The 144,179-nt window shown below is 45.3% G+C and overlaps 2 protein-coding genes across 3 annotated transcripts; both read right to left on the bottom strand.

The window, feature by feature from the left end:
• Positions 1-84,241: 84,241 nt before the first annotated feature.
• Positions 84,242-92,436, bottom strand: LOC141047097 (uncharacterized). 2 transcript variants are annotated; one of them, XM_073542060.1, is made up of 5 exons: positions 92,261-92,436; positions 92,054-92,177; positions 90,946-91,043; positions 88,889-88,979; positions 84,242-86,138 (listed from the first exon to the last, which is right to left on the bottom strand). In XM_073542060.1, the coding sequence occupies exons 1-5, from the start codon at positions 92,318-92,320 to the stop codon at positions 84,445-84,447; spliced, it is 2,067 nt and encodes a 688-aa protein (XP_073398161.1). In that variant the 5' UTR covers positions 92,321-92,436; the 3' UTR covers positions 84,242-84,444. The 2 variants fall into 2 exon arrangements, with proteins under 2 accessions (XP_073398161.1, XP_073398162.1); XM_073542061.1 differs by having other exon boundaries at positions 84,242-86,135.
• Positions 92,437-102,580: 10,144 nt separating this feature from the next.
• LOC141047183 (uncharacterized) lies at positions 102,581-142,796 on the bottom strand. The gene is made up of 6 exons (XM_073542139.1): positions 142,560-142,796; positions 110,544-110,723; positions 110,338-110,461; positions 110,157-110,254; positions 109,868-109,958; positions 102,581-103,484 (listed from the first exon to the last, which is right to left on the bottom strand). Exons 1-6 carry the CDS (start codon positions 142,794-142,796, stop codon positions 102,634-102,636), a joined length of 1,581 nt encoding a protein of 526 aa, XP_073398240.1. The 3' UTR covers positions 102,581-102,633.
• Between the last annotated feature and the right edge of the window lie 1,383 nt (positions 142,797-144,179).

The following is a 144,179-nucleotide window of genomic DNA, read 5'->3' as shown; positions in this document are numbered from 1 at the left end:
CAAAAATGATCTTTTCACCCTCAATTCTTATTTTTCCAAGGGTAACAGGACCCTAAAAGTTATTGTGCAATTTGTCCTGAGTACGCTGATACACCCACATGTGGGGGTAAACCACTATTTGGGCGCATGGCAGAGCTTGGAAGGGAAGCAGCGCCATTTGACGTTTTTGGCTGGAATTGAGATCGGACACCATGTAGCGTTTGGAAAACTCCTGATGTACCAAAACAGTGGAATCCCCCCACAAATGACACCATTTTGGAAACTAGACCCCCTAAGGAACTTATCTAGATGTGTGGTGAGCACTTTGACCCCCCCAGTGCTTCACAGAAGTTTACAACGCCCGGGCGTGAAAATAAAAAATTCGTATTTTTTCCACAAACATGATCTTTTAGTCACCATTTTTTTATTTTCCCAAGGGTACCAGGAGAAATTGGACCCCAAAAGTTGTTGTCCAATTTGTCCTGAGTATGCTGATACCCCATACGTGGGAGAAAACTACTGTATGGGCACACGTCGGGGCTCGGAAGGGAAGTAGTGACGTTTTGGAATGCAGACTTTGATGGAATGGTCTGCGGGTGTCATGTTGCCTTTGGAGAGCCCCTAATGTACCTAAACAGTGGAAACCCCCCACAAATGACACCATTTTGTAAACTAGACCCCCCAAGGAACTTATCTAGATGTGTGGTGAGCACTTTGAACCCCCCAGTGCTTCACAGAAGTTTACAACGCCCGGGCGTGAAAATAAAAAATTCGTATTTTTTCCACAAACATGATCTTTTAGTCACCATTTTTTTATTTTCCCAAGGGTACCAGGAGAAATTGGACCCCAAAAGTTGTTGTCCAATTTGTCCTGAGTATGCTGATACCCCATATGTGGGAGAAAACTACTGTATGGGCACACGTCGGGGCTCGGAAGGGAAGTAGTGACGTTTTGGAATGCAGACTTTGATGGAATGGTCTGCGGGTGTCATGTTGCCTTTGGAGAGCCCCTAATGTACCTAAACAGTGGAAACCCCCACAAGTGACCCCATTTTGGAAACGAGACCCCCTAAGGAACTTATCTAGATGTGTGGTGAGCGCTTTGAACCCCCAAGGGCTTCACAGAAGTTTATATTGCCCGTGCATGAAAATAAAAAAATCGTATTTTTTTCCACAAACATGATCAATTAGTCCCCAATTTTTTCATTTTCCCAAGGGTAACAGGAGAAATTGGACCCCCAAAAGTTGTTGTCCAATTTGTCCTGAGTACGCTGACACCCCATATGTGGGAGAAAACTACTGTATGGACACACGTCGGGGCTCGGAAGGGAAGCAGTGACGTTTTGGAATGCAGACTTTGATGGAATGGTCTGCGGGTGTCATGTGCGTTTGGAGAGCCCCTGATGTACCTAAACTATTGAAACTCCCCACAAGTGACCCCATTTTGGACACTAGACCCCCCACGGAACTTATCTAGATGTGTGGTGAGCACTTTGAACCCCCAAGTGCTTCACAGAAGTTTATAACACTCGGACGTGAAAATAAAAAAATCATTTTTTTCCACAAAAATGATATTTTTGCCCCCAATTTTTTATTTTCCTAAGGGTAACAGGAGAAATTGGACCCCAAAAATTGTTTTGCAATTTGTCCTGAGTAGGCTGATACCCTACATGTGGGGGTAAAACACTGTTTGGGCGCATAGCAGAGCTTGGAAGGGAAGGAGCACCATTTGACTTTTTCAACTCAGAATTGGCTGGAATTGAGATCAGACGCCATGTTGCATTTGGAGAGCCCCTGATGTGCCCAAACAGTGGAAACCCCCAATTCTAACTCCAACCCGAACCCCAACACGCCCCTAACCCTAACCCTAGCCCTAACCCTAGCCCTAACCCTAGCCCTAACCCTAGCCCTAGCCCTAACCCTACCCCAACACACCCCTAGCCCTAACCCTAACCCTAATGGAAAAATGGAAATAAATACATTTTTTTATTTTATTATTTTTCCCTAACTAAGGGGGTGATAACGGGGGGTTTGATTTACTATTTATGGCGGTTTTTATGTATGGCGGCTGTCGCACGCTAAAAGACGCTTTTTATTGTAAAAATAGTTTTTGCATCACCACATACTGAGAGCTCTAATTTTTCCGCATTTTGACCCACAGAGTCATGTGAGGTCTTATTTTTTGCGGGACGAGTTGACGTTTTTATTGGTACCATTTTCGGTCACGTGGAATTTTTTGATCGCTTTTTATTCCGATTTTTGGGACGCAGAATGAACAAAAACCAGCGTTTCATGAATTTCTTTTGGGGGGGTGCGTTTACACGGTTCCGCGTGCGGTAAAATTGATAAAGAGGTTTTATTCTTCGGGTCAGTACGGTTACAGCGATACCTCATTTAGGTCGTTTTTTTATGTTTTTGTCGGTTTTATGCAATGAAAACTATTTTATATAAAAAATAATTATTTTTGCATCGCTTTATTCAGCGAGCTATAACTTTTTTATTTTTTCGCTGATGATGCTGTGTGGCAGCTCGTTTTTTGCGGGACAAGATGACGTTTTCAGCGGTATCATGGATATTTATATGCGTCTTTTTGATCGCGCGTTATTACACTTTTTGTTTGGCGGTATGATAATAAATCATTATTTTTTGCTTCGTTTTTTATTTATATTTTTTAAGGGGTTCGCTAAAGGGGTTAACTAATGGGACAGTTTTATAGGGCGGGTCGTTACGGACGCGGCGATACCTAATATGTGTACTTTTATTGTTTTTTTTTTTATTATTTCCAAAAAATGGATTTATTGGGGGAATATTTTTTTTTTTTTTCTATTTGGCGATTTTTTTAAAATTATTTTTACACTTTTTTTTTATTTTTTTTTTACTTTATTAAATAGTCCCAGGTGGGACATCACTGTCCTGTGACAGATCGCTGATCTGTCACATCACAGATCACTGTGACAGATCAGCAATCTGTCACAGGCATTGAAGAAGACTTCCTCATGCCTGCGCTTTGCAGGCACTGAGGAAGCCAGCTTCCTCAGGCCCCCGAAGGCCCACGTCGCCATCTTGGATTCGGGGGCCTGGAGGAAAGGAGCCCCCCGCAGCAGCGCTGCACATTGCGCTGCCGTGGGGGGCTCAGGGAAGCACGGAGGGAGCCCCCTCCCTGCCGATGCTTCCCTTTAACCCCCGGTACACCGCGATCGTGTTTGATCGCGGTGTGCAAGGGGTTAACGTGTCGGGGCGGTCCGTGACCGCCCCTGACACATTGTGCCGGGTGTCAGCTGTGATAATCAGCTGACACCCGGCCGCGATCAGCGGCGCTCACCAGGTGGGCGCCGCTGATCGCGGTAGACGTACTATCCCGTCCACGGTCATACTGGCCCGGGTACCGTGGACGGGATAGTACGTCGGATGTCAGGAAGGGGTTAAAGGGAACCTGTCAGCAGGATTGTGCTCAGTAACCTACAGACACTGTCAGGTCAGCGCCGTTATACTGATTACAATGATACCTGGTGATGAAATCCGTCTTGTGGTTGTTATTTAATCTGTATTTGTAGTTTTCAGTAATGAGATTCTCGTGCTCTGGGGCGGGGCTGTGGGCGGGGCTTTATGTGGTGCTCTGATTACATATTCATCTGTATTGGCTTATGACAGGTCGCTGATCCCTCACTGACCTGCCCCCCATTATTACATAATGCATATAATAGTGATGAAAACATAGCTAGAATCAAAGGTAGATATAACAATCATATTTCTTGATTAGATATACTCTCCATGAATCATGAAACGCAATAATGAACCTTTGGGAGCTTAGATCCCTAGAACAGAGTCAAAAGAAGGTGTGTGTATAAGTAAAGTCACAACTTCCATCTTATCCCTGCTTATCAAAAAAAGTATGACAAAGCCTTTATTTAAATCCACCAAAACAGGGCATATAAATATACATATAAAATGCTCCACACCTTATGTACAAAAGCTAATAAAATCAGGCGGACAGCAACACAACCATGGTGCGGCCACACAGGCATGAGGTAATTAAGACAGAGAGCAACACGATGTGATAGTAACCTAAGAGGACTATTACATGTGCGAAGCTCCCTTAGGCTACTTTCACACATCAGTTTTTCGCCGTCAGGCGCAATCCGGCGTCGTGCCGGAGCGCCGGATCCGGCAAATGTTATGTAAAACCGGATGTGTGAAAGATGCCTTAATCACACATGAACATGAAAAGAGGCGTTTAGAAAGACAATCAAACCGCAAATGTACATTCAGCAAATAAACACTGGCAAATATAGGAATACGTATGCACACCACATATTGCCAAAGTGAGAGTATCGTTCCGTATTATATTACCATAGACACATGTATTGCGGAGAGAAAAAAAACAGTAACAAAATATGAAAGCCAATGCTCACATGAGATTGAACCAAACCCTCTTACCCATGTTCAAAGATGCCTGTGCGCCACGCCAAGGCCCCGACGCACGTTTCTCTCTCGCTCCCTTATTTTTGATAATCTATAGATGACTATTGTGAGGGTTAGAAAAAAAATTACAGCCAGCAAAACGTCACCAGTGGTGGCGGCGCCTGCACAGAAGCACCTATAATAAGTAAGAGATAGGTGCTACTGGACAGGCGCCGCAGGTGTCATTTTGCTGGATGTAAATTATTTTTTCTAAGCCTCACAATAGCCACAAAATTATAGGCATTATCAACAATAATATCAATGCTATTATATGCATTATGTAATAATGGGGGCAGTTCAGTGAGGGGTCAGCGACCTGTCATAAGCCAATACAGTTGAATATGTAATCAGAGCACCACATAAAGCCCCGCCCACAGGCCTCCCACAGCCCCACCCCAGAGCACGAGAATGTCATTAACTGAAAACTACAAATACAGATTAAACAACAACCACAAGACGGATTTCATCACCAGGTATCAATGTAATCAGTATAACGGCGCTGACCTGACAGGGTCTGTAGGTTACTGAGCACAATCCTGCTGACAGGTTCACCTTAAATTTAGACATTAGGCATTTGGAAGAGGCAATGGAGAGATTCTTTTCAAGACTATCAGGGAGTTACAGGCTCACATAAGTGAGGCCGGCCGATCCCGCCACAAAATATCATACAGAATAGAGAGTCAAGGGTTCAGTGCACACTCATAAGATGTATAACGCAGAATTTCATTTATTACAGTCCAAAATACTGGTCTTCTAAATGAGCGGTAGTCATAAACATAGCAACCAAGGTTGTAAAAAGGGACAACAGTTACATCAGACACTTCGCCCCTCCCGGGTCTTACTCACTGAATCACTAACAGAAAAGAATAAAATGTAAATACAACGAAACAGACAAAACTGTAAGTACGAACAAAAGAATAAGTAACATAAAAGGTAAGACCCGCTCATTTGTAAGAGCAGCTTTTTTTGGACTGTAATAAATGAAATTCTGCATTGTAAATTATATGAGTGCGCGGTAAAGCCTTGACTCTCTTTTATTTGGGACTTCTCAGTCCGTTACACCAGCACCTCCCCTATTAGACTGTGTGCGCCTCAATACTATACCTCTACCATCATACAGAATGAACAGGTAAAAAAGACATAATTTATTACTCTATGTAACATCACCAACAACAACGTAAATATGGAGAACTCCATCACTAAAACAGGGTTGCCCTCATTTATGGTGGACCATTGGAGCCACTGTGAGTCCTGACCAGAAGAGTAGAGAAAGTATTAGCGCCCCCATTTCAGGAGAGATTGTGCAGTAATCTGAATTCCTTAGGATCAAAAACAATGTAATTTATGACGAGGAGTGAATCCATGACACCAGGGCTGGAGCCAACACATCTCCTGCAGGCGGGAATAAATGTATATTACAGCCATCAGCCACGCACAGCTTAGAGATCTATCATGGCACAGGTGGAATGTTTGTCCTGGAGATTATTACAATCCTCCTTGAAGTTAGTTGGCTTTAATACAAATTGAAAAGTCAGGATAAAGGGAAACTCTGCTGTTATTGGACAGAAATCCACACTTGGCCTCACTGCACATTTACTGTTGTCACTCATAAAAGGGAAGTTTGGCCAGAAAGACTGGACCTGGTCTTGTAGGAACCATGAGACATTGAGCAGCACAGAAGGGAGAGAAGATTCATCCGATAAGATCTCAGGGATCTAGGAAGCCAACAGCATCATTACCCTCCGCTTTCTCTTACAGGCCCAGCATAATATTATTCTTCAAGTGATTTTCTATCTTGTCAGCACATTCTACGTACGCTGTCATTTGGCTTTATAGTTACAGATCTGGGCAGGTAACGGTCAGCGTCTTCTAATACTACGGGGTAGGTGGATCTACCAGGTGGGAAGTTCTATAGAAAAGGGCTTTCAATGCCCAAAGTCATTTGAACAGTTTTGGGTGGAGGAAAATATTGTGGTCTAGAGGCAAAATGGTGACCACGGTAATACGGCCGGACTACACCACCGATAAAGCAGCCACAGCCGGTGACTGAGAGGAATCTGTGACTTCTCTGCATTCAGTGGTTACTACTCACCTGGGTAGTCATATGTGGGAATCTCCTCTTTACACCACTCTTCATCTCTCACATATGTCTCTGTAGTATTAATATGGGTCAGATCTTCACCCTGAAACAAATATTGTAAAAGTCACCGACAGATGGAGAAGTCCCATCTATGATCAGCTCTAATCCTGCCATCTCCACCGCTCTCATTACACAAGTATAAAACATATAATACTGGTGGATAAAACAAGACTGAGCACAAGACCTTCACAGCCGTCTACACATCATAGGGGAGACCTCCTGACACCTTCTCTCCATCTACCTGATGATCCTGAGGAGCACTGGGATCTTCTTGTTTACAGTCCGGTGGAAGAAGAGGAAGGGGACATCTCTCTGGTGTTGTCCTCTTACTGGATAGATCTGGAGGAAACACATACAGGGACTGAATTCATTCTCTACATACAGATAATTATAGGCCGTGTATATTTAGTCCTGTCTATTACCTGGAGATGTGAGGGGCTGGGGAACCTCCATTATGACGTTCTTGTACAGATCTCTGTGTCCTTCTAAATACCCCCACTCCTCCATGGAGAAATAGACAGCGACATCCTGACACCTTATAGGAACCTGACACATACAATAATACCGTCATCCCCCGATCCCTTCATAGCGTTACTGTATAATGTCCCAGCATTCCCAGCAGTGTCACCTCTCCAGTCAGCAGCTCAGTCATCTTGTAGATGAGTTCTAGGATCTTCTGGTCATTGATGTCCTCATGGATCAGGGGGTGAGGTGGAGGCCCCGTGATTGGGCTCACGGGTCTTCCCCATCCCTCAGACACAGGGTCCTGACAGCGATCACTAGAGGTCTTCTTCACCACTGTGTAATCCTGGTTATGGAGAGACACATTAATAAATCTCACTACAGACATTTCCAGAGTCCTCACCTCTCCAGTTCTGTCCATCTGTTATTCCCATAGATAAGAATGATGTAATGTGACGTCATCAGAATCTCTCACCTCTCCAGTGAGACGGAAGAGGATCTCTAGGGTGAGGTGTAACATCCTCTCCGCCATCTTGTCTCTGTCCATATCCATCCTTGATGGGGAAATCAGGAAAATTCTCTTCTGTAGAAGATCTTCACTGAGAGGATCCGATATTGTAGAGACCTGAATGAGAAGAAGATGATCCGATGTAACATCATAAGAATCCTGTGTAATAATACAATTACTGGAGATAATAAGGGAAACATATGAGGAGATTTATTATCTTACAGGGTTTAGTTTTCTCCCCTGACATCTACTAATAAAACCTATATATTTAGGCCACAGACAACAAGCAGTTTCCTCCTCGGAGTCGGCAGCTGAACACGTTCCTCATAGACTCATCTTCCATAATGCTAATTCTCGTCTCATTACCGACACTGGAATCGGCATTAGCAATACTGCAGGAGAGATTCATTACACGCGACATGAGAAATAACTCCTTCATGATGAGAACGACATCTTCATCTTCTACTACGGCTCTAGAGACAGATGTGGCCAGAGTCGGTCACTGCCTCCATCCCCACCGGCCGTCTATATGAAGGTTTCCCGTCTTCCCCGCACTGGAATCTTCTATCACGTTAGATCTCAGCTCTGAGTCACACACAGAAGTTCGAGGCTTTTAGAAAAGATTTTTAGTTTCCACAATCAACGCGGACAGAAATGATCTGATCCCAAAGTCTCCATGTACAGTGATTTATGGGGTTTATTTCTGGCCTTAGTCTTTCCTATATTACAAGAAAAACTCCAGAAAAAGCCGATATTAACACCTTTCCTACATTAGATGTACTATTCTGTCCATGTGACCTGGGACCTAAGTCCCAAGGACGGAATAGTACGTCTAGCGCGATCAGCTGCGCTCACGGGGGGAATGCAGCTGATCGTGGCCGGGTGTCAGCTGATTATCACAGCTGACACCCGACACTATGTGTCAGGGGCGGTCACGGACCGCCCCGACACGTTAACTCCTGGCACACTGCGATCAAACACGATCGCAGTGTACCGGGGGTTTAGGGAAGCATCGGCAAGGAGGAGGCTCCCTCCGTGCTTCCCTGAGACCCCCACAGCAGCGCGATGTGCAGCACTGCTGCGGGGGTCTCCTTCCCTGCAGGTCCCCAAATCCAAAATGGAGGCGGGGGCCTTCGGGGGCCTGCAGGGAGGCGGCTTCCTCATGGCTGCAAAGCAACAGCATGAGGAAGCCTGCAGCACTGCCTGTGACAGATCGCTGATCTCTCACAGCGATCTGTCACATGACAGTTATGTCCCCCCTGGGACAATGTAATAAAGTTAAAAAAAAAAGTGTAAAAATAATTTATAAAAAAATCGCTAAATAAATTTAAAATATATATATATTCCCTAATAAATTCATTTTTTGAAAGAAAAATAAATAAAAGTACACATATTTGGTATCGCTGCATCCGTAACGATCCGCCCTATAAAACTGTCCCACTAATTAACCCCTTTATTGAACCTCTTAAAAAATAAAAAATGAAGCAAAAAATAATGCTTTATCATCATACTGCCGAACAAAAAGTGAAATAACGCGCGATCAAAAAGACGGATATAAATAACCATGGTACCGCTGAAAACGTCATCTTGTCCCGCAAAAAACGAGCCGCAATACAGCGTCATCAGCGAAAAAATAAAAAAGTTATAGCTCGCAGAATAATTATTTTTTATATAAAATTGTTTTCAGTGCATAAAAGCGCCAAAACATAAAAAAAGACATAAATGAGGAATCGCTGTAACCGTACTGACCCGAGGAATAAAACAGCTTTATCAATTTTACCGCACGCGGAACGGTGTAAACGCACTCCCCCAAAAGAAATTCATGAAATGCTGGTTTTTATTCATTCTGCTTCCCAAAAATCGGAATAAAAAGCGATCAAAAAAGTCACATGCCCGAAAATGGTACCAATAAAAACGTCAACTCGTCCCGCAAAAAATAAGATCTCACATGACTCTGTGGGTCAAAATATGGAAAAATTATAGCTCTCAATATGTGGTGATGCAAAAACTATTTTTACAATAAAAAGCGTCTTTTAGCGTGTGACAGCTGCCAAACATAAAAACCGCCATAAATAGTAAATCAAACCCACCGTTATCACCCCCTTAGTTAGGGAAAAATAATAAAATAAAAAATAAAAATATTTCCATTTTCCCATTAGGGCTAGGGTTAGGGCTAGGGGTGGGTTGGGGTTAGGGTTGGAGTTAGAATTGGGGGGTTTCCACTGTTTTGGCACATCAGGGGCTCTCCAAACGCAACATGGCGTCCGATCTCAATTCCAGCCAAAAACGTCAAATGGCGCTGCTTCCCTTCCGAGCTCTGCCATGCGCCCAAATAGTGGTTTACCCCCACGTATCATACTCAAGACGAATTGCACAATAACTATTGGGGTCCTGTTGCTCTTGGGAAAATAACAATTGGGGTAAAAAGATCATTTTTGTGGAAAAAATATGATTTTTTAATTGTACAGCTGTACTTTATAAACTTCTGTGAAGCCCTTGGGGGTTCAAAGTGCTCACCATATATCTAGATAAGTTCCTTGGGGGGTCTAGTTTCCAAAATGGGGTCACTTGTGGGGGGTTTCCACTGTTTAGGTACATCAGAGGCTCTCCAAACGTGACATGGCGTCCGATCTGAATTCCAGCCAATTTTGCATTGAAAAAGTCAAACGGCGGTCCTTCCCTTCTGAGCTCTGCCATGCGCCGAAACAGTGGTTCCTCCCCACATATCAGGTATCAGCGTACTCAGGACAAATTGCACAATAACTTTTGCAGTCCAATTTCTCCTGTTACCCTTGGTAAAATAAAAAAAATTGGACCTGAAGTAGTTTTTTTGTGAAAAAAACTTAAATGTTCATTTTTTTTTAAATATTCAATAAATTACTGTGAAGCACCTGAAGGGTTAATAAACATCTTGAATGTCGTTTTGAGCACCTTGAGGGGTGCAGTTTTTAGAATGGTGTCACTTTTGGGTATTTTCTATCATATAGACCCCTCAAAGTGGCTTCAAATGTGATGTGATCCCTAAAAGTAAATGGTGTTGCAAAAATGAGAAATCGCTGGTCAACTTTTAACCCTTATAACTTCCTAACAAAAAAAAATTTTGATTCCCAAATTGTGCTGATGTAAAGTAAACATGTGGGAAATGTTACATATTAAGTTTTTTGCGTGCTACGGCTCTGTGATTTAAAAGCATAAAAATTCAAAGTTGGAAAATTGCGAAATTTTCAAAATTTTCGCCAAATGTCCGTTTTTTTCATAAATAAACGCAAGTTATATGAATGAAATTTTACCACAAACATGAAGTACAATATGTCACGAGAAAATGTCAGAATCACTGGGATCCATGGAAGCGTTTCAGAGTTATTACCTCATAAAGGGACAGTGGTCAGAATTGTAAAAATTGGCCCGGTCATGAACGTGCAAACCACCCTTGGGGGTGAAGGGGTTAAAATGTTTCTAAAGAAAAATTGTCTCCAACAATTCTTGTAAGAAGAAAAAAATAAGCAAAAAGCAGAAGACGCATATTATAATTGTTGACATGTTAAACATTTATTAAAAAGAAATGAATATTTTGTGCCCCAGAACATAGATGTACACCGCAGGGACGGCACAGATGAGGCTTCAACAAAAACCCTGAAAAGCAAACATGACATCTAAGAAGGTGTGACAGAGTTTGGCTGAATGCCCCCCGCCTCCAAGTACTCAATAGTATGGGGCGGCCTAGTTACTCCGATACTTACATGCCTAATAATGGGGTCTGGGCTGCAATGTATGAAGGTCTATTAGGCCGGGCCAGAGGCAGCGTCCAATAAGTTACCTTATAACGCCCCCATACACAGTAGACTAAAGTTCCATGAAAGCACTGATTTCGGGGGGTTTGGCCGACCATACAATGTATTTGGGGGTCTCCCGACAGATGATGTCAGGTCAGAGAAGGATCCGGCATCCTGAATTTCAGAGGATAATCCGTCTGTTCTTCCTGTAGATAATCCTCCTCTAGAGGAGTCTGGAGGCGACTCTCTCATACAGACCACAGGAAAGCTGGAATATTTGTGTGTATGGGGGAGTCGGGAGAGATCGCCGTCTGCCAAATGACCGTTCAGCCAACTCTGATCTCATGTGCATGGGGCCGTTAGTATTACACTGACAGGCAGTGATGATACACGGCACTACAGTAGTACAGGGTATCACCGGAGCCATCAGAGGCTTGTATGTTGTATGATCGCACTGATCAGAGGGGTTTAAAAAAGGTTTAAAGTGGGGAAAATATCACAGTTTCGCCAACAGGAAATATCCGTCACTATATGGAAAGCAGAGTCACTGCACAATGTTAGTTACGTCACGTCCATAACTACTTTATTATACTCTATTATCCTGTACACAGTGGAGTAGATAGAAATCACAGATCACACAGCAATAGCTGGAATTGGACCCTCCAACGTAAAGAACAAAAATTCTCTCTATCTATATACACTGTTCAAAAAAATAAAGGGAACACTTAAACAACAGAATATAACTCCAAGTAAATCAAACTTCTGTGAAATCAAACTGTCCACTTAGGAAGCAACACTGACTGACAATCAATTTCACATGCTGTTGTGCAAATGGAATAGACAACAGATGGAAATTATTGGCAATTATCAAGACACCCTCAATAAAGGAGTGGTTCTGCAGGTGGGGACCACAGACCACATCTCAGTACCAATGCTTTCTGGCTGATGTTTTGGTCACTTTTGAATGTTGGCTGTGCTTTCACACTTGTGGTAACATGAGACGGACTCTACAACCCACACAAGTGGCTCAGGTAGTGCAGCTCATCCAAGATGGCACATCAATGCGAGCTGTGGCAAGAAGGTTTACTGTGTCTGTCAGCGTAGTGTCCAGAGGCTGGAGGTGCTACCAGGAGACAGGCCTGTACAACAGGAGATGTGGAGGGGGTCGTATGAGGGCAACAACCCAGCAGCAGGACCGCTACCTCCACCTTTGTGCAAGGAGGAACAGGAGGAGCACTGCCAGAGACCTGCAAAATGATCTTCAGCAGGCCACAAATATTCATGTGTCTGCACAAATGGTTAGAAACTGACTCCATGAGGATGGTCTGAGGTCCCGACGTCCACAGATGGGGGTTGTGCTCACAGTCCAACACCGTACAGGACGCTTGGCATTTGCCATAGAACACCAGGATTGGCAAATTCACCACTGGCGCCCTGTGCTCTTCACAGATGGAAGCAGGTTCACACTGAGCACATGTGACAGACGTGACAGAGTCTGGAGACGCCGTGGAGAGCGATCTGCTGCCTGCAACATCCTTCAGCATGACCGGTTTGGCAGTGGTCAGTAATGGTGCGGGGTGGCATTTCTTTGGAGGCCACACGATGTTGGGCTGTGAGCACAACCCCCATGGAGACACAATTGTGCCTTTACCTGGAGATAAATTCCCAGTGGGGGCAATTTCCAAAATGCAATAACTTAAGTGGGGAATTCAGCTCTTTTCGCACTTAAGGGATCTGTATATGGAGTCTACAAACTACAGTGGGGAAAATAAGGATTTGTTACGCTGACAATTTTGGGGCTAAAGTCACATTTTTGTGAGGAAAAAAGTAAAATTGTCATTTTTTTCCTTCCACATTGCTTAAATTCCTGTCACACTGTCCGAATTCAGATATTGTCCTGTCAGAAAGGAGAATACAGGGAGCGAAAGGGTTAATAGGACTCACAGGAGGAACCGGCCCAGAAAGCAGAAGATCCAGGAGTGTCCTCCACATATATGACTGCTCTGTGCAGCGCACAGGACCTGTGATGAGGTCACAGGAGGGGAGGAGTCAGGGGTCACATGATCAGGGGCCTCAGTGTGTGCAGGACTCAGTGTGCTGGAGCGCTCCCGATAATCAGCTGCGTGTGTCACGCTGTGTGATAGTCACAGCACCTGCATGGAGGGCGACACATGCAGCTGATTATCAGGAGCGCTCCAGGGATCCGGGGTCCCGATGCAGCTATTCGGTAAGCGATATTAGCCAATAACAACTTCTCCGAGGATATTCGCTCATCTCTAGTAATAACAGCTCAAAGAAATACACCAAACTTTTCATTAAGTTTAATAGTAAGACCCTATTAAATATTGAGCACCAGCGGGATGAAGCATTGACAGCGGCATGTAAAAGTGTGGGCGCCCCGGGTCAAAATGACCGTTATTGTGAGCAGTAGTAAGATGAAGATGAAATGATCTCTAAAAGGCCGAACCTCTAAGATGACACATGGCCTTTGTATTTTAGGCTAAAATAATAATAAAATATATATATAGAGACTTTTTTACAATTTCATAATTGCAAAAAGGAAAAAGGGCGATGCAAAACTTTGGGCACCCTGGGAGATTTGTGTACTGAGATAATTTTGATCAAGATTTCACACCTTAATTAGCTTGTTAGGGTTATGGTGAGATCACATGGTGACCAGGAGCTACAGTCTGAGGAAAGGGCTAAAAAGCCTTCACTAGACCCCTGTACAGCTGTATAATGAGGCCCAGGCTTTATAGTAAAGGGACAGGAGTGAGGGCCTGTTCCCAGGAGCTACAGTCTGAGGAAAGGGCTAAAAAGCCTTCACTAGACCCCTGTACAGCTGTATAATGAGGCTCAGGCTTTATAGTGAGGGGACAGGAGAGAGGGCCTGTTCCCAGGAGCTACAGTCTGAGGAAAGGGCTAAAAAGCCTTCACTAGACCCCTGTACAGCTGTATAATGAGGCCCAGGCTTTATAGTGAAGGGACAGGAGTGAGGGCCTGTTCCCAGGAGCAACAGTCTGGGGAAAGGGCTAAAAAGCCTTCACTAGACCCCTGTACAGCTGTATAATGAGGCCCAGGCTTTATAGTGAAGGGACAGGAGTGAGAGCCTGTGCCCAGGAGTTACAGTCTGAAGAAAGGGCTAAAAAGCCTTCACTAGACCCCTGTACAGCTGTATAATGAGGCCCGGGCTTTATAGTGAAGGGACAGGAGTGAGGGCCTGTTCCCAGGAGCTACAGACTGAGGAAAGGACTAAAAACCCTTCACTAGACCCCTGTACAGCTGTATATTGAGGCCCAGGCTTTACAGTGAAGGGACAGGAGTGAGGGCCTGTGCACAGCAGCTACAGTCTGAGGAAAGGACTAAAAAGCCTTCACTAGACCCCTGTACAGCTGTATAATGAGGCTCAGGCTTTATAGTGAAGGGACAGGAGTGAGGGCCTGTGCCCAGGAGCTACAGTCTGAGGAAAGGGCTAAAAAGCCTTCACTAGACCCCTGTACAGCTGTATAATGAGGCCCAGGCTTTATAGTGAAGGGACAGGAGTGAGGGTCTGTGCCCAGGAGCTACAGTCTGAGAAAAGGGCTAAAAAGCCTTCACTAGACCCCTGTACAGCTGTATAATGAGGCCCAGGCTTTATAGTGAAGGGACAGGAGTGAGGGCCTGTTCCCAGGAGCTACAGTCTGAGGAAAGGGCTAAAAAGCCTTCACTAGACCCCTGTACAGCTGTATGAGGCCCAGGCTTTATAGTGAAGGGACAGGAGTGAGGGCCTGTTCCCAGGAGCTACAGTCTGAGGAAAGGGCTAAAAAGCCTTCACTAGACCCCTGTACAGCTGTATAATGAGGCCCAGGCTTCATAGTGAAGGGACAGGAGTGAGGGCCTGTGCCCAGGAGCTACAGTCTGAGGAAAGGGATAAAAAGCATTCACTAGACCCCTGTACAGCTGTATAATGAGGACCAGGCTTTATAGTGAAGGGACAGGAGTGAGGGCCTGTTCCCAGGAGTTACAGTCTGAGGAAAGGGCTAAAAAGCCTTCACTAGACCCCTGTACAGCTGTATGAGGCCCAGGCTTTATAGTGAAGGGACAGGAGTGAAGGCCTGTTCCCAGGAGCTACAGTCTGAGGAAAGGGCTAAAAAGCCTTCACTAGACCCCTGTACAGCTGTATGAGGCCCAGGCTTTATAGTGAAGGGACAGGAGTGAGGGCCTGTGCCCAGGAGCTACAGTCTGAGGAAAGGGGTAAAAAGCCTTCACTAGACCCCTGTACAGCTGTATGAGGCCCAGGCTTTATAGTGAAGGGACAGGAGTGAGGGCCTGTTCCCAGGAGCTACAGTCTGAGGAAAGGGGTAAAAAGCCTTCACTAGACCCCTGTACAGCTGTATAATGAGGCCCAGCCTTTATAGTGAAGGGACAGGAGTGAGGGCCTGTTCCCAGGAGCTACAGTCTGAGGAAAGAGCTAAAAAGCCTTCACTAGACCCCTGTACAGCTGTATGATGAGGCTCAGGCTTTATAGTGAAGGGACAGGAGTGAGGGCTTGTGCCCAGGAGCTACAGTCTGAGGAAAGGGCTAAAAAGCCTTCACTAGACCCCTGTACAGCTGTATAATGAGGCCCAGGCTTTATAGTGAAGGGACAGGAGTGAGGGCCTGTTCCCAGGAGCTACAGTCTGAGGAAAGGGCTAAAAAGCCTTCACTAGACCCCTGTACAGCTGTATAATGAGGCCCAGGCTTTATAGTGAAGGGACAGGAGTGAGGGCCTGTTCCCAGGAGCTACAGTCTGAGGAAAGGGATAAAAAGCCTTCACTAGACCCCTGTACAGCTGTATAATGAGGCCCAGGCTTCATAGTGAAGGGACAGGAGTGAGGGCCTGTGCCCAGGAGCTACAGTCTGAGGAAAGGGCTAAAAAGCCTTCACTAGACCCCTGTACAGCTGTATGAGGCCCAGGCTTCATAGTGAAGGGACATGAGTGAGGGCCTGTGCCCAGGAGCTACAGTCTGAGGAAAGGGCTAAAAAGCTTTCACTAGACCCCTGTACAGCTGTATGAAGCCCAGGCTTTATAGTGAAGGGACAGGAGTGAGGGCCTGTTCCCAGGAGCTACAGTCTGAGGAAAGGGCTAAAAAGCCTTCACTAGACCCCTGTACAGCTGTGTAATGAGGCCCAGGCTTCATAGTGAAGGGACAGGAGTGAGGGCCTGTGCCCAGGAGCTACAGTCTGAGGAAAGGGATAAAAAGCCTTCACTAGACCCCTGTACAGCTGTATAATGAGGCCCAGGCTTTATAGTGAGGGCACAGGAGTGAGGGCCTGATCCCAGGAGCTACAGTCTGAGGAAAGGGCTAAAAAGCCTTCACTAGACCCCTGTACAGCTGTATGAGGCCCAGGCTTTATAGTGAAGGGACAGGAGTGAGGGCCTGTTCCCAGGAGCTACAGTCTGAGGAAAGGGCTAAAAAGCCTTCACTAGACCCCTGTACAGCTGTATGAGGCCCAGGCTTTATAGTGAAGGGACAGGAGTGAGGGCCTGTTCCCAGGAGCTACAGTCTGAGGAAAGGGCTAAAAAGCCTTCACTAGACCCCTGTACAGCTGTATAATGAGGCCCAGGCTTCATAGTGAAGGGACAGGAGTGAGGGCCTGTGCCCAGGAGCTACAGTCTGAGGAAAGGGATAACAAGCCTTCACTAGACCCCTGTACAGCTGTATAATGAGGCCCAGGCTTTATAGTGAGGGCACAGGAGTGAGGGCCTGATCCCAGGAGCTACAGTCTGAGGAAAGGGCTAAAAAGCCTTCACTAGACCCCTGTACAGCTGTATGAGGCCAAGGCTTTATAGTGAAGGGACAGGAGTGAGGGCCTGTTCCCAGGAGCTACAGTCTGAGGAAAGGGCTAAAAAGCCTTCACTAGACCCCTGTACAGCTGTATAATGAGGCCCAGGCTTTATAGTGAAGGGACAGGAGTGAGGGCCTGTTCCCAGGAGCTACAGTCTGAGGAAAGGGCTAAAAAGCCTTCACTAGACCCCTGTACAGCTGTATAATGAGGCCCAGGCTTTATAGTGAAGGGACAGGAGTGAGGGCCTGTTCCCAGGAGCTACAGTCTGAGGAAAGGGCTAAAAGGCCTTCACTAGACCCCTGTACAGCTGTATAATGAGGCTCAGGCTTTATAGTGAAGGGACAGGAGGGATAAAACTGGGGAAAGGAGCCAGAAGAGCCGGACTGCCCATCACTAACCTGCAGAGCCGCACTCCACATATATGGCTGCTCTGTGCACAGGACCTGTGATGAGGTCACAGGAGGGGAGGAGTCAGGGGTCACATGATCTCCGGAGTGAAGAGGCTCCATGGAGCCTTCTCCTCAGTCAGTGACATTCCCGCCATTATTCGCCCCTCACTACTGGCACAATTACCCCGCGCCGCCTTCTCTACACAGTGTTATGTGTGGAATGTAACGTGTGATTTCTCTGGAGGGAAATAGACCCCACACAGGAGGGAATTCTCACCAGTTACCGGCCGTCTACTATATGGCGGCATATGATTGTGCTATCGACTCCGCACCAGGAGCTAAAATGCCCAAATCTCTAATGTAACCGCTATAAGAGAAGATATAACAAATTTCCCCTAAACTCACACAGCGGAGGAGGCCTCACTTGGAGCAATGTGACTCGCGCACAGAAAATCTATTCCCGGTTCTGTGATTAAGTTATCGGCCGACAGGAAGAAGAAAGGTCTGAATTACAGCCCAGACTGGAGGAGAAACTGCAGGAGTTAGAATTGGCCAATCAGCGCTCTTCACCCCTATACTTATCTACACAAATACAAGATATGAAATGACAATTAGACGCCATTCTCACCACCAGAACGGAGAGGCGCTAACTTGGAGTAAAGCCGCGTTTTATCACCATGCCAATAAGCCTAATAAGATGCCGCTCGTAAGCTCAGAATGAGAGAGTCACTGCATATAATCTCCTCTATAAAAGACCCTAAGGGTCAGACCTCAGCCCACCCCGATGTCATGTATAGCACTTATAATGAATACCCCCAGAGTTTGTATTCGCCCCCACAATCACCCCCCTCACTACTGGAGTCATTCCTTCACACACTACATCTACCTAACCTGACTGAGTCCGCGGCACAACAACTCCATTTACACATCTCTGAGGAGGAAATAGTTTCAACACTCAAAAAACTAAAAAGAGGAAAGTCCCCGGGGCCGGATGGTCTTACAGCAATATATTATAAAAAATGCAGCGATGTGCTGACACCACATATAAAAACCTCTGTAATTCACTACTAAATGGCTCACAGCTGCCCCCTGAGTTCTACGTGGCGCATGTAACCGTAATCCCTAATCCTAAGAAAGATCATCTCACCACAAATTATAGACCTATATCCCTCTTATACATTGACTTCAAAATCTTTACATCCATTGTGACTAACAGGACCAATAAAATCCTCCCTCACCTCATCCATCGGGATCAGGTTGGTTTTATACCAGCGTGACAGGCCCCAGATAATATTAGGAGAGCGTTAAATATTATTCATACAACTAACCTACAGCGAAAGCGACTTCTCCTTCCTGCATTAGATACTGAGAGGGCTTCCGATTCGGTGTCCTGGTCGTATCTCTTTACGGTTCTATCGGAAGTCGGATTCTCCCCTAAACTTATAAAGTGCTTCCAATTGTTATATGATAGCCCTATCGCTTATGTAAAACTCCCGTCACCACACCCCCCTCCAATTAATATTCAGAGGGTACCAGGCAGGGCTGTCCTCTATCTCCGGATCTTTTTGCACTTGTAATGGAACCCATTGTGGAAGCAATAAGGAGAGATCAGAATATCCTGGGCCCTGAGAATATGGGAGACCAATATAAAGTCAGCCTCTTTGCGGATGATCTCCTGCTAACATTAATAAGTCCCCACACTACACTCCCTCACTTGTTTTCCCTCCTTCACGAATTTGAGAAGATCTCAGGGTTAAAGATTAACATTGATAAATCCGAAGCATTATTTGTAAATTTTCCTAAGACAGAGCAAACTAATATAGCCTCCCATTTTGGGTTTATACACAAAGAACATTATCTAACATATCTGGGTATGAACTTAACAGCCAACAGGTCACCTCTGTTTAGGTGGAATTACACTCCACTGATCCAAAACTTCCAGAGGGACCTGGATAGATGGGCTTCCTCAAAGTTACCCTGGCTCGGCAGAACACATGCATTAAAAATGGTGTCACTGCCTCGCTTCTTATATCTATTTAGGTCCCTCCCAATTATGGTACCAGCCAGAACGTTCACTCATTCACACTCTATGATGTCTAAGTTTCTTTGGCTCGGAAAACAACCCAGAATTGGCCAAAAACTTATGTTCCGTCACAGAAAAGAAGGGGGTTTATCCCTCCCTAATTTTACACTTTATTACAAGTCGGCACAGATTGCTCCATTAATAAGTGCGTGTTCATATCCCAATAGTCCGAGATGGGTTATTCTGGAATCATTTCTCTCCAAACCATTCTCTTTATCAGGCCTAATGTGGACCACAGACCAACTTCCACGGGGGTTAATGAATGTGGCTCCTTTTACAGTCCACTCGTTGCTTCTTTGGAGGAAAGTCCAGTTTAAATATAACTTACAATCAAGCCCTTCTCCCCTGACAGCTATATTACAAAACCCCATGTTCCCGCCAGGCCTTGAGCCTCAAATGTTTTCTTGGTGGAAGCTGAAAGGTATTCATATACTTAAACATTTGTGTTCCCCATTTAATATCTTACTTGACAGACAGGAATTTGTTCAAACATTTGACCCTCCAGTTAGGGAGGTAATGCGACTGAACCAGATCTCCCACTTTGCAAAGCAGATCCTCCCGAGCGGTACTACTCTCAGGGCAACCAGTTTTTAAAATAAATGTCTAAATGACCCTTTGGGCAGGGGAACGATCTCTCATTGACAGTAGTGTAGCTACCGGGGGGGCAGAGGGGGCGGTGGCCCCGGGCCCCGCACTCTGATGGGGCCCACCCGAGCTATGCTATGTAACTATATCGGCGTGCAGATCGCACCGATACAATTCCATGCTGCAGCAGGGAGTGAGTCATGTGACCGCTCTTCTGCAGAGGAGAGGGGGAGGGGAGGTCACTCACCCAATCCTGGCTGAGCGCGCTCTCCTTGAAAGCTCCCTGCTGCAGAGAAGTCATCATCTCCAGCAGCAGCCTGGACGCAGGGGGCTCTGCCTCTGCCTGTGAGCTGAGCTCCCTGTCTGCACTTGATTGCTTCTGACTGACAGGAGCCTGACAGCTGAGGAGCGTGCTGCTCCAGGACCAGTGGACACTGCACACAGCATGGGGATTGATGAGTATCTATGTTAATTACTATTTGAAGTGTCTAATCTGTTGCTTTGGATATATACATACAACTTACTGCTATTGGGGTGTAATGTTCATTACATGATGCTCTCCTTACGTGTCGCATAGTTTTCAGGCACTTTGCAGCGGTCACTGATGCGCTATATGGCGATGCTTTGTCTTGGCCTGGGAATTTACTGCACTTTGGGACTGAGAGAAAACCAGGAAAAGTGCAAACTAGAGATCGCACTGCTGGCTGCAGGCATTGAGCTGTGCAGAGAGAACGGCGCATCCTCCCTGGCAGGCAGAGGGAGGGTTAAACCAGTGTATCACCTTATCGCGCTGTTTGTGCTGGCGTGTAATTATTAACCTACCCGTTACCAGGCTGACAGCGAGTCCTAGAGGATTAGGGGATGTGCACACGTTGTGGATTACCCCGAGACATAAAAAAGCCAGGCTGGAGTTTGCCAAAACTTACCTGAAAAAGCCTAAAACATTTTGGAAGAATGTTCTCTGGTCAGATGAGACAAAAGTAGAGGTTTTTGGGCAAAGGCATCAACATAGAGTTTACAGGAGAAAAGAAGAGGCATTCAAAGAAAAAAACACGGTCCCTACAGTCAAACATGGCGGAGGATCCCTGATGTTTTGGGGTTGCTTTGCTGTTAAATGACCGGCGTTTTACCTGAGATTTAGTGCAGATTTAGTGCGGATTTCCCCTGCGTTTTTTACACCTGCGGATTCCTATAATGGAGCTGGTGACAAAACGCTGCGGATTCCGCACAAAGAATTGACATGCTGCAGATTTAAATCCGCAGAAAATCCGCAGCGTGTGCACTGTGTTCTTCATTTCTCATAGACTGTACTGTACAACGCAGCAGAAACTGCTGCAGATCCGCAGGACCAAATCCACTGCAGATCTGCAGCAGAATCCGCAACGTGTGCACACACCCTAACTAGTGTTTGCTGCTCCTACTGGAAAGTGAAGTCTGGCACTTGTAGTGCTGCAGCAGCAGTTAGTGCTTGGTGACAAATAGCTGTGGAATAGTGTGTTTCTATACAGCGATTGTTAGTGGCATGGACATGTTACTAGTGTGATACAGTTGTGGCCAAAAGTATTGACACCCCTGCAATTCTGTCAGATAATACTCAATTTCTTCCTGAAAATGATTGCAAACACAAATTCTTTGGTATTATTATCTTCATTTAATTTGTCTTAAATGAAAAAACACAAAAGAGAATGAAGCAAAAAGCAAAACATTGATCATTTCACACAAAACTCCAAAAATGGGCCAGACAAAAGTATTGGCACCCTCAGCCTAATACTTGGTTGCACAACCTTTATCCAAAATAACTGCGACCAACCGCTTCCGGTAACCATCAATGAGTTTCTTACAATGCTCTGCTGGAATTTTAGACCATTCTTCTTTGGCAAACTGCTCCAGGTCCCTGATATTTGAAGGGTGCCTTCTCCAAACTGCCATTTTTAGATCTCTCCACAGGTGTTCTATGGGATTAAGGTCTGGACTCATTGCTGCCCACCTTAGAAGTCTCCAGTGCTTTCTCTCAAACCATTTTCTAGTGCTTTTTGAAGTGTGTTTTGGGTCATTGTCCTGCTGGAAGACCCATGACCTCTGAGGGAGACCCAGCTTTCTCACACTGGGCCCTACATTATGCTGCAAAATTTGTTAGTAGTCTTCTGACTTCATAATGCCATGCACATGTTCAAGCAGTCCAGTGCCAGAGGCAGCAAAGCAACCCCAAAACATCAGGGAACCTCCGCCATGTTTGACTGTAGGGACCGTGTTTTTTTCTTTGAATGCCTCTTCTTTTCTCCTGTAAACTCTATGTTGATGCCTTTGCCCAAAAACCTCTACTTTTGTCTCATCTAACCAGAGAACATTCTTCCAAAATGTTTTAGGCTTTTTCAGGTAAGTTTTGGCAAACTCCAGCCTGGCTTTTTTATGTCTCGGGGTAAGAAGTGGGGTCTTCCTGGGTCTCCTACCATACAGTCCCTTTTCATTCAGACGCCGACGGATAGTACGGGTTGACACTGTTGTACCCTCGGACTGCAGGGCAGCTTGAACTTGTTTGGATGTTAGTCGAGGTTCTTTATCCAACATCCGCACAATCTTGCGTTGAAATCTCTTGTCAATTTTTCTTTTCCGTCCACATCTAGGGAGGTTAGCCACAGTGCCATGGGCTTTACACTTCTTGATGACACTGCACGCGGTAGACACAGGAACATTCAGGTCTTTGGAGATGGATAGCCTTGAGATTGCTCATGCTTCCTCACAATTTGGTTTCTCAAGTCCTCAGACAGTTCTTTGGTCTTCTTTCTTTTCTCCATGCTCAATGTGGTACACACAAGGACACAGGACAGAGGTTGAGTCAACTTTAATCCATGTCACCTGGCTGCAAGTGTGATTTAGTTATTGCCAACACCTGTTAGGTGCCACAGATAAGTTATAGGTGCTGGTAATTACACAAATTAGAGAAGCATCACATGATTTTTCGAACAGTGCCAATACTTTTGTCCACCCTCTTTTATGTTTGGTGTGGAATTATATCCAATTTGGCTTTAGGACAATTCTTTTTGTGTTTTTTCATTTAAGACAAATTAAATAAAGATATTAATATCAAAGAATTTGTGTTTGCAATCATTTTCAGGAAGAAACTGAGTATTATCTGACAGAATTGCAGGGGTGCCAATACTTTTGGCAACAACTGTATATTAGTATCAGTTATGCAGGTGACTTATTGTTGGAGTGAATCCTACAATGTGGGGAGCTACAGGGGGGAGGGAGGTCACCCCGGGACCAGCGCTCTGAGGGGACCCAGCCACAGCACGCCGATAGTGTTACATTCTGCGGCAGATCAGGCAGAATCGATCTCCCCGCTCTGCCACCCGGCCGCTATGGGGCCCGTGAGCAGGCGCTAGGGCCCTGCGCCAGCAGTGGGTCCCCACCTGTCATTGCAAAATCAACTGTGTTGGCTGGAGGCCATTTCAGCTGACTCCATTGATGAGAGGAGGAGCATTACGCTCCCTCTCCCATCATCCCCCTCTCATCAGCTTCTGATGTCACTAACGCCAACACTGACAGTGGGTCGCAATGACGTCACTACTCGGAGCCTACAGTCCGGAGATGTGCGGGAGCTCGCAGCAGTGAAGAAACCAGGAAGAAAGGTGAGTTTTGGATTTATTTTTTTGAGGCTGCCTATGGGGTGCATTATATAAAGGGCTGCATTATTCTATAGGGTCTGCCTATGGGGAGTGCATTATACTATACTGAGGACTATAGTGAGACTTGTCTGGCACATTATACTATATGGAGGCTATCTAGCGGGCCATCATACAGTGTGGAGATTACAGTGCTGGAGCTATCAAATAATTTGGGGAATACTAAGCGGTCAGTGTATATACAGTGAGGGGGGATTAGACTGTGTATAAGAGAGCATCATACTGTGTATAGGGGAGCATCATACAGTGTATAGGGGAGCATCATACAGTGTATAGGGGAGCATCATACTGTGTATAGGGGAGCATCATACTGTGTATAGGGGGCATCATACAGTGTATAGGGGAGCATCATACAGTGTATAGGGGAGCATCATACTGTGTATAGGGGAGCATCATACAGTGTATAGGGGAGCATCATACAGTGTATAGGGGAGCATCATACTGTGTATAGGGGAGCATCATACTGTGTATAGGGGAGCATCATACTGTGTATAGGGGAGCATCATACAGTGTATAGGGGAGCATCATACTGTGTATAGGGGAGCATCATACTGTGTATAAGAGAGCATCATACAGTGTATAGGGGAGCATCATACAGTGTATAGGGGAGCATCATACAGTGTATAGGGGAGCATCATACAGTGTATAGGGGAGCTGTACAGGGGGGAGACTCATGACATTATTAAATGTAAAGTGGGCACTTACTGTTATAGGGAACTCAGGTAACTGTGACTGTCAAAGGGGCACAAATGGCGCTATTACTTTCTAGGGGACAAAATATGGGCACTGTTTTCGAGAGTTGCTTTAGAATTTAGAGGGCACAGAGAACCACACAGCAGGTACAGTTAAAGGGACACATACAGCAGCAGCGGCTCAGCATTGGGGTGTCAGCAGGGTAAGGAGTTTGTGCAGGTAGGGAGTAGTCCCATTGGTGACAGTGCTGAAAATATGAGACATGAAATGAATCTTTGTTGTAATCTCTGCAGACGAGTCCTGGCTGGAAGAAGTTGTCATGTTGGTCTGGGCCAGATGGAAAAGTGAACGATTCCATCAGAAAGAACGTCAGCTGTAAGTCACCATCTGTAACTGTGCTGTGATCTCTTATACGGTATGTTGTGCAGGACAGGTATCTACCACTCACTATATGGCGGTAATATCAATATTGGTCTTTATTTAGAAACTAGCTGTTGAGCCCGGCGCTGCCCGGGCATAGTAGCTAACTGTGGTTAGTTATAGAAAATTATAATTATCCTCCATCCCATAGTCCCGTGCCCATATACCCATCATACATATCCACGATCCCATAGGCCCGTGCCCATATACCCATCATACATATCCTCCATCCCATAGTCGAGTGCCCATATACCCATCACACATCCTCCATCCCATAGTCCCATGCCCATATACCCATCATACATATTCTCCATCCCATAGTCCCATGCCCATATACCCATCATACATATTCTCCATCCCATAGTCCCATGCCCATATACCCATCATACATATTCTCCATCCCATAGTCCCATGCTCATATACCCATCATACATATTCGCCGTCCCATAGTCGAGTGCCCATATACCCATCATACATATCCTCCATCCCATAGTTCCGTGCCCATATACCCATCACACATATCCGCCATCTCATAGTCCCGTGCTCATATACCCATCATACATATCCTGCATCCCATAGTCCAGTGCCCATATACTCATCACACATCCTCCATCCCATAGTCCCGTGCCCATATACCCATCATACATATCCCCCATCCCATAGTCCAGTGCCCATATACCCATCACACATCCTCCATCCCATAGTCCCATGCCCATATACCCATCACACATATCCGCCATCTCATAGTCCCGTGCTCATATACCCATCATACATATCCTGCATCCCATAGTCCAGTGCCCATATACTCATCACACATCCTCCATCCCATAGTCCCGTGCCCATATACCCATCATACATATCCCCCATCCCATAGTCCAGTGCCCATATACCCATCACACATCCTCCATCCCATAGTCCCATGCCCATATACCCATCATACATATTCTCCATCCCATAGTCCCATGCCCATATACCCATCATACATATTCTCCATCCCATAGTCCCATGCTCATATACCCATCATACATATTCGCCGTCCCATAGTCGAGTGCCCATATACCCATCATACATATCCTCCATCCCATAGTCCCGTGCCCATATACCCATCACACATATCCGCCATCTCATAGTCCCGTGCTCATATACCCATCATACATATCCTGCATCCCATAGTCCAGTGCCCATATACTCATCACACATCCTCCATCCCATAGTCCCGTGCCCATATACCCATCATATATATCCTCCATCCCATAGTCCCGTGCCCATATACCCATCATACATATCCTCCATCCCATAGTCCAGTGCCCATATACCCATCACACATCCTCCATCCCATAGTCCCGTGCCCATATACCCATCATACATATCCCCCATCCCATAGTCCAGTGCCCATATACCCATCACACATCCTCCATCCCATAGTCCCGTGCCCATATACCCATCATACATATCCTCCATCCCATAGTCCAGTGCCCATATACCCATCACACATCCTCCATCCCATAGTCCCATGCCCATATACCCATCACACATATCCGCCATCTCATAGTCCCGTGCTCATATACCCATCATACATATCCTGCATCCCATAGTCCAGTGCCCATATACTCATCACACATCCTCCATCCCATAGTCCCGTGCCCATATACCCATCATACATATCCTCCATCCCATAGTCCAGTGCCCATATACCCATCACACATCCTCCATCCCATAGTCCCATGCCCATATACCCATCATACATATCCTCCATCCCATAGTCCAGTGCCCATATACCCATCACACATCCTCCATCCCATAGTCCCGTGCCCATATATCATATCCTCCATCCCATAGTCCCGTGCCCATATACCTGTCATACATATCCTCCATCCCATAGTCCCGTGCCCATATACCTGTCATACATATCCTCCATCCCATAGTCTGGTGCCCATATACCCGTCACACATCCTCCAATCCATAGTCAACCATTATGACATAATGAGCGGTGGCAGGGCTTGCAACCTTTGATGACATCAGCGTCGCCATGGCAACCAAGGTTACCTGGTTGGGGGCCCACTCAGAAGTTTCGCCCCCCCCTGAACCAAAACCATAGCTACACCTCTGCTCATTGATCTACTATGCTATAAATTCTCCACAAGATGATAAAAAAATTGAAGTATACAGTATGTTACAGTGGGAGGAGGATCTGGGATTTGAACAGTCAATTGATGAATGGTATCGTAGCTGTGACACCCTATCATGAGGCAGTCACCAGACTTCCCTTGTTGAGACCTCCTTAAAACTATTGCACAGAGTCTATTATGTACCGGAAAAAATTCACAGCATTTTTCCTAAAATCTCGGGAGACTGTTTTAAGGGCTGTGGAATATCTGGTGATATGAGACATATTTGGTGGTCTTGTACGGTGGTTTCTGGGCTTTGGGAGAAGGTGAAGTGTCTGATAGCACAGATGTATGGTGGACCGGTTGATCTGGAACCTTTTACCCTTTTACTGGAAACCAGGCCTTCCCGGCTTCCAAAAAGCTTTCAGAAGCTAGTAAACTACTTATGTATGGCCACTAAAATCCACATTGCGGCAAAGTGGAAGTCGCCCTCACTGCCAATATCTATGGTGAAAGAGAAGATGAACAACATTAGAATCATAGAATCGTAGAGTTGGAAGGGACCTCCTGGGCCATCTGGTCCAACCCCCTGCTCAAAGCAGGATTCGCTAAATCATCCCAGTCAGATGTCTGTCCAGCCTCTGTTTGAAGACTTCCATTGAAGGAGAACTCACCACTTCTCGTGGCAGCTTGTTCCACTCATTGATCACTCTAACTGTCAAAAAGTTTTTTCTAATATCTAATCTGTGTCTCCTCCCATTCAGTTTCATCCCATTGCTTCTAGTCTTTCCTTGTGCAAATGAGAATAAAGTTGATCCTTCTACAATGTGACAGCCCTTTAGATATTTGTAGACAGCTATTAAGTCTCCTCTCAGTCTTCTCTTCTGCAAGCTAAACATTCCCAAATCCTGCAACCTTTCCTCATAAGACAGGGTTTGCAGACCGGTCACCATTCTGGTTGCTCTTTTCTGAACTTGCTCCAGTTTGTTGATGTCTTTTTTAAAATGTGGCGCCCAGAACTGGACACAGTATTCCAGATGAGGTCTGACCAAAGAGGAGTCGAGGGCAATAATGACTTCATGTGATCTAGACTGTATGCTTCTGTTAATACATCCTAGAATTGCATTTGCCTTTTTTGCTGCTGCATCACACTGTTGACTCATATTCAGTCTGTGATCTATTAGTATACCCAAGTCTTTTTCACATGTGCTGTTGCTTAGGCCTATTCCTCCCATTCTGTATATGCTTTTTTCATTTTTATTGTCCAGATGTAGTACTTTGCATTTTTCCCTGTTAAAAATGTTATTCTCATTTGTGGCCCCAGCGTTTCTTGTAGAATAAATCCCTTTCTCACACAGTCCTGTAGTAATGACTTTGTTCTCACGTTTTGTAGGAGGGTTCGTCTGACTCCATCTTATGTTATCAGTATAAGTGCGAGAGATGAGAGACCGACGACCGCAGTTTTACCGTGTGTGTCCGGCGTCAGTTCTACAGTGTGAGAGATGCAGGGTCTGTGACCGAAGCTGGGGATATATGGGTGCATACAGCATACACAGAGGGGTGTTATGATTGAGTCACCGTAGGAGGCAAAAACAGTAATGCTAGCTAAGTCCAGAAAACCAGAGAAGTTGGCAGCTATCGGATTGCAGACCCCTGAACCTATCAACACAACTAGCAGTAGCCGTGGGGGGCTCCTACGATGCCCTAGGCCCCTCGATCACAGCCGGAGGACTACATAGCCTAAAGACAGAAAGGGGAAATCTAAACTGCTCCAGAGCAGACCCCAAAGTAAACGGCAGCCCCCAACATATAATGACGGTGAAGCAAGAAGAAAGAACAAAACACAGACAGAAAGATAGACTGAGCAAAGATGGGCCCACACTAGTTTAGATAGGAAAGGACAGGAAGGCTGCTGTCTGCAATCCGTGAAAAGCCCTATGAAAATAAGCGCCAACAAACTGACAGTAAAAAAGGCCCTGAAGACGCTAGGCTTCAAAAAAGCTATGTCAGTACTCAGGAATATTCTGAAGACAGAGCAACAGGCAAAAGGAGTTTCAGCTAACCCCAGCAGGGAATGGCAGAATCCAGAAAAGCAAGGAAAACAAAACACTAATGCAAAAAGGCAAAGCAGAAATCTTAGCTTTAGATGAGCAGGAATCAGACTGGTTTCCTAGAAGTCCACAGAGAAATCACCCACAGGCCAGAAGGGCGTTGGCAGCCTTATATCCAGTCATCAACTCCACTCAGTCAGTCATCATCATCAGCCCCAGGTGTTTGACAATCAGGCTCACTACCTTTCTTCACCAGAAGAGGGAGTTCCTCAGGCCTCAGTAGTGAAGGGGAAAATGAACTCACAACAGAGGGGTCTGTGACCGAAGCTGGGGGTATACGGGTGTATACAGCATACACAGGGGTCTGCGACCAAAGCTGGGGATATACGGATGTATACAGCATACACAGGGATCTGTGCCCGAAGCTGGGGGTATACGAGTGTATACAGCATACACAGGGGGGGGTCTATTATTATTATTTTCATGCACGCATGCTTCTTGGTCAGTCGTACTACATATGCATTGATCATATCAAACTGCTGCTTTTTTGTCTTCACCTCTGCTTTCTAACAACTCGCCTGCCCTTTTACACATTCTGTGCACTCTCTGCATATCCACCCCTCCCTTTTCCCCTCTCCCATGTATAACTCTGAGGCTCTATTGACATTTCTTACCCACACCAAACCATCCAAAACCACCATGCAGCACTCAAAACGTTCATACAAATCATCCCACCACCTGCTTTTTCTGTTTTTTCTCCTTTTAATAGTTGCAGGTGACATCTCCCCCAACCCTGGGCCTCCCTCCACCAGCATACGTTACTCTCCTCCATCTGCATATAGAAACCCTGCTAATCTTATTAACATTCAGTGCATGCCTTCTCCTCTCACTTTCCAATGTGCTCTCTGGAATGCACGGTCTGTGTGTAACAAACTGACTTACATTCACGATCTTTTTCTCTCTAATTCCCTTAACCTTCTGGCTATTACAGAAACCTGGATCCAGCATTCTGACACCACCGCTGCTGCCGCTCTCTCGTTTGGTGGGCTAAAATTTTCACATACCCCCAGACCTGAGAACAGACAGGGTGGAGGTGTTGGTTTGCTCCTTTCATCACAATGTGCTTTCCAGGTCATCCCCCCGGTTCCCTCACTTACATTTCCTTCCTTTGAAGTCCACGCCGTCAGACTCTTTAAGCCCTTCTCCTTACGAGTGGCGGTCGTTTATCGCCCTCCAGGCTCCTCCCGCCAGTTTCTAGACCAATTCACCACCTGGCTTACTCACTTTCTATCCTGTGACATCCCCATCCTCATCATGGGAGACTTTAACATCCCCATCAATGATCCGCTCTCCCAGTCTGCCTCTCATCTTCTTTCTCTAACTTCTTCATTCGGCCTCTCACAGTTTACTAATTCTCCTACACATGAGGACGGGAATACTCTGGACCTGGTTTTTTCTCCCGTCCCGGCTCGCTGCACGACTTTACTAATTCACCCCTCCCGCTCTCAGACCACAACCTTCTTTCCTTCTCTGTCAAAAATTGTCTCCTCACCCGGAACACCCCCACTTACCACACTTATCGGAATACACGTACCATTAATACCCAACAGCTTAGGGACAATCTCCACACATCTTTAGCCCCCATCTCCACCCTCTCCTGTCCAGACATAGCATTGTCACACTTCAATAATACACTGAAGAATGCCCTAGATGAAGCAGCACCTTCTATACGCAGAAAGACCCGACACAGACAACGGCAGCCCTGGCACACAACGCAAACACGCTTTCTTCAGCGCTGCTCGAGGTGTGCAGAGCGGCAGTGGAGAAAATCTCTCTTAGCAGAAGACTTCATCCACTATAAGTTCATGCTCAAAACCTATAACTCTGCCCTTCATCTGGCCAAACAATCCTACTTCACCACCCTCATCACCTCACTATCCAACAACCCAAGACGACTTTTTGAAACCTTAAACTCCCTCCTGAAACCTAAAGTACAGGACCCCATCACCAACCTCAGCGGTGAGGATCTGGCCACTTATTTCCTAGAAAAAATCAACCACATCCATCAGGATATCTCAGCCCTATCTCCTCAGTGCCTGGATCCCCTTCCCTGCCGCACCTCAAGCTCACTAGACATCTTTGAGCCTGTTTCAGAAGAAGAAGTTTCCAAGCTCCTCGCTTCTGCTCGGCCTACAACCTGCAACAGTGACCCTATTCCTTCACAGCTCCTGCAGTCTCTCTCACCAGTGGTCACCACTCACCTGACTAAAATATTTAACCTCTCCCTTTCTTCAGGTATATTTCCCTCCTCATTTAAACATGCCATCATAACCCCTTTACTTAAAAAGCCATCCCTGGACCAGAACTGCACTGCTAACTACAGACCTGTCTCTAACCTTCCCTTCATCTCTAAACTCCTGGAACGCCTGGTCCACTCCCGTCTAATCCGCTATCTCTCGGATAACTCTCTTCTCGACCCCTTACAATCTGGTTTCCGCTCTTTACACTCTACTGAAACTGCCCTCACTAAAGTCTCTAATGATTTAATAACAGCTAAATCGAAAGGTCATTGCTCCCTGCTGATTCTCCTGGATCTCTCTGCCGCATTTGACACTGTGGATCACCAGCTCCTCCTCACTATGCTCCGCTCTATAGGCCTCAAGGACACAGCCCTCTCCTGGTTCTCCTCCTACCTCTCTGACCGCTCCTTCACTGTATCTTTTTCCGGCTCCTCTTCCTCTTCTCGTCCCCTTACTATCGGGGTCCCGCAGGGCTCAGTCCTAGGCCCCCTCCTCTTCTCTTTATACACTGCCCCTATTGGACAAACAATCAGCAGATTTGGGTTCCAGTATCATCTCTATGCTGATGACACCCAATTATACACTTCTTCCCCTGACATCACCCCTACCCTAATTCAAAATACCAAGGATTGTCTGTCTGCTGTCTCTAGCATCATGTCCTCCCTCTATCTGAAACTAAATCTCTCTAAAACTGAACTTCTTGTGTTTCTCCCCTCTACTAACCTCACTCTACCTAACATCGAAATAACCCTGGAGGGTTCAACCATAACTCCCAAGCAGCATGCCCGCTGTCTTGGGGTCATATTCGACACTGAACTTTCCTTTACTCCGTACATCCGATCACTCAGTCGCTCTTGTCACCTGCATCTTAAAAACATCTCCAGAATCCGACCTTTTCTCACCTTTGAAACTGCTAAGACTCTTACTGTCGGTCTTATTCATTCTCGCCTGGACTACTGCAACTCTCTTCTGATCGGTCTCCCTCTTACCAAACTTTCTCCTCTCCAATCCATCTTGAATGCGGCAGCCAGGGTCATATTTCTGTCCAGCCGCTTCACCGATGCCTCCATCTTGTGCCAGTCATTACACTGGCTACCTATTCGCTACAGGGTCCAGTATAAACTCATCTCTCTCACCCACAAAGCTCTCCACTGTTCTGCACCGCCTTATATCTCCTCTCTCATCTCTGTCTATCGCCCTACACGTGCCCTCCGTTCTACAAATGACCTAAGACTAACATCCCCCGTAATCCGAACCTCGCACCTCCGCCTCCAAGACTTCTCTCGTGCTGCTCCAGCTCTCTGGAATGCACTTCCCCAGGCGATCAGACTGATACCTAGCCCTGACCTATTCAAGCGCGCTTTGAAAACCCATCTCTTCAAACAAGCCTACCACATCAACTACCCAGCAAGCTAACTTTGCCCTGTTCCCTCCTTCCAAATATTATTCTGAATCTGCACCCTACTATTCATCTGTCTCCACACCCTTCATGCACAGGATAACTGCACTTGATACTTGTCTATTGCTCTTAAACACACGGGCTGATGACCGGATCATGCAGCTTTATATGAAAATCCCTATTATAATTGCCAGACCTGAATTAACAAGCATTTTTCACCTACTGTGTCCCCCCATTTCCTTGTAGATTGTAAGCTTGCGAGCAGGGACCTCACTCCTAATGTCACTGTTTGAATTGTCTTAACTTGTATTGAATTTATTGTCTGTACATGTCCCCGCTTAATTGTAAAGTGCTGCGGAATATGTTGGCGCTATATAAATGAAAATTATTATTATTATTATTATTGTTATAGCGCCATTTATTCCATGGAGCTTTACATGTAAGGAGGGGTATACATAAAAACAAGTACAATAATGTTAAACAATACAAGTCACGACTGGTACAGGAGGAGAGAGAACCCTGCCCGCGAAGGCTCACTATCTACAAGGGATGGGTGAAAATACAGTAGGCGAGGGTAGATCTGGTCATGGTCTATGACTGAAGCTGGGGGTATACGTGTGTATACACTGTACACAGGGGTCTGCGCCCAAAGATGGGGGAATATGGGTGTATACAGGGCACACTGAAGGGTCTGCGACCGAAGCATGGGGTATACAGAGAACACAGAGGGGTCCACACAAACACGGCTTCGCTCCGTACACCTTGTACACACAGGGCTCCGCTCCATACACCTCGTACACACAGGCCTCCGCTCCGTACACCTCGTACACACACGGCTCCGCTCCGTACACCTCGTACACATGCGGCTCTGCTCCGTACACCTCGTACACACGCGGCTCCGCTCCGTACACCTCGTACACTCACGGCTCCGCTCCGTACACCTCGTACACACACGGCTCTGCTCCGTACACCTCGTACACACAGGACTCCGCTCCGTACACCTCGTACACACACGGCTCCGCTCCGTACACCTCATACACACGGCTTCGCTCCGTACACCTCGTACACACACGGCTCCGCTCCGTACACATGCGGCTCCGCTTTGTACACCTCGTACACACGCGGCTCCGCTTCGTACACGTCGTACACACACGGCTCTGCTCCTTACACCTCGTACACACACGGCTCCGCTCCGTACACCTCGTACACACATGGCTCTGCTCCGAACACCTCGTACACACAGGACTCCGCTCCGTACACCTCGTACACACACGGCTCCGCTCTGTACACCTCATACACACGGCTTCGCTCCGTACACCTCGTACACACACGGCTCCGCTCCGTACACCTCCTAAACACGCGGCTCCGCTTTGTACACCTCGTACACACGCGGCTCCGCTTCGTACACCTCGTACACACGCGGCTCCGCTTCGTACACCTCGTACACACACGGCTCTGCTCCGTACACCTCGTACACACACGGCTCCGCTCCGTACACCTCGTACACACACGGCTCTGCTCCGTACACCTCATACACACACACGGCTCCGCTCCGTACACCTCGTACACACACGGCTCCGCTCCGTACACCTCATACACACACGGTTCCCCTCCGTACACCTCGTACACACACGGCTCCGCTCCGTACACCTCGTACACACAGGGCTCCGCTCCGTACACCTCGTACACACACGGCTCCGCTCCGTACACCTCATACACACACGGCTCCCCTCCGTACACCTCGTACATACACGGCTCCGCTCCGTACACCTCGTACACACACGGCTCCGCTCCGTACACCTCGTACACACATGGCTCCGCTCCGTACACCTCGTACACACACAGATCCGCTCCGTACACCTCGTACACACACGGCTCCGCTCCGTACACCTCGTACACACGCGGCTCCGCTCCGTACACCTCGTACACACACGGCTCCGCTCCGTACACCTCGTACACACGCGGCTCCGCTCCGTACACCTCGTACACACATGGCTCCGCTCCGTACACCTCGTACACACATGGCTCTGGGACATCCACCCTGTAAACCCCTCCTGACCCCACACAGAAACTTCCCCTCATCCAGCACCATGACAACCAGCACAGCAGAGCCCTGCCCACACTGAGGCCCCTGATCATGTGACCCCTGACTCCTCCCCTCCTGTGACCTCATCACAGGTCCTGTGCGCACAGAGCAGCTGTAGAAATCTCCGGCCTTGGGGGTCTCACCAGACTTCGCTCTTTTCTTGCAGGGGCCGCAATGGATTTCATCCTGGATCCATAGAGCTGAATAGAGGAGCGATGTTCCTTCACTCTGATGGGAATTGATGGTGACGTTTGTCCAACGTCCACGTTACCGAGTAAATCCCCCCAGGACTGCAGCCGGTAAAGACCCCGATATCCACAGGTGTCCCCTCTAATTGGGGGAAAGGGATAGAAAAGCCTCTTATCCCGAGGGGAAACCCTGTACATGGAGACATCGGCCTCAGATCTCTCCTGTCCTGTTCTTCCAGAAAAGCCTCAAACTTCTGTGTGTGACTCAGAGCTGAGATCTAACGGGAGAGAAGATTCCAGTGCGGGGAAGACGGGAAACCTTCATATAGACGGCCGGTGGGGATGGAGGCAGTGACCGACTCTGGCCACATCTGTCTCTAGAGCCGCAGTAGAAGATGAAGATGTCGTCCTCATCATGAAGGAGTTATTTCTCATGTCGCGTGTAATGAATCTCTCCTGCAGTATTGCTAATGCCGATTCCAGTGTTGGTAATGAGACGAGAATTAGCGTTATGGAAGATGAGTCTATGAGGAACATGTTCAGCTGCCGACTCCGAGGAGGAAACTGCTTGTTGTCTGGGGCCTAAATATATAGGTTTTATTAGTAGATGTCGGGGAAGAAAACTAAACCCTCTAAGATAATAAATCTCCTCATATGTTTCCCTTATTATCTCCAGTAATTGTATTATTACACAGGATTCTTATGATGTTACATCGGATCATCGTCTTCTCATTCAGGTCTCTACAATATCGAATCCTCTCAGTGAAGATCTTCTACAGAAGAGAGTTTTCCTGATTTACCCATCAAGGATGGATATGGACAGAGACAAGATGGCAGAGAGGATATTACACCTCACCCTAGAGATCCTCTTCCGTCTCACTGGAGAGGTGAGAGATTCTGATGATGTCACATTACATCATTCTTATCTATGGGAATAACAGATGGACAGAACTGGAGAGGTGAGGACTCTGGGAATGTCTGTAGTGAGATTTATTAATGTGTCTCTCCATAACCAGGATTACACAGTGGTGAAGAAGACCTCTAGTGATCGCTGTCAGGACCCTGTGTCTGGGGGATGGGGAAGACCCCTGAGCCCAATCACAGGGCCTCCACCTCACCCTCTGATCCATGAGGACATCAATGACCAGAAGATCCTAGAACTCATCTACAAGATGATTGAGCTGCTGACTGGAGAGGTGACACTGCTGGGAATGCTGGGACATTATACAGTAACACTATGAAGGGATCGGGGAGATGACGGTATCATTGTATGTGTCAGGTTCCTATAAGGTGTCAGGATGTCGCTGTCTATTTCTCCATGGAGGAGTGGGAGTATTTAGAAGGACACAGAGATCTGTACAAGAACGTCATAATGGAGGTTCCCCAGCCCCTCACATCTCCAGGTAATAGACAGGACTAAATACACACGGCCTATAATTATCTGTATGTAGAGAATGAATTCAGTCCCTGTGTGTGTTTCCTCCAGATCTATCCAGTAAGAGGACAACACCAGAGAGATGTCCCCGTCCTCTTCTTCCACAGGACTGTAACCAAGAAGATCCCAGTGCTCCTCAGGATCATCAGGTAGATGGAGAGAAGGTGTCAGGAGAGCTCCCCTATGATGTGTAGACGGCTGTGAAGGTCTTGTGCTCAGTCTTGTTTTATCCACCAGTATTATATGTTTTATACTTGTGTAATGAGAACGTGGAGATGGCAGGATTAGAGCTGATCATAGATGGGACTTCTCCACCTGTCGGTGACTTTTACAATATTTGTTTCAGGGTGAAGATCTGACCCATATTAATACTACAGAGACATATGTGAGAGATGATGAGCGGTGTAAAGAGGAGATTCCCACATATGACTACCCAGGTGAGTAGTAACCACTGAATGCAGAGAAGTCACAGATTCCTCTCAGTCACCGGCTGTGGCTGCTTTATCGGTGGTGTAGTCCGGCCGTATTACCATGATCACCATTTTGCCTCTAGACCACAACATTCTCCTCCACCCAAAACTGTTCAAATGACTTTGGGCATTGAAAGCCCTTTTCTATAGAACTTACAACCTGGAGGATCCACCTACCCCCTGGGATTAGTGTGAGGGTGATCCCTTAAAGCAAGATCTATATGATTGCTTGTACCTGACCCAATATAGGCTAAGTGCACACTTAAAGAGTCACACGGAACACAGAGTTAGATGTCTACTCCTTTCTCAGTAAAGGCTTGCACACAACTGAAGTTTATTCTCAAGACAGAGAGACAGGAGATGGGTGTCACACAATCTTCTGAGTAGCCAGTGTCAGTCTATGATAGGTCCATTTCAGCTTCACTTCCATATATGGTATCCAGTATCTCAGCTTCTGCATTCCAAGGATTCCTTCCAGGGTGCTGTCTGAAGACACAGATGCCATCTTGGTACACCATATGTGAACTGACTTATATAAGGTTTAATAATTGATTTCATCAGCCATTGTCTCCTTCACATTAGGAGACGCTGACCATTACCTGCCCAGATCTGTAACTATAAAGCCAAATGACAGCGTACGTAGAATGTGCTGACAAGATAGAAAATCACTTGGAGAAAAATCTTATGCTGGACCTGTAAGAGAAAGCGGAGGGTAATGATGCTGTTGGCTTCCTAGATCCCTGAGATCTTATCGGATGAATCTTCTCTCCCTTCTGTGCTGCTGAATGTCTCATGGTCCCTACAAGACCAGGTCCAGTCTTTCTGGCCAAACTTCCCTTTTATGATGGACAACAGTAAATGTGCAGTGAGGCCAAGTGTGAATTTCTGTATAATAACAGCAGAGTTTCCCTTTATCCTGACTTTTCAATTTGTATTAAAACCAACTAACTTCAGGGAGGATTGTGATAATCTCCAGGACAAACATTCCATCTGTGCCCTGATAGATCTCTAAGCTGTGCGTGGCTGAGGGCTGTAATATACATTTATTCCCGCCTGCAGGAGATGTGTTGGCTCCCCACCCAGCAAAATGTCACCAGCGGCCCCTGTCCAGTAGCCTCTGTCTCTTACTTATAGACGCTACTGCGCAGGCGCCGCCATCACCGGTGACATTGTGCTGGATGTAATTTTTTTTCTAAGCCTCACAATAGCCACAATATTATAGGCATTATCACCAATAATATCAATGCTATTATATGCATTATGTAATAATGGGGGCAGGTCAGTGAGGGATCAGCGACCAGTCATAGGCCAATACAGAGGAATATGTAATCAGAGCACCACAGAAGTCTCATTGACAGTTACAGGAATTGTTTGATCTCAGTGATTGCATAAGAAGGTTGTGCAACAAAATATTAACCCTTTCGCACCAGAGCCTGTTTATGCCTTTGTGACCAATTTTTTCAACTCTCACCAGTGTCACTCTATGAGGTCATAACTCTAAAATGCTTCAACGAACCCTGGCGATTGTGAGAATGTTTTCTTGTGACATATTGTACTTTATGATAGTGGTAACATTCCTTTGATATGACTTGTGTTTATTTGTTAAAAAAGGAAATTTGAGAAAAATCTTGAAAATTTTGCAATTTTCACATTTTTTATGCCCTTATCAGAGAGTCATATCGCACCAAATAGTTAATAAATAACATTTCCTACATGTCTACTTCACATCAGCACAATTTTGGAAACAATTTTTTTTGTTAGGAAGTTATAAGGGTTAAAAGTTGACCAGCGATTTCTCATTTTTACAACAAAATTTACAAAACCATTTTTTAGGGACCACCTCACATTTGAAGTGACTTTGGGGGGTAAATATGACAGAAAATACCCAAAAGTGACACCATTCTAAAGACTGCACCCCTCAAGGTGCTCAAAACCACATTCAAGAAGATTATTAACCCTTCAGGTGCTTCACAGAAATGAATGGAATGTGCAAGAAAAAAATATTTACTTTTCTATAACAAATATTTTCCTTTAAACCTAATTGTTTTTACTTTCGCCAGGGTAACAGGAGAAAATGGACGATACATTTTGTTTTGCAATTTCTCCTGAGCATACCGATACCTCATTTGTGGGGGAAATCTACTGTTTGGGCGCACGGCAGGGCTCGGAAGGGAAGGAGCGCCATTTGGCTTTTTGAATGTAAAATATGCTGGAATAATTAGCGGTTGCCATGTCGTGTTTGGAGAGCCCCTGTGTGCCTAACTAGTGGAAACCCCCAACAAGTTACACCAATTTGGAAACTAGACCTGCCAAGGAAATGTGTGGTGGGCACTTTGAACCCCCAAGTGCTTCGCAGAAGTTAATTACGTAGAGCCGTGAAAATAAAAAATCATTTTTCCACAAAAAATGATCTTTCCGCCCTCCATTATTTTTCCAAAGGGTATCAGGAGAACTTGGAACCCAAAATTAGTTGTGTAATTTGTCCTGAGTATGCTGACAACCAATATGTGGGGGTTAACCACTGTTTGGGCGCATGGCAGGGCTTGGAAATGAAGGAGCGCCATATTGGAGAGCAGATTTTGCTGGAATTGTTTGTGGGTGACATGTCACATTGTCAGAGCCCCTGAGGTGCCAGAACAGCATAAGCCCCCAAAAGTGACTGCATTTTACCAAATACTTCCCTGAATGAATTCTTCTAGTGGTGCAGTGAGCATACTGACACCACAGCTGTTCCATAGAAAATTATACCATTGGGCAGTGAAGAAGAAATAATTAAATTTTTACCACTAAAATGTTGTTTTAACCCAAGATGTTACATAGGAAAATAGGTAGGTAGGTAAATGGTCACTACACCCAGAGATGAATTCCCAGAGGGGTGTCATTTCCAAAATGGGGTCACTTCAGGGGGGATTCTGCTGTTATGGCACTTTGGAAAGCCGCTAAGTGCCAGAACAACAGAATCCTCCCTGAAGTGACCCCATTTTGGAAATGACACCCCAATGGGAATTCATCTACGGATATAGTGACCATTTTCACTACAAGGATGATTTCCAGAAACTCGTAGTGGAAGGTTTAGAGCAAAAATTGCAAAAATGTCATTGTAGTGCCCAATATATTGTGCCCAGCTTGTGTCTCTGGAGACCTCCCCCCACCTACCCCCGGAAATTGTTAGATCAGCTCTACTCAGATGTGTCTGTCACTAAATAAACCAAATGCTTGAATGTCAAAACAGTTCAAAAACGTGGTTCTGTGTGGAAGATTGTAAAGCCGTCATGGAGGCATAAGGCTGGCAGTGATGGGCATTGTGGGTAATAATAGCGGGGATCATGCCTCAGTCCTCTCTAGGAACATACACGACATCTTCTCTGGGGGTTCTTTCTTGTTTCAGTTACTGGGATGAGTGCAATAAAATGTCGCTCAGTGAGTCTTCTGACATCTTCACATTCTAAAGGATTGGTGGGGACAACATTTTCAAAAACAAGATTTTCAGTGACCTTTTCCTGATAATTAAGGAAAGTATCTGCATTTCCGGCTTTTTTGTATAACACAAAAGAATTATATGTGGCCACCTGAAACAAATACATGACTAACTTTTTATACCAGATATATGATTTTCTTGATACCTGGTATGGCTGTAGAACCTGATCTGCAAGGTCCACACCCCATATATTTGTTGTAGTCCATGACAGACACAGGTTTTGGAGTAGTGGATCCCTGTTGGTCTGCAGTGGCCCTTGTGGCATCTGTGGGGATCGAGCTCTGGATAAAAATATCTTTTTTATCCTTATACTTAAGGGCAAGCAGCTCTCCATTGTGTAAAGCCCCTGACTGCCCCTTTCGGTACTTTTTGCTGACCAATGATTGTGGAAACCTCTGACGGTTTTTGCAAATGGTCCCATAAGCCCCTATGTTATTTTCAACCAGACTTTTAAATAGAGGTATGCTGGTGTAGTAGTTGTCAACATACAGATTGTAGCCTTTTTGTAAAAATGGAGTTATTAGCTCCCAAACCATTTTTCCAGATGTCCCCAGATAAGTAGGACATCCTGGTGGGTTTAGTTCGCTGTCTTTCCCCTCATAAATGTGAAAAGCTGATGTGTATCCGGTTGAGCTCTCGCACATTTTATAGAGCTTTATTCCAAACCTTGCCCTCTTAGAAGGAATAAATTGCTTGAGGTGCAGTCTACCTTTGAATTTTACAAGGGACTCATCAATGGAAATGTTTTCTGTTGGGGTGTAAAGCTTTAAGAACTTTTCTGTCAAGTCTTCGATGATGGGTCTGATTTTGAATAGTCTGTCATGTTCAGGGGTATTTCTGGGCAGGCATTGACTATTGTCGTTAAAATGCCAAAATCTCATGAGCATTTCATAACGGGTCCTAGGAAGAACAGCAGAAAACATAGGGGTGGCTTGAACAGGGCGGTTGGACCAATAGGACAGAATGCTCTTTTTATAACAAGCCCCATAGCGAATGTAAGTCCTAAATTTGACCTAGCATAATAGGATCGTGGATTCTGGCTGATGAATTGGGACGCATATAAATTTGTGTGTAGAACAAATAGAAATAGAAAACTCTGACATGACTGATGTGACGTTACTGATGTGACCAAATTATTGGGGAGACAATTGAGAAAAGCCTAATTCTTGAGCCTAACCCTAACTTTAGCCAAACAGTAACCCTAACTTTAGCCCCAACACTAGCCCTAACTATAGCATTAACTCCAACCTGCCTTATCTGTTTTTTCGTTGACAGATGATGGACCTGAGTGGGGATTTGTTTTTTGGGAGATGAGAATTGGTATTATTTTCGCCTACATAACATTGATTGGTTTCTTTTTATTTGATATTTGGGAGGCAGAATGAACAAACAGTTGAACACCACACACTACTGGCTCATCCAACAAGGTTTTCTATTAGACTGTGAACTGTCATTGTCTTGGTAAATAATTAAAGTTTTTACATAGCTTGCCATTTTTATGGAGAGTTTAAGTAGAAACGTTCAAAAATATAAAACTCAAAGATATTTTATTTAAAAAAATGTTTTTTTTATCTTAGCACATGACTGTACCAGGAGATCAGAGGGAATGCTGACATTTTCAACTTTGAAATCTGATGATCTTGAAATACTACAAGATACAACTGAAGTGATTGCTGTTACTCCAGATATATCATCATCCATTCACAGCAAAGATCTGTCATCTGATCCTATGAAACAGGTCCCATCTTCTGATTCATTACTGACTACTAAGGAAAATCAAAGTCGCAAAAGAGGCATTAAAAAACAAACTGCTCCTAAAGGAAAGAAGTCATTTTCATGTTCAGAATGTGGGAAATGTTTTAACAAGAAATCTCATTTTGTTGCACACCACAGAACGCACACAGGGGAGAAGCCATTTTCCTGTTCAGAATGTGGGAAATGTTTTAACTGGAAATTACATTTGCTTAATCACCATAGAATTCACACAGGGGAGAAGCCTTTTTCCTGTTCAGAATGTGGGAAATGTTTTAACTGGAAGCAACATTTGGTTAATCACTATACAACTCACACAGGGGAGAAGCCTTTTTCGTGTTCAGAATGTGGGAAATGTTTTAAACGGAAAGGGAATCTTGATGAACACCAAAGATCCCACACAGGAGATAAGCCTTTTTCATGTTCAGAATGTGGGAAATGTTTTAATCTTAACTCAAATTTGGTTAGGCACCAAAGAACCCACACCGGAGAGAAGCCTTTTTCCTGTTCAGAATGTGGGAAATGTTTTAACCATAAAGGTAATCTTGATAAACACTATAGAACTCACACAGGGGAGAAGCCTTTTTCCTGTTCAGAATGTGAGAAATGTTTTAACCGGAAAGCGCTTCTTGTTAGACATCAGAGCAGTCACACAGGGGAGAGGCCTTTTTCCTGTTCAGAATGTGGGAAATGTTTTATCAATAAATCAGAATTTGTTAGGCACCAAAGAACTCACACAGGGGAGAAGCCTTTTTCCTGTTCAGAATGTGGGAAATGTTTTAACCAGAAAGCGCTTCTTGTTAGACATCAGAGCAGTCACACAGGGGAGAGGACTTTTTCTTAATGTGGGAAATATTTTACTTGGAAATCAACTGTTAATAAACATCAGAGACGTCACATAGGGGAGAAGCCTTTTTTATGTTCATAATATTGGAATAGTTTTAACCAAAATTGAATATTCATAAATGGGTTGTCTCTTGTCATTCCTCATGTTTGCTGACAAAAGGATAAAACTAAACTTTATTAATTCCAAATGTAAATCTATACTCATAATTCACCCCCTGAAGGTTAGTCAGAAGGTGACTAATAGAAAAAACATGTACCCCACAGTTCAGTATATAGGGTGGGGTGACGTATACACATTCACTCTCCAAGCCTCTCATTTCTATGGGTTTCATCGTCCTCACCAAAGACGACTCATCAGGAGACTATTTAATATTGACCTATATTCAAGCGAGACTATACAAAAAAAAACTAAAATCATGTTATCCGAAACAGTCAGAAAACTAGCCACAATATAGTTCAATATTAAATAGTCTCCGGATGAATGAATGAATGAATTCAATGAATATTCATTTCTCTTAAGTATTTTTGCACACGTGGCCGCCGGCAGCAGCAGGAAACCGGTGGCTGACACTGCGCGCTACTGAAGAGGAATGAATACTCACTGCTTGCACAGTCCCGGTGAGTACTCCGGCAGCTGTGCTCTGCTTGTGAGCAAAGCATGACGTCCCTGACATGTGCTGCCTACAAGCATATAGCAGTTGCTGGCATCGGAGCAGGACGCGAGGAAGCGCCGAGTAGGTAAGTGTAATTTTTTTTTATGTTTTCTGATGGGGCCAATCTTACCAGAATGAGATGAGAGCCCTGCATACCAGGAAAGGGATGGGGTCCCTCCATACCAGGAAAGGGATGAGAGGGCCATGTGTATCAGGATAGGGATGAGGGGGCCATATATACCAGGATAGGTGATATTAAGTACAGAATTGACCACATGTTTTGCTTTCATTTTTTTTCCTAATTTCCTGCTCTAAACCTAAGTGCGTCTTATAGTCCAAAAAACACGGTGTGTGTGTATATATACTCGTATATATATATATTTTTTTTTCTCATTGCACTCATTCCTCATGTTTGGCCTCATTAAAATAAAAACACTCATACTCCACTGGCATGCCGGCTCCACTTCAGCGGTGTTGAGACTCACTGTCCCGAGGCTTATGTGAGGTTCTCACATCACACGAGCCCTGCACCCAATCAGCGGCAGCTTCACTGTTCCTTCCTTCGGACGTATTGAACATGAACATGAAGCCAGGGCTGCGGCTGCTCTCTGACGGCCTCATGATACTTGATTTGTCCGAAGGTGAGGACAGTGACATCAGCGCTGATTGGGCACAGGGCTCACATGACTTAAAAACCTCAAAAAAGCCCCAAGAACACAAGTGCCGACACCACTGAGACGGTGCCAGCATGGGAGGTTTGTATAAGTGTTTTTATTTTAACAGGACCAAACATGAGGAATGAGAAGGGGTTGTCCAACTAGTTGTCAACCTTTTTATCAAAAATCCCACAAAGGGAAAAGTCATTATTATACCGAGAGTGCGAGAAATGAATTACAGGAAAATCGTATTTTGTTGATCATCAAAAATAGCTCAGACGGGGAGAACCTATATACAGTATATTATTCACAAATTGTACAAAAACATGATGCACGCGGCGTGCGTTCAAGGATGGAATATTATATGGGAGTTTTATAGGATAAATTCAAGGTGAGAATATTATATGGGAGTTTTATAGGATAAATTCAAGGTGAGAATATTATATGGGAGTTTTATAGGATAAATTCAAGGTGAGAATATTATATGGGAGTTTTATAGGATAAATTCAAGGTGAGAATATTATATGGGAGATTTATAGGATAAATTCAAGGTGAGAATATTATATGGGAGTTTTATAGGATAAATTCAAGGTGAGAATATTATATGGGAGTTTTATAGGATAAATTCAAGGTGAGAATATTATATGGGAGTTTTATAGGATAAATTCAAGGTGAGAATATTATGTGGGAGTTTTATAGGATAAATTCAAGGTGAGAATATTATATTGGAGTTTTATAGGATAAATTCAAGGTGAGAATATTATATGGGAGTTTTATAGGATAAATTCAAGGTGAGAATATTATATTGGAGTTTTATAGGATAAATTCAAGGTGAGAATATTATATTGGAGTTTTATAGGATAAATTCAAGGTGAGAATATTATATGGGAGTTTTATAGAATAAATTCAAGGTGAGAATATTATATGGGAGTTTTATAGAATAAATTCAAGGTGAGAATATTATATGGGAGTTTTATAGGATAAATTCAAGGTGAGAATATTATATGGGAGTTTTATAGGATAAACCAAATACCAACAGAAAATAAATGACCCAAACAAACATTTATCAGTAAAAATAACTCATCTTTATTAGGTAAAGTATAAAAGAATTGCGCCATTTTCCAATACCTGTCGCATCTTCATTTTTTGTGATCTTGGGTTGGGTGAAGGCTTATTTTTTGTGTGCCGAGCTGATGATTTTAATGATACCATTTTGTTGCAGATACGATCTTTTGATCGCCCGTTATTACATTTTAATGCAATGTTGCAGTGACCAAAAAACATAATTCTGGCATTTTTGCTTTTTCTCATTACGTCGTTTAGCGATCGATTTAATCTTTTTAAATATTCATAGATCAAGCAATTCTGAAAGCGGTGATACCAGATATGTGTATGTTTTATTTTGAATGGGATGAAAGGGGGGTGATTTGAACTTTTATATTTTTTTTTATATATTTTTACAAACATTTTTTTCTTCTTGGCATTGTGAAGACATACAGCATTGTATCTTAATTAACCAGATGACTATTTTTTAGCAAACAAAGAATAATACAACTTTATATGTATGTTGGCTTTCAAATTTTAAGTGTTGATTTCTGGTTGGTCAAGAAAACAGACTTTTATTTGTGTAAGCCAGTAATATTGACTTTTATTGTGCGCTTATCCTTGATCACTAGTGATGTCTACTGATATGCTAATTATGCATTGTGTTATGGAGCCAGTTTGTTGATTTCTAAGGCAGAGAGGGAAAAACTATGCAAAAAGGTTAAATACTGAGTGAGGGACACTTGTTAAGTCTAAAAATAGTTTACATGCCTCTGTATAAAGAGACTGAGAGAGAGAGAGAAACAGCCAGAGAGATTCTGCCAAGACATCCATACATCCAAAAGACAAGCGACAGGACAGAAGCCACAACATCACAAGGGACATGGCTCTATCATTCTACAGGAAACAACCTAGGGGTTTCAAGCCTCGGTTGGAAGAATACTGATCTGCTCCATTGACCATCACTGAACCATGGATACGTTTGGAGAAGCCAGGTTGTCATCCTCAGATCAACTCTCCTTGTATGGACTGTCACCTTCTTACGCTTGTCGTTACCTCCTCTCTGTGTATGCGCCATAGGTGAGGTAGTGACCCTGGAAGATCTGTAGTCACAGCTGCTATTATCCCGGTGAGTCAGTAGAAGGGTGAGACTCTGTAATGTGCACTCTGTTGGGTATTTTGCTGGGACTGTTCTATGTGTTATCCGCCTGTTTTTTGGCTCAATAAAGCATTGCCACACTGTTTTACCCTCACCCTGTGTTGCTTGAGTAGCATTTTGCCCATGTTAAAAGGAGAGCGGGAGTTCAGTGGTACGATCCCTGGTCCATGCATTTTCGGCTAGTGGGCGGCGCTCATAGCATTCCAGCAGTGACAACCATAGACTTCTGCTGGAGGCCTCTGGTTGTCATGCCAACCCATTGGTGACCCGCGATCATGTGACGGGGTTACTGATGGGCGGGATTTCTGGCGTGCCTGCTGACGTGCCAGAAAAGATGTGGGCTCAGCGCTGGAGCCGACATCAAAGGGAGAGAGTCCGACATCGGCATACATTTACGCCTGATGTCAGAAAGGGTTTAAAGGGGATTGTTTTTACAGAGACAGAATTGGTAATCAATCATGTATACATACAGATAATTACAGAAATACACAGCTTCTAATGGTAAATAGTGTAGAGTTACCACAAGAAAATATAATTTGTGTAAACCATGTGTAGATATGAAAATTCAGGCAAATGTCAAATGTAGCTCCACCTAGTGGCCATGTGCAAAAGTGCCATCATAGAGTAACATGTATCCTAAGAGAGTGTCACTATCAAGGGGGAGATGAGATTAAATGGAAGGTGCCGTGATTTTTGATAATTTATTGTAAAAATGAAAATATGTAAAAAGATGTTTTCACCTAAACTTGATTCTGTTATGTTCATTCATTTTTTTACTGTTTAAGTGCAGCCACTGGGCGCTGCCAGTTTACCACTTTCTGTCCTCAAATATGGCAGTCCCTGGGTATAGGAGACAGCAGTCGGACGCCGCTGAAGGTTTTACAATGGCCCTCAGGCTACGTTCACACGTAGTGGAACTCTTGCGGAAATTACCGCGAGAATTCTGGATTCTATTCCGCTGGAATTTTGCAAGCGTAATTAGCTTGCAGAATGCTAGCGTTTTCCAAGCGATCTGGAGCATCGCTTGGAGAACTGATTGACTGCGAGACGTCGCGATCCCGTGAGAACGGACGCCATCACGGTCATTCTCGCAAAGGATTACTGGGACCGGGAGCGTGGAGAGAGGCGGGAAGGCTGCGCGGGACGCTGGAAGGTGAGAATAACAATATTTTTTATTTTAAATTCTATTTTTTACAGGGATATGGTACCCAGAGCCTGGAGGACAGTCTCCTCTCCTCCGGACCGTGGGTACCATCTGCAAATGTTCTGCTTACTTTTCCCATGGTGTGCACAGCCACATGCGGAAAGTAAGCGGAACAATGCAATCCTATGGGTGCAGGATCGCCGCGAATCCGCTAAATTAATGAGCATGCTGCGGTTTTTACCACGAAGCGATTCCGCTGCGGTAAAAACCGCAGCATTAGCACAGCATTGCGGAATCCCATAGGAATGCATGGGATGCTTATTTTTCGCAGCAAAATCACGCGTTTAAAACCGCCAAGAAAACGTGAAAAAAACGCCACGTGTGAACTCAGCCTCACAGTCCCCTGATGTGAACATCATTGTAAATCTGTGGTTAGACCTCAAAATATCAGTGCATGCAAGATGACCCAGGAAGCTCAAATCTCAATAGTAACCTGTTCCTCGCATGTTGCTTCCTCATTTATAAACATTAACACACTCCCCCCGCAGTGACATCACTAGAATTAATTATATGCAAACACATGTAGTGGATCAATAAATTGGAATATCAAAATATACACAACATTCCAAAATTTAAACATTGTTTCAACAAAACAATAAAACAAAGCCGAGCAGATGAGCGTTTTTTTTAATATAAATTTTTATTGAAACCTTTTCGGTAACAACAAAGGGTGGTAACATAGAAAGCATTATTCATGACAACCATGTATTATATTTACTACTGTCACAGTATTTATAGGCTGAAGGCCTAGATTAAGAATGTCTCTCTCTAGAAGTAGAAGAGATGACCTTGTAATACTTTGCTTCCCGTGTAACAGTGTTAACAGCACTAACAACAGTATCATAAATAAACAACAAAAACAGAAAGGGATCGGGAAGGAAAGGGGGGAACCTCCCCCAAGCCGCCTCACTCAGCCAACCCAGTGGCCTATCTCACCTCCCCTCCAACCAGTATCAACCTCACACCAGTACTCTCCTTCAAAAAAAAATTTACATTTTTCCTTTAAAAAACACCTAACGCAGTGTAGAAAGGCACATACACCAAAAGATGCAAAAGCCATAAATGACCAAAACACCTGTCTGCCAAAACCCTACAATAAGCCTAGTCTTACTCCTTCCTTGCTGTGGAGGTTGGCACCCTAAGAAACAATTGTTTGGCGCCCCCAATCAACGTGGACTGTCCCTCTCTGCCCTGATGTAACCCTATCAATATAGGTGGGAAAACAATATAGTGAAGGAAAGAAATGAAAAGGATAGGCCTTTGTAAAATGTATAACATATCATAGGTTGCTCTATGGGTCTGGCAGTACAAGAGCAAAAATCAACAAAAATGAACTCAAGAACATGCAAAAATCTGCCCGCATGGTCACCTTGTTTAGTAAGGTCGGGTGGGTCATTTTTGGCGTGATAGGTTCACTATATAGTTCTCCATAGTATGCTCCCAAAACTTTATCGCCTGGGCGTTAGATTGAATTAATCACGAGGGGTCCTTGAGCTGGTAAATCCCCTGTTGGGGTCTGATACCCCTGGCCAGATTAGCCAGGATTCTGCCGGCTTTGTTCCCATATCTATAAAAATATATGTCCCTTTGGGTCAAAAAACGCTTTTCTCTCCTTTCTGCTTGAAGATTTGGGCTGTGTGCACACGCTGCAGATTTTGCTGCGGTGTACAGTACCATGATACCCTATGGGAATCAAAAACTGCAGTGTAGACTGAGCTCCTCTGTTAACTCCCCGTACCTCTGTAATGTACGCTTTTTCAAGGTGCACACGTAGGTGACATAATTTTCCCTCTGAGTACAGCCTTCGTTCTCTCCCACAGGAGTGAAGGCTCATTTTGATGTAGCTCCTTGTCGGTTAAAAATTCCTGCCACCACATCCTGAGGGAGAAGGTAAAGGAGTCACCTGCATACAAAAACTTAGGGAATCTCCAGAGGAAATCAGTACCCTTCTGATAGGTCTCCCTCAGGTCTAACAGCATAGGGAGTGGTCCGAGAGGATCAAATCTCCAATTGTTGCATCTATTAGTTTGGGAATCAGGGGGAGGGAAGTCAGGAAGTAATCAATCCGAGATCATGAGTTTTTAGCGTGAGAAAAGAACGTGTATTCTGTGCCATCAGGATGTAAGAATCTAAAAGCATCTTTTACAGAACACTGTGTCAAGAGAGGGGCCATTACCCTGCCTCTTGAAGACTCAGAGCTACTGGATGGAGTCTCATGCTTTCTATCTTCCAAGGTAGATATCACCGAATTGAAATCACCCCCTACTATTTGGTTAAGATTCTGGTCTGCATTAATTGTATTCTCCAAATATTTAAAGAAAGGCTCATTGCTCTCATTTGGGCCATACACATTAAAAATGAAGATGTCACCTAGTTGCGTCGACAAAGTTAAGTGCGATAGTCTTCCCTCTTCATCAGTTTGGTGAGAGATCAGGTGGTGGGTAAAGTGTTTGCTAATATGAGTCAGCGCACCAGCCCTGCAGCGATGGAGACCCATATACACTCCCCACCCAGAACTTTCGCATTCTGATAGTCAGCCTCACGCAAATGAGTCTCCTGAAGGAGAGCTACATCAGGTTTAAGTCATTTTAGATGTCTAAGGACCATCATTCATTTTTGTGGGGAGCGCAGGCCTTTAACATTCTAGCAAATTATTCTCATGTTAAATGTATAATATGTAGGTCTGTGAATTAAGCTTGTAACTTAAACAGATTGAGGCAGGTGGGGGTAGAGGCAGGAGAAGGGGAAGGACAGTGGGGAAAAAACGAACATCAGAGTGAAATTCAATAGGAAACAACATTAGCTGCAGTGGAAAAGACACTAAACAAGGAATTACAGCAAACTGTTCTATGAGATAAGATCGCAGTCTCACCACAAACATTTCATCCAAGCGTCAATGAATAAAATAGCATTCACCAACTGGAGAAATGGAAAACATTTAACAAATGGACTACACTTCTACCCGACCCTGTGAGACAAGGGTCCCTCTAACCCTCCGTCATATCAAAATAGGCTTAACTAAAATCAAAAGATCCACATCAGTCAGGGATGAATCATCCATTTTCACGGGATCTCACTTCCTCTAATGTCCTCAGAATTCCTCGGTGACTGGCGAGCTTCAGAGCTTCTCAGGGAGTGGTTGTTCTTAGGGAGGTTTTTTTAATTTGAACAGCTCTCTAGTAAAAGCTTCTGCTTTGTCAGGGGAGACAAAAGTGTGAGATAATCCCAATCTCTCTCTGCCCAACAACATTGCAGGGTATTCAAGTTGATATCGGATGCCTTCCTTGTACAATTTCGTACAGATAGGGCTAAAAGCCTTGCGCCTCCTTATAACTTCAGCTGAGAAATCATCAAAGATGAGAGTTTTGTGGCCACAGATCATCAAAGGTTGGTTGCATCTCTGGTATGCTTGCAATATATCAATTTTGTCATTGTAATCCAAAAAGCGCATGATCGTCCGGCGTGGGCACTTCGGGGCCCTTCCCTCAGATGTAGTCGAGGGTGCCATAGGCGCTACTCTGTGGGCCCTCTCCACTTTTTGTCCCGTGGAAAGATGCAAGGCCTTGGGAAGATCAATTTCACAGATTGGCTTTAGATCCTTAGGTAGAAAAGATTCTGGCAGGCCCACCAAGCGCAAATTATTACATTGGGAACGTTTTTCCAGGTCATCAATTCTATCCCATAGTAAGGTGTTTTCTTTTGCAAGCGCCAAGAGCTTATTATGGTCACTATAGGTGTCATCTTCAAGATTTGACAGTCTTTTTCCTATTTCAGAGATACTTTCGGCTTGTTCGTCCTGTCTGTCTTGCATTCCCTTTAAGGTGGAATTTAATGAATCTTCAATAGTAGATTTGATTTCCGGCAGAATTTTAGCCATAATGTTATCAACTATAGAGGGGATATTTATTTGCAAGTCTGAGTTACCAGGTGATGGCAAAGAGGTGGAAATGGGCATCACAGCGTCCCTGACAGAGGTCATATTGGAAGAAGTCATGTTAGCGGACTCCCCAGAAGGCTGGCGCTGTTTCTGCCTGCTGTGCAAAAGGTATCGGTCCATATAAAGATATGTTGTAAATGCAGATTATTGCACGTCTTTAATTCTAAGCAGGTCACCAGGTCGTATTTGCAAGGAAAGCAAGATGCAGATGTTTCCACAGGGTTAACGGAGGGCAAGGGACACCAACTACACAACTCTCACATGACCGACGCACGACTCGGAAGCCACATAATCAAAGTGGTCTGTTTCTGTTAGGTGGAAAACAAACTGCAGCAAGATTCACATTTGTCAGGCTGTGAGTGACCTCGTGGATCACAAGAGGGGGTAGACATTTGCAGTAGAGCAGCGAAGTATTGTACAATTTTATGGCAGCAGGAAGATGCAGGCTCTTCAATACAGGACACTTTCCTCTGCTGTCCAGGGAGAGGGGGACAAAACCCTTCCCAGGGAGGGTAGCTGACATTATCACCCCAGATTAGGATTTCCCTCCCTTATAATGATCGCTCTTTCCCCTTATAGCTCAGCTATCCAAAGGATAAGTGTCTCACCTCAGCCAGCAGTGTGTACTTAAGATCAACTTCGTAACATCAGCCTTGGAAAGTTCGGTGATTACAGAGAGGTAAAGCTCAGTTCTGTGTTGTATAAGAGCAAGTACAGTCCCTCATATGAGGAGAGGGGAGAATGCTCTTCCTGGCTTTAGCTGTATGAAGACATCCCGGCAGATATGCCGGGCAGGGAAGCAGCAGTGCAGTCCGATTAGATTCTGTCGTGGGTATCTCTGCGTTGCTTGATCCCACAGGTCTGATTAAGGTCTCAAAATGATCATGGGATAAGTGGCAATAATCCCTCAGTGAAAGAAGATGAAGTGGAACCTCAAAGTCTGCTTTTTTGTTGCCCTTCAGGGAAGTCCTGTGGGAGCTCCAGACCCCTACTTCCCCACACAACAAGAGCCAGATCACGCCTCTGTAGAACGTATTTGTGACCAGCTGTTAGTCCTTAAAAGGTTAGTCCAAAACCAAAAAGTATACTTCAATTAATAAATCTTTCAAAACTAATAACTTTTGTAATTCAAGTCATTTCTTGATTCCACACCATTCACTCTGTACTGAACTTCGGGTTCTGCTTATATTACCCGCCTCCTGTGATGATTCATATGAGAATCCTCAGTGCATGATGGGATATTCAACCAATTCATCATCTGCTGGCTGACACTGCTGTCACTCCCCTTTCTACCCTGAAATGTAGCATCATTGAAGGGGGCTGGGACATCCCAACACTCCGCTTACTTAGTTTTCCCCCCTGAAACGAAGCATTATCAGTCACGCTCCTTTCATGGGCTGGTCCCTGGAATGTCTCTCTTGTGTAATGTCTCCCCCAGCGTCCTGTGTGATGAGAGCAGCGTCCAGGCTGTTGTCTGCTTAGCTGAATACTAATAAGCCGGCTCTGCTTACAGTCAGAAATAAAATACAACAGTGCACTTATAGTATCTGAGTGCTTACTTTATGATTCATAGCTGTTCATCAGTTCCCCCAACAAATGATTTCAGTGATAAAAACTGACATCCTGCCAAGTTTGATATACATAGGACAAGCTGTGTATTTTGTGAAGTAGGGTTATCTTGCAGGCCTCGGATGAAGGCAAGGACAGACAGAGACAGGTAGACCGATAATAAAAGAGGGGAGTTGTCAAAGAAAGGGTTAATCCTAGTTCTCTAAACTCTAGAAAAATAACTGAAAAACAACTTGTAACCCATGACACCATTTTAATTGCTATCATCTGTCTACGTGGTTAGATAATTCTGCCAATGGTCAGTTCCAAATAAATGTCTAAATATGTTGAGGCCAAATCTATTTCCTGGCAAAGCACATCAACAGGATACTGTTCCACGAATTGTTAAATTAATACAAGGGAAATGCCAAAACCCCTCCATATCCCTGTCATCCAATTTAGTGATATCTCATAACTCATCATATAGTTGACATGCCGTTATATAACTAACTTTCTTTGCCAAGATATCCTCCATTTTGTTAATTGTTACACAATAATACGGAATTGTCCATATTTGTTCATTTCCTCTTTCTGGCTCACTATAAAAGATCTACCCTGACCCTCCCAATAAAGGAGATTAACTTGAAAGACAAGCAACCTGTGTCTCTCTTTTTCTCTTTTTATTTCTCCACTCCTAGGATCCTAGGTAACAGAAGCTCTAAGTGAGCTTTACCCGAGGTTGGTGACTAGAAAAAAATCCCGACGCTGACACCCCAAAAATGATTTCAGTGATAAAAACTGACATCCTGCCAAGTTTGAGCAAGGTCTACTACCTCCCGAATGCCTCTTCTGCACAGTACAAACATAAGAAAAACTTTATAAATGCCGGCATCACAAGAAAGATTTTGGAGTGGAAGCTGAATGGCCTTTTTCGCCACAGGTCATGACAAATGTGGATGTGATGATTTAGGATGCCCCGTGAAACATTTTGTAGCTCGGGCTAGCCTCCAGAGGACATATTCAGACCAAATCTTATCTCCTCTGCAACTTTTCAACCGGAGGGAGAAAATTATTCCTAACATCCAGATCATGTAGTGTACAAACCAGGACTGTGAAGACGAGGAGAGTTTGTAAAACATTGATTTCTGTAAGCAGAGCCCATCAGAGAGACTCAGCAATACTGGACTGTCATCGCAGGTAAGTGAAAAAGAAAAAATAACAATGAATATTTCATTCAACAGTGACGTCCATGAAGGGATTGAAGGTGGCACAAGATTGGCAATGCATGATGTAACTGGTGATGTGATTTGTGAATATGATCGACACCGCTGGCAGCTGACGGACTCTCCAAAGATTAATGAAGAAGTAGAAGTGACTTTTCTGCACCTTCCATCATCGCCTTTTGTGTATCCAAGAAAACCAGATATTTTAAAAGTAAAAAAAATCAGGTATAATTCAAGTGGAGCCAAACCCCATAACAGCCGGACATACTGTCACGGGGTTACCGCAACAGTGCGGAGCCAGAAGACTGCAGTGTCTGATTGCTCCTTCTCCGGCGCTGAGAAAAAGAACTCCTGCTTCATTTTAAATGTGTTTATTCCTTCTGGCAGAACAGGGGTTAATCGGCCTTGTTGGAAATCCCTGTGCTCACAGCTGTGCTCCGTTAGCCACTCCCTTCCCCTTTATAATCTGGGTCCTGTTGCAAATCCTTGTGTGAGCTACCATTTGCTGCATGGAGAGGAGTTCATATGAGAAGGAGATTTGGAACAGTTATCTGTGACTGTCGCTTGGTTGGTATGTGTGGTAGTTCCCTATCCTTCTCTATTTTGGTTTATTCCCCTACCTCCACGCCCTGGTTCATTCCTCTGTTATATGTGAGTGAATATCTTATATGCCTGGAGTATTCCATTTACCCTTGTTTGTGCTGCCTTGTTTGTCGGGTTGGTGTACTACGGTGCACAGTAGCGCCCCCTCTTCCCTGAGTGGGATAAGAGAGAGCCTTATCTAATGTAAATAATTAGTACAGAAGTGTTAGGACTGCTCACCTAATAGGGATGTGTGAGACACAACACATAGAAAGCTCTGAATCCAGATGCTGCGGCTTCCTGGGGATGTTAGAAATAGATGCCGGGAAAGGAAGTTGTTCTGCGCTCTCTGGAGTCACCACAAGCCAGTAGTGAGGATAAAAATATAGGTTTATTTGTCTACGTGTTTCACTAACTCCTTCCACAGGACGACCATACATAACAATGAGATAATCAACATACATGGTATCAATATAAAACTCTAGGAAAAGGAACAGAGGGAGGGGTGTATACAGTCACGTGTCTATTACAGTCACATGTCTATTATAGTCACGTCTCATTACAGTCGCATTTCTATTTCAGTCACATGCCTATTACAATCTCGTGTCTATTATAGTCACATATCTCATTACAGTCACTTGTCTATTAGAGTCACATGTCTCATTACAGTCACATGCCTATTACAGTCACATGCCTATTACAGTCGCATGTCTATTACAGTCACGTCTCATTACAGTCACATGTCTATTACAGCCCCATGTCTCATTACAGTCCCATGTCTATTACAGTCACATGTCTCATTACAGCCCCATGTCTCATTACAGTCCCATGTCTATTACAGTCACATGTCTCATTACAGTCACTTGTCTATTAGAGTCACATGTCTCATTACAGTCACTTGTCTATTAGAGTCACATGTCTCATTACAGTCGCATGTCTATTACAGTCACGTCTCATTACAGTCACATGTCTATTACAGCCCCATGTCTCATTACAGTCCCATGTCTATTACAGTCACATGTCTCATTACAGTCCCATGTCTAGTACAGTCCCATGTCTCATTACAGTCCCATGTCTTATTACAGTCACATGTCTATTACAGTCACATGTCTCATTACAGTCTCATGTCTATTACAGTCACGTCTCATTACAGTCACATGTCTATTACAGTCACATGTCTCATTACAGTCCCATGTCTATTACAGTCACATGTCTATCAGTCACATGTCTTATTACAGTCACATGTCTATTACAGTCACATGTCTCATTACAGTCACGTCTCATTACAGTCACATGTCTATTACAGCCCCATGTCTCATTACAGTCCCATGTCTTATTACAGTCACATGCCTATTACAGTCGCATGTCTATTACAGTCACGTCTCATTACAGTCACATGTCTATTACAGCCCCATGTCTCATTACAGTCCCATGTCTATTACAGTCAGGTCTCATTACAGTCACATGTCTATTATAGTCACATGTCTCATTACAGTCCCATGTCTTATTACAGTCACATGCCTATTACAGTCGCATGTCTATTACAGTCACGTCTCATTACAGTCCCATGTCTAGTACAGTCCCATGTCTCATTACAGTCCCATGTCTTATTACAGTCACATGTCTATTACAGTCACATGTCTCATTACAGTCACGTCTCATTACAGTCCCATGTCTAGTACAGTCCCATGTCTCATTACAGTCCCATGTCTTATTACAGTCACATGCCTATTACAGTCGCATGTCTATTACAGTCACATGCCTATTACAGTCACATGCCTATTACAGTCGCATGTCTATTACAGTCACGTCTCATTACAGTCACATGTCTATTACAGCCCCATGTCTCATTACAGTCACATGTCTATTACAGCCCCATGTCTCATTACAGTCCCATGTCTAGTACAGTCACATGTCTCATTACAGTCCCATGTCTTATTACAGTCACATGCCTATTACAGTCGCATGTCTATTACAGTCACGTCTCATTACAGTCCCATGTCTAGTACAGTCCCATGTCTCATTACAGTCCCATGTCTTATTACAGTCACATGTCTATTACAGTCACATGTCTCATTACAGTCACGTCTCATTACAGTCCCATGTCTTATTACAGTCACATGCCTATTACAGTCGCATGTCTATTACAGTCACATGCCTATTACAGTCACATGCCTATTACAGTCGCATGTCTATTACAGTCACGTCTCATTACAGTCACATGTCTATTACAGCCCCATGTCTCATTACAGTCACATGTCTATTACAGCCCCATGTCTCATTACAGTCCCATGTCTAGTACAGTCACATGTCTCATTACAGTCACGTCTCATTACAGTCCCATGTCTCATTACAGTCCCATGTCTCATTACAGTCCCATGTCTTATTACAGTCACATGCCTATTACAGTCGCATGTCTATTACAGTCACGTCTCATTACAGTCACATGTCTATTACAGCCCCATGTCTCATTACAGTCCCATGTCTATTACAGTCAGGTCTCATTACAGTCACATGTCTATTATAGTCACATGTCTCATTACAGTCCCATGTCTTATTACAGTCACATGCCTATTACAGTCGCATGTCTATTACAGTCACGTCTCATTACAGTCCCATGTCTATTACAGTCACTTGTCTATTACAGTCACGTCTCATTACAGTCACATGTCTCATTACAGTCCCATGTCTCATTACAGTCACTTGTCTATTACAGTCACGTCTCATTACAGTCACATGTCTCATTACAGTCCCATGTCTATTACAGTCACATGTCTATTACAGCCCCATGTCTCATTACAGTCACTTGTCTATTACAGTCACGTCTCATTACAGTCACATGTCTCATTACAGTCCCATGTCTATTACAGTCACATGTCTATCAGTCACATGTCTTATTACAGTCACATGTCTATTACAGTCACATGTCTATTACAGTCACATGTCTCATTAAAGTCACATGCCTATTACAGTCACATGTCTATCAGTCACATGTCTTATTACAGTCACATGTCTATTACAGTCACATGTCTATCAGTCACATGTCTATTACAGTCACATGTCTATTACAGTCACATGTCTCATTACAGTCACATGCCTATTACAGTCACATGTCTATTACAGTCACATGTCTCATTAAAGTCACATGCCTATTACAGTCACATGTCTATTACAGTCACATACAGTCATATGTAAAAGTTTGGGCACCCCTATTAATGTTAACCTTTTTTCTTTATAACAATTTTGTTTTTTGCAACAGCTATTTCAGTTTCATATATCTAATTACTGATGGACTCAGTTATATTTCTGGATTCAAATGAGGTTTATTGTACTAACAGAAAATGTGCAATCTGCATTTAAACAAAATTTGACCAATGCAAAAGTATGGGCACCCTTATCATTTTCTTGATTTGAACATTCCTAACTACTTTTTACTGACTTCCTGAAGCACTAAATTGGTTTTGTAACCTCATTCAGCTTTGAACTTCATAGCCAGGTGTATCAAATCATGAGAAAAGGTATTTAAGGTGGCCACTTGCAAGTAGTTCTCCTATTTGATTCTCCTATGAAGAGTGGCATCATGGGCTCCTCAAAACAACTCTCAAATGATCTGAAAACAAAGATTATTCAACATAGCTTTTCAGGGGAAGGATACAAAAAGTTGTCTCAGAGATTTAACCTGTCAGTTTCCACTGTGAGGAACATAGTAAGGAAATGGAAGAACACAGGTACAGTTCTTGTTAAGCCCAGAAGTGGCAGGCCAAGAAAAATATCAGAAAGGCAGAGAAGAAGAATGGTGAGAACAGTCAAGGACAATCCACAGACCACCTCCAAAGACCTGCAGCATCATCTTGCTGCAGATGGTGTCACTGTGCATCGGTCAACAATACAGCGCACTTTGCACAAGGAGAAGCTGTATGGGAGAGTGATGCGAAAGAAGCCGTTTCTGCAAGCACGCCACAAACAGAGTCGCCTGAGGTCTGCAAAAGCACATTTGGACAAGCCAGTTACATTTTGGAAGAAGGTCCTGTGGACTGATGAAACAAAGATTGAGTTGTTTGGTCATACAAAAAGGCGTTATGCATGGAGGCTAAAAAACACAGCATTCCAAGAAAAACACTTGCTACCCACAGTAAAATTTGGTGGAGGTTCCATCATGCTTTAAGGCTGTGTGGCCAATGCCGGCATCAGGAATCTTGTTAAAGTTGAGGGTCGCATGGATTCAACTCCGTATCAGCAGATTCTTGACAATAATGTGCAAGAATCAGTGACGAAGCTGAAGTTACGCAGGGGATGGATATTTCAGCAAGACATTGATCCAAAACACTGCTCCAAATCTACTCAGGCATTCATGCAGAGGAACAATTACAATGTTCTGGAATGGCCATCCCAGTCCCCAGACCTGAATATCATTGAACATCTGTGGGATGATTTGAAGCGGGCTGTCCATGCTCGGCGACCATCAAACTTAACTGAACTGGAATTGTTTTTTAAACAGGAATAGTCACAAATACCTTCATCCAGAATCCAGGAACTCATTAATAGCTACAGGAATCGACTAGAGGCTGTTATTTTTGCAAAAGGAGGATCTACGAAATATTAATGTCACTTTTATGTTGAGGTGCCCATACTTTTGCACCGGTCAAATTTTGTTAAAATGCAGATTGCACATTTTCTGTTAGTACAATAAACCTCATTTGAATCCAGAAATATAACTGAGTCCATCAGTTATTAGATATATGAAACTGAAATAGCTGTTGCAAAAACCAAAATTGTTATAAAGAAAAAAGGTTAACGTTAATAGGGGTGCCCAAACTTTAACATATGACTGTATGTCACTACAGTCACAAGTCTATTACAGTCCCATGTCTATTACAGTCACATGTCTCATTACAGTCCCATGTCTATTACAGTCCCATGTCTATTACAGTCCCATGTCTATTACAGTCATATGTCTATCAGTCACATGTGTTGTGAACTCATTTTCTGGTCTGCCTCTGGTTTCTGGTGAGGGAGCTGGTTGTGCTGACACAGGAGTTGTGAGATCTCTTTCCGTGAACCCTCTGGTGGTGGCAGGAGGTAGTGAAGCTGATCTAATTAACAGAGACCTGCCACCTGATAATGAGGAAGAGGATTTGACATCTGGAGTCTCAGACTGGATTTAAGACAGCCGACTCCCTATTTCCATGCTGGTGATTTTTTCCTGCCTCCTGAGGTCTTAGTTTCCAGCTCAGTTCCTGCCTTCTCAAGCTAAGTTGTCTTTGCTAATGTTCACATTTGATTTGGTTTGGTTTATTCAGTTTTTTGTGTGGTCAGCCAGCCCCGGCTGGGGCTGTGCTAAATTTCCACTCTTTTGTCATTGTATGTGCCAGTTTGCTTTTTGTCCCTTATTAGATTGGCCTATTTTTGCTCTGTTCTCAGAATATGCCAGAGTGCTGATATAGTGGGAGAAGTCTAGTGACTTCAGGGTATTTTTGGCTATCAGAAGTGTTGGATATTTTTGCAGGGTTTTTGGCATGATTGCAGACAGTATCTTTCCTTTCCTGTCCTTTCTAGCTAGTGTGGGCCCCATAGTTTGCTCAGCCTATTTTCCTACCTGTGTTTGTGTTTTCATCTTGTCTTACCGTCAATACATGTGTAGGGGCTGTCTATTCCTTTGGGGTCTGCTCTGGGGCAGTTTTAGATTTCCCCTTTTCTTGCTTTAGGCTTATTTAGTCCTCCGGCTGTGACGAGGTGTCTAGAATCATCATAGGTACGCTCCACGGCTGCTGTTAGTTGTGTGGGTAGGCTCATGGGTCTGCAAGCTGCGTATTTACCAACCTCTCTGGTTTTCTGTGACTTGGCTTGGTCTTGTTTTCCTCCTCCGTGACCCATTCATAACAGAATCACCAGCCTAAACCGCAGATTCTAGGGTATTCCATAGCAGGAAAAAATTGTTAAAAAAAGTGTCATAATTTTTTTTATATGTATTTTTTCCTTTTTTTCTCTGGGGCTGTAGGAGGATTTTTTTCTCTAATGGAGATTAAGCAATTGTCTGATCGTGTGGAGCAAGCTCGCTGCTGAAGTGCGGGGAATTTCCGCCTATCTCGCTAAATTTTTGAATTTTAAGAATAATTGTAAATTATTTTGTGCCTTGAAGCCTAACTTATCGGGGAGCTCTGTGCAGCAGGTTAAAATTGTCATCTCCTTGCTGCGCGGCAATCCTCAGGATTGGGCTTTTTCTCTGACACCTGAAAAAACTATTCTGACTAATGTGGACGCATTTTTTCAAGCCTTGGGGTTGTTGTATAATGAACCTAATGCTATTGATCAAGCTGACAAAACCCTGTTGGCATTAAACCAGGGTCAGGATTCTACAGAGTTATACTGTCAAAAATTCTGAAAGTGGGTGGTCCTTACTACATGGAATGATGGTGCATTGGCAGCTTTCTTTCGGAAGGGTTTATCAGAGACTGTAAAAGACATGATGGTGGGATTTTCTGTTCCCTCTGGTCTTGATGATTCTATGTCATTAGCCATTCAAGTGTTTACGTAAACTTAAAACTACACGAGAGGCGTTGCCACCTTTTGAACAAACATCTGAACCTATGCAATGTGATAGGGTTTTGTCTAGGGCGCAACGTCAGGAGTTTAGAAGGCGTAATAAGCTGTGGTTTTTCTGTGGAGACGCCTCTCATACTATTTCTATCTGCCCTAACCGATAGAAACTATTTGCACACACATTTGCTGTGGGCAGTGTATAACCTAAGTTTCTTTTGGCAATTACTCTGATCTGCTCCTTATCCACATTTTCCGCTAAGGCTTTTGTAGATTTAGGAGCAGCTTTGAAACTGATGGATTTGGACTTTGCTAAACATTGTGGTTTTCCTATGATACCTCTGCGGACGCCTATTCCTTTGAGGGGCATTGATGCTACTCCTTTGGAGGAGAATAAACCTCAGTTTTGGACCCAGGTGATTATGCGAGTTGCCCCAGACCACCAAGAAAATTGTAAATTTTTGGTGCTGCCCAATTTGCATGATACTATTGTTCTGGGTTTCCCTGGTTGCAAACTCATAATCCAGTTTTGGATTGGAAATCTGTGTCTGTGGTGAGTTGGGGTTGTCAGTGTGTTCTTAGGGACATTCCTGTTTTCTCCACCTCTCCTCAGTCTCATGATATTCCTGTTTATTTGGCTGATTTTTCTGATGTATTTAGTGAGAGTAAGTCTGCGTCTTTGCCTCCTCATAGGAGTTTTGACTGTGCAATTGAGTTGATGCCTGGGTGTAAATTTCCCAAGGGTCGGCTTTTCAACTTATCATTACCCGAACATTATGCTATGCGATCCTATATTAAGGAGTCGTTGGAGAAGGGTCATATTAGACCATCCTCTTCACCCTTAGGTGCTGTGTTTTTTTTGTGGCCAAGAAAGATGGTTCATTAAGACCTTGTATTGACTATCGTTCCCTAAACAAGATGACGGTTAAATATCAGTACCCGTTACCCCTGATGTCTGATTTATTCTCCAGAGTTAAAAGTGCCTGCTGGCTTACTAAGCTGCCTCAGGGGTGCGTATAATCTTATTCGCATCAAGCACGGGGATGAATGGAAGACGGCGTTTAATACTCCGGAGGGACATTTTGAGTACCTGGTGATGCATTTTGGGCCCACTAATGCCCCTTCTGTCTTCCAATCCTTTATGAATAATATTTTCAAGGACTTTGTGGATACGTTTTTGATCATCTATCTGGATGATATTTTGATCTTTTCCAGTGATTGGGCTTCTCATGTAGAAAATGTCCGGACTGTTTTCTGGATTTTGAGGGAGAATTCCCTGTTTGTTAAGGGATCGAAATGCCTCTTTGGTGTACAGAGGATTTTATTTTTGGGATTTATTTTGTCTCCGTCGACTAATGAAATGGACCCGGCCAAGGTACAGGCCATTTATGATTAGGTTCAGCCCACTTCTTTGAAGGCTCTCCAGAAGTTTTTGGGTTTTGCTAATTTCTATCGTAAATTTATAGGTAATTTTTTCTGGCATTGTCAAACCCCTGACTGATCTGACCAAGAAGGGCGCTGATGTGCTGAATTGGTCTCCAGGGGCTGTCTCGGCATTTCAGGAGCTTAAGCGGAGATTCACTTCTGCTCCGGTTTTACGGCAACCTGATGTCTCACTTCCATTTCAGGTGGAGGTAGATGCTTCTGAGATTGGTGCGGGAGCTGTTTTGTCCCATAAAGATCCTGTGACTTCTAAAATGAATCCCTGTGCCTTCTTTTCTTGAAAGTTCTCCCCATCTGAACGAAACTATGACATGGGGAATCGGGAATTGTTGGCCATGAAATGGGCATTTGAAGAGTGGAGACATTGGTTGGAGGGAGCTAGACATCAAGTTGTGGTCCTCACCGACCACAAGAATTTGAATTATCTGGAGTCGGCCAAATGCTTGAATCCTAGACAGGCTAGGTGGGCCTTGTTTTTCATGCGTTTTAATTTTGTGGTCTCTTTTTTTCCTGGCACTAAGAATGTTAAGGCAGACGCCCTTTCTTGGAGTTTCTTTGATGATTCTCTTATTGTAGCCGAGCCTACTACCATCCTAGGTGAGGGGGTAGTTCTTTCTACCATTTCACCCGATTTGAGACGCACCCTGGAGGAATTTCAGGAGGATAAACCTGAGCGTTGTCCTATGGGAAAATTGTATGTTCCTGACCAGTGGAGGAAGAGAGTGATGTCTGAAGTTCATTGCTCCGCATTGGCTGGTCATCCAGGTATTTTTGGTACCAGAGATTTGGTGAGTCGTTCTTTTTGGTGGCCTGCCTTATCTCGTGATGTCAAGAATTTTGTCCTGTGGGACTTGTTCTCGGTCTAAACCCTGTTCTCATTCTAGTAGGTTGTTGATGTCCCTGCCGGTGCCCAAGAGGCCATGGACCAATATCTCAATGGATTTTATTTCTGATCTTCCTGTCTTTCAGAGAATGACTGTTATCTGGGTGATTTGTGATAGATTTTCTAAGATAGTCCATCTTGTACCACTCTCAAAGTTGCCATCTTCCTCAGAGTTGGTGCCCTTGTTTTTACAACAGGTGGTTCGGTTGCATGGGATTCCTGAGAACATTGTGTCGGACAGAGGAGTCCAGTTTGTTTCCAGATTCTGGAAAGCCTTTTGTTCCAATCTGGGAATTCAGTTATCTTTCTCCTCTGTGTTTCATCCTCAGACCAATGGGCAGACTGAGAGAACAAACCAGACTTTGGAGTCCTATTTGAGATGTTTTATATCTGCTGACCAGGATGACTGGGTCTCATTTTTGCTCTTGGCCGAATTCGCGCTAAACAATAGAGCTAGTTCTGTCACTTTGATGTCGCCCTTTTTCTGTAACTTTGGGTTTCATCCTCGATTTTCTTCAGGGCAGGTGGAATCTTCAGCCTGCCCAGGTGGGGACACTGTGGTAGAGAGAATGCAGCAGATTTGGGACCAAGTGGTGGATAAGTTGTCACTCTCTCAGGAAAAGGCCCAGCGGTTTTTCAACCAGCATAGGACCAATGGTCCATGGTTTAAAGTGGGTGATATGGTTTGGTTGTTGTCAAAGAATATCTCTATGAAGGTTGCGTCTCCAAAGTTCAAGCCAAGATTTATTGGACTTTATAAGATCTTGGAGATTCTTAATCCTGTTTCTTTTCGATTGGCTCTTCCAGTTACGTTTAAGATCCATAACGTATTTCACAAATCTCTGTTGAAGAGGTTTGTTGAGCCAGTAGTTCCTGCGGTGGTGCCTCCTGACCCTGTATTGGTTGAAGGCAATGTGGAATATGAGGTAGATAAAATATTGGATTCTCGTTTGGCTAGACGGAGACTCCAGTATTTGGTCAAATGGAAGGGTTATGGCCAGGAGGATAATTCTTGGGTCTCTGCCTCTGACATTCATGCCAATAGATTGGTTTGTGCTTTTCACCGGACCCATCTGATCGGCCTGGTGGCGTGGATGAGGGTTTGGTGACCCCTCCTAAAGGGGGGTACTGTTGTGAACTCATTTTCTGGTCTGCCTCTAGTTTCTGGTGAGGGAGCTGGTTGTGCTGACAGAGGAGTTGTGAGTTCTCTTTCCGGGATCCCTCTGGTGGTGGCAGGAGGTAGTGAAGCTGATCTAATTAACAGAGACCTGCCACCTGATAATGAGGAAGAGGATTGGACATCTGGAGTCTCAGACTGGATTTAAGACAGCCGACTCCCTATTCCCATGCTGGTGATTTTTTCCTGCCTCCTGAGGTCTTAGTTCCCAGCTCAGTTCCTGCCTTCTCAAGCTAAGTTGTCTTTGCCAATGTTCACATTTGATTTGGTTTGGTCTATTCAGTTTTTTGTGTGGTCAGCCAGCCCCGGCTGGGGCTGTGCTGAATTTCCACTCTTATGTCACTGTATGTGCCAGTTTGCTTTTTGTCCCTTATTAGATTGGCCTCTTTTTGCTTTGTTCTCATAATATAATAATAATAAATAATACATTTTATTTCTATAGCGCCGACATATTCCGCAGCACTTTACATTTCAGAGGGGATTTGTACAGAAAATAGACATTACAGCATAACAATAATCACATAGATTATAACAAATTCCATGAGGAATGAGGGCCCTGCTCGCAAGCTTACAGTCTATGAGGAAAGAGGCAGACATGAAAGGTGGGTGGTAACGGTTGCCCTGATTGTATGGACCAGCCATGTTAAGTGTGTAACAGTACAGACACAGAGGGCTAATGGATGCATAAAGCATGTGGGAACATGATGCGGGGAACCTGGTTATGGTAAAACTTTTGGCTGTGCCACACAGGAATAGATTAGGTTAATGTGGTGAGGCGATAGGCCAGTCTGAATAAATGCTTTTTCGGACGCTTAAAAGTGTGGGGATTGGGGACTAATCGTATTGACCTGGGAAGTGCATTTCAAAGAATTGGCACAGCACGTGTAAAGTCTTGGAGACGGGAGTGGGAGGTTCTGATCATTGAGGATGCTAACCTCAGGTCATCAGCAGAACGGAGGGCGCGGGTAGGGTGGTATACTGAAACAAGGGAGATGTAGGGTGGTGCTGAGCCATGGAGGGCTTTGTGGGTGAGGGTAATAAGTTTATACTGAATTCTGGAGTGGATGGGTAGCCAGTGTAATGACTGGCACAAGGTAGAGGCATCGGTGTAACGATTGGTGAGGAATATGATCCTGGCTGCAGCATTCAATACAGATTGGAGAGGGGAGAGTTTGGTAAGAGGGAGACTGATTAGAAGAGAGTTACAATAGTCGAGACGAGAATGAATAAGAGAAACAGTAAGAGTTTTTGCAGAGTCAAAAGTAAGAAAAGGTCGAATTCTAGAAATGTTTTTGAGGTGCAGATGACAAGAGCGAGCCAGTGATCGAATGTGGGGGGCAAAGGAAAGCTCGGAGTCAAGTATGACCCCAAGACAGCGGGCATGTTGCTGGGGAGTAATAGTGGAACCACACACAGAAATGGCAATGTCGGGTATAGGTACATTTGTAGAGGGAGGAAACACAAGGATTTCAGTCTTTGACAGGTTCGGTTTCAGATATAGTGAGGACATGATGTTAGACACATCGTTTAGACAATCGCCGGTGTTTTCTAGAAAGGCTTGCGTGATGTCAGGAGAAGAAGCGTATAATTGGGTGTCATCAGCATAGAAATGGTACTGGAAACCAAATCTGCTGATTGTTTGACCAATAGGGCAGTGTACAAGGAGAAGAGGAGGGGGCCTAGAACCGATCCTTGAGGAACCCCAACAGTAAGGGGAAGGTGAGAGGAGGAGGAACCGGCAAAAGATACAGTAAAGGAGCGGTTAGAGAGATAGGAGGAGAACCAGGAGAGAACGGTGTCCTTGAGGCCAATGGAACGGAGCATAGTGAGGAGGAGCTGATGATCCACAGTGTCGAATGCTGCAGAGAGATCCAAGAGAATTAGAATGGAGTAATGACCATTTGATTTAGCTGTTAGTAGATAATTAGAGACTTTAGTGATGGCAGTTTCAGTAGAGTGTAAAGAGCGGAACCGGATGGGAGAGGGTCGAGAAGAGAGTTATCAAAGAGGTAGCGGATAAGACGGGAGTGGGCCAGGCGTTCCAGGAGTTTAGAGATGAAGGGAAGATTACAGACAGGTCTATAGTTAGCGGCACAGTTTTGGTCGAGAGATGGTTTATGCCAGAGTGCTGATATAGTGGTAGAAGTCTAGTGATTTCAGGGTATTTTTTGCTATCAGAAATGTTGGACATTTTTGCAGGGTTTTTGGCGTGATTGCAGACAGTATTTTTCCTTTCCAGTCCTTTCTAGCTAGTGTGGGCCCCATTGTTTGCTCAGGCTATTTTAATACCTGTGTTCGTGTTTTCATCTTGTCTCACCGTCAATACATGTGTGGGGGCTGTCTATTCCTTTGGGGTCTGCTCTGGGGCAGTTTTAGATTTCCCCTTTTCTTGCTTTAGGCTTATTTATTCCTCCGGCTGTGATGAGGCGTCTAGAATCATTGTAGGTACGCTCCACGGCTGCTGTTAGTTGTGTGGTTAGGCTCAGGGGTCTGCAATCCACATAGTTACCAACCTCTCTGGTTTTCTGTGACTTGGCTTGGTCTTGTTTTCCTCCTAGGTGACCCATTCATAATACACATGTCTTATTACAGTCACATGTCTATTACAGTCACATGTCTATTACAGTCACATGTCTTATTAGTCATATGTCTATCAAAAAAAAAGAGGAAAAGAATCATGCTCTCATGGACTCTTAACATCACCACTGACCGCACCGCTGCTATTCAGATGACTGGACGACTGACTGGTTCCCCCAATCACTATCATATAGGGTGACGTTTTCAGCTTCTGTAGCCCAGCATGCAGGATGCATTTGGCATCATTGTGTATTCACTATTAACCCCTTTCTTGTGGCATTCAGCCGTTTGGCTTTTGGTAATAATCAGGGTTTAACTTTTGCACTGCATGCTCCATATATGGGGGCTACACTGGTTTATAATCTAAGACTGTTGGTTATATGCTAGCAGCATTTATTCAGAGTTATTTTTCTCTGTGCACTTTCAGCATTTGCGGTCTATTGATACATTAAAGTCTATTATGTTATATTCTGTCATCTTTTGGAAATTCCATTTATGATCTTTTGGATGTTTTAAATGTTTTTAAATGTGTGCTTTTTTTTTGGCTTGTCACTAATAAAATTTGCTCATAGTTTGTACCTATTGATACTGAGTGGTGATCCTATTTTTTTGCATGATTCTTTTTCTCTTTTTTTCTGGTTTCCATACTCGTCATGCAAGACATCCCCCAGTGACTATAGACTCTAATTATTACTGTTGTGATAGTGCCTGCTTGCTCTTTTTATATTAGTCATATGTCTATTACAGTCCCATGTCTATTACAGTCCCATGTCTTATTACAGTCACATGTCTATTACAGTCAAAAGTCTGTTATAGTCAAATGTCTATTACAGTCACATGTCTATTATAGTCACATGTCTATTACAGTCATGTCTTATTAGTCACATGTCTTATTACAGTAACATGTCTATTACAGTCACATCTTATTACAGTCACATGCCTTTTACAGTCACATGTTTATTACAGTCATGTCTTATTACAGTTACATGCCTTTTACAGTGAAATGTCTATTACAGTCACATGTCTTATTGCATTCACATGTCTATTACAGTCATGTCTTATTAGTCACATGTTTTATTACATTCACATGTCTATTACAGTCACATCTTATTACAGTCACATGCCTTTTACAGTGAAATGTCTATTACAGTCACATGTTTATTACAATCACGTCTTATTACAGTTACATGTTTATTATAGTCACATGTCTATTACAGTCACATACCTATTACAATCACATCTTATTACAGTCACATGTCTATTACAATCACGTCTTATTACAGTCACATGTCTAATAATGGGCCACCTGAAGATATGCAATTACAAGTGTTTTCTACTTGGTAAGGATAATAAATATATTTTGAAACCAGAGAGGTAATATACCAGGGTTATGGACAGGAAAAGAGATAGGTAATATACCAGGATCATGGACAGTAAACCAGAAAGGTAATACTGTATACCAGGGTCATGGACAAGAAACCAGAGAGGTAATATACCAGGGTTATGGACAGGAAACCAGATAGGTAAGATGCCAGCGTCATGGACAGGAAACCAGAGACGTAACATACCAGGGTCATGGACAGGAGCCTAGAAACGTAATATATCAGGGTCATGAACAGAAAACCAGAGAGGTAATATACCAGGGTCATGGACAGGAAACCAGAGAGGTAATATACCAGGGTTATGGTCAGGAAACCAGATAGGTAAGATGCCAGTGTCATGGACAGGAAACCAGAGACGTAATATACCAGGGTCATGGACAGGAAACCAGAGAGGTAATATACCAGGGTCATGGACAGGAAATCAGAGAGGTACTATACCAGGGTCATGGACAGGAAACCAGAGAGGTAAGATGCCAGTGTCATGGACAGGAAACCAGAGACGTAATATACCAGGGTCATGGACACGAAACCAGAGAGGTAATATACCTGGGTCATGGACAGGAAATCAGAGAGGTACTATACCAGGGTCATGGACAGGAAACCAGAGAGGTAAGATGCCAGTGTCATGGACAGGACACTAGAGACGTAATATACCAGGGTCATGGACACGAAACCAGAGAGGTAATATACCAGGGTCATGGACAGGAATCCAGAGAGGTAATATACCAGGGTCATGGACAGGAATTCAGAGAGGAAATATACCAGGATCATGGACAGTAAACCAGAAAGGTAATACTGTATACCAGGGTCATGGACAAGAAACCAGAGAGGTAATATACCAGGGTTATGGACAGGAAACCAGATAGGTAAGATGCCAGTGTCATGGACAGGAAACCAGAGACGTAATATACCAGGTTCATGGACAGAAGCCTAGAAACGTAATATATCAGGGTCATGAACAGAAAACCAGAGAGGTAATATACCAGGGTCATGGACAGGAAACCAGAGAGGTAATATACCAGGGTCATGGACTGGAAACCAGAGGGGTAAGATACCAGGGTCATGGACAGAAAACCAGAGAGGTAAGATACCAGGGTCATGGACAGAAAACCAGAGAGGTAATATAAGAGGGTCATGGACAGGAAACCAGAGAGGTAATATGCCAGGGTCATGGACAGGAAACCAGAAAGGTAATATACCAGGGTCATGGACAGAAAACCAGAGGTAAGATACCAGGGTCATGGACAGAAAACCAGAGAGGTAATATACCAGGGTCATGGACAGGAAACCAGAGAGGTAAGATACCAGGGTCATGGACAGGAAACCAGAGAGGTAAGATACCATGCTCAAAATTATGAGGTCCAGAATAAATGCCTGAATCATTTCTTATGTACTGATGAGTATTTTTGTGGCTATTTAAATGTATAAATATTTTAACCATGTTAATTTTATGTAGATTTTATTCTAATTGTTTAAAAGAAAATAATTCTAAGCTCAAACTTCACAGAGTGAGGAGCAGGCACAGAGGGCAGTAAATCACCAGAATGAGCCGAACGCTGCATCACTTCAGAAAGTGAGTGAACGGAGTTCAATATTTTGGGAATCCGTTCTGCTCACTAATAGCAGTATGGACCGGAGACCAGAAGCACAGTGTACTAGGGCACAGAGAGAAACATGGGTTCCAGGACATATCGGCCCCCGATGTCCTGTTAAAAAACTGGAAATCCGGAATATCAAGGAATTTATGGAAAAAAGAAGAAAAGAGAAAATGTTGATGGGTAAGTTTTTCATATTAGGCTCAATATATACTTGGCTTGGTTTTAATAAGGTGGAAATATAATTTTCCCACCAGGTTCAGGAATTGACAAGGAAGTTATCGATTGTAACCTGAACCTTGGAAATTTTGGGATATTACAGACCCGCTTTTTAGTTTGACATATGTTAAATCTACCGATCTCAAAGAACAACTGCCCATAATAATATATGCTATTCACCATAAATACTGGACGTGAGGCACCATGTATCTTATCAATGGTATCTAGTGGAGCAGAAGCTATCCTCCAGGAACACAGACCAATATAGTATATCATTAATCTGCAGAGAGTTTATCACTATAGTCGGATGGTAGATATATATCTAGATGGGAAAAGATGGCTGGGGGGGAAAGGGGGAGGATGGAAGTAAGATGGGGAATTGTGGCCAGGGAGAGAGCACAGTAGGTGCTCATCCGCGCTGATTCTACCGGCAAGAATCTTCTTATGGGAGAGAAAGAAGGGGGAACGAACATATATTTGATCATATATGTTATATTTATACCTAATTTATAACCCACTTGCTGATTGTCTCTCTTAGGCCAGACACATCACACAATCACAGGGATTGAGTGTGAGGACAAAATAGTACTGTGACCCGGTCACTGCTTCACATAGAGTCTATGGTGCCTGCAGTTTAGGTGCTTCCTATGTGGGCTACGGGATCTGGCAATAAAGGCTGGTTCCGTAGTGCCAATAGGACAAGCACCCCCTTTAGGACTGTGGGTTTCGGTAACTGCGGCCGGCTCGCGGCCTTGCAACATTGTTTTTCAGGGGTACTTTCTGCTCCCCATCCGGGTTCCAGCATTGTCAGCAGGTTCTTGGCAGTGCCATTGGCTCTTGTTCCTTCTGCTGCCCCTCCGGGTTCCAGCACCATCAGCTGGTTCTCGGCAGTGCCTTTGGCTTAGGTACCTCCATCTCGGTATCTGAGGTCCAGCAACATCTGCTGGTCCTTGGTAGTGCTTTCTAGCACAGGTACCTCCTGCTTAGTAACGGTGTTCCAGTACCCTCAGCTGGTCCTCGGTAGTGCCATTGGCTCTTGTTCCTTCTGCTGCCCCTCCGGGTTCCAGCACCGTCAGTTGGTTCTCAGCAGTGTCTTTGGCACGGGTACTCCCTCCTGCCCAGCCTGGTTCCAGCACGCCAGCTGTTTCCGGGAAGTGTCAACGTCACTTTGGCACCAATACATTGTCCTGTCATGTTGCGGTCGGGTTAGCCGAATCTATGGTGCCTGCAGTTTAGGTGCTTCCTATGTGGGCTGTGGGATCTGGCAATAAAGGCTGGTTCCGTAATGCCAATAGGACATGCACCCCCTGTAGGACTGTGGGTTTCGGTAACTGCGGCCGGCTCGCAGCCTTGCAACGTTGTTTTTCAGGGGTACTTTCTGCTCCCCATCCGGGTTCCAGCATTGTCAGCAGGTTCTTGGCAGTGCCATTGGCTCTTGTTCCTTCTGCTGCCCCTCCGGGTTCCAGCACCATCAGCTGGTTCTCGGCAGTGCCTTTGGCTTAGGTACCTCCATCTCGGTATCTGAGGTCCAGCAACATCTGCTGGTCCTTGGTAGTGCTTTCTAGCACAGGTACCTCCTGCTTAGTAACGGTGTTCCAGTACCCTCAGCTGGTCCTCGGTAGTGCCATTGGCTCTTGTTCCTTCTGCTGCCCCTCCGGGTTCCAGCACCGCCAGCTGGTTCTCAGCAGTGTCTTTGGCACGGGTACTCCCTCCTGCCCAGCCTGGTTCCAGCACGCCAGCTGTTTCCGGGAAGTGTCAACGTCACTTTGGCACCAATACATTGTCCTGTCATGTTGCGGTCGGGTTAGCCGAATCTATGGTGCCTGCAGTTTAGGTGCTTCCTATGTGGGCTGCGGGATCTGGCAATAAAGGCTGGTTCCGTAATGCCAATAGGACATGCACCCCCTGTAGGACTGTGGGTTTCGGTAACTGCGGCCGGCTCGCAGCCTTGCAACGTTGTTTTTCAGGGGTACCTTCTGCTGCCCCTCCGGGTTCCAGCACCGTCAGCAGGTTCTCGGCAGTGCCTTTGGCTTAGGTGCTTCCATCTCGGTATCCAAGTTACAGCAACGTCTGCTGGTCCTTGGTAGTGCTTTCTAGCACAGGTACCTCCTGCTTAGTAACTGGGTTCCAGTACCGTCAGCTGGTCCTCGGTAGTGCCATTGGCTCTTGTTCCTTCTACTGCCCCTCCGGGTTCCAGCACCGTCAGCAGGTTCTCCGCAGTGCCTTTGGCTTAGGTGCTTCCATCTCGGTATCCGAGTTCCAGCAACGTCTGCTGGTCCTTAGTAGTGCTTTCTAGCACAGGTACCTCCTGATTAGTAACTGGGTTCCAGTACCGTCAGCTGGTCCTTGGTAGTGCCATTGGCTCTTGTTCTTTCTGCTGCCCCTCCGGGTTCCAGCACCGTCAGCTGGTTCTCGGCAGTGCCTTTGGCTTAGGTGCCTCCATCTCGGTATCCGAGTTCCAGCAACGTCTGCTGGTCCTTGGTAGTGCTTTCTAGCACAGGTACCTCCTGATTAGTAACTGGGTTCCAGTACCGTCAGCTGGTCCTTGGTAGTGCCATTGGCTCTTGTTCTTTCTGCTGCCCCTCCGGGTTCCAGCACCATCAGCTGGTTCTCGGCAGTGCCTTTGGCTTAGGTGCCTCCATCTCGGTATCCGAATTCCAGCAACGTCTGCTGGTCCTTGGTAGTGCTTTCTAGCACAGGTACCTCCTGCTTAGTAACTGGGGTCCAGTACCGTCAGCTGGTCCTCTCTTGTTCCTTCTGCTGCCCCTCCGGGTTCCTGCACCGTCAGCTGGTTCTCGGCAGTGCCTTTGGCTTAGGTGCCTCCATCTCGGTATATGAGTTCCAGCAACGTCTGCTGGTCCTTGGTAGTGCTTTCTAGCACAGGTACCTCCTGCTTAGTAACCGGGTTCCAGTACCGTCAGCTGGTCCTCGGTAGTGCCGTTGGCTCTTGTTCCTTCTGCTGCCCTTCCGGGTTCCAGCACCGTCCCGTCAGCTGGTTCTCGGCAGTGCCTTTGGCTTAGTTGTCTCCATCTCGGTATCCGAGTTCCAGCAATGTCTGCTGGTCCTTGGTAATGCTTTCTAGCACAGGTACCTCCTGCTTAGTAACCAGGTTCCAGTACCGCCAGCTGGTCCTCGGTAGTGCCATTGGCTCTTGTTCCTTCTGCTGCCCATCCGGGTTCCAGTACCGTCAGCTGGTTCTCAGCCTTCTTGTACCTTCTGCTACATTTCCAAGTTCAAGCTTTTACCACCATAGAGTCTATGGTGCCTGCAGTTTAGGTGCTTCCTATGTGGGCTACGGGATCTGGCAATAAAGGCTGGTTCCGTAGTGCCAATAGGACAAGCACCCCCTGTAGGACTGTGGGTTTCGGTAACTGCGGCCGGCTCGCGGCCTTGCAACGTTGTTTTTCAGGGGTACTTTCTGCTCCCCATCTGGGTTCCAGCATTGTCAGCAGGTTCTTGGCAGTGCCATTGGCTCTTGTTCCTTCTGCTGCCCCTCCGGGTTCCAGCACCATCAGCTGGTTCTCGGCAGTGCCTTTGGCTTAGGTACCTCCATCTCGGTATCTGAGGTCCAGCAACATCTGCTGGTCCTTGGTAGTGCTTTCTAGCACAGGTACCTCCTGCTTAGTAACGGTGTTCCAGTACCCTCAGCTGGTCCTCGGTAGTGCCATTGGCTCTTGTTCCTTCTGCTGCCCCTCCGGGTTCCAGCACCGTCAGCTGGTTCTCAGCAGTGTCTTTGGCACGGGTACTCCCTCCTGCCCAGCCTGGTTCCAGCACGCCAGCTGTTTCCGGGAAGTGTCAACGTCACTTTGGCACCAATACATTGTCCTGTCATGTTGCGGTCGGGTTAGCCGAATCTATGGTGCCTGCAGTTTAGGTGCTTCCTATGTGGGCTGCGGGATCTGGCAATAAAGGCTGGTTCCGTAATGCCAATAGGACATGCACCCCCTGTAGGACTGTGGGTTTCGGTAACTGCGGCCGGCTCGCAGCCTTGCAACGTTGTTTTTCAGGGGTACCTTCTGCTGCCCCTTCGGGTTCCAGCACCGTCAGCTGGTTCTCGGCAGTGCCTTTGGCTTAGGTGCTTCCATCTCGGTATCCGAGTTCCAGCAACGTCTGCTGGTCCTTGGTAGTGCTTTCTAGCACAGGTACCTCCTGCTTAGTAACTGGGTTCCAGTACCGTCAGCTGGTCCTCGGTAGTGCCATTGGCTCTTGTTCCTTCTACTGCCCCTCCGGGTTCCAGCACCGTCAGCAGGTTCTCCGCAGTGCCTTTGGCTTAGGTGCTTCCATCTCGGTATCCGAGTTCCAGCAACGTCTGCTGGTCCTTGGTAGTGCTTTCTAGCACAGGTACCTCCTGATTAGTAACTGGGTTCCAGTACCGTCAGCTGGTCCTTGGTAGTGCCATTGGCTCTTGTTCTTTCTGCTGCCCCTCCGGGTTCCAGCACCGTCAGCTGGTTCTCGGCAGTGCCTTTGGCTTAGGTGCCTCCATCTCGGTATCCGAGTTCCAGCAACGTCTGCTGGTCCTTGGTAGTGTTTTCTAGCACAGGTACCTCCTGATTAGTAACTTGGTTCCAGTACCGTCAGCTGGTCCTTGGTAGTGCCATTGGCTCTTGTTCTTTCTGCTGCCCCTCCGGGTTCCAGCACCATCAGCTGGTTCTCGGCAGTGCCTTTGGCTTAGGTGCCTCCATCTCGGTATCCGAGTTCCAGCAACGTCTGCTGGTCCTTGGTAGTGCTTTCTAGCACAGGTACCTCCTGCTTAGTAACTGGGGTCCAGTACCGTCAGCTGGTCCTCTCTTGTTCCTTCTGCTGCCCCTCCGGGTTCCTGCACCGTCAGCTGGTTCTTGGCAGTGCCTTTGGCTTAGGTGCTTCCATCTCGGTATATGAGTTCCAGCAACGTCTGCTGGTCCTTGGTAGTGCTTTCTAGCACAGGTACCTCCTGCTTAGTAACCGGGTTCCAGTACCGTCAGCTGGTCCTCGGTAGTGCCGTTGGCTCTTGTTCCTTCTGCTGCCCTTCCGGGTTCCAGCACCGTCCCGTCAGCTGGTTCTCGGCAGTGCCTTTGGCTTAGGTGTCTCCATCTCGGTATCCGAGTTCCAGCAACGTCTGCTGGTCCTTGGTAGTGCTTTCTAGCACAGGTACCTCCTGCTTAGTAACCAGGTTCCAGTACCGCCAGCTGATCCTCGGTAGTGCCATTGGCTCTTGTTCCTTCTGCTGCCCATCCGGGTTCCAGTACCGTCAGCTGGTTCTCAGCCTTCTTGTACCTTCTGCTACATTTCCAAGTTCAAGCTTTTTGAAATGGTTTTTGGTAATCACTCTGGATCTCCCTGACGACGACCCTGAAGACCACCCCAAAGAAGACCAAAAAGATGACCCTGAAGAAGATGACCAAGAGGACAAAGAACATGAAGACAACCACCAAGATACAGAACAACAAGAGACAGAAGACCAAGAAGCAGAAGAAAAAAAAGCAGAAGAACATTAAGCATAAGACTAAAAATCAGAGCAAAAGATATTATCTAAATTATAAGCAGAAGAAGACTAAACAGTGTATGGGGGTGAGTCCATTCTTCCTCGTGGTGCCCCTGGAAAATGCATGCTGCTGCAGGCCAAATTGAACGCGGACAAATCCTGTTGTAAATCTTTTGTGACAGGCAGAATGGAAGGTGTAATCTTCAAACTTTTATAGATAACAACTACAGGAATGCCTGTCACAAATAAGAATATGATGAAGAAGAAAAATAGGAAGAAGATGAAGAAATAGAAAATGAAGAAGAATAATAGTTGAATAAGAAGAATATGAAGAATGTAAAAAAAAGAATAATTGGAAAAAGGTGAAGAAGAAGAAGATGAATAAGGTGAAGAAGAAGTTGATGAAAACGATGAAGAGAGAAGGAAGATCCGGCACTGGAGACTTGATAAAATCCACGATAAGTTTTATTCACATAATTTCATGATAAAACCATAAAGGGGAAAACAGACCCCCCACGCCTGATGCGTTTCGAACCTTACACCAGGTTCTTCCTCAGAGACATGTCTCTGAGGAAGAATAAAACTTATCGTGGATTTTATCAAGTCTCCAGTGCCGGATCTTCCTTCTCTCTTCATGTTTGCAACACATGGTGGTCAGCCATTTGATCCCTAGGCACGACCGGCTTACAGGACTATTTTGGTGAGCACAAATTTCCCTTTCCCCTTCCTAATTTTCCAAATATGATGAAAACGATGCTGCTGCTGCTGCTGCTGAGGATCATGAAGGAGAAAGTGTGGGAGAGTAAAAAAGAAGGTGAAGAGCATGGAAGTAGTGAAACATACATATCTGACAAAATATAAAAAAGGTTAACATAGTCAATATCTTTGTAACTCCGAACGTCTTAAAAAAAAAAATTATTTCTGCTATTCCATTTGATTGGGCTAAACCTCTATGCCTTTAATGTCTCCTCCACCTCCCCCAATACATTCTACATTATTCTTAGTTGTTTTTCTTTATGTAGAATTAACCTACAAGGAAGGAAAGGGTTTATTTTAATTCCGATATTTCTGTCCCATTGACTTGCATTGGTTTCCTGTATCGGAATCGGCGATATACGATACTTTTTGGGTATCGGTCCGATCTAATCCGATCCGATATTTCACGATATCGGAAGGTATCGCTCAACACTACCAACTACTACAGACAATTCATTCCTAACTTTTCCACCTGAGTGGCGCCCATCTCAGCCCTGACCCGGAAAGGTAAAATTCCCAAGGATTGGCCTCCTGATGCAGAGGAGGCTTTTGTTTCTCTCAAGAAGGCCTTTGCTGTCGCACCTGTCCTCCATCGTCCTAAATCTAATGAGCAATTTTTTCTTGAGGATGATGCTTCCTCCGTAGGTGCGGGAGCAGTACTTACCCTGAAATCGTCCACTGGTCGAATGAACTCATGTGTTTTTTTTCCAAGGTTTTTTCTTCCGCAGAGAGGAATTATTCCGTTGGAGATCGGGAATTGCTGGCTATCAAATTGGCTCTGCAGGAGTGGAGGCATCTTCTTGAAGGAGCTCTTCATCAGGTAGTCATATACACCGATGACAAAAGCCTTGCTTACCTTCAAACTGCACAGAGGCTGAAACTACATCAAGCCCGCTTGGCTTTGTTTTTTGCTTGATTTAATTTTGTTCTTCATTTTCGTCCAGCTGACAAAAATGTCAAGGCAGACACACTTTCCAGAGCCTTTTTGCCTCCTGATCAAGAGGAAGAACCTCAGCACATCACTGAACTCTCAAGGTTAGTTGCTGTCGCTTCTGCTGATCTTACCCGGCTACCCCCTGGGAAAACTTTCGTGTCTGCTCCTGAACGTACTCGTGTCTTTCGGTGGGGTCACGCTTCCAAGTCGGCTGATCATGCCGGTCAGAGGAAGACTCTGCAACTAATCACCCGATACTACTGGTGGCCTGCTATGGCTAAGGATATCCAGGAGTACGTCGTAGCCTGTCCTTCCTGTGCCCGTAACAAGACTGTCAAATGTCTACCTGCTGGTAGGCTTCAGCCTCTACCAATTCCATCCGCCCCCTGGCAGCACATCGCAATGGACTTCATCACCATCCCAGATCTTCCAATCTCATCTGGCTGTTCTGTGGTGTGGGTAGTGGTGGACCGCTTTTCTAAGATGGCTCACTTCATTCCGCTACCCGGTCTTCCTACTGCTTCTGAACTGGCAGATCTGTTCATCCGACACATCTTCGGTCTCCATGGTTTCCCTTTCCACATTGTGTCCGACAGAGGAGTCCATTTCACCTCAAAATTCTGGAGAGCAGTTTGTAAACTGGTAAGAATTGAACGGGATTTTTCCTCGGCATACTATCCCAAATCCAATGGTCAAGTGGAGAGGACTAATCAGATCCTGGCTGGATTCCTGCGTCATTTCGTCAATGAGCTTCACGACGACTGTGTAGACTTACTGTCCTGGGCTGAATTTTCCTACAACAACCAAGTAAGTGAATCTTCTGGAAAGTCTCCCTTTCAGATTGTCTTTGGACTGCAACCCGGAATACCTCTTCCCATCTCCGGATCATCTGGCGTTCCGGCTGCCAATCCTTTCTCTGAAGACTTTTCTAAGGTTTGGAATGACACCAAAACTGCTCTGGAGAAAACCTCCCTGTGCATGAAGAGGCATGCGGACAAGAGACGTTTGGATGCGCCTATCTTTTGCCCCGGAGATGAGGTATGGCTCTCCTCCAAGTATATCCGTCCGAAGTTGCCATCCTACAAATTGGGTCCCCCGTTGATTGGACCATTTGAAGTCTTGAAACAAATCAATCCAGTCTCTTATAAGCTGAAGTTGCCTTCTTCTTTACGTGTGCCTAACTCCATTCATGTTTCTCTCCTCAAACCAGTAGTTTTGAGCCCCTTCTTTAAGGATCCGGGTACCACTCCTGACCCTGTCTCGGAGGATAATGTTTTTGAGGTAAAACATATTCTGGCCATTAAGAAAGTAAGGGGTAAGATATATTACCTGGTGGACTGGAAGGGCTTTGGTCCTGAGGAGAGATCTTGGGAGTCTAGGGAGAACATCCAGGCTCCTCTTCTTAAAAGATTTCACACAGGCTTGAAAAAGAGGAGGCGTAAAGAGGGGGATACTGTTACACCCGGTCCCTGTCCTGGCTCTGCTCCCCGGTCTGCCGCTGCTCCCCATTCAGGGCACTCACCTCGTGCCTTCCACGCTGTCCCTGTGCAGCAGCCAACTCCCTGTATGTCCCATCCTGCTTCTCAGCGTTCAGTTCTCTCCCCTTCCCCAACCTCCTGGCGTCCCGTCGGCAGATCTTCAGCCAGAGCTATTAGGGCAAGCGCACACGCCCCCCTGGCTTCTTAAAGGGACAGCGTGCATTTTTCAAAATTTGTAATTATCCAATGGCAATGCACTGGCTGCTATTTCTGGCCTCTCCTTCATAGGGAGAGCGCCAGCGCAACGAGTATCAGTCATTTCTACATCCGGTTCTGTTGCTAACCTGTCTGTGCTGCGTTAGCAGTCTCTGTGCATTTTCTCATGCTATCTGTCTCCACAGAAATATCCGTATCCTGATAACCCTGGTTATATCTGCAACCATCTGAGCGAAAGCCATCCCGTTCCTCCAACAGCCATCCGAGTCCAAGGACTGTGTCAAGGTTAGCGGAGCCAGCTATTCACCAACTACCCGGATCCAGGACCCGTCTCATTATGGACTCTGCTGTCACTTGTTATCCCTTTTGGTCCCGCTGGGAGAGCTGCCACGTGTCCGGGGTCTAACTGGAGGTAGCACCTGTGTCCTCCGGGTATTCCATTCTGGTCCTGTCTGAGGGGCTTTACTACAGGTACCCGGGGCTCACTAGTTATGCCCCCTTTGGAGCCCCCCGGTCTGTGGTCCCGAGATTCCACTTTAAAAATAAATCTCTGCCTCCGCTTCCATTTGTTACAGCTATTTACCATACGGCAGAGACCTTACACCTGAGATATGTAACGATATAGGATGATATGCTATATACAGTGCCTTGCAAAAGTATTCAGCTCCCTGGAACTTTTCAACCTTTTCCCACATATCATGCTTCAAACATAAAGATACCAAATGTTAATTTTTGGTGAAGAATCAACAACAAGTGGGACACAATTGTGAAGCTGAACGAAATTTATTGGTTATTTTAAATTTTTGTGGAAATACAAAAACTGAAAAGTGGGACGTGCAATGTTATTCAGCCCCTTTAACTTAATACCTTGTTGCGCCACCTTTTGCTGCGATTACTCTGCAAGTGGCTTGGGGTATGTCTCTATCAGTTTTGCTCATTGAGAGACTGAAATTCTTGCCCATTCTTCCTTGGCAAACAGCTCGAGCTCAGTGAGGTTGGATGGAGATCGTTTGTGAATAGCAGTTTTCATCTCTTTCCACAGATTCTCGATTGGATTCAGATCTGGACTTTGACTTGGCCATTCTAACACCTGGATACATTTATTTGTGAACCATTCCATTGTAGATTTTTCTTTATGTTTGGGATCATTGTCTTGTTGGAAGACTAATCTCCATCCCAGTCTCAGGTCTTTTGCAAACTTCAACAGGTTTTCTTCAAGAATGGTCCCATATTTGACTCCATCCATCGTCCCATCAATTTTAACCATCTTCCCTGTCCCTGCTGAAGAAAAGCAGGCCCAAACCATGATGCTGCCACCACCATGTTTGACAGTGGGGATCGTGTGTTCATGGTGATGAGTTGTGTTGCCTTTACGCCAAACATATCGTTTGGCATTATTGCCAAAAAGTTCGATTTTGGTTTTATATGACCAGAGCACCTTCTTCCACATGTTTGGTGTGTCTCCCAGGTGGCTTGTTGCAAACTTTAAACGACACATTTTATGGATAACTTTGAGAAATGGCTTTCTTCTTGCCACTCTTCCATAAAGGCCAGATTTGTGCAGGGTACGACTGATTGTTGTCCAATGGACAGACTATCCCACCTCAGCTGTAGATCTCTGCAGTTCATCCAGAGTGATCATGGGCATCTTGGCTGCATCTCTGATCAGTCTTCTCTTTGCTTGAGATGAAAGTTTAGAGAGACGGCCGGGTCTTGGTAGATTTGCAGTGGTATGATACTCCTTCTATTTCAATATGATTGCTTGCACAGTGCTCCTTGGGATGTTTAAAGGGAACCTGTCACCCCCCAGGCGTTTTTAAGTAAAAGAGCCACCTTGTGCAGCACTAATGCTGCATTCTGTCAAGGTGGCTCTTTTATTTAACGTCCCTTCCACCGCAGAAATAATTGTTTTAAAAATTGGTCAGACATACCTGATATTTGACAGAGGGGCAGGTCTTTCCCCTCTGGACACAGACGCCTCACATAAGTCATAAGAGAAAAAAGGAACAGCATCCAATCCAGGTGATAGCCGTATCAAAGGTTTATTCTGCCAGTATAAAATACAATGTTTTGGCCATATTGTGGCCTTCTTATTCATCTGGGTTCATGAACTTTGAGCTTGCATCCACTTAGTCCCTGCTGTGCAGTCGGCTGCTTTATTGCCTCACATAAGTCAGTCATGTCATGCTTTTGAATTTGGCGCCAACTCCTCAGCGTATTCTGACGTCACCACACATCTTGCTGCACTGCTGCCCTGCTCAGCTCTGCCCCTACAGGTCACATGGTGCTGACATCATCACAGGTCCTGCTGCACCACTGCTTTGCTGAGCTCCGCCCCTATTGGTCACATGGGGCTGACGTCATCACAGGTCCTGCTGCACCACTGCTCTGGTGAGCTCCGCCCCTACTGGTCACATGGTGCTGATGTCATCACAGGTCCTGCTGCACCACTGCTCTGGTGAGCTCCGCTCCTACTGGTCACATGGTGCTGATGTCATCACAGGTCCTGCTGCACCACTGAAAGAATATTACAGCGTAGGCTTGAAAAAAAGAAATGAATGCTGAGGAGGCTGCGCCAAATTCAAAAGCTGGACATGACTGACGTATGTGAGGCGTCTGTGTCCAGGGGGGAAAGACCTGCTCCCCTGTCAAATATCAGGTATGTCTGACCAATTTTAAAAACGATTATTTCGGCGGTGGAAGGGACGCTAAATAAAAGCGCCACCTTGACAGAATGCAGCATTAGTGCTGCACAAGGTGGCTCTTTTACTTAAAAATGCCTGGGAGGTGACAGGTTCCCTTTAAAGTTTTGGAAATCATTTTGTATCCAAATCCGGCTTTAAACTTCTCCACAACAGTATCACAGACCTGCCTGTTATGTTCCTTGGTCTTCATGATGCTCTCTGTGCTTCAAACAGAACCCTGAGACTATCACAGAGCAGGTGCATTTATACGGAGACTGGATTACACACAGGTGGATTATATTTATCATCATTAGTCATTTGGGACAACATTGGATCATTCAGAGATCCTCAATGAACTTCTGGAGTGAGTTTGCTGCACTGAAAGTAAAGGGGCCAAATAATATTGTATGTCTCACTTTTTAGTAAATTTCGTTCAACTTCACAATTGTCTCCTACTTGTTGTTGATTCTTCACCAAAAATTTACATTTGGTATCTTTATGTTTGAAGCATGATATGTGGGAAAAGGTTGAAAAGTTTCAGGGAGCTGAATACTTTCGTGAGGCCCTGTAATTGTTATACTTCTTCCATATGGTCTTTCAACTTATATACAGTATATATATATATACTGTATATACTGTATGTAAAGGATTTTTCTAAACTATATTTTGGGACAGATTTAGATATGTTTTATATACATACCTGATGATTTCTCTCTACATAATCTCTTGTCTTTACATTTTTTTATGTGTTTTGTTGAAATAAATATTTATTTCATACTGAAATGTTGTTTATGGGAGTAATGTTTGTAGGCCGTGTTGTTGATTTCTACTTCTGAATATATGGAGGACCTCATTTGGGCTTTTTATATATATGGTTAGACAAACGAAGTACATAGAGCGGTAAAAGGTGTATACATGATAACCTCATACTGCAGGGAAAGACATGTATTCTAGAATACTAAAGAAAGTGATAATACAAAATGACAATATTTAGGAGTATTTCACCAAACTCCATTACAGTCCATAAATCCCCATGTCCTTTTTATCTAATGTCATTACTCACATAACTCTTCACATATTGACTACTGTATTGTCCTCATCACAGACACTACTTACTACCATGTGACACCATTATTTACTCTCACAATGCCCTGCAGCTACTCCTATTAACCTTTGTGTATGCCAACCATACCTGATAATTAGGGATGAGCGACTTTGCCTTTTTTAGGGTCGAGTCAGGTTTCATGAAACCCGACATTCTCAAAAGTCGAGTCGAACTAAATTGGCCGACTATCGTGAAACACGAAACCCAATGCAACTCAATGGGGAATAAAAGTCAGCAGTGAGTGGAGGACAGTAAACACACCTACATGCCGAACCGCTTTTTTAAAGTGCGCATGCCCGGAAGATTTTCGCCGGCATGAATTTTAACCCTAGAGGCGGTGAAATCTCTCTCTCTCCCCCCGGATGCTGCACATGTCATCTCATTGCCCACAGTTTACGTCCTTGCTCATTGGCTGAAAAAAGTCACATGCTGGCATTCTGGGAAAACCGACTTTGGCGCTTGGGTTGACGACCGCATGGCCAACTTTTGCATAAGTCGGCGACTTATGAATCTGGTCGACCTGTTTTGCTCAACTCTACTGCTAATGGCTCTGATGTCATTTTATGTCTAAATTCTGGCTAGAGCTCCCATAAGGTCATCTCATTAGCTGCAATGTTTAGTTGGCAAAAGTTTTTCTAACATGGCAGCTCAGTCTGACATGGCTGTTCAATATATTTAGTACTGATCATTCTCGCACAATGAGTGTTTTTATTTTAACATTGCCAAACATGAGTAATGACAAGGGGTTGTCCGAGTAGTGGTCAACACATTTAAGAAGATACAATTTTGAGTTAAAATATTTCCAACATTTTGAACATGAAAAAAGCTTCTCCCCGTATGACTTCCCTGACGTTTATTAAGAGTTGATTTAGATAGAAAACATTTCCCACATTAAGGACATGAAAAAGGTTTCTCCCCTGTGTGAGTTTTTTGGTGACTAAGAAGAGATGATTTCCTCACAAAACATTTCCCACATTCTGAACAGGAAAAAGGCTTCTCCCCTGTGTGAGTTCTTAGGTGCTTAATCAAATATGATTTCTGGGTAAAACATTTCCCACATTCTGAACAGGAAAAAGGCTTCTCCCCTGTGTGAGTTGTTTGGTGCTTAACCATATCTGATTTCTTTGTAAAACATTTCCCACATTCTGAACAGGAAAAAGGCTTCTCCCCTGTGTGAGTTCTTAGGTGCTTAATCAAATATGATTTCTGGGTAAAACATTTCCCACATTCTGAACAGGAAAAAGGCTTCTCCCCTGTGTGAGTTGTTTGGTGCTTAACCATATCTGATTTCTTTGTAAAACATTTCCCACATTCTGAACAGGAAAAAGGCTTCTCCCCTGTGTGAGTTTTATGGTGAGTAACGAAATGTGATTTATCTGCAAAGCATTTCCCACATTCTGAACAGGAAAAAGGCTTCTCCCCTGTATGAATTTTTTGGTGCCTAACCAAATCTGACTTCTTTGTAAAACATTTCCCACATTCTGAACAGGAAAAAGGCTTCTCCCCTGTGTGAGTTCTATGGTGAGTAACAAAATGTGATTTATGTGCAAAACAGTTCCCACATTCTGAACAGGAAAAAGGCTTCTCCCCCGTGTGAGTTCTTTGGTGCTTAAACAAATCTGATTTCCAGTTAAAACTTTTCCCACATTCTGAACAGGAAAAAGGCTTCTCCCCCGTGTGAGTTCTATGGTGATAAACCAATTGTGATTTCCAGTTAAAACATTTCCCACATTCTGAACAGGAAAAAGGGTTCTCCCCTGTGTGAGTTCGTTGGTGCTTAACCAAATCTGATTTCTTCATAAAACATTTCCCACATTCTGAACAGGAAAAAAGCTTCTCCCCTGTGTGGATTCTCTGGTGCTTAACACAATCTGATTTATTGCTAAAACATTTCCCACATTCTGAACAGGAAAAAGGCTTCTCCCCTCTGTGAGTTCTCTGGTGCTTAACACAATTTGATTTTTTGCTAAAACATTTCCCACATTGTGAACAGGAAAAAGGCTTCTCCCCAGTGTGAGTTCTATGGTGCTTAACCAAATCTGATTTCTGGCTAAAACATTTCCCACATTCTGAACATGAATATGGCTTCTCCCCTGTGTGAATTCTCTCATGTGCAACAAGATGTGAATTCTGAGTAAAACATTTCCCACATTCTGAGCATGAATATGGCTTCATTGCTGTGTGAATTCTCTCATGTGTAACAAGATGTGAATTCTGAGTAAAATATTTCCCACATTCTGAACAGGAAAATCTATTCTCTGCTATATGAATTTTTTCATGTTTAAGAACAGTCTTTTCAAGAAAACTATTTCCATATTCTGAGTATGAAAATGTCTCCTTTCCTTTAGAATCAATTAATTTTTTAATGCCTATATTGTGACTTTGATTTTCCTTAGTAGTTGGTAATGAACCAAAAGATGGGACCTGTTTCATAGGATCAGATGACAGATCTTTGCTATGAAGGGATGATGGTATATCTGGAGTAATGTCATTAACTTCAATTGGGTCCTGTGAGATCTCAAGATCATCAGATATAAAAATTGAAGATGTCAGCGTTCCCTCTGATCTCCTGGTACAGTCATCTGCTAAAAATAAAACCAATTAATAATTTTGAATAAAATATCTTCACATTTTATACTTTTGAACATTTCTACTTAAGCTGTCCATAAAAAATAGAAGCTTTTTATAAATATTGAATTATTCTCCAAGACAATGACAGTTCACAGTCTAATCGAAAGCCTCATAGCATGAACCAGTGCATCATGGTGTTCAGTGGTTTGTTCATTCTGCCTCCCAAACATGGAATAAAAAGCCAAAAAACAATATTATATAGGCAAAAATTATACCAATAACACATCTACTCATCTCACGGAAACACAAGACACCACTAAGGTCCATCATCTGTCAGAGGAAAACCAAAAGGTTTCCACAATATTTGTGGCTCAAAAGCTCTTGAAAAGCAACATGGCTTCCATAAACCAATCCAGCAATATCCGCTCTCCCAAAGTCAAATATCCACTCTCTTCTGAGCCTTGTAGTGCGCCCAAACCATATTTAGCATCCGTATATTTGGCATTACTATAGTGAGAAGAACCCACTGAATTTACGGTGTGTGTTTCCTGGAGCACAATCCGGGCATTATGTGTTGGATAATAAAATGGCAAATGTGCAATTTTCATGTTGCAACATCCAGTGCGAGCTAATTTCCGTAAAGTGTCACTACTCCCATAGAATAATTCACTGAGGGTTATAATTTCCATAATGGAGCCACTTTATGGGGATTTCTACTGCTTCAGTTCCCTGTAATTTTGCTATATTAGGGCATCTGCAGATGGTGTGTCCCCTCTCCACTGGAATCTGCTCCTGCGATGTTTGATTCCATCACCAAGCAGCGCCTTATTTATTGTGCAGGCGTTGCTGGTAATAGAAGAGACGTCGAAACCAGAAGTTCTGGGCGGCGCTGGCTCTGTCCAGCCAATAAGATTAGGGTGCCTGAGACCAGTAGTTTCATCCAGCCTGGCAGTATGGGTTTGTGTGCTGTCCAGCAATCTGGTAGCAATCTGCTACCTGCTTAAGCCAATTAGAAAGCACCAAACCCTACTAAAGCTTGAAGCATATTCCCGGAATCTGCCAGATACAGCCTTGTTCTCCTCTGGTTCAGTCCTCTGTGCTCAGCTGGTGTATTTGTTTCCTGGTGTAATCCCAGCCCGCTTACTGACTACACTTGTGTCTTCTGATTTTGTACTTTCTCTGCCCTCCTGGTTATGACCAACTACCTGACTATTCTTCTTGCCATCTCACCCCACAGAATAGCAGGTAACACCTTGGCCCAAGCCTAGGGGTCTCTGTGTAAGTCCAGATCCATGAAGAGGGGTTAAAGGATGATGAGCAAGGCAATCACTGGGATCTGGAAAATAGAGTAGATAGAGCCAAGCCTTCTCGTGGTGGCCATCTTTTCATCTGCCAGGTGATCACTAACAGTGCTCCCAATACATTGTGTCTGCAAAGTATTCCATCAAGATCTGGGTACGAATAGCTAAATGGCGCTCCTTCCTTTCTTACCCTACCATGTGCCCAGAGAGTAGTGTACAAACATATCTGGTGGATTGTTGGATTCAAGAGACATTGGGAAATCATTTGTAAGGTCCATTTGTTTCCTATTATCCTGGTGAACACTCTCTGGGTAATTAGAGTATGGGGCTCGGTGGCTCTTGGCAATCTAAACCATCGTAAGGGCCAATATTTTCTGTCAGATGAGTTTCAAGAAATATTAGACATTTACGGATAACTTCTTATAATAGTGCAGAGCTGATGTGTCTTAAATTTAGATCTCAGGCATTTGGCAGAGGTAATGGAGACCTTATTTTAAAGGCTACCAGGTAGTTGCAGACTCACATAAGTGAGGCAGGCCGATCCCACCATCATCAGACTACCATACAAAATGAACCTGTACAAAAAGAACTAGAATAAAAAAACATGTTACCGTATTTTTTGGATTATAAGACGCTCCGAATTATAAGACACACCCCAAATTGTGAGGAGAAAAATAGGAAAAATTATTTTTAATAACACGGTGGTGCTTCTTATAATCCATGCGTCTTATTGCTGTGGTGAAGTGGGGTCCCATAGTTGCTGCTGGAGGAGGCAGGAGTGGGGTGATGCTGCAGGCCACAGGGTGGGATGAGGGGGTGTCCGATGAGTAGTGCGCCACTGAGAGAGTTTGGTGCTGCTGGAGTGCCTGGCACTGCTGCCCAGGGTGTCCGCTGCTGCTGCCTGGTGTGTCCGCCGCTGCTGGGGGCTCTGCTGACATTTTGTGAAAGGCCAGAGCCCCCCGCATATCCGTGGTTTCCTCCTGTGCGGAAGACTCCGTGAACATGGCAGCCTGGGGGCGACGCATGCGCAGATGGAGATCTCGGTATCAAGATCTCGGGAGATGAGATTTCAGCTCTGAAATTAGATCTTCGGATTCTAGGAAGACAACAGCATCATTACCCTCCGCTTTCTCTTAGAGGCCCATCATAATATTTTTCTTCAAGTGATTTTCTATCTTGTCAGCACATTCTACGTACGCTGTCATTTGGCTTTATAGTTACAGAACTGGGCAGGTAACGGTCAGCATTTTGAGGTGGATGGATCCTCCAGGTTCTAAGTTCTATAGAAAAGGGCTTTCAATGCCCAAAGTCATTTGAACAGTTTTGGGTGGAGGAGAATGTTGTGGTCTAGAGGCAAAATGGTGACCATGGTAATACGGCCGGACTACACCACCGATAAAACAGCCACAGCCGGTGACTGAGAGGAATCTGTGACTTCTCTGCATTCAGTGGTTACTACTCACCTGGGTAGTCATATGTGGGAATCTCCTCTTTACACCGCTCATCACCCCTCACATATGTCTCTGTAGTATTAATATGGGTCAGATCTTCACCCTGAAACAAATATTGTAAAAGTCACCGACAGATGGAGAAGTCCCATCTATGATCAGCTCTAATCCTACCATCTCCACCGTTCTCATTACACAAGTTGTTGAAATATGTTTAGTGCAACAACTCCATTCCTGTCAATGAGTGTTTTGTTTCTAGATTTGTATGCTGTCTATAAAGTTTTAAAAAAAAACTCCCAGAGGCTCACACGGGAAGAGCATGTGACTGTATTTTCTGTTTACCTGCTGGATGTAGAAGGACATAGATCTGGGGATTTATTCTGACGGAATATAGGCTGAACTGGATGGACACATGGCTTTTTTCGGCCTTGCTAACTATGTTATTATGTTTAAGAGCACCTTGTTTGTAAAATGCAAAAATCTCTCTATGGACTTAAGCAGTCGGCAAGAGCTTGGAACTCGAAAATGAACAAGGATTTGAGGGATGAAGGATTTAAGAGATCTCAAGCTGATCCATGCTTGTACACGAAAAATGTAGCGGCGAAGGAGTGGATGTATGTTCTCCTATATGTAGACGATGTAATCATGTCTTATCAAGATGAAAAGGAAATTGCAAAGCTAGGAGAAATTCTCAACCAGCACTTTTGAGACTAAGGACCTTAGAAATATGACGTATTATTTGGGAATCCAAATCCATAGAGATGAAGATGGGAGTTTTCTTCTTGACCAAAGTTCTAAAATTTCCGCAATCCTAAACCAGTTTGGAATGTCAGAAAGCAAAGGTGCGTCAACACCAATGGATCCATCCTACTTAAAGTTAGAAGGAGATCTGCTACCCAGCAATGAGAGTTAAAGACAAGCAGTGGGGGCGCTTCTGTACATAGCAACCGCAACTCGTTCGGATATCACAACCACAGACTGTCGTCGTGTAAGCAAGCCACGCCAAAGAGAGTGGAATGCAATTAGGAGAATTCTTTGAGAAACTCTAAGGCTAAATCTTAGGATTTCTGCATCAGGAGATCTCACTCTCAGAGGTTATGTGGATGCAGATTGGGCTGGAGATTCAAGCGATCGGAAATCAACAAGTGGTTACTTGTTCTAATTAGGAGAAAATTTAATTTCTTGGTCCAACAGAAAACAAGTGCCAGTCGCATTATCTTCTACAGAAGCAGAATATATGTCTGCTGCTTATGCAAGTCAAGAAATAATTTGGTTGAAACAACTTTTGGAAGATTTTGGCAAGCCATTAGCTCAACCAACAGTTACCTTGCCAGCAGTAAGATTAGTGCAAGGACTAAGCACATTGATGTAAAACATCACCACTTACGTGACTTAGTAGAACGTGGTTTACTCGAGTTTGTTAATTGCGAGTCTGACAAGATGATAGCTGATGGTATGACAAAGCCATTATCAAGAGCCAAGTTTGTGGACTTCAGAACCGCAATGGGACTAACAGGGTAAGTCGTTGTTGAGTGGGGTGTATGAGTGTTTAGTTGACAGTTTTGTATGATGTTTTAAAAGTTAAAAAAAACCTCCCAGAGGCTCACACAGGGAAAGCATGTGATTGTATTTCTTGTTTTCCTGTCTGTGTATGAGAGAAGCAACCTTCTGTAGATGCTGCATAGATAGAGACACAGAAATGATTTATTCCTGATCTATTAAGCTGATCATATATTGTTCCTGATTGTTCTCGAATAAACAAGTTCTGTTGTCACACTCTTGGAGAGAATCATGAGTAATCCGCTGCCAACATAAGTTCTGTGACGTATTTAGAGAAGTATAGAGTCTAAATCACGTCAAATAATTATTCTCGTCTACTCCTTCTTGGTCAGATCTCTTCTGAAACACTGTGTCCAGTTCTGGGCACCACATTTTAAAAAAGCATTGAAAAGCGAGATCAAGTTCAGAGAAGAGCTACCAGGATGGTGAGATAAAACAAGACTGAGCACAAGACCTTCACAGCCGTCTACACATCATAGGGGGGGATCTCCTGACACCTTATCTCCACCTACCTGATGATCCTGAGGGACATTGGGATCTTCTTGGTTACAGTCCTGTGGAAGAAGAGGACGGGGACATCTCTCTGGTGTTGTCCTCTTACTGGATAGATCTGGAGGAAACACATACAGGGACTGAATTCATTCTCTACATACAGATAACTATAGGCCGTGTGTATTTAGGCTGAGTTCACATGTGGCTTTTTTTCGCGTTTCCGCAGCGGTTTTAACCGCGCGATTTTGCTGCGAAAAATAAGCATCCCATGCATTCCGCAATGCTGTGGTTTTCACCGCGGCGGAATCGCTACGGTAAAAAACGCAGCATGCTCATTAATTTCGCGGAATCGCGGCGATCCCGCACCCATAGGGATGCATTGTTCTGCTTACTTTCTGCATGTGGCTGTGCACACCATGCGAAATGAACATTTGCGGATGGTACCCACGGTCCGGAGGAGAGGAGACTGTCCTTCGGGCTTTGGGCACCACATCACTGTAAAAAATAGAATTTAAAATAAAAAATATTGTTATTCTCACCTTCCGACATCCCGCGCAGCCTTCCCGCCTCTCTCCACGCTCCCGGTCCCAGTAAGCCTTTGCGAGCGATGATGTCCGTTCTCGCGGGATCGCGAAGTCTCGCGGTCATTCGCGTGACGTCATCGCAAAGGACCGCGAGACGTCGCGATCCCACGAGAACAGACGTCATTGCGGTAATTGTCGCAAAGGATTACTGGGACCGGGAGCGTGGAGAGAGGCGAGAAGGCTGCGCGGGACATCGGAAGGTGAGAATAACAATATTTTTTTTTTTATTACTATTTTTTACATTCCATCTTTTACTATTGATGCCGCATAGGTGGCCTCAATAGTAAAAAGTTGGTCACACTCGTCAAACTCTATGTTTGATGTGTGTGACCAACCTGTCAATCAGTTCTCCAAGCGATGCTCCAGATCACTTGGATAACGCTAGCAATTCTGCAAGCTAATTACGCTTGCAAAATGCTAGTTTTTCCGTGGGAAAATCGCGAGAATTTAAAATGCAATTTTCCCGCGGAATGGAATTCCGAAATTTTCGCGGGAATTTCCGCGAGAGTTCCGCTACGTGTGAACCCAGTCTTAGTCCTATTACCTGGAGATGTGAGGGGCTGGGGAACCTCCATTATGACATTCTTGTACAGATCTCTGTGTCCTTCTAAATACTCCCACTCCTCCATGGAGAAATAGACAGCGACATCCTGACACCTTATAGGAACCTGACACATACAATGATACCATCATCCCCCCGATCTCTTCATAGCGTTACTGTATAATGTCCCAGCATTCCCAGCAGTGTCACCTCTCCAGTCAGCAGCTCAATCATCTTGTGGATGAGTTCTAAGACCTTCTGGTCATTCATGTCCTCATGGATCAGGGGGTGAGGTGGAGGCCCCGTGATTGGGCTCAGGGGTCTTCCCCATCCCTCAGACACAGGGTCCTGACAGCGATCACTAGAGGTCTTCTTCACCACGGTGTAATCCTGGTTATGGAGAGACACATTAATAAATCTCACTACAGACATTTCCAGAGTCCTCACCTCTCCAGTTCTGTCCATCTGTTATTCCCATAGATAAGAATGATGTAATGTGACGTCATCAGAATCTCTCACCTCTCCAGTGAGACGGAAGAGGATCTCTAGGGTGAGGTGTAACATCCTCTCCGCCATCTTGTCTCTGTCCATATCCATCCTTGATGGGTAAATTAGGAAAACTCTCTTTTGTAGAAGATCTTCACTGAGAGGATCCAATATTGTAGAGACCTGAATGAGAAGATGATCCGATGTAACATCATAAGAATCCTGTGTAATAATACAATTACTGGAGATAATAAGGGAAACATATGAGGAGATTTATTATCTTACAGGGTTTAGTTTTCTTCCCTGACATCTACTAATAAAACCTATATATTTAGGCCCCAGACAACAAGCAGTTTCCTCCTCGGAGTCGGCAGCTGAACACGTTCCTCATAGACTCATCTTCCATAACGCTAATTCTCCTCTCATTACCGACACTGGAATCGGCATTAGCAATACTGCAGGAGATATTCATTACACGCGACATGAGAAATAACTCCTTCATGATGAGGACGACATCTTCATCTTCTACTGCGGCTCTAGAGACAGATGTGGCCAGAGTCGGTCACTGCCTCCATCCCCACCGGCCGTCTATATGAAGGTTTCCCGTCTTCCCCGCACTGGAATCTTCTCTCACGTTAGATCTCAGCTCTGAGTCACACACAGAAGTTTGAGGCTTTTCTGGAAGAACAGGACAGGAGAGATCTGAGGCCGATGTCTCCATGTACAGGGTTTCCCCTCGGGATAAGAGGCTTTTCTATCCCTTTCCCCCAATTAGAGGGGACACCTGTGGATATCGGGGTCTTTACCGGCTGCAGTCCTGGGGGGATTTCCTCGGTAACGTGGACGTTGGACAATCGTCACCATCAATTCCCATCAGAGTGAAGGAACATCGCTCCTCTATTCAGCTCTATGGATCCAGGATGAAATCCACTGCGGCCCCTGCAAGAAAAGAGCGAAGTCTGGTGAGACCCCCGAGTCCGGAGATTTCTACAGCTGCTCTGTGCGCACAGGACCTGTGATGAGGTCACAGGAGGGGAGGAGTCAGGAGTCACATGATCAGGGGCCTCAGTGTGTGCAGGACTCTGCTGTGCTGGTTGTCATGGTGCTGGATGAGGGGAAGTTTCTGTGTGGAGTCAGGAGGGGTTTATAGGGTGGATGTAGCAGAGGCGCGTGTGTACGAGGTGTACGGAGCGGAGCCGTGTATGTACGAGGTGTACGGAGCGGAGCCGTGTGTGTGAGGTGTACGGAGCGGAGCCATGTGTGTACGGGGTATACGGAGCGGGGCCGTGTGTGTACGAGGTGTACGGAGCAGAGCCGCGTGTGTACAAGGTGTACGGAGCGGAGCCGTGTGTGTACAAGGTGTACGGAGCGGAGCCGTGTGTGTACGAGGTGTACGGAGCGGGGCCACATGTGTACGGAGCAGAGCCGCATGTATACGAGGTGTACGGAGCGGAGCCGTGTGTGTACGGGGTGTACAGAGCGGGGCCGTGTGTTTACAAGGTGTACAGAGCGGAGCCGTGTGTGTACGAGGTGTACGGAGCGGAGCCGTGTGTGTACGAGGTGTACGGAGCGGAGCCGTGTGTGTATGAGGTGTACGGAACTGAGCCGTGTGTGTACAAGGTGTACAGAGCGGAGCCACGTGTACGAGCTGTACGGAGTGGGGCCACGTGTACGGAGCAGAGCCGCATGTGTACGAGGTGTACGGAGTGGAGCCGCGTGTGTACGAGGTGTACGGAGCGGAGCCGTGTTTGTACGAGGTGTACGGAGCAGAGCTGTGTGTGTACGAGGTGTACGGAGCGGAGCCCTGTGTTTACGAGGTGTACGGAGCAGAGCCACATGTGTACGAGGTGTACGGAGTGGAGAAGTGTGTGTACGAGGTGTACGGAGCAGAGCCCTGTGTGTACGAGGTGTACGGAGCGGAGCTGTGTGTGTACGAGGTGTACGGAGTGGAGCCCTGTGTTTACGAGGTGTACAGAGCAGAATCGCTTGTGTACGAGGTGTACGGAGCAGAACAGTGTGTATGAGGTGTACGGAGTGGAGAAGTGTGTGTGCGAGGTGTACAGAGCGGAGCTGCGTGTGTACGAGGTATACGGAGCGGAGCCCTGTGTGTATGAGGTGTACAGAGCAGAATCGCTTGTGTACGAGGTGTACGGAGCAGAACCGTGTGTATGAGGTGTGCGGAGCAGGGCCGTGCGTACAAGGTGTATGGAGCGGAGCCGTGTGTACGAGGTGTACGGAGCGGAGCCGCGTGTGTAGGAGGTGTACGGTGCGGAGCCGCATGTGTGTGAGATGTACAGAGCGGAGCCTCATCTGTACGAAGTGTACGGAGCGGAGCCCTGTGTACAGGGTGTTTGGAGCGGAGCCGCATTTGTGCCGACCCATCTGTGTACTCTGTATACCCCATCTTCAGTCACAGACCCATCTGTGTATGCTGTATACACCCGTATACCCCAAGCTTTGGTCACAGACCCCTCTGTGTATGCTGTATACACCCAAATACCCCAGCTTTGGTTGAGGACCCCCCTGTGTACGCTGTATACACCCGTATATCCCCAGCTTCAGTTGGAGACCCTTCTGTGTATGCTGTATACACCTGTATTCCCCCAGCTTCAGTTGCAGACCCCTCTGTGTACTCTGTATACACCCGCATACCCCCAGGTTCGGTTCCAGACCCCTGTGTGTAAGCTGTTGTGAATTCGCTTTCTGGCCTACCTCTGGTTACTACTGAACATAGTGGAGCTGGTCAAATTGACAGAGGGGTTGTGAGTTCTCTTTCTGGGCTCCCTCTGGTGGTTACTGGAGGTAATGGAGCTGATCTGATTAACAGAGGCTTGCCACCTGATAATGAGGACGACGATTGGAGATCTGGGGTTTCAGACTGAATTTAAGACAGCCAACTCCCTCTATCCCTGCTGGTGATTTTTTCCTGCCTCCTGAGGTCTTAGTTTCCAGCTCAGTCCCTGCATGTTCAGCTAAGTGTTCTTTTGCTATTCTGTTCACATTTGATCTGGTTTTGTCTATTTCAGTTTTGTGCGGGTCAGCCAGCTCCGGCTGGGGCTGTGCTGAATCTCCATCCATATGTTACTGCTTGTGCCAGTTTGTTTTCATCCCTTATTAGATTGGCCTCTTTTTGCTCTGCTTTCAGAATATACCAGAGTGCTGATATAGTGGGTGAAGTCATGCAACTTCAGTATTTTTTGCATCAGACGTGTTGGACTTTTTGGCAGGGTTTTTTGCGTGATTGCAGACAGTGTCTTTCCTTTCCTCTCCTGTCTAGTTAGTGTGGGCCCCATCATTTGGTCAGTCTATTTTCCTGCCTACGTTTGCGTTTTCATCTTGTCTCACTGACAATATGTTTGGGGGCTATCTTCCTTTGGGGTCTACTTCGGGGCAGTTTAGATTTCCCCTTTCTTCCTTTAGGCTTAGTTAGCTCTCCGGCTGTGCCAAGGCGTCTAGGATCATCGCAGGCACCCTCCACGGCTACTGATAGTTGTGTGGATAGGATCAGAGGTCTGCAATCTGTCTAGTTACCAACTTCTCTGGTTTTCTGTGGCTTAGCTTGGGCTTGCTCTCCTCCTCGGTGACCCAATCATAACAGTATGCTGTATACAACCATATACCCCCAGGTTTGGTTGCAGACCCCTGTGTGTATGCTGTATACATCTGTATGCCCCCAGCTTCGGTCGCAGACCCCTGTGTACACTGTATACACACGTATACCCACAGCTTCTGTCGCAGACCCCTGTGTACACTGTATACACCCATATACCCCCAGCTTCGGTCACAGACCCCTGTGTGTAGGCTGTACACACCCGTATATCCCCAGCTTCAGTCGCAGACTCCTGTGTACACTGTATACACATGTAGACCCCTAGCTTTGGTTGCAAACCCCGGTGTACACTGTATACACCTGTAAACCCCCAGCTTCGGTCATAGACCCCTCTGTGTATGCTGTATACACCTGTATACCCCCAGCTTTGGACGCAGACACCTGTGTACGCTGTATACACCCGTATACCCCCAGCTTCGGTAGCAGACCCCACAGTGTACACTGTTTACACCTGTATATCCCCAGCTTCGGTCACAGACCCTGCATCTCTCACACTGTAGAACTGAACCCGGACACACACGGTAAAACTGCGGTCGTTGGTCTCTCGCACTTATACCGATAACATAAGATGGAGTCAGACGAACCCTCCTACAAAACTTGAGAACAAAGTCATTACTACAGGACTGTGTGAGAAAGGGATTTATTCTACAAGAAATGCTGGGGCCACAAATGAGAGAATCCGGGCCCCGTGGCTGGATACTCCGGGCCCCCAGCGTGTTAGGACCAGACGGGGTCTTTGTCTCTGGAGCTTCTCTACTAGGGATAATGAGACTCTGATCTTGGTCATCCATATGGATAATGGAATTACAAAGCTTCTCATATAATTTCCGTGTTAAACACGAATGGCACATCTACAGCACACGGACGGCTCATGTACAGCACACGTACGGCACATGTACAGCACACGGACGACACATGTACAGCACACAGACGGCACGTTTACACGGACTCATAGACTTGTATTGGCCCTTTGTCATCTGTGCTGCTGGGAAAACATGGACATGAGAGCAGCACCATAGGTCAAATAGGGGACACGTGGCATCTGTGAAAAACATGACAGGTCGTGTGAAGGTGCCGTACAATCACATAATAGAAAACATTAGCAGAATTACCGTCTTTTTGTACATCCTACCTCACAAACAGCAGAATAAAAAGTGATAAATAACAAGTCCTACATGTCCCCCAAACTACTCTGCTAAATCCCCTCTGGCTCTGTGGATGATGGTTGGAAAAATAAGAATTGAGAGTGAAAAGATCATTTTTGAGGAAAAAATTTCATTTTTTAATTGTACGACTGTACGTTATAAACTTCTGTGAAGCCCATGGGGGTTCAAAGTTCTCACCACACATCTACAGTTGTGGCCAAAAATATTGACACCCCTGCAATTCTGTCAGATAATACTCAGTTTCTTCCTGAAAATGATTGCAAACACAAATTCTTTGGTATTATCTTCATTTAATTTGTCTTAAATGAAAAAACACAAAAGAGAATGAAGCAAAAAGCAAAACATTGATCATTTCACACAAAACTCCAAAAATGGGCCAGACAAAAGTATTGGCACCCTCAGCCTAATACTTGGTTGCACAACCTTTAGCCAAAATAACTGCGACCAACCGCTTCTGGTAACCATCAATGAGTTTCTTACAATGCTCTGCTGGAATTTTAGACCATTCTTCTTTGGCAAACTACTCCAGGTCCCTGATATTTGAAGGGTGCCTTCTCCAAACTGCCATTTTTAGATCTCTCCACAGGTGTTCTATGGGATTCAGGTCTGGACTCATTGCTGGCCACCTTAGAAGTCTCCAGTGCTTTCTCTCAAACCATTTTCTAGTGCTTTTTGAAGTGTGTTTTGGGTCATTGTCCTGCTGGAAGACCCATGACCTCTGAGGGAGACCCAGCTTTCTCACACTGGGCCCTACATTATGCTGCAAAATTTGTTGGTAGTCTTCTGACTTCATAATGCCATGCACACGGTCAAGCAGTCCAGTGCCAGAGGCAGCAAAGCAACCCCAAAGCATCAGGGAACCTCTGCCATGTTTGACTGTAGGGACCGTGTTCTTTTCTTTGAATGCCTTTTTTTTCTCCTGTAAAGTCTATGTTGATGCCTTTGCCCAAAAAGCTCTACTTTTGACTCATCTGACCAGAGAACATTCTTCCAAAACGTTTTAGGCTTTTTCAGGTAAGTTTTTGCAAACTCCAGCCTGGCTTTTTTATGTCTCGGGGTAAGAAGTGGGGTCTTCCTGGGTCTCCTACCATACAGTAACTTTTCATTCAGACACCGATGGATAGTACGGGTTGACACTGTTGTACCCTCGGACTGCAGGGCAGCTTGAACTTGTTTGGATGTTAGTCGAGGTTCTTTATCCAACATCCGCACAATCTTGCGTTGAAATCTCTTGTCAATTTTTCTTTTCCGTCCACATCTAGGGAGGTTAGCCACAGTGCCATGGGCTTTAAACTTCTTGATGACACTGTGCACGGTAGACACAGGAACATTCAGGTCTTTGGAGATGGACTTGTAGCCTTGAGATTGCTCATGCTTCCTCACAATTTGGTTTCTCAAGTCCTCAGACAGTTCTTTGGTCTTTTTTTTCTCCATGCTCAATGTGGTACACACAAGGACACAGGACAGATATTGAGTCAACTTTAATCCATGCCAACTGGCTGCAAGTGTGATTTAGTTATTGCCAACACCTGTTAGGTGCCACAGGTAAGTTACAGGTGCTGTTAATTACACAAATTAGAGAAGCATCACATGATTTTTCAAACAGTGCCAATACTTTTGTCCACCCTCTTTTTTATGTTTGGTGTGGAATTATATCCAATTTGGCTTTAGGACAATTCTTTTTGTGTTTTTTCATTTAAGACAAATTAAATGAAGATAATAATACCAAAGAATTTGTGTTTGCAATCATTTTTAGGAAGAAACGGAGTATTATCTGACAGAATTGCAGGGGTGTCAATACTTTTGGCCACAAGTTCCTTGGGGGGTCTAGTTTCCAAAATGAGGTCACTTGTAGGGGGTTTCCACTGTTTAGGTACATCAGGGGCTCTCCAAACGTGACATGGCGTCCAATCTGAATTCCAGCCAATTTTGCATTGAAATAGTCAAACGGCACTTCTTCCCTTCTGAGCTCTGCCATGAGTCGAAACAGTGGTTCCCCCCACATATCAGGTATCAGCGTACTCAGGACAAATAGCACAATAACTTTTGCAGTCTAATTTCTCCTTTCACACTTGGTAAAATAAAAAAAATTGAACCTGAAGGTTTTTTTTGTGAAAAAGTTAAATGTTCATTTTTTTTAAATATTCAAAAAGTTCCTGTGAAGCACCTGAAGGGTTAATAAACTTATTGAATGTGGTTTTGAGCACCTTAATGGGTGCAGTTTTTAGAATGGAATCATAGAATCGTAGAGTTGGAAGGGACCTCCTGGGCCATCTGGTCCAACCCCCTGCTCAAAGCAGGATTCGCTAAATCATCCCAGTCAGATGTCTGTCCAGCCTCTGTTTGAAGACTTCCATTGAAGGAGAACTCACCACTTCTCGTGGCAGCCTGTTCCACTCATTGATCACTCTAACTGTCAAAAAGTTTTTTCTAATATCTAATCTGTGTCTCCTCCGCTTCAGTTTCATCCCATTGCTTCTAGTCTTTCCTTGTGCAAATGAGAATAAAGTTGATCCTTCTACAATGTGACAGCCCTTTAGATATGGTGTCACTTTTGGGTATTTTCTATCATATAGACCCCTCAAAGTGACTTCAAATGTGATGTGGTCCGTAAAAATAAAATGGTGTAAAAATAAGAAATCGCTGGTCAACTTTTAACCCTTATAACTTCCTAACAAAAAAAAATTTGGTTCCAAAATTGTGCTGATGTAAACATGTGGGAAATGTTACTTATTAAGTTTTTTGTGTGACATATCTCTGTGATTTAAGGGCATAAAAATTCAAAGTTGGAAAATTGCGAAATTTTCAAAATTTTCGCCAAATTTCCATTTTTTTCACAAATAAACGCAAGTTATATGAATGAAATTTTAACACTAGCATGAAGTACAATATGTCACGAGAAAACAATGTCAGAATCACCGGGATCCATGGAAGCGTTTCAGAGTTATTACCTCATAAAGGGACAGTGGTCAGAATTGTAAAAATTGGCCCGGGCATGAACGTACAAACCACCTTTGGGGGTTAAGGGGTTAAAACATTTGCTTTTCCCATATCGCTCTCTATGATTTCACCCTCATTGTTCTTTAAAGGGCCGACACCATCAATTTTAATCTTTTTACTGTTTATATAATTAAAGAATAGTTTGGGGTTTGTTTTACTTTCCTTAGCAATGAGTCTCTCAGTTTCCACTTTTGCTAAATGTATTTGTTTTTTGCACATTTTATTTTTTTCTCTATAACTTTTTAATGCTTCTTCATTGCCTTCTTGTTTTAGCTTCCTAAATGCCTTGTTCTTGTTATTTATTGCCCTTTTTACATCCTTATTTAGCCACATTGGTGTTCTCCTGTTCCTAGCCCTTTTATTTCTGTACGGTATGGCTAGCTCGCAGTGGGTGTGTAAGACTGATTTAAATATTTCCCATTTATTTTCTGTGCTCCTATTTTTGAGGACATTGTCCCAATCAATTCGGCGAAGGTCCTATCTAAGCTGATCAAACTTTGCTTTCCTGAAATTCAGCGTTTTGGTAACCCCCTTCCAGGGCTCCTTACTGAAGGACAAGTGGACTTGTATTCTATTGTGGTCACTGTTCCCTCGGTGCCATCGACTCGGACTTCTGTTATTCTATCTGGCCTGTGGCTTAACATTTAGTCCAGAAGGGCCGTCCCTCTAGTTGGGCCCTGCACAAGTGGGGACAGATAATTATCCTTGGTCACTGACAGAAATTGGTTTCCTCTCTGAGATCCGCAGGTTTCCGTTTCCCAGTCTATGTCGGGGTAGTTGAAGTCTCCCATAATAATCACCTCATTGGGATTTGCTGCTTTGTCTCTTTGTTTCAATAATACATTTTCAGTGGTTTCTGTTATATTTGGTGGCTTATAACAAACCCCTATGAGGATTTTATAACTTTTCTCTCCTTGTATCTCCACCCATAGAGACTCCACCTCTTCATTTCCCTCTTGTATATCTTCTCTTAGTGTGGGCTTTAAAGTGGACTTTATATATAGACAGACTCCGCCCCCTTTCCTTTTTTTACGATCCCTCCTAAACAAATCATATCCTTGCAAGTTAGCCGCCCAGTCATAGCTGTCGTCTAACCATGTCTCAGTTATTCCTACTATGTCGTATTTTTCCTCATACATTACCAACTCCCGATCTTCAATCTTATTGGTCAGGCTTCTTGCGTTGGTCAGCATGCAGGAAAGAAGTTTTCCTTCCTTTTTCTTAGCTTCCTTCTGAGTACCCCGTCTTTGGTCCTCGGTACCACATCTAGTATCCTTGATTAGTTTGTCTATATTCAAGCGGGACTAGACGAAGAAAACCCTAAAATCATGAATCATGTTATCCGAAACAGTCAGAAAACTAGCCACATATTGGCAGATCCCAGACCTCAGACTATATACTGTGTAAGTTTATAAGCCACTCCAGTGTCAGGAATAGATAGTATGTGATAATACCGTATATACCGCTCAGGGAACACTTACCTTTCAGAGATAATTTCCATATTCATACTAATTAATGGCACAGATCTCCCAGACATTATGACTGCACATATCCCTAGTCTTTATACCGATATTGCACTCATTCCCTGACAGACCGCAGCATGGCCATTAGTTAGAAGCTGCTAATGATCTTTGGAGCAGGTAAGTTTTCCCTGAGTGGTACATATTGGGCCGTCTGAAGACTGAGTTTAGTCTAGGACAATTTGTCTGCACTACTAATTAACAGCAGTTACATTACCAAACTAGGGCAGTCCCTATAGGAGAAAAACACAAGAATTATACTGTATTGTCACATACTATCTATTCCTGACACTGGAGGGGCTTATAAACTTACACAGTATATAGTCTGAGGTCTGGGATCTGCCAATATGTGGCTGGTTTTCTGACTGTTTCGGATAACATGATACATGATTTTAGGTTTATTTGTCTAGTCTCGCTTGAATATAGGTCAATATTATATAGTCTCCTGAAGACGCCTTTGGTGAGGACGATGAAGCCTGCAGAAATAAGAGGCTTGGACAGTGACTGTCTATACGTCACCTCACACTATATACTGAACTGTGGGGCACATGTTTTTTCTATTAGTCACCTATTGACTAACCTTCAAGGGGTGAATTATGGGTATAGTTTTACATTTGGAATTAATAAAGTTTAGTTTTATCTTTTTGTCAGCAAACATGAGGAATGACAAGAGACAACCCATTTAAAAAGATTCAGTTTTGGTTAAAACTATTCCAACACTATGAACATAAAAAGGCTTCCCACTATGTGACATCTCTGATGTTTATTAACAGTTGATTTCCAAGTAAAATATTTCCCACATTAAGAAAATGAAAACGGCTTCTCCCCTGTGTGACTGCTCTGATGTCTAACAAGAAGCGCTTTCCGGTTAAAACATTTCCCACATTCTGAACATGAAAAAGGCTTCTCCCCTGTGTGCGTTCTTTGGTGAGTAACAAAATTCCCTTTATGGTTAAAACATTTCCCACATTCTGAACAGGAAAAAAGCTTCCCTGTGTGGGTTATTTGATGGTGATCAAGATCTATTTTCCATTTAAAACATTTCCCACATTTTGAACATGAATATGGCCTCTCTCCTGGGTGAATTCTCTCATGTCTAACAAGATGTGAATTCTGAGTAAAACATTTGCCACATTCTGAACATGAAAAAGGCTTCTCCCCTGTGTGAGTTCTATGATGTTCATTAAGACACCCTTTCTGGTTAAAACATTTCCCACATTCTGAACAGGAAAAAGGCTTCTCTCCTGTGTGAGTTCTCTGGTGTGTTACAAAATGTGATTTCTTGTTAAAACATTTCCCACATTCTGAACATGAAAATGACTTCTTTCCTGTGTGAGTTCTTTGGTGTATATCAAGATTCCATTTCTGTTTAAAACATTTCCCACATTCTGAACAGGAAAATGACTTCTTTGCTTTAGGAGCAGTTTGTTTTATAATGCCTCTTTTGTGACTTTGATTTTCCTTAGTAGTCAGTAATGAATCAGAAGGTGGGACCTGTTTCATATAATCAGATGACAGATCTTTGCTGTGAATGGATGATGGTATATCTGGAGTAATGGCAATCACTTCTGTTGTACCCTGTAGGATCTCAAGATCATCAGATTTAAAAATTGAAGATGTCAGCTGTCCCTCTGATCTCCTGGTACGGTCATCTGCTAAGATAAAAAACAATTATTTATTAATAAAATATCCTTGAGTTTTATATTTTTGAACATTTCTACTTAAACTGTCCATAAAAATGGCAAACTATGTAAAAAACTTTATTTACCAAAACAATGACAGTTCACAGTCTAATAGAAAACCTTGTTGGATGAGCCAGTAGTGTGCGGTGTTCAACTGTTTGTTCATTCTGCCTCCCAAATATCGAATAAAAAGAAACCAATCAATGTTATGTAGGCGAAAATAATACCAATTCTCATCTCACAAAAAACAAGTCCCCACTCAGGGCCATCATCTGTCAATGGAAAAACAGATAAGGCAGGTTACAGTTAATGCTATAGTTAGGGTTAGTGTTAGGCTAAAGAATTAGGCTTTTCTCAATTGTCTCCCCAATAATTGGGTCCCGTCAGTCACGTCAGAGTTTTCTTTTTCCGAAAAAAAAAAAAAAAACGAATAAAATGGCCCTTAAGTTTTATAGTACAGAGGAGGCTTATGCACTTTTATGTTCTGACAGTGAAGAAAGTGCAGTGTCAGATGGCGATGAGGATTTCGAGGGCTTTAGTAGCAGCGACAGTGATAGCTCAGAAATGAGCAGTGATTCTGGTCCATCCTCACACACAAGGACCAGTACAACAAGAAGGACAAATAGCGCTTCTGGAGAAATGTCTCCAACTCAGGGAACAATGCCCAGTACTAGCGCTGTCCCTAGTGCTCGAGAATTGGCGCACACCAATGTCCAAGGGGCTTTGCCTCTTGATGTAGCATTTCCCAGATGGGAGGCTTCGGATTCGACTACTCCATTCATCCCTAATTTTAATGCCATTCCTGGTATAAATGTGGAGGAGGAAAATTTTGCACCAATTAATTTTTTTAATTTGTTTCTGACAGATAGCTTGCTAGAGCATATTGTCCTACAAATTTATATGCGTCCCAATTCATCAGCCAGAATCCACGATCCTATTATGCTAGGTCAAATTTATGGACACCAACTAATGTCCTAGAAATGAAAACATTTTTAGGACTTACATTCATTATGAGGCTTGTTAAAAAAAATGAGCATTTGGTCTTATTGGTCCAACCGCCTGTTCAAGCCACCGCTATGATTTCTGCCGTTCTTCCTATCACCTGTTATGAGATGCTCATGAGATTTTGGCATTTTAACGACAATAGTCGATGCCTGCCCAGAAATGTCCCAGAACATGACAGACTATTCAAAATCAGACCCATCATCGAAGACTTGACAGAAAAGTTCTTAAAGCTTTACACCCCAACAGAAAACATTTCCATTGATGAGTCCCTTGTAAAATTCAAAGGAAGACTGCACCTCAAGCCATTTATTCCTTCTAAGAGGGCAAGGTTCGGAATAAAGCTCTATAAAATGTGCGAGCGTTCAATCAGATACACATCAGCTTTACACATTTATGAGGGGAAAGATAGCCAACTACACCCACCAGGATGCCCTACTTATCTGGGGACATCTGGAAAAATCGTTTGGGAGCCGATAACTCCATTTTTACAAAAAGGCTGCAATCTGTATGTTGACAACTACTACACCAGCATACCTCTATTTAAAAGTCTGGTTGAACATAACATAGGGGCTTCTGGGACCATTCGAAAAAAACATCAGGGGTTTCCAGAATCATTGGTCAGCAAAAAGTTCTGAAAGGGGCAGTCAGGGGCTTTACGCAATGGAGAGCTGCTTGTCCTTAAGTATAAGGATAAAAAAGATATTTTTATCCTGAGCTCAATCCACCCAGATGCCACAAGGGCCACTGCAGACCAACAGGGATCCACTACTCCAAAACCTGTTTTTAGTCATTGACTACAACAAATATATGGGGGTTGACCTTGCAGATCAGGTTCTACAGCCATACCAGGTATCAAGAAAATCATATATCTGGTATAAAAAGTTAGTCATTTATTTGTTTCAGGTGGCCACATATAATTCTTTTGTGTTATACAAAAAAGCCGGAAATGCAGATACTTTCCTTGATTATCAGGAAAAGGTCACTGAAAATCTTGTTTTTGACAATGTTGTCCCCGCCAATCCTTTATAATGTGAAGATGTTAGAAGACTCACTGAGCGACATTTTATTGCACTCATCCCAGTAACTGAAACAAGAAAGAACCCCCAGAGAAGATGTCGTGTATGTTCCTAGAGAGGAATGAGGCATGATCCCCGCTATTATTACCCACAATGCCCATCACTGCCAGCCTTATGCCTCCATGACGGCTTTACAATCTTCCATACAGAACCACGTTTTTGAACTGTTTTGACATTCAAGCATTTGGTTTATTTAGTGACAGACACATTTGAGTAGAGCTGACTTAACAATTTCCGGGGGTAGGTGGGGGGAGGTCTCCAGAGACACAAGCTGGACACAATATATTGGAAATCATCCATGCAGTGAAAATGGTCACTATACCCATAGATGAATTCCCAGAGGGGTGTCATTTCCAAAATGGGGTCACTTCAGGGGGGATTCTGTAGTTCTGGCACTTAGCGGCTCTCCAAAGTGCCACAACAGCAGAATCCCCCCCTGAAGTGACCCCATTTTGGAAATGACACCCCTCTGAGAATTCATCTATGGGTGTAGGGACCATTTACCTATCTACCTATTTTCCAATGTAAATGTAAAATCTGGGGATAAAACAACATTTTAGTGGTAAAAATGTAATTATTTCTTCTTCACTGCCTAATGGTATAATTTTCTATGGAACAGCTGTGGTGTCAGTATGCTCACTGCACCACTGGAAGAATTCATTCAGGGAAGTATTTGGTAAAATGCAGTCACTTTTGGAGCTCATGCAGTTCTAGCACCTCAGGGGCTCTGACAACGTGACATGTCACCCACAAACAATTCCAGCAAAATCTGCTCTCCAATACGACACTCCTTCCCTTTGGAGCTCTGCCATGCGCCCAAACAGTCGATTACCCCCACATATGGGGTGTCAGAATACTCAGGACAAATTGCAAAACAACTTTTGGGGTCCAATTTCTCCTGTTAGCCGTTGGAAAAAACAATTGAGGGCGAAAAGTTCATTTTTTTGTGGAAAAAATGTTTTTTTATTTTCACGGCTCTATGTAATTAGCTTCTGTGAAGCACTTGGGGGTTCAAAGTGCCCACCTCATGTCTAGATAAGTTCCTTGGGGAGGGGTTTAGTTTCCAAAATGGGGTCGGATTTCCACTGTTTAGACACGTCAGTGTCTCTGACAATGTGACATGTCAGCCACAAACAATTCCAGCAAAATCTGCTCTCCAATATGGCGCTCCTTCCCCTCTAAGCTCTGCCATGCGCCCAAACAGTAGTATTCTCCCACATATGGGGTATCGGCGAGCTCAGGAGAAATTGCATGGAGCAATCTCTCCTGTTACCCTTATGAAAATGCAAAATATGGAGCTAAAAAGATTTGTGAAAAATTGTATTTTTTTTTATTTCCACGGCTCTACATTATAAACTTCTGTGAAACATCTGTGGGTTCAAGGTGCTCAATACACATCTGGATAAGTTCCCTAAGGGGTCTAGTTTCCAAAATGGTGTCACTTGTTGGTGGTTTACACTGTTTAGGCAGATGAGGGGCTCTCGAAACGTGACATGGCAACCGCTAATTATTCCAGCATATTTTACATTCAAAAAGTCAAATGGCGCTCCTTCCCTTCCGAACCCTGCTGTGTGCCCAAACAGTAGATTTCCCCCACATATGGGGTATCGGCATGCTCAGGAGAAATTGCAAAACAAAATGTATAGTCCATTTTCTCCTATTACCCTTGCGAAAGTAAAAAAAAATTAGGTCTAAAGGAAAATTTTTGTGATGGTGGGATCTGACACTGATGTTCCTTGAGCTTGAAGTTCACCTTTTGTTTAGAAGTTTTTCTGGGCTCTTTTGTTACCATTCGTATTATCCATCTCTTTGATTTGCCATGAATTTTCCTCCTGTGGCCACGTCCAGGGAGGTTGGCTACAGTCTTATGGATCTTACATTCCTGAATAATATGTGCAACTGTAGTCACAGGAACATCAAGCTGCTTGGAGATGGTCTTATAACTTTTACCTGTAACATGTTTGTCTATAATTTTCTTTCTAATCTCCTGGGACATCTCTCTTCTTCGCTTCCTCTGGTCCTTGTTGAGTGTGATTCACACTATGTCACCAAACAGTACAGTGAGTATCTGTAGCCTCTATACAGGCCACTCACTGATTCCAGGATTGTAGACACCTGTGATGATAATTAGTGGACACATCGCGATTTAACATGTCCCTTTTGTTACATTATTTTCAGGGGTTCCATCATTTCTGTCCAGGCCTATTTCATGAGTTTTATTTATTTTTTAATTCTGTGGAAGCATGGTTGGAAAGCAATGTCTGACTTTCATTGTTCATTTTCACAGATTTATTATTTATTATTACTTTTGTCAGATTCAAGTTATTTCTGTGACCATTGTGGGTTTTTCTGTCATTAAACGAGGGGTAGCAACAATTTTGACCCCGTGTGTATAGATTATAACCCTCAGTGAATTAATTAATAACATGGAATCACTTTATGGGGATTTCTACTATTCTGGTTTTCTGTCATTTAGTTATATTAGGGCTTCAGCATATGGTGTGTCCAATCTCATCTGGGATCTGTTCCTGCTGTCCAGCTGGAGTAATCTGCTCCCTACTTCAACCAATTGGAAAGTACCACACCCTACTAAAGCGCAAAGCACATGGCCGGAATCTGCCAGATACAGTGTTGTTCTCCTCTGGTTCAGTCCTCTGTGCTCAGCTTGCGGCTTGTGTATTTGTTTCCTGCTGTGACCGTGGCCCGTTTACTGACTACTCTTGTGTCTTCTGATTCTGTATTCTGTTCTTCTGGTTCTGACCCAGCTACCTGACTATTCTTCTTACCATCTAACACCACAGAATAGCAGGTAACACCATGGTCCAAGCCTAGGGGTCCCTGTGTAAGTCCAGATTCCATGTGAGGGTGTTATAGGGCGATGAGCAAGGCAATCCTTGGGATATGGAAAGCAGAGAAGATAGTGCCAACCAGCAAAATGTCACCGGTGATGGCGGCGCCTGCGCAGTAGCATCTATAAGTAAGAGACAGAGGCTACTGGACAGGCGCCGCTGGTGTCATTTTGCTGGATGTAATTTTTTTTCTAAGCCTCACAATAGCCACAATATTATAGGCATTATCAACAATAATATCAATGCTATTATATGCATTATGTAATAATGGGGGGCAGGTCAGTGAGGGGTCAGCGACCTGTCATAAGCCAATACAGATGAATATGTAATCAGCGCAACACATAAAGCCCCGCCCACAGCCATGCCTCAGAGCACGAGAATCTCATTACTGAAAACTACAAATACAGATTACACAACAGTAAACCAGAGTAGCCCTCATTTATGGTGGAGCATTGGAGCTACTATGAATCCTGAGCAGAAGATTAGAGAAAATAATATTGCTCCCCATTTCAGGAGAGATTGTGCAGTAATCTGAATTCCTTAGGATCAGAAACAATGTAATTTATGATGTGGAGTGACTCCATGACACCAGGGCTGGAGCCAACACATCTCCTGCAGGCGGGAATAAATGTATATTACAGCCATCAGCCACGCACAGCTTAGAGAGGAGAGTTGTGAAATACTCGCCAGGATTCGAGTACCGCGAGTACCAAATCCTAACGAGTATACTCGCTCATCCCTAGGAACCATGAGACATTCAGCAGCACAGAAGGGAGAGAAGATTCATCCGATAAGATCTCAGGGATCTAGGAAGCCAACAGCATCATTACCCTCCGCTTTCTCTTACAGGCCCAGCATAATATTTTTCTTCAAGTGATTTTCTATCTTGTCAGCACATTCTACGTACGCTGTCATTTGGCTTTATAGTTTAGAAGGCTCTGGCCATTACCTGTCTAATTCCTGTCTCTTTGTCTGGAGAATAAACTTTAGGATTTCTATGCAGCCGCAGCTCCAGTCTCGATGAGCGGCAGCAGTGACGGGTGTTGATGCGAGAGACTCGTGCAAGTTTCTTGCATCACAACAGTAGTGTGATCCCGGCCTAACTTTGCGTTCAGTGTGACCCTTTAAGCGCGCACTTGGCCTATATTGGGTCAGGTACAAGCAATCATATAGATCTCGCTTTAAGGGATCACCCTCACACTAATCCCAGGGGGTAGGTGGATCCTCCAGGTTGTAAGTTCTATAGAAAAGGGCTTTCAATGCCCAAAGAAATTTGAAGAGTTTTGGGTGGAGGAGAATGTTGTGGTCTAGAGGGAAAATGGTGATCATGGTAATATGGCCGGACTACACCACCGATAAAGCAGCCACAGCCGGTGACTGAGAGGAATCTGTGACTTCTCTGCATTCAGTGGTTACTACTCACCTGGGTAGTCATATGTGGGAATCTCCTCTTTACACCACTCATCTTCTCTCACATATGTCTCTGTAGTATTAATATGGGTCAGATCTTCACCCTGAAAAAAATATTGTAAAAGTCACCGACAGATGGAGAAGTCCCATCTATGATCAGCTCTAATCCTGCCATCTCCACCGTTCTCATTACACAAGTATAAAACATATAATACTGGTGGATAAAACAAGACTGAGCACAAGACCTTCACAGCCGTCTACACATCATAGGGGAGATCTCCTGACACCTTCTCTCCATCTACCTGATGATCCTGAGGAGCACTGGGATCTTCTTGGTTACAGTCCTGTGGAAGAAGAGGACAGGGACATCTCTCTGGTGTTGTCCTCTTACTGGATAGATCTGGAGGAAACACATACAGGGACTGAATTCATTCTCTACATACAGATAATTATAGGCCGTGTGTATTTAGTCCTGTCTATTACCTGGTGATGTGAGGGGCTGGGGAACCTCCATTATGACGTTCTTGTACTGATCTCTGTGTCCTTCTAAATACTCCCACTCCTCCATGGAGAAATAGACAGCGACATCCTGACACCTTATAGGAACCTGACACATACAATGATACCGTCATCCCCCGATCCCTTCATAGCGTTACTGTATAATGTCCCAGCATTCCCAGCAGTGTCACCTCTCCAGTCAGCAGCTCAGTCATCTTGTAGATGAGGTCTAGGATCTTCTGGTCATTGATGTCCTCATGGATCAGGGGGTGAGGTGGAGGCCCCGTGATTGGGCTCAGGGGTCTTCCCCATCCCTCAGACACAGGGTCCTGACAGCGATCACTAGAGGTCTTCTTCACCACTGTGTAATCCTGGTAATGGAGAGACACATTAATAACTCTCACTACAGACATTTCCAGAGTCCTCACCTCTCCAGTTCTGTCCATCTGTTATTCCCATAGATAAGAATGATGTAATGTGACGTCATCAGAATCTCTCACCTCTCCAGTGAGACGGAAGAGGATCTCTAGGGTGAGGTGTAACATCCTCTCCACCATCTTGTCTCTGTCCATATCCATCCTTGATGGGTAAATCAGGAAAGTTCTCTTTTGTAGAAGATCTTCACTGAGAGGATCCGATATTGTAGAGACCTGAATGAGAAGAAGATGATCCGATGTAACATCATAAGAATCCTGTGTAATAATACAATTACTGGAGATAATAAGGGAAACATATGAGATTTATTATCTTACAGGGTTTAGTTTTCTTCCCTGACATCTACTAATAAAACCTATATATTTAGGCCACAGACAACAAGCAGTTTCCTCCTCAGAGTCGGCAGCTGAACACGTTCCTCATAGACTCATCAACGTCACCATCAATTCCCATCAGAGAGAAGGAACATCGCTACTCTATTCAGCTCTATGGATCCAGGATGAAATCCACTGCGGCCCCTGCAAGAAAAGAGCGAAGTCTGGTGAGACCCCCGAGGCCGGAGATTTCTACAGCTGCTCTGTGCGCACAGGACCTGTGATGAGGTCACAGGAGGGGAGGAGTCAGAGGTCACATGATCAGGGGCCTCAGTGTGTGCAGGACTCTGCTGTGCTGGTTGTCATGGTGCTGGATGAGGGGAAGTTTATGTGTGGGGTCAGGAGGGGTTTACAGGGTGGATGTAGCAGAGCTGTGAGTGTACGGGATGTACAGAGCAGGCTCGTGTGTGAACGAGGTGTACGGAGCGGAGCCCCGTGTGTACAAGGTGTACGGAGCGGAGCCGTGTGTGTACGAGGTGTACGGAGCGGAGCCGTGTGTGTACGAGGTGTACGGAGAGGAGCCGTGTGTGTACGAGGTGTACGGAGCAGAGCCGTGTGTGTACGAGGTGTACGGAGCGGAGCCGTGTGTGTACGAGGTGTACGGATCGGAGCCGTGTGTGTACGAGGTGTACGGAGAGGAGCCGTGTGTGTACGAGGTGTACGGAGCGGAGCCGTGTGTGTACGAGGTGTACGGAGCGGAGCCGCGTGTGTACGAGCTGTACGGAGCTGAGCCGTGTGTGTACGAGGTGTACGGAGCGGAGCCGTGTGTGTACGAGGTGTACGGAGCGGAGCCGTGTGTGTACGAGGTGTACGGAGCGGAGCCGCGTGTGTGCGAGGTGTACGGAGCGGAGCCGTGTGTGTACGAGGTGTACGGAGCGGAGCCGTGTGTCTACGAGGTGTACGGAGCGGAGCCGTGTGTGTACGAGGTGTACGGAGCGGAGCCGCGTGTGTACGAGCTGTACGGAGCTGAGCCGTGTGTGTACGAGGTGTACGGAGCGGAGCCGCGTGTGTGAGAGGTGTACGGAGAGGAGCCGCGTGTGTGCGAGGTGTACGGAGCGGAGCCGCGTGTGTACGAGGTGTACGGAGAGGAGCCGTGTGTGTACGAGGTGTACGGAGCGGAGCTGTGTGTGTACGAGGTGTACGGAGCGGAGCCGTGTGTGTACGAGGTGTGCGGAGCGGAGCCGTGTGTGTACGAGGTGTACGGAGCGGAGCCGTGTGTGTACGAGGTGTACGGAGCGGAGCCGTGTGTGTACGAGGTGTACGGAGAGGAGCCGTGTGTGTACGAGGTGTGCGGAGCGGAGCCGTGTGTGTACGAGGTGTACGGAGCGGAGCCGTGTGTGTACGAGGTGTGCGGAGCGGAGCCGTGTGTGTACGAGGTGTACGGAGAGGAGCCGTGTGTGTACGAGGTGTACGGTGCGGAGCCGCGTGTGTACGAGGTGCACGGAGCGGAGCCGTGTGTGTACGAGGTGTACGAAGCGGAGCCCTGTGTGTAAGAGGTGTACGGAGAGGAGCCGTGTGTGTACGAGGTGTACGGAGCGGAGCCCTGTGTGTACGAGGTGTACGGAGAGGAGCCGTGTGTGTACGAGGTGTACGGAGCGGAGCCGTGTGTGTACGAGGTGCACGGAGCGGAGCCATGTGTGTACGAGGTGTACGGAGCGGAGCCGTGTGTGTACGAGGTGTACAGAGCGGAGCCGTGTGTGTACGAGGTGTACGGAGCGGAGCCCTGTGTGTACAAGGTGTACGGAGAGGAGCCGTGTGTGTACGAGGTGTACGGAGAGGAGCCGCGTGTGTACGAGGTGTACGGAGTGGAGCCGTGTGTGTACGAGGTGTACGGAGCGGAGCCGTGTGTGTACGAGGTGTACGGAGCGGAGCCCTGTGTATGAGGTGTATGGAGCGGAGCCCTGTGTGTACGAGGTGTATGGAGCGGAGCCCTGTGTGTACGAGGTGTACGGAGCGGAGCCGTGTGTGTACGAGGTGTACGGAGCAGAGCCGTGTGTGTACGAGGTGTACGGAGAGGAGCCGTGTGTGTACGGAGCGGAGCCGTGTGTGTACGAGGTGTTCGGAGAGGAGCCGTGTGTGTACGAGGTGTACGGAACGGAGCCGCGTGTGTACGAGATGTACGGAGCGGAGCCGCGTGTGTGCGAGGTGTACGGAGAGGAGCCGTGTGTGTGCGAGGTGTACGGAGCGGAGCCGTGTGTGTACGAGGTGTACGGAGCGGAGCCATGTGTGTACGAGGTGTACGGAGAGGAGCCGTGTGTGTACGAGGTGTACGGAGAGGAGCCGTGTGTGTACGAGGTGTACGGAGCGGAGCCGCGTGTGTACGAGGTGTACGGAGCGGAGCCCTGTGTGTACGAGGTGTACGGAGCGGAGCCGTGTGTGTACGGAGCGGAGCCCTGTGTGTACGAGGTGTATGGAGCGGAGCCCTGTGTGTACGAGGTGTACGGAGCGGAGCCCTGTGTGTACGAGGTGTACGGAGCAGAGCCATGTGTGTACGAGGTGTTCGGAGAGGAGCCGTGTGTGTACGAGGTGTACGGAGCGGAGCCGCGTGTGTACGAGATGTACGGAGCGGAGCCGCGTGTGTGCGAGGTGTACGGAGAGGAGCCGTGTGTGTACGAGGTGTACGGAGCGGAGCCATGTGTGTACGAGGTGTACGGAGAGGAGCCGTGTGTGTACGAGGTGTACGGAGAGGAGCCGTGTGTGTACGAGGTGTACGGAGCGGAGCCGCGTGTGTACGAGGTGTACGGAGCGGAGCCCTGTGTGTACGAGGTGTACGGAGCGGAGCCGTGTGTGTACGGAGCGGAGCCCTGTGTGTACGAGGTGTATGGAGCGGAGCCCTGTGTGTACGAGGTGTATGGAGCGGAGCCCTGTGTGTACGAGGTGTACGGAGCAGAGCCGTGTGTGTATGAGGTGTACGGAGCGGAGCTGTGTGTGTACGAGGTGTACGGAGCGGAGCCCTGTGTGTACGAGGTGTACGGAGCGGAGCCGTGTGTGTACGAGGTGTACGGAGCGGAGCCCTGTGTGTACGAGGTGTGCGGAGCGGAGCCGTGTGTGTACGAGGTGTGCGGAGCGGAGCCGTGTGTGTACGAGGTGTACGGAGCGGAGCTGTGTTTGTGTGGACCCCTCTGTGTACACTGTATACCCCCAGCTTTGGTCGCAGACCCCTGTGCACACTGTATACACCTATATACCCCCAGCTTCAGTCTCAGAACCCTGTGATTTTGCTGTATACAGTCATGTTAAAGTTTGGGCACCCCTGTTAATGTTAACCTTTTTTCTTTATAACAACTTTGGTTTTTGCAACAGTTATTTCAGTTTCATATATCTAATAACTGATGGACTCAGTTATATTTCTGGATTCAAATGAGGTTTATTGTACTAACAGAAAATATGCAATCTGCATTTAAACAAAATTTGACTGGTGCAAAAGTATGGGCACCTCAACATAAAAGTGACATTAATATTTCGTAGATCCTCCTTTTGCAAAAATAACAGCCTCTAGTCGCTTCCTGTATCTATTAATGAGTTCCTGGATGAAGGTATTTGTGACCATTCCTATTTACAAAACAATTCCAGTTCAGCTAAGTTTGATGGTCACCGAGTATGGACAGCCCGCTTCAAATCATCCCACAGATGTTCAATGATATTCAGGTCTGGGGACTGGGATGGCCATTCCAGAACATTGTAATTGTTCCTCTGCATGAATGCCTGAGTAGATTTGGAGCGGTGTTTTGGATCATTGTCTTGCTGAAATATCCATCCCCTGCGTAACTTCAACTTCGTCACTGATTCTTGCACATTATTGTCAAGAATCTGCTGATACTGAGTTGAATCCATGCGACCCTCAACTTTAACAAGATTCCCAGTGCCAGCATTGGCCACACAGCCCCAAAGCATGATGGAACCTCCACCAAATTTTACTGTGGATAGCAAGTGTTTTTCTTGGAATGCTGTGTTTTTTAGCCTCCATGCATAACGCCTTTTTGTATGACCACACATCTCAATCTTTGTTTCATCAGTCCACAGGACCTTCTTCCAAAATGTAACTGGCTTGTCCCAATGTGCTTTAGCAGACCTCAGGCGACTCTGTTTGTGGCGTGCTGGCAGAAACGGCTTCCTTCGCATCACTCTCCCATACAGCTTCTCTGTTGTGAGTTCATTTTCCCCTTCGTCACTGAGGTCTGGTGAACTCCCTATTCTGGTGAAGGAAGGTAGTGAGCCTGATTATCAGGCACCTGAGTCTAATGATGATGACTGGCTGAGTGGAGTCACGGACTGGATATAAGGCTGCCGGCGCCCTTCTGCCCTGCGGGTGATTTCTCTGTGGACTTCTAGGAAACCAGTCTGATTCCTGCTCCTCTAAAGCTAAGTTTTCTGCTTTGCCTTTTAGCATTTGTGTTTTGTTTTTGTTTGCCTTGCTTTTCTGGATTCTGCCATTCCTGCTGGAGTGAGCTGAATCTCCTTTTGCCGGTTTCTCTGTCTTCAGAATATTCCTGAGTACTGACATAGCTTTTTGAAGCCTAGCGTCTTCAGGGCCTTTTTCACTGTCAGTCTGTTGGCTCTTACTTTCATAGGGTTTTTCACGGATTGCAGACAGCAGCCTTCCTGTCCTTTCCTATCTAGTTAGCTTGGGCCCCATCTTTGCTCAGTCTATCTTTCTGTCTGTGTTGTGTTCTTTCTTCTTGCTTCACCGTCATTATTTGTGGGGGGCTGCATTTTGCTTTGGCGTCTGCTCTGGGGCAGTTTAGATTTCCTTTTCTGTCTTTAGGCTATTTATCTCTCCGGCTGTGATCGAGGGGTCTAGGGCTCCGTAGGAACCCCCCACGGCTACTGCTAGTTGTGTTGATAGGTTCAGGGGTCTGCAATCTGATAGTTGCCAACTTCTCTGGTTTTCTGGACATAGCTTCTATTTTTGTGTCTGCCTCCTACGGTGACTCTATCATAACAGAATCACCCGCCATACCGCAGATCCTAGGGTACTCAATAGCAGGAAAGAATTGTAAAAAAAAAAAAAAAAGGGTGTATATTTTTTCCTCTATATCTCTGAGGCCGTAGGGGGAATTTTTTTTTCTCTCAATGGAGATAAAGCAATTGTCTGATCGTGTGGAGCAGCTCGCTGCGGAAGTGCGGGGAATTTCCGCCTACCTTGCTCATTCACATGCTGCTGAACCAAAGATTCCTACACCTGATGTATTTTTTGGGATCGGTCTAAATTTTTGAATTTCAAAAATAATTGTAAATTATTTTTTGCCTTGAAGCCTAACTCGTCAGGGTGCTCCACGCAGCAGGTTAAAATTGTCATCTCTTTGCTGCGTGGCGATCCCCAGGATTGGGCGTTTTCTTTGAAACCAGATGATCCTATTCTGACTAATGTGAACGCATTCTTTCAAGCCTTGGGGTTGTTGTATGACGAACCTAATGCTATTGATCAGGCTGAAAAGACCCTGTTGGCATTGAACCAGGGTCGAGATTCTGCAGAGTTGTACTGTCAAAAGTTCCGAAAGTGGGCGGTCCTTACTACCTGGGATGATAATGCCTTGGCTGCTCTTTTTCGGAAGGGCTTGTCAGAAGCCGTAAAAGATACTATGGTGGGATTTCCTGTTCCCTCTGGTCTGGACGATTCTATGTCATTAGCCATTCAGGTTGATCGGCGTTTACGCGAACGCAGGATTGCACGAGAGGTGTTGCCACCGGTAGAACAGACGTCTGAACCTATGCAATGTGATAGAGTTTTGTCTAAGGCGCAACGTCAGGAGTTCAGAAGGCGTAATAAGCTGTGTTTTTTCTGTGGAGATGCCTCGCATATTATTTCTGTTTGTCCTAAACGAGAGAAACGCTTTGCACACACGTTTTCTGTTGGTGGTGTTCAACCTAAGTTTCTTCTGGCAATTACTCTGATCTGCTCCCTGTCCACATTTTCCACCAAGGCTTTTGTGGATTCGGGAGCAGCGCTAAACCTAATGGACTTGGATTTTGCTAAACGTTGTGGATTTCCGATGACACCTCTGCAGATGCCTATCCCTTTGAGGGGGATTGATGCTACTCCTTTGGCAAAAAATAAACCTCAGTTTTGGACCCAGGTGGTCATGTGGGTCGCCCCAGACCATCAAGAAAATTGCAGATTTTTGGTGTTACATGGTCTGCATGATGCCGTTGTTCTGGGGTTTCCCTGGTTGCAAATTCATAATCCAGTCTTGGATTGGAAATCTGTGTCTGTGGTGAGTTGGGGTTGTCGGTGTGCCTGTAGTGAGGCTCCGGTTTTTTCCACCTCTCCTCAGTCGCATGATGTTCCTGACTATTTGGCGGACTTTTATGATGTATTTAGTGAGAATGAGTCTGCGTCCTTGCCTCCTCATAGGAGTTATGACTGTGCAATTGAACTGAGCCCGGGGTGTAAATTTCCCAAGGGTCGGCTCTTCAATTTATCTGTACCCGAGCACGAGGCTATGCGGTCCTATATTAAGGAGGCGTTGGAGAAGGGTCATATTAGACCATCCTCTTCACCCTTAGGTGCCGGGTTTTTTTTTGTAGCCAAAAAGGATGGTTCTTTAAGGCCTTGTGTTGATTATCGTGCCCTCAACAAAATTACTATTAAATATCAGTATCCGTTACCCCTGATTTTGGATCTATTCTCTAGAGTTAGAGGTGCTTGCTGGTTTACCAAGCTTGACCTCAGGGGGGCTTATAATCTTATCCGCATTAAGCAGGGGGATGAATGGAAGACGGCGTTTAATACTCCGGAGGGACATTTTGAGTACCTGGTGATGCCTTTTGGGCTCACTAATGCCCCTTCTGTCTTCCAGTGCTTCATGAACGATATTTTCCGAGACTTTGTCGATAAATTTTTGATTATCTATCTGGATGATATTTTGATCTTCTCCAAGGATTGGGATTCTCATGTGGAACATATTCGGACTGTGTTCCAGATCTTGAGGGAGAAGTCCCTGTATGTCAAAGGATCGAAATGCCATTTTGGAGTACAGAGGATTTCATTTTTGGGATTTATTTTGTCTCCATTAACTATTGAAATGGACCCGGCCAAGGTACAGGCCATTTATGATTGGGTTCAGCCCACTTCTTAGAAGGCCCTCCAGAAGTTTTTGGGTTTTGCTAATTTTTATCGGAAATTTATAGCTAAATTTTCTAGTATTGCCAAGCCATTGACTGATCTGACTAAGAAGGGTGCTGATGTGTTGAATTGGTCTCCGGAGGCTGTTGCTTCCTTTCAGGAGCTGAAGCGAAGATTTACCTCCGCCCCGGTTTTGCGGCAACCTGATGTCTCACTCCCGTTCCAGGTAGAGGTGGATGCTTCTGAGATTGGTGCAGGAGCTGTTTTGTCCCAAAAGGATCCTGTAACATCTAAAATGAATCCCTGTGCTTTCTTTTCCCGAAAGTTCTCTCCATCTGAACGTAACTATGATGTGGGGAATCGGGAACTGTTGGCAATGAAATGGGCATTTGAGGAGTGGAGACATTGGTTGGAGGGAGCTAAACATCAAGTTGTGGTCCTCACTGACCACAAGAATTTGATTTACCTAGAGTCGGCTAAACGCTTGAACCCTAGACAGGCTAGGTGGGCCTTGTTTTTTACACGTTTTGATTTTGTGGTCTCTTTTCTTCCTGGAACTAAGCATGTCAAGGCAGACGCCCTCTCTAGGAGCTTCTTTGCTGATTCTCCTGTGGTGACCAAGCCTGCTACCATCTTAGACGAAGGGGTAGTTCTTTCTGCCATCTCGCCTGATTTGAGACTTGCTCTGCAAGAGTTCCAGGAGGACAAACCTGAGCGTTGTCCCAGTGGAAAGTTGTATGTTCCTGACGAGTGGAAGAAGAACTGGCCAAGTTCTCCAAAAAAAAAAAATGGACAAGTTTTCCAAAAAATATGACATAGTTGTCATGGGAGATTTCAACTATCCAGACATTTATTGGGAATTTCTCTCAGGCAAAACTAACAGGTCAAGGAAATTCTTATCCTCTCTTGCTGACAACTTTATCTTCCAAAAGGTAAGGGAGAAAACAAGGGGAACTGCTACCTTGGATCTAATCCTTATAAACAGGGAGGAAATGGTTGAGGAGGTAAAAGTGGCTGGGACCCTAGGAGGTAGCGACCATGCTATTTTAGAATTTTGGATAACTAGAGGCGGAAGACCTGTGAAGACTCAGACGTCAAGGTTAGATTTCAGAAAGGCAGATTTTAAGGGATTCAGAAAGAGAATTGGAGGGATCCAATGGCTGGATATCCTTAAAGACAAAAATGTCCAGGAAGGATGGGAAATCTTGAAAAATGAAATTCTCAAAGCACAGTTGTTAACAATTCCGTAAAGAGGGAAGAATAGGAAGCATTTAAGGAAACCAGGATGGATGAACACAGAACTTAAGCACATGCTAAAAAGGAAGAAAAAATGTTTATAAAATGGAAAGAGAGAGGCATATCTAAAGAAGAATATAAAGCTGTCTGCAGAACCTGCAGGGCACAAATCAGATTATCTAAAGCTGAAAATGAATTGAGGCTTGCAAGAGATGTCAAAAGCAATAATAAAGGATTTTGGGTATATGTCAAAAGTAAAAGAAAAGTCAAAGATGCTATAGGATTTTTACAGGATGAAAATGATGAAATGGTAAGACAGGATGTTGAGAAGGCTGAACTTTTAAATTCCTATTTTGCATCTGTTTTCTCTCAGAAAGGAAATGTAACATCAACTGTTATTCACTGTCCTATTAGGGAATAGAAGAATCCAGGATATCTATAAACAGAAAGATAGTGAGGAAACACTTAGCTAACCTAAATGAATTCAAGTCTCCAGGTCCAGATGAATTACACCCCAGAGTACTTAAGGAGATAGCAGAAGAAATTTTTGAACCCCTCTCCATAATCTTTGAAAATTCTTGGAGAACAGGAGAAGTGCCAGAAGACTGGAGAAGAGCAAATGTTGTTCCTATCTTCAAAAAGGGGAAGAAGGTGGACCCAGGCAACTATAGGCCGGTGAGTCTGACTTCTATACCAGGAAAGATCTTTGAACAAATTATTAAACAACATGTATGTCAATACCTGGATAAGAATGAAGTGATTAAACAGAGTCAGCATGGGTTTGTAACTAATAAGTCATGTCAGACTAACTTAATTTCCTTCTATGACGGTATCACTGATTGGGTGGATCAAGGAAATGCTGTAGATATAGTATATCTTGACTTCAGCAAAGCATTTGACAAAGTCTCTCATACAATCCTTATTGAAAAAATGACTAAGTATGGAATGGACAAGGCAACTGTTAGGTGGATTCATAACTGGCTTAGTGATCGGACCCAAAGAGTGGTCGTAAATGGCTGCACATCCAGTTGGAAGAATGTCTCAAGTGGGGTACCACAGAGCTCTGTCCTGGGCCCTGTATTATTCAACATCTTTATCAATGATTTAGATGAAGGAATTGAGGGTAAACTGATTAAATTTGCTGATGACATAAAGCTAGGAGGGTTAGCTAATACTAGAGAAGAGAGAGAGAGGATTCAAAAAGATTTAAATAAACTGGAGAAGTGGGCAGCAACTAACAGAATGGTTTTTAACAGGGAGAAATGCAAAGTACTATATCTGGGCAATAAAAATGAAAAAAGCATATATAGAATGGGAGGAATAGGGCTAAGTGACAGCACATGTGAAAAAGACTTGGGTGTTATGATTGAGTCACCGTAGGAGGCAGACACAAAAATAGAAGCTACGTCCAGAAAACCAGAGAAGTTGGTAACTATCAGATTGCAGACCCCTGAACCTATCAACACAACTAGCTCCCACGATGCCCCAGACCCCTCGATCACAGCCGGAGCGCTAAATAGCTCAAAGACAGAAAAGGAAATCTAAACTGCCCCAGAGCAGACCCCAAAGCAAAAGGCAGCCCCCACCATATAATGACGGTGAAGCAAGATGAAAAAACACTCACACAGATAGAAAGATAGGCTGAGCAAACGATGGGGCCCAAGCTAGCTAAACAGTACAGGAAAGGAAGGTTGCTGTCTGCAATCTGCCAAAACCCTATCAAAGACATAAGCCAACAAGCTGATATGAAAAAGACCCTGAAGCAGCTAGGCTTCAAAAACTAAATCAGCACTCAGGTATTTTCAGAAGACAGAGCTAAAGGAATTCAGCACACCCCAGCAGGGAATGGCAGAAATCCAGAAAAACAAAGCAAAACAAAGTCTAAGCACAAATGCAAAAAGCCGAGCAGAAAACTTAGCTTTAGAGGAGCAGGAATTCAGACTGGTCTCCAAGGATCCCACAGAGAAATCACCCGCAGGGCAGAAGGGCGTCGGCAGCCTTATATCCAGTCAGTGACTCCACTCAGCCAGTCATCATCATCAGACTCAGGTGTTTGATAATCAGGCTCACTACCTTTATTTACCAGAAGAGGGAGTTCCTCGGGCCTCAGTAGTGAAGGGGAAAATGAACTCACAACACTTGGGTATACTAATAGATCACAGACTGAATATGAGTCAACATATACTCTTAGACCTGTGACGGGGACAAGGGGGCATCCTTTACGTCTGGAGGAAAGAAGGTTTAAGCATACTCACAGACGCGGATTCTTTACTGTAAGAGCAGTGAGACTATGGAACTCTCTACCATATGATGTTGTAATGAGTGATTCACTACTAAAATTTAAGAAGGGACTGGATGCCTTTCTTGAAAAGTATAATATTACAGGGTATATACACTAGTCTCCTTAATATTGCGTTGATCCAGGGAGATAGTCTGATTGCCGTATGTGGAGTCGGGAAGGAATTTTTTTCCCCAATGTGAAGCCTACTGTTGCCACATGGGTTTTTTTTGCCTTCCTCTGGATCAACATGTTAGGGCAAGTTAGGATAGGATATGGGTTGAACTAGATGGACTTAAAGTCTCCCTTCAACCTTAATAACTATGTTACTATGTTACTATGTTACTATGTAACAGTGTGATGCAGCAGCAAAAAGGCAAATGCAATTCTAGGATGTATTAACAGAAGCATACAGTCTAGATCACGTGAAGTCATTATTTCCCTCTACTCCTCTTTGGTCAGACCTCATCTGGAATATTGTCTCCAGTTTTGGGCACCACATTTTAAAAAAGACATCAACAAACTGGAGCAAGTTCAGAAAAGAGCGACCAGAATGGTGACCGGTCTGCAAACCCTGTCTTATGAGGAAAGGTTGCAGGATTTGGGAATGTTTAGTTTGCAAAAGAGAAGACTGAGAGGAGACTTAATAGCTGTCTACAAATATCTAAAGGGCTGTCACATTGTAGAAGGATCCACTTTATTCTCATTTGCACAAGGAAAGACTAGAAGCAATGGGATGAAACTGAAGCGGAGGAGACACAAATTAGATATTAGAAAAAACTTTTTGACAGTTAGAGTGATCAATGAGTGGAACAGGCTGCCACGAGAAGTGGTGAGTTCTCCTTCAATGGAAGTCTTCAAACAGAGGCTGGACAGACATCTGACTGGGATGATTTAGCGAATCCTGCTTTGAGCAGGGGGTTGGACCAGATGGCCCAGGAGGTCCCTTCCAACTCTACGATTCTATGATTCTAAGAGAGTGATGTCTGAAGTTCATTGCTCTGCATTGGCTGGTCATCCAGGTATTTTTGGTACTAGAGATCTGGTGAGTCGCTCTTTTTGGTGGCCCACCTTGTCTCATGATGTCAGGAATTTTGTGCAGTCCTGTGGGACTTGCTCCTGGTCTAAATCTTGTTCTCGCTCTAGTGGGTTGTTGATGCCTTTGCCGGTCCCCAGGAGGCCATGGACCCATATTTCAATGGATTTCATCTCTGATATGCCGGTCTCTCAAAGAATATCTGTTATTTGGGTGATTTGTGATAGGTTCTCTAAGATGGTTCATCTTGTACCACTCCCTAAGTTGCCGTCTTCCTCTGAGTTGGTGCCCCTGTTTTTGCAACAGGTGGTTCGCTTGCACGGGATTCCTGAGAACATTGTATCTGACAGAGGAGTTCAGTTTGTGTCTAGATTTTGGAGGACTTTCTGTTCCAAACTGGGAATTCAGTTGTCCTTCTCCTCTGCTTTTCACCCTCAGACCAATGGGCAGACAGAGAGAACAAACCAGACCTTGGAGTCGTATTTGAGATGTTTTATTTCTGCTGATCAGGATGATTGGGTTTCATTTTTGCCCTTGGCCGAATTTTCTTTAAATAATAGAGCTAGTTCTGCCACTTTGATGTCACCTTTTTTTTGTTACTTTGGGTTTCATCCTCGATTTTCTTCAGGGCAGGTGGAGCCTTCTGCCTGCCCAAGTGTTGACACTGTGGTGGAGAGAATGCACCAAATCTGGGACCAAGTGGTGGATAAGTTATCTCTCTCCCAGGAAAAGGCCCAGCGGTTTTCCAATCGACATAGGACCATTGGTCCCCAGTTTAAGATTGGTGATATGGTGTGGTTATCATCAAAAAATATTGCTATGAAGGTGGCTTCTCCTAAGTTTAAGCCTAGATTTATTGGACCCTACAAGATTTTGGAGATTATTAATCCGGTCTCTTTTCGTTTGGCTCTCCCTGTCACATTTAAAATCCATAATGTGTTCCATAAGTCCTTGTTGAAGAGGTTTGTTGAACCAGTTGTTCCTGGGGTGGCACCTCCGGACCCTGTATTCGTTGAAGGTAACATGGAATATGAGGTAGAGAAAATACTGGATTCCCGTCTGGCTAGACGGAGACTCCAGTTTTTGGTTAAGTGGAAGGGTTATGGTCAGGAGGATAATTCCTGGGTCTCTGCCTCTGATATTCATGCCAAAAGATTGGTGCGTGCCTTTCATCGGGCTCACCCTGATCGCCCTGGTGGCGTGGTTGAGGGTTCGGTGACCCCTCCTCAAGGGGGAGGTACTGTTGTGAGTTCATTTTCCCCTTCGTCACTGAGGTCTGGTGAACTCCCTATTCTGGTGAAGGAAGGTAGTGAGCCTGATTATCAGGCACCTGAGTCTAATGATGATGACTGGCTGAGTGGAGTCACGGACTGGATATAAGGCTGCCGACGCCCTTCTGCCCTGCGGGTGATTTTTCTGTGGACTTCTAGGAAACCAGTCTGATTCCTGCTCCTCTAAAGCTAAGTTTTCTGCTTTGCCTTTTAGCATTTGTGTTTTCTTTTTGTTTGCCTTGCTTTTCTGGATTCTGCCACTCCCTGCTGGGGTGAGCTGAATCTCCTTTTGCCGGTTGCTCTGTCTTCAGAATATTCCTGAGTACTGACATAGCTTTTTGAAGCCTAGAGTCTTCAGGGCCTTTTTCACTGTCAGTCTGTTGGCTCTTATTTTCATAGCGTTTTTCACGGATTGCAGACAGCAGCCTTCCTGTCCTTTCCTATCTAGTTAGCTTGGGCCCCGTCTTTGCTCAGTCTATCTTTCTGTCTGTGTTGTGTTCTTTCTTCTTGCTTCACCGTCATTATTTGTGGGGGGCTGCATTTTGCTTTGGGGTCTGCTCTGGGGCAGTTTAGATTTCCTTTTCTGTCTTTAGGCTATTTATCTCTCCGGCTGTGATCGAGGGGTCTAGGGCTCCGTAGGAACCCCCCACGGCTACTGCTAGTTGTGTTGATAGGTTCAGGGGTCTGCCAACTTCTCTGGTTTTCTGGACGTAGCTTCTATTTTTGTGTCTTCCTCCTACGGTGACTCTATCATAACACTTCTCCTTGTGCAAAGTGCACTGTATTGTTGACCGATGCACAGTGACACCATCTGCAGCAAGATGATGCTGCAGGTCTTTGGAGGTGGTCTGTGGATTGTCCTTGACTGTTCTCACCATTCTTCTTCTCTGCCTTTCTGATATTTTTCTTGGCCTGCCACTTCTAGGCTTAACAAGAACTGTACCTGTGTTCTTCCATTTCCTTACTATGTTCCTCACAGTGGAAACTGACAGGTTAAATCTCTGAGACAACTTTTTGTATCCTTCTCCTGAAAAGCTATGTTGAATAATCTTTGTTTTCAGATCATTTGAGAGTTGTTTTGAGGAGCCCATGATGCCACTCTTCATAGGAGAATCAAATAGGAGAACTACTTGCAAGTGGCCACCTTAAATAACTTTTCTCATGATTGGATACACCTGGCTATGAAGTTCAAAGCTCAATGAGGTTACAAAACCAATTTAGTGCTTCAGGAAGTCAGTAAAAATTAGTTAGGAGTGTTCAAATCAAGAAAATGATAAGGGTGCCCATACTTTTGCACTGGTCAAATTTTGTTTAAATGCAGATTGCACATTTTCTGTTAGTACAATAAACCTCATTTGAATCCAGAAATATAACTGAGTCCATCAGTTATTAGATATATGAAACTGAAATAGCTGTTGCAAAAACCAAAATTGTTATAAAGAAAAAAGGTTAACATTAATAGGGGTGCCCAAACTTTAACATATGACTGTACACCAGTATATCCCCAGCTTCGATCACAGACCCCTCTCTTTACGCTGTATACACCCGTATACCCCCAGCTTCGGTCGCAGACTGCTCTGTGTACGCTGTGTACACCCGTATACCCCCAGCTTCGGTCACAGACCTCTGTGTTCACTGTATACACCTGTTTATCCCCAGTTTTGGTCGCAGACCCCTGTGTACACTCTATACATCCATATACCCCCAACTTCAGTCGCAGAACCCTGTGTATACTGTATTCACCTGTATACCCCCAGCTTCAGTCTCAGAACCCTGTGTGTATGCTGTATACACCCGTATACCCCCAGCCTCAGTCACAGACCCCCCTGCGTATGCTGTACACACCCGTATACCCCCAGCTTCGGTCGCAGACCCCTCTGTGTACGCTGTATACACCCGTATACCCCCAGCTTCGGTCGCAGACCCCTCTGTGTATGCTGTATACACCCGTATACCCCCAGCTTCGGTCGCAGACCCCTCTGTGTACGCTGTATACACCGTATACCCCCAGATTTGGTCACAGCCCCCTGTGTTCACTCTACACCCATATATCCCCAGTTTTGGTCGCAGACCCCTGTGTACACTGTATACACCCGTATACCACCAGGTTCGGTTGCAGACCCCTGTGTACGCTGTATACATCTGTATACCCCCAGCTTTTTTTTGCTATTCGTATTTCACATATTTCATATTTGGTGTGCTACCATTTTCTAATTTAATATGTAAGTTGCTTTTTGGTATGCACCTATTCAGATTAGTTCTAGATGTGCCGTCAGTTTGTTCTATTACCCCCAGCTTTGGTCACGGACCCCCCTGTGTACGCTGTATACACCCGTATATCCCAAGCTTCGATAACAGACCCCTGTGTACACTGTATACACCCGTATACCCCCAGGTTCGGTCACAGACCCCGCATCTCTCACACTGTAGAACTGACGCCGGACACACACGGTAAAACTGCGGTCGTCGGTCTCTCATCTCTCGCACTTATACTGATAACATAAGATGGAGTCAGACGAACCCTCCTACAAAACGTGAGAACAAAGTCATTACTACAGGACTGTGTGAGAAAGGGATTTATTCTACAAGAAACGCTGGGGCCACAAATGAGAATAACATAATGTCGTTCATCTTCTCTTTCACCACAGATATTGACAGTGAGGGCGACTTCCACTTTGCCGCAATGTGGATTTTAGTGGCCATACATAAGTAGTTTACTAGCTTCTGAAAGCTTTCTGGAAGCCGAGAAGGCCTGGTTCCCAGTAATAGGTTCCAGATCAACCGGTCCACCATACATCTGTGCTATCAGACGCTTCACCTTCTCCCAAAGCCCAGAAACCACCGTACAAGACCACCAAATATGTCTCATGTCACCAGATATTCCACAGCCCCTAAAACAGTCTCCCGAGATTTTAGGAAAAATACTGTGAATTTTTCCGGTACATAATAAACTCTGTGCAATAGTTTTAAGGAGGTCTCCACAAGGGAAGTCTGGTGACTACCTCTTGATATGGTGTCACAGCTACGATACCATTCATCAATTGACTGTTCAAACCCCAGATCCTCCTCCCACTGTAACATATACTTCAATTTTTTATCATCTTGTGGAGAATGTATAGCATAGTAGATCAATGAGATCGTTCCCCTGCCCAAAGGGTCATTTAGACATTAATTTTCAAAACTCATTGCCCTGAGAGTAGTACCGCTCGGGAGGATCTGCTTTGCAAAGTGGAAGATCTGGTTCAGTCGCATTACCTCCCTAACTGGAGGTTCAAATTTTTGAACAAATTCCTGTCTGTCAAGTAAGATATTAAATGGGGAACACAAATGTTTAAGTACATGAATACCTTTCAGCTTCCACCAAGAAAAAAATTGTGGCTCAAAGCCTGGCGGGAACATGGGGTTTTGTAATATAGCTGTCAGGGGAGAAGGGCTTGATTGTAAGTTATATTTAAACCGGACTTTACTCCAAAGAAGCAACAAGTGGACTGTAAAAGGAGCCACATTCATTAACCCCCCGTGGAAGTCGGTCTGTGGTCCACATTAGGCCTGATAAAGAGAATGGTTTGGAGAGAAATGATTCCAGAATAACCCATCTCGGACTATTGGGATATGAACACGCACTTATTAATGGAGCAATCTGTGCCGACTTGTAATAAAGAGTAAAATTAGGGAGGGATAAACCCCCTTCTTTTCTGTGATGGAACATCAGTTTTTGCACAATTCTGGGTTGTTTTCCGAGCCAAAGAAACTTAGACATCATAGAGTGTAAAGGGCATGTCACACTAAGAGATATCGCTAGCAATATCGCTATAACTAGTGACGTTATAGCGATATTGCTAGCGATATCTCTGTGTCTGATACTTACCTACGACCCGCTCCCCCGCTGATTATCGCTGATCGCGCAAGAACATTCAGGACTGTTTCTCGTCATCAGCTTCCTGTGGCGCTTCCTGCTGTGAGGACGAGCGACGCGTGGAGCCGGGCGGGAGGACGCAGGATCGCCTGGTGTGACAGGTAAGTAGCGATCCCCGTCCCCAGCGATGTCGCTGGTGAGATCTGCCTGTGTGGCAGCTCACTAGCGACCACTTAGCGATGTACCAGCGATCCTGACCGCGTCATATTGCTGGTCGGGATCGCTGGTACATCGCTAAGTGTGACAGTACCTTAACTGAGTGAACGTTCTGGCTGGTACCATAATTGGGAGGGACCTAAATAGATATAAGAAGCGAGGCAGTGACACCATTTTTAATGCATGTATTCTGCCGAGCCAGGGTAACTTTGAGGAAGCCCATCTATCCAGGTCCCTCTGGAAGTTTTGGATCAGTGGAGTGTAATTCCACCTAAACAGAGGTGACCTGTTGGCTGTTAAGTTGATACCCAGATATGTTAGATAATGTTCTTTGTCTGTAAACCCAAAATGGGAGGCTATATTAGTTTGCTCTGTCTTAGGAAAATTTACAAATAATGCTTCGGGTTTATCAATGTTAATTTTTAACCCTGAGATCTTCTCAAAATCGTGAAGGAGGGAAAACAAGTGAGGGAGTGTAGTGTTATTATTATTATTATTATTATTTATTGTTATAGCGCCATTTATTCCATGGCGCTTTACATGTAAGGAGGGGTATACATAAAAACAAGTACAATAATCTTAAACAATGCAAGTCATAACTGGTACAGGAGGAGAGAGGACCCTGCCCGCGAGGGCTCACAATCTACAAGGGATGGGTGATAATACAGTAGGCGAGGGTAGAGCAGGTCGTGCAGCGGTTTGGTCGATCAGTGGTTACTGCAGGTTGTAGGCTTGTCGGAAGAGGTGGGTCTTCAGGCTCTTTTTGAAGGTTTCGATGGTAGGTGAGAGTCTGATATGTTGTGGTAGAGAGTTCCAGAGTAGGGGTGATGCGCGAGAGAAATCTTGTATGCGATTGTGGGAAGAGGAGATAAGAGGGGAATAGAGAAGGAGATCTTTTGAGGATCGGAGGTTGCGTGCAGGAAAGTACCGGGAGACGAGGTCACAGATGTATGGAGGAGACAAGTTGTGGATGGCTTTGTATGTCATGGTTAGGGTTTTGTAATGGAGTCTCTGGGCAATTGGGAGCCAGTGAAGGGATTGACAGAGGGGAGATGCTGGGGAATAGCGGGGGGACAGGTAGATTAGTCAGGCAGCAGAGTTTAGAATAGATTGGAGGGGTGCGAGAGTGTTTGAGGGGAGGCCACAGAGCAGGAGGTTGCAGTAGTCAAGGCGAGAGATGATGAGGGCATGGACTAGGGTTTTTGCAGATTCTTGGGTGAGGAATGAACGGATTCGTGAAATATTTTTGAGTTGAAGTCGGCAGGAAGTGGAAAGGGCTTGGATATGTGGTTTGAAGGAGAGATTAGCATCAAGGATTACTCCGAGGCAGCAAGCTTGTGGGACTGGGGAGAGTGGGCAGTCATTTACTGTAATTGATAGGTTCGTAGGGGGGGTCACGTGAGATGGTGGAAAGATGATGAATTCTGTTTTGTCCATGTTGAGTTTCAGAAATCTAGCGGAGAAGAAGGATGAAATAGTGGACAGACATTGAGGGATTCTGGTTAGTAGGGAGGTGATATCTGGTCCAGAGATGTAGATCTGTGTGTCATCAGTGTAGAGATGATACTGAAAGCCATGAGATTCTATGAGCTGTCCCAGGCCAAAGGTGTAAATAGAGAACAGCAGGGGCCCAAGGACTGAACCTTGTGGGACTCCGACAGATAGGGGGCGAGGTGAGGAGGTGGTGTGTGAGTGGGAGACGCTGAATGTCCGGTCTGTTAGGTATGATGAGATCCAGGATAGGGCCAAGTCTGTGATGCCGAGGGATGAGAGGGTCTGTAATAATAGGGAATGGTCCACTGTGTCAAAGGCAGCCGACAGGTCCAGGAGGAGGAGGACAGAGTAGTGTCGCTTGCTCTTGGCGGTTAAGAGGTCATTGGTGACCTTAGTAAGGGCAGTTTCAGTGGAGTGGTGTGACCGGAAGCCAGATTGTAAGCGGTCGAAGAGGGAGCAAGAAGAGAGATGGGAGGACAGTTCAAGGTAGACGTGTTGTTCCAGTAGCTTGGAGGCGTAGGGGAGAAGTGATATAGGGCGATAGCTAGATACAGAGGATAGGTCAAGAGAGGGCTTTTTGAGGATAGGTGTGATGGAGGCATGTTTAAAGCTTGAGGGGAAAACACCAGTTGTTAGTGATAGGTTGAAGAGATGGGTTAGGGTTGGGATGAAGACTGTGGTGAGGTTTGGTATGAAGTGGGATGGGATCGGGTCGAGTGCACAGGTGGTGAGATGTGATCTTGAGAGTAGAGTGGAGAGTCGATCTTCTGTAATGGTGAAGAAGTTGGTTTTGAAGGTGGAGGGCTGGGAAGTCGGGAGGAAGGGTTCTGGGGGTTGTTGACCAAAACTTTCTCTGATGTTATCAATCTTCTGCTTGAAAAATGAGGCAAAGTCTTCAGCTGAGATGAGTGGGGAGGGAGGAGGTGCTGGGGGGCGGAAGAGAGAATTGAAGGTGTTGAATAACTGTTTAGGGTTGTGAGACAGGGAGGATATGAGAGATGAGAAGTAGGTTTGTTTAGCTGTGGCGAGTGTGGTCTTGAAAGTAGTGAGGGACTGTTTGAATGCGATGAAGTGCTCGTTGGAGTGGGATCTTTTCCATCTGCGCTCAGCAGCCCTGGAAGCTCGCCTCAGCTCTTTGGTCAGGCTGGTGTGCCAGGGCTGTCTGTTGATTTTGCAAGCTTTGGTATGTTTAAGTGGGGCAGCGGATTCCAAAGTTACAGCTATTGTGGTGTTATATAGAGCGGCAGCGTCATCCGCATTGTGTAAGGAACTTATATCTGTGAGAGGGAGAAGGGATTCAGAGAATGAGTGTAGGTCAAGGTGTTTAAGATTTCTCCGAGGGTGTGAGAGTTTGTGGGGTGGGGATTGTAGACATGGAGTGAAGAGGGAAGAGAATGTGAGAAGGTTGTGGTCAGAGAGAGGAAGAGGTGAGTTAGAGAGGTTAGATAGGGAGCAGAGGCGGGTGAAGATGAGGTCCAGTGTGTGGCCATCTTTGTGGGTGGCTGTAGAAGACCATTGAGTGAGGCCGAAGGAGGAAGTGAGAGATAGGAGTTTAGTGGCAGCTGAGAGGGAAGTGTCAATGGGGATGTTGAAGTCGCCCATGATGATAGTAGGGATGTCCGTGGAAAGGAAATGAAGTAACCAGGTGGTGAAGTGGTCAAAGAAGGTGGTGGCTGGCCCTGGGGGGCGGTAGATGACAGCCAGTTGGAGGTTGGAGGGGGAGTAGATGCGCACAGAGTGCACCTCAAAGGAAGGGAGGGTAACAGAGGGTGGCAGTGGGATTGGGGTGAAGGAGCAGGTATCTGACAGGAGAAAACCAACTCCTCCACCATGTTTGCTGCTGGGGCGGGGGGTGTGAGAAAGGTGGAAGCCACCATATGAAAGTGCAGCAGGAGAGGCTGTGTCAGAAGGGGTGAGCCAGGTTTCGGTGATGGCGAGGAAGGAAAGTTTGGTAGTAACAAAAAGATCATGGATGTAGGAAAGCTTGTTGCAGACAGAGCGAGCGTTCCACAGAGCTCCTGTTAGTGGGACTGGGGAAGCAGGGGCTGGGTGAATGGGTATAAGGTTGGAGAGGTTACGGAAGGTTGTGATAGAGCGTGGATGGGAGGTAGAAATGACTGTGGGAATGTGGTGAGGAGGACCAGGATTTGGGGAGATATCACCAGCAGTGAGAAGGAGCAGAGAAAGTGTTAGCAGGTGGGAGCAGGAGAGGGCATGAGGGGGCTGTCTGTGTTTGGAGACAGAGGATTGTATGTTAAGGAACAGTTTTGAGGCGGAGGTGAGGTGGATGGGGAGGATTGAAGAAGAGATGAACAGTTCCTTACTAGGAGTAGGGATTAGGGGAATTAGCAGAAAGTGAAGGATTATAGGGGTGAAAACAAGCAGAAACATTGTTTACAGTGACTGTGTACAGTTACCTTCAGTTCCCTTCTGGTTCAATTCTGGTTTTAATTCTTAAATTAATCTTCACACTTCTAGAACACACTTATAGGAAATCACACTGCAGACTGAAGTCTTTATGCAGACTTGTGCTCTGCAATATATGTACAACTAAGTGCAGTCAGGTGTGAAGCAGAGAGGAGTGGTCTCTACTCTTCTTGGTCAGACAATTAAGAGTGGACCAGATGCATATGATCAAGCCAGAGCAAACAAGGTCATAAATAACACTGGGGTAAGCTGGGGTTAGCTGAAAGGCATACCATGTGAATGCTAGGTGCAGAGGCAAGTCTATGTGCAAAGCTGGGTGATGCACTGTGTGTCCTTCATAGACAGACAGCAGGAGAGCAGGAGAGCTGGGTGGATGGACATACCATGTGAATGCTAGGTGCAGAGGCAAGTCTATGTGCAAAGCTGGGTGATGCACTGTGTGCCCTTCATAGACAGACAGCATGAGAGCAGGAGATCATCCGCAAAGAGGCTGACTTTATATTGGTCTCCCATATTCTCAGGGCCCAGGATATTCTGATCTCTCCTTATTGCTTCCACAATGGGTTCCATTGCAAGTGCAAAAAGATCCGGAGATAGAGGACAGCCCTGCCTGGTACCCTCTGAATATTAATTGGAGGGGGATGTGGTGACGGGAGTTTTACATAAGCGATAGGGCTATCATATAACAATTGGAGGCACTTTATAAGTTTAGGGGAGAATCCGACTTCAGATAGAACCGTAAAGAGATATGTCCAGGACGCCGAATCGAAAGCCCTCTCAGTATCTAATGCAAGCAGGAGAAGTCGCTTTCGCTGTAGGTTAGTTGTATGAATAATATTTAACACTCTCCTAATATTATCTGGGGCCTGTCGCGCTGGTATAAAACCAACCTGATCCCGATGGATGAGGTGAGGGAGGATTTTATTGATCCTGTTAGTCACAATGGATGTAAAGATTTTGAAGTCAATGTATAAGAGGGATATAGGTCTATAATTTGTTGTGAGATGATCTTTCTTAGGATTAGGGATTACGGTTACATGCGCCACGTAGAACTCAGGGGGCAGCTGTGAGCCATTTAGTAGTGAATTACAGAGGTTTTTATATGTGGTGTCAGCACATCGCTGCATTTTTTATCATATATTGCTGTAAGACCATCCGGCCCCGGGGCCTTTCCTCTTTTTAGTTTTTTGATTGGTGAAACTATTTCCTCCTCAGAGATGTGTAAATGGAGTTGTTGTGCCGCGGACTCAGTCAGGTTAGGTAGATGTAGTGTGTGAAGGAATGACTCCAGTAGTGAGGGGGGTGATTGTGGGGGCGAATACAAACTCTGGGGGTATTCATTATAAGTGCTATACATGACATCGGGGTGGGCTGAGATCTGACCCTTAGGGTCTTTTATAGAGGAGATTATATGCAGTGACTCTCTCATTCTGAGCTTACGAGCGGCATCTTATTAGGCTTATTGGCATGGTGATAAAACGCGGCTTTACTCCAAGTTAGCGCCTCTCCGTTCTGGTGGTGAGAATGGCGTCTAATTGTCATTTCATATCTTGTATTTGTGTAGATAAGTATAGGGGTGAAGAGCGCTGATTGGCCAATTCTAACTCCTGCAGTTTCTCCTCCAGTCTGGGCTGTAATTCAGACCTTTCTTCTTCCTGTCGGCCGATAACTTATCACAGAACCGGGAATAGATTTTCTGTGCGCGAGTCACATTGCTCCAAGTGAGGCCTCCTCCGCTGTGTGAGTTTAGGGGAAATTTGTTATATCTTCTCTTATAGCGGTTACATTAGAGATTTGGGCATTTTAGCTCCTGGTGTGGAGTCGATAGCACAATCATATGCCGCCATATAGTAGACGGCCGGTAACTAGGGATAATTCCCTCATGTGTGGGGTCTATTTCCCTCCAGAGAAATCACACGTTACATTCCACACATAACACTGTGTAGAGAAGGCGGCGCGGGGTAATTGTGCCAGTAGTGAGGGGCAAATAATGGCGGGAATGTCACTGACTGAGGAGAAGGCTCCATGGAGGTCTGCACTCCGGAGATCATGTGACCCCTGACTCCTCCCCTCCTGTGACATCATCACAGGTCCTGTGCACAGAGCGGCCATATATGTGGAGTGCGGCTCTGCAGGTTAGTGATGGGCAGTCCGGCTCTTCTGGCTCCTTTCCCCACTTTTCTCCCTCCTGTCCCTTCACTATAAAGCCTGGGCCTCATTATACAGCTGTACAGGGGTCTAGTGAAGGCTTTTTAGCCCTTTCCTCAGACTGTAGCTCCTTGGCACAGGCCCTCACTCCTGTCCCTTCACTATAAAGCCTGGGCCTCATTATACAGCTGTACAGGGGTCTAGTGAAGGCTTTTTAGCCCTTTCCTCAGAATGTAGCTCCTGGGCACAGGCCCTCACTCCTGTCCCTTCACTATAAAGCCTGAGTCTCATTATACAGCTGTACAGGGGTCTAGTGAAGGCTTTTTAGCCCTTTCCTCAGACTGTAGCTCCTGGGCACAGGCCCTCACTCCTGTCCCTTCACTATAAAGCCTGGACCTCATTATACAACTGTACAGGGGACTAGTGAAGGCTTTTTAGCCCTTTCCTCAGACTGTAGCTCCTAGGCACAGACCCTCACTCCTGTCCCTTCACTATAAAGCCTGGGCCTCATTATACAGCTGTACAGGGGTCTAGTGAAGGCTTTTTAGCCCTTTCCTCAGACTGTAGCTCCTGGGCACAGGCCCTCACTCCTGTCCCTTCACTATAAAGCCTGGGCCTCGTTATACAGCTGTACAGGGGTCTAGTGAAGGCTTTTTAGCCCTTTCCTCAGACTGTAGCTCCTGGGCACAGGCCCTCACTCCTGTCCCTTCACTATAAAGCCTGGACCTCATTATACAACTGTACAGGGGACTAGTGAAGGCTTTTTAGCCCTTTCCTCAGACTGTAGCTCCTAGGCACAGACCCTCACTCCTGTCCCTTCACTATAAAGCCTGGGCCTCATTATACAGCTGTACAGGGGTCTAGTGAAGGCTTTTTAGCCCTTTCCTCAGACTGTAGCTCCTGGGCACAGGCCCTCACTCCTGTCCCTTCACTATAAAGCCTGGGCCTCATTATACAGCTGTACAGGGGTCTAGTGAAGGCTTTTTAGCCCTTTCCTCAGACTGTAGCTCCTGGGCACAGGCCCTCACTCCTGTCCCTTCACTATAAAGCCTGGGCCTCATTATACAGCTGTACAGGGGTCTAGTGAAGGCTTTTTAGTCCTTTCCTCAGACTGTAGTTCCGGGGAACAGGCCCTCACTCCTGTCTCTTCACTGTAAAGCCTTGGCCTCATTATACAGCTGTACAGGGGTCTAGTGAAGGCTTTTTAGCCCTTTCCTCAGTCTGTAGCTCCTGGGAACAGACCCTCACTCCTGTCCCTTCACTATAAAGCCTGGGCCTCATTATACAGCTGTACAGGGGTCTAGTGAAGGCTCTTTACTCCTTTCCTCAGACTGTAGCTCCTGGGATCAGGCCCTCACTCCTGTCCCTTCACTATAAAGCCTGGGCCTCATTATACAGCTGTACAGGGGTCTAGTGAAGGCTTTTTAGCCCTTTCCTCAGACTGTAGCTCCTGGGCACAGGCCCTCACTCCTGTCCCTTCACTATAAAGCCTGGACCTCATTATACAACTGTACAGGGGACTAGTGAAGGCTTTTTAGCCCTTTCCTCAGACTGTAGCTCCTAGGCACAGACCCTCACTCCTGTCCCTTCACTATAAAGCCTGGGCCTCATTATACAGCTGTACAGGGGTCTAGTGAAGGCTTTTTAGCCCTTTCCTCAGACTGTAGCTCCTGGGCACAGGCCCTCACTCCTGTCCCTTCACTATAAAGCCTGAGTCTCATTATACAGCTGTACAGGGGTCTAGTGAAGGCTTTTTAGCCCTTTCCTCAGACTGTAGCTCCTGGGCACAGGCCCTCACTCCTGTCCCTTCACTATAAAGCCTGGACCTCATTATACAACTGTACAGGGGACTAGTGAAGGCTTTTTAGCCCTTTCCTCAGACTGTAGCTCCTAGGCACAGACCCTCACTCCTGTCCCTTCACTATAAAGCCTGGGCCTCATTATACATCTGTACAGGGGTCTAGTGAAGGCTTTTTAGCCCTTTCCTCAGACTGTAGCTCCTGGGCACAGGCCCTCACTCCTGTCCCTTCACTATAAAGCCTGGGCCTCATTATACAGCTGTACAGGGGTCTAGTGAAGGCTTTTTAGCCCTTTCCTCAGACTGTAGCTCCTGGGCACAGGCCCTCACTCCTGTCCCTTCACTATAAAGCCTGGGCCTCATTATACAGCTGTACAGGGGTCTAGTGAAGGCTTTTTAGTCCTTTCCTCAGACTGTAGTTCCGGGGAACAGGCCCTCACTCCTGTCTCTTCACTGTAAAGCCTTGGCCTCATTATACAGCTGTACAGGGGTCTAGTGAAGGCTTTTTAGCCCTTTCCTCAGTCTGTAGCTCCTGGGAACAGACCCTCACTCCTGTCCCTTCACTATAAAGCCTGGGCCTCATTATACAGCTGTACAGGGGTCTAGTGAAGGCTCTTTACTCCTTTCCTCAGACTGTAGCTCCTGGGATCAGGCCCTCACTCCTGTCCCTTCACTATAAAGCCTGGGCCTCATTATACAGCTGTACAGGGGACTAGTGAAGGCATTTTAGCCCTTTCCTCAGACTGTAGCTCCTGGGCACAGGCCCTCACTCCTGTCCCTTCACTATAAAGCCTGGGCCTCATTATACAGCTGTACAGGGGTCTAGTGAAGGCTTTTTAGCCCTTTCCTCAGACTGTAGCTCCTGGGCACAGGCCCTCACTCCTGTCCCTTCACTATAAAGCCTGGGCCTCATTATACAGCTGTACAGGGGTCTAGTGATGGCTTTTTAGTCCTTTCCTCAGACTGTAGTTCCGGGGAACAGGCCCTCACTCCTGTCTCTTCACTGTAAAGCCTTGGCCTCATTATACAGCTGTACAGTGGTCTAGTGAAGGCTTTTTAGCCCTTTCCTCAGTCTGTAGCTCCTGGGAACAGACCATCACTCCTGTCCCTTCACTATAAAGCCTGGGCCTCATTATACAGCTGTACAGGGGTCTAGTGAAGGCTCTTTACTCCTTTCCTCAGACTGTAGCTCCTGGGATCAGGCCCTCACTCCTGTCCCTTCACTATAAAGCCTGAGCCTCATTATACAGCTGTACAGGGGTCTAGTGAGGGCTTTTAAGCCCTTTCCTCAGACTGAAGCTCCTGGGATCAGGCCCTCACTCCTGTCCCTTCACTATAAAGCCTGAGCCTCATTACACAGCTGTACAGGGGTCTAGTGAAGGCTTTTTAGCCCTTTCCTCAGACTGTAGCTCCTGGGAACAGGCCCTCACTCCTGTCCCTTCACTATAAAGCCTGGGCCTCATTATACAGCTGTACAGGGGTCTAGTGAAGACTTTTTAGCTCTTTCCTCAGACTGTAGCTCCTGGGAACAGGCCCTCACTCCTGACCCTTCACTATAAAGCCTGGGCCTCAATATACAGCTGTACAGGGGACTAGTGAAGGCTTTTTAGCCCTTTCCTCAGACTGTAGTTCCGGGGAACAGGCCCTCACTCCTGTCCCTTCACTATAAAGCCTGGCCTCATTATACAGCTGTACAGGGGTCTAGTGAAGGCTTTTTAGCCCTTTCCTCAGACTGTAGCTCCTGGGCACAGGCCCTCACTCCTGTCCCTTCACTATAAAGCCTGAGCCTCATTATACAGCTGTACAGGGGTCTAGTGAAGGCTTTTTAGCCCTTTCCTCAGACTGTAGCTCCTGGGCACAGGCCCTCACTCCTGTCCCTTCACTATAAAGCCTGGGCCTCATTGTACAGCTGTACAGGGGTCTAGTGAAGGATTTTTAGCCCTTTCCTCAGACTGTAGCTCCTGGGCACAGGCCCTCACTCCTGTCCCTTCACTATAAAGCCTGGACCTCATTATACAGCTGTACAGGGGTCTAGTGAAGGCTTTTTAGCCCTTTCCTCAGTCTGTAGCTCCTGGTCACCATGTGATCTCACCATAACCCTAACAAACTAATTAAGGTGTGAAACTTTGATCAAAATTATCTCAGTACACAAATCTCCAAGGGTGCCCAAAGTTTTGCATCACCCCTTTTTCCTTTTTGCAATTATGAAATTGTAAAAAGTCCATATATATATATATATATATATATTTTTTTTTTTTTTATTATTATTATTTTTGCCTAAAATACAAAGGCCATGTGCCATCTTAGAGGTTCGGCCTCTTAGAGATCATTTCATCTTCATCTTACTACTGCTCACAATAACGGTCATTTTGACCAGGGGCGCCCACACTTTTACATGCCAATGTCAATGCTTCATCCCGCTGGTGCTCAATATTTAATAGGGTCTTGCTATTAAACTTAATGAAAAGTTTGGTGAATTTCTTTGAGCTGTTATTACTAGAGATGAGCGAATATCGTCGGAGAAGTTGTTATTGGCTAATATCACTTACCGAATAGCTGCATCGGGACCCCGGATCCCTGGAGCGCTCCCGATAATCAGCTGCATGTGTCGCTCTCCATGCAGGTGCTGTGACTATCACACAGCGCGACACACGCAGCTGATTATCGGGAGCTCTCCAGCACACTGAGTCCTGTACTCACTGAGGCCCCTGATCATGTGACCCCTGACTCCTCCCCTCCTGTGACCTCATCACAGGTCCTGTGCACAGAGCAGTCATATATGTGGCGGACACTCCTTGAACTTCTGCTTTCTGGGCCGGTTCCTCCTGTGAGTCCTATTAACCCTTTCGCTCCCTGTATTCTCCTTTCTGACAGGACAATATCTGAATTCGGATAGTGTGACAGGAATTTAAGCAATGTGGAAGGAAAAAATGACAATTTTACTTTATTTCCTCATGAAAATGTGACTTTACCCCAAAATTGGCCGCGTAACAAATCCTTATTTCCCACTGTAGTTTGTAGACTCCATATACAGATCCCTTAAGTGTGAAAAGAGCTGAATTCCCCACTTAAGTTATTGCGTTTTGGAAATTGCCCCCCACTGGGAATTTATCTCCAGGTAAAGGCACAATTGTGTCTCCATGGGGGTTGTGCTCACAGCCCAACATCGTGTGGCCTCCAAAGAAATGCCACCCCGCACCATTACTGACCACTGCCAAACCGGTCATGCTGAAGGATGTTGCAGGCAGCAGATCGCTCTCCACGGCGTCTCCAGACTCTGTCACGGCTGTCACATGTGCTCAGTGTGAACTTGCTTTCATCTGTGAAGAGCACAGGGCGCCAGTGGCGAATTTGCCAATCCTGGTGTTCTGTGGCAAATGCCAAGTGTCCTGTACGGTGTTGGACTGTGAGCGCAACCCCCATCTGTGGACGTCGGGCCCTCAGACCGTCCTCATGGAGTCAGTTTCTAACCGTTTGTGCAGACATGCACATTTGTGGCCTGCTTAAGATCATTTTGCAGGTCTCTGGCAGTGCTCCTCCTGTTCCTCCTTGCATAAAGGTGGAGGTAGCGGTCCTGCTGCGGTGTTGTTGCCTCATACGGCCCCCTCCACATCTCCTGTTGTACAGGCCTGTCGCCTGGTAGCACCTCCAGCCTCTGGACACTACTCTGACAGACACAGTAAACCTTCTTGCCACAGCTCGCATTGATGTGCCATCCTGGATGAGCTGCACTACCTGAGCCACTTGTGTGGGTTGTAGAGTCCGTCTCATGCTACCACGAGTGTGAAAGCACAACCAACATTCAAAAGTGACCAAAACATCAGCCAGAAAGCATTGGTACTGAGATGTGGTCTGTGGTCCCCACCTGCAGAACCACTCCTTTATTGAGGATGTCTTGATAATTGCCAATAATTTCCATCTGTTGTCTATTCCATTTGCACAGCAGCATGTGAAATTGATTGTCAATCAGTGTTGCTTCCTAAGTGGACAGTTTGATTTCACAGAAGTTTGATTTACTTGGAGTTATATTCTGTTGTTTAAGTGTTCCCTTTATTTTTTTGAACAGTGTATATAGATAGAGAGATTTTTTTTATTTGCGTTGGAGGGTCCAATTCCAGCTATTGCTGTGGGACCTGTGATTTCTATCTACTCCACTGTGTACAGGATGATAGAGTATAATAAAGTAGTTATGGACGTGACGTAACTAACATTGTGCAGTGACTCTGCTTTCCATATAGTGATGGATATTTCTTGTTGCTGAAACTGTGATATTTTTCCCCTTTAAACCTTTTTTAAACCCCTCTGATCAGTGCGATCATACAACATACAAGCCTCTGATGGCTCCGGTGATGCCCTGTACTACTGTAGTGCCGTGTATCATCACTGCCTGTCAGTGTAATACTAACAGCCCCATACACGAGATCAGAGTTGGCTGAACGGTCATTTGGCAGACGGCGATCTCTCCCGACTCCCCCATACACACAAATATTCCAGCTTTCCTGTGGTCTGTATGAGAGACTCGCCTCCAGACTCCTCTAGAGGAGGATTATCTACAGGAAGAACAAACGGATTATCCTCTGAAATTCAGGATGCCAGATCCTTCTCTGCCCTGACATCATCTGTCGGGAGGCCCCCAAATACATTATATGGTCGGCCAAACCCCCCGAAATCAGTGCTTTCATGGAACTTTAGCCTAATGTGTATGGGGCGTTATAAGGTAACTTATTGGACGCTGCCTCTAGCCCGGCCTAATAGACCTTCATACATTGCAGCCCAGACCCCGTTATTAGGCATGTAAGTATCGGAGTAACTAGGCCGCCCCATACTATCGAGTACTTGGAGACGGGGGGGCATTCAGCCAAACTCAGTCACACCTTCTTAGATGTCATGTTTGCTTTTCAGGGTTTTTGTTGAAGCCTCATCTGTGCCGTCCCTGCGGTGTACATCTATGTTCTGGGGCACAAAAAGATTAATTTCTTTTTAATAAATGTTTAACATGTTAACAATTATAAAATGTGTCTTCTGCATTTTTGCTTATTTTTTTCTTCTTACAAGAATTGTTGGTGACAATTTTTCTTTAGAAACATTTTAACCCCTTAACCCCCAAGGGTGGTTTGCACGTTCATGACCAGACCAATTTTTACAATTCTGACCACTGTACCTTTATGAGGTAATAACTCTGGAGCTTCCATGGATCCCGGTGATTCTGACACTGTTTTCTTGTGACATATTGTACTTCATGGTTGTGGTAAAATTTCATTCATATAACTTGTGTTTATTTGTGAAAAAAATGGAAATTTGGCGAAAATTTAGAAAATTTCGCAATTTTCCAACTTTGAATTTTTATGCCCTTAAATCACAGAAATACGGCACACAAAATACTTAATGAGTAACATTTCCCACATGTTTACTTTACATCAGCACTATTTGGGAATCAAAATTTTTTTTTGTTAGGAAGTTATAAGGGTTAAAAGCTGACCAGCCATTTCTCATTTTTACAACACCATTTTATTTTTACGGACCACATCACATTTGAAGTCACTTTGATAGGTCTATATGATAGAAAATACCCAAAAGTGACACCATTCTAAAAACTGCACCCCTCAAGGTGCTCAAAACCACATTCAAGATGTTTATTAACCCTTCAGATGCTTCACAGGAATTTATTGAATATTTAAAAAAAAATTAACATTTAACTTTTTTTCACAAAAAAACTACTTCAGGTCCAATTTTTTTATTTTACCAATGGTAACAGGAGAAATTGGACTGCAAAAGTTATTGTGCAATTTGTCCTGAGCACACTGATACCTGATATGTGGGGAGGAACCACTGTTTCGGCGCATGGCAGACCTCAGAAAGGAAAGACCGCCGTTTGACTTTTTCAATGCAAAATTGGCTGGAATTCAGATCGGACGCCATGTCACGTTTGGATAGCCCCTGATGTACCTAAACAGTGGAAACCTCCCACAAGTGACCCCATTTTGGAAACTAGACTCCCCAAGGAACTTATCTAGATATGTGGTGAGCACTTTGAACCCCCAAGGGCTTCACAGATGTTTATAAAGTACAGCCGTACAATTAAAAAATCATTTTTCTCGTTCGCCTTATTGGGGGACACAGAGACTATGGGTGTATGCTGCTGCCACTAGGAGGCTGACACTATGCAAAAAAAGGTTAGCTCCTCCTCCGCAGTGTACACCCCACTGACCGGCAGGAATTTCCTCAGTTTAGCTTAGTGTCAGTAGGAGGTGGACACGGGTCCTTCATTGGACCCATATCTACCTTGATGTGCGTCGTTTCAGGTCTTAGGCGGGATACAGTGTGAACGGTCACAACTGTACTCCCACAAGAGACTATTAGTACGGCGTGTACTATCACCCCGTATCCTCATAGTTCTCCGGGCGGACCACGGGCTCAGCACAGGACGTGCCAGCGACGACGGATGGTCCTTGCCCCCTGCCTCCCACCCACTCGCCCACAAGAGCCTGTCGGTTGGACAAGGCGCGAAGACGGAATGGACAGACAGCGTGGGATATGGAAGGTACCTTTATTGGACCGGAAGAAGACACCACCGCTCCCAGAGTCTCCACAAGGACGCCAAAGTAGCGCCGCAGGTTATCAGCGGCCGGCGCTTCCCAGTCGCGGTGGGTGGCGTCTGGGAGCAGGGCTAGTGCGGCATTCTTCTTAGGGGCGGGCGCGGCTGCGCCGCAGTTCTTCCGCGCCGCCCAGTGCTGACAGGCGGCCGCCGTGTCTATTTTAGCCTCCGGCTTCAATTTGGGCCTTCGCGCCCGTCGCGGCCACGCCCCCATCCGCTCTCCTAGGCCGTTGCCTTCCTAAGCCCTCCCACCGCCTCTTCAGGCTTGTGGCTGGGAAGGGGGGGCGGGTTTTCCCTCTGGTGGAGGCGACTAGCTCCGCCCTTCTTCTTGCACAGAAACCGCGCTTTTACTTCCTCATGTCGGGCTGTCGCCATCTTTGCAGCCTGACAGCCGGAGACCAAAGCAGAGACCAGCGCTTCCTGTCGGTCCCTGGCCAGTTGCAGGAGCCTAATTCATCTCTTTCGGGGTCACCAGACCGTGAGTACTTCTGCATCTGCAGACTGACACCCTACTCTGCCTTTCTGTCCCCCAACCTTCCGGCAGTTCCGCAGGTTTTCATCTTCTCTTCCTTCACCATGTCTACTTCTAAGCCTGATCGTGGCCGTCCGCCAGTCCCCACGGGCACCCTAGTCCAGTTCTTCGCATGCTCCTCTTGCAATCGCAAACTTCCCTCAGGTCAGCCTACTCCCATCTGCCTGGACTGCAGCAATCCCGTTCAGCATGACCCCGTCCAGGAACCACCTATTGCGCCACGGGAAAGCGAACCACCCATTCCTGGCTGGGCCTCGTCTCTTTCACAATCTGTGGCCGACCTAACCAGGGTGTCTCAGTCCCTAGTGGCCGTTCTTGACAAGTTGCCCCTGGACACTTTTGCAGTGTCCAGCAGGTCACAAGACGCTCCATCTGAGCCAGCTAGCAGAAGCCGCAAAAGGCCCAGGCAGGATCTCCGGCCGGAATCCTCTCCTGGCCCATCATCTGCACCTAGTCCTTCCCAGCAGTCGCCCTCCCGTGCCTCCTCACCCGAGTCAGGTGAAGCGTTCTCGGATATGTCTTCTGAAGGGATTGTAGAGCTGGAATCTGGCTAGGACGCGGACATGAAAGTTACAGTACTGAACCTCATTGCGGCAATTAACCACACCTTCAAAATCTCTGACTCCCCTGCGAAATCTTCAGATCAGGAGGTTTCGTTCAGACTGGAGGAAACACCCTCCAGGGTATTTCCTTTTCATTCCGAGTTTGGAAAGATTTTTGCAAGAGAAAGGGAAGATCCGACCAGACGCTTTCAAAGAGGAAAGCGTCTCGGCGTACTGTACCCGTTTGCTAAAGAGCTCACGGATAACTGGTCTGCCTCTCCCTCGGTGGACCCGCCCGTGTCCAGACTGTCTAATAGCACGGTTCTCCTGCTTTCAGGTGTGACGTCTTTAAAGGATTCTAATGATAGAATTATAGAATCCCTGGCGAAGTCTGCCTTCGAAGCGGCTTCGACGCCGGTATGCCCAATCTTTGCTTCATCTTGGGCAGCAAAGGCCATAGCTACTTGGGCAGAGGATCTTCGTCAGGGCATCCTAGAGAAAGCACAACCAGATCGATTGGCCG

Source organism: Dendrobates tinctorius, unplaced genomic scaffold (assembly GCF_039654945.1).
Source record: "Dendrobates tinctorius isolate UK_male_01 unplaced genomic scaffold, ASM3965494v1 ptg000126l, whole genome shotgun sequence".
NCBI lineage: Eukaryota > Metazoa > Chordata > Amphibia > Anura > Dendrobatidae > Dendrobates > Dendrobates tinctorius.
Note: the sequence above shows the minus strand (reverse complement) of the source record. Positions and strands in the feature narration are given on the sequence as shown.

What these genes read in the sequence shown, in the direction of transcription:
- LOC141047097 (XM_073542060.1), bottom strand. Translation starts at nt 92,320, where the DNA reads ATGAATGACCAGAAGGTCTTAGAACTCATCCACAAGATGATTGAGCTG. An exon ending in CCAGCCCCTCACATCTCCAG is followed by an intron (nt 91,044 to 92,053) that starts GTAATAGGACTA and finishes TGTTTCCTCCAG; the next exon opens with ATCTATCCAGTAAGAGGACA. An exon ending in ATGTCCCTCAGGATCATCAG is followed by an intron (nt 88,980 to 90,945) that starts GTAGGTGGAGAT and finishes TATTTGTTTCAG; the next exon opens with GGTGAAGATCTGACCCATAT.
- LOC141047183 (XM_073542139.1), bottom strand. Translation starts at nt 142,796, where the DNA reads ATGGGGGCGTGGCCGCGACGGGCGCGAAGGCCCAAATTGAAGCCGGAG. An exon ending in TTGTGGAGACTCTGGGAGCG is followed by an intron (nt 110,724 to 142,559) that starts GTGGTGTCTTCT and finishes CTCCATTACCAG; the next exon opens with GATTACACAGTGGTGAAGAA. An exon ending in CCAGCCCCTCACATCACCAG is followed by an intron (nt 110,255 to 110,337) that starts GTAATAGACAGG and finishes TGTTTCCTCCAG; the next exon opens with ATCTATCCAGTAAGAGGACA.